General features: G+C 38.1%; 1 protein-coding gene across 1 annotated transcript; it reads right to left on the minus strand.

Moving 5' to 3' along the window:
- Positions 1 to 2,140: 2,140 nt before the first annotated feature.
- LOC131062290 (glutathione synthetase, chloroplastic) lies at positions 2,141 to 116,663 on the minus strand. The gene is made up of 14 exons (XM_057995947.2): positions 116,163 to 116,663; positions 114,322 to 114,504; positions 94,314 to 94,483; positions 93,572 to 93,741; positions 77,789 to 77,864; positions 77,442 to 77,572; positions 47,284 to 47,406; positions 47,086 to 47,166; positions 46,880 to 46,960; positions 46,574 to 46,643; positions 46,294 to 46,415; positions 3,100 to 3,242; positions 2,787 to 2,979; positions 2,141 to 2,633 (listed from the first exon to the last, which is right to left on the minus strand). Exons 2-14 carry the CDS (start codon positions 114,461 to 114,463, stop codon positions 2,510 to 2,512), a joined length of 1,626 nt encoding a protein of 541 aa, XP_057851930.1. The 5' UTR covers positions 114,464 to 114,504; positions 116,163 to 116,663; the 3' UTR covers positions 2,141 to 2,509.
- Between the last annotated feature and the right edge of the window lie 27,516 nt (positions 116,664 to 144,179).

The raw sequence follows: 144,179 nt of genomic DNA on the forward strand, positions 1-144,179 counted from the left end.
ATAATCATGCTTTGGGTGGAAAATCGACCCCCATCTAAACATTCAAATTCAATTAAATCCATGTAAACTACCCCAAAGTGGAAATTCACCCTTCATCGAGATTCAATTCGCATTAAAATCTTATCAAAATCCATCAAAATACCTCCAAGGAAAAATTGATGCCCATTAGGACACATTAACTTCACCATTTCTTCACATTTTGTCCTAAGTGTAGAATCAACCTTCATCAGGAGACTCAAATTCATCATCATCTCACTTCATTTCAATCATTTTCTCTCCAGTGGAAAATCGAACCTCATCGGGACACTCAATTTGCACTAAAAGCTTGGTCATTTACCCCTAAGTGGAAAAACGTGGGTCATCGAGACTCACATTACTTATGCGATTTTGCTCTTGTAGGCTTGGTGGAAAAATGACCTCCATCCAGACACTTTCTTTGCCTTGAGTGGAGATTCGTAATTCATTGAGATTTTTCACAAAATCATTTGCAAATTAAGTCCAGGAGTAGAAGAACACACCTCATCAAGACTATGTCCATTTTCATCATTAAAACAACTCTTTCTTGCTCAAGATGGAGTGGAAAGTCATGCTCCATTGGGTCTTACATCATTTTCAATTCTATAATTGAATGGAAATACACCTCCCATCAGGGCTTTTCACTTTTATGCCTTAATTGCATGGTGGGAAAATGTTTTCCATCGAGACTATAATGATTTTCACTTTGAAAGCCCAAACTTATCAAATTTTACCATTTTGCATAGTGGAAATTCTATTTTCATCGGGACTTTTAACATTTCATCAAGATTTGAGGGGTGGAAAACAGAAGTCCATCGGAACTTTGTGTATTTTTAAATTATTCTATCTCCCACGAGTAGAAAATGACTCCTATAGGGACTTTTGACACTTACAAAAATCACACCAATTTGCAACATTTCAAAACATTAACGCTCACATTTTGAAGTTAATTGCAACCTGAACACTTGAAAAAACTTAGGATCATTTTATCATTTCAACATTTTTTAACACTCTTATCCTATTGACTTCAAAACTCAAAATTTAACATCTCTTGCACATTGAAGGCCTGAAAACATGATCACATCAGAAATGAGACTCGGGCGACTGCCAAAAACCCTAAACTTACAAAAAGTGGAAAGCAAGAGAGAGGGTACCTTGTTTGCAATGGGGCTATGTGTGGAAAGGTCACAACAAGTCCCTTCCGTAATCTTTCATTTCCATCTTGTTAAGGATAGTCCATATCTAGTAGTCAAATGGGTAGAGCTAGTGCCCGAAACATAACATTCTAGTTATTGAAAACAAAACTCATATGAATGCATTGCCACACAGAAATACATAGGAAAAATCTTGGTAAAGGTATCTAATAGATGAATGGTAATTCCATTTTGTTTCTTCCTCCAGCTTGTATAATATCTCTTTTATGTTTTTTTGTATATATCAAACAGAACAGAAATATCCAGGAATCTGCATTTGCCTAATTCAATGAAATACAAAAGAGTCAAAATGAAAATCAATGCACTGTCATTACAAATTCAACACTTCATATTTAACTAGATATAATTTCAGTTCCTTATAATTTGTTTCTATTTCTTTTGTTTTCACCCTAAAAATATATAATCTTTTAAAATAGTAAAATTATTTTTACATATTATTTTGATAGTTGGCCCCAGTCATCCCCAAATCCAGATAATTCTTCAAAATCCCGTCCGAGCATCCCTGAAACTCAGAGAAACACTGGCTATGACCTGCATAACTCAACAAAATGAAGTTGCTTGCATGTTTCCAGTTGATGGTCTTGTGCAGCTATATGTTACCAGAATAAATTATCTTTGACTTTTATACTTCTAACCTTTTATACATTTTCGGTACATATTTTAAGAAATCATAGATTTGCAGGATCCACCTTCGGTATGCCTGGGATTGAATCTTCCATAACAACATTTGGCCCTTTACCTCCTTGCTTCAATAATAATGAGTTAAAGCATCCATATTTTGGAGGTGAAACAATTTGATAAGGACCATGCACGTAACAATTATATACAAAGCAATCAACTGGAATGCATGTGGTTACTCCATTACATTATGGGATTTAACATAACCATGCACTCCAAATCATTCCCAAAAAGAATAAAAAACACGTAGCTTTTATATTTATGACAAATCAAGTTTCTGCACATTCTCCATGCATGTATCTAAGAAAAAAGGCAATCCCTACATTTTAAAAATATGTTGGAGCAGTACACTTATCAATGATAGTCAGCAGCTAAGTACTTCATATTTCTACTTTCACTACTTCTAAAGACAGGCCCAATTGCAATTTATAGTGTCTGGTGAAGCCTGTGAACTTCAATATCAATAAATGGACATAATAAATCCACATTCAAGCTCAAGTACATGTTTGCTTTTGCTTAAATAGCTAATTTCAAAAAAAATACTAACCAATTGCTGGAATGCTATTTATTACCATGATATTTTGGTATAATTGATGGATGTCTCAAGTTAGATAAATACTATCCAGAACAGCAAAGCCTGCAGCAACGCCACCCTCATCTGAAGAGGCAACTTTTGTTCTCATTAGATAACCACTTTGGTTATTTATTAGCACATTTTCTTTGTTCCTGCAAATATTTGTGTTTGAGGCAAAGAGATTTCAGGTTGCATAAAGAATAATAAGTTTTGGCTTTTCATTAGTGCCCTTCATTCAAGAGACTATATTATCAAGTGGACTTTCTTAAGTCATAAAATAAAGTCAGAAAGAAAGAATTGATTACCTTAAGTAAGCACCAAATATGCCAAGTTCAGATACAGTTTGGGTTTGTTGACAATAACCATCCCGCACAAGATATGAAGTGTGAATTGGAGGAAAAATTCTTTGCATTAGTATGTAAGCAGCATGTCCATCACCACCATATTTCTCCAACTCAAGTAATTTTTCTTTTACATCTTTACCATATATATTGTTTCCTGGACAAGAGATTCCAAATGTTCGATCCCAAAACATTTCAAAAAGTATCATAGCATCATTAACCTAGTCTCCACCCAAAAAACTATCAGGTGAAATCAAATCACATAGGAGTAATTTACCTCCTCCTTCACGCTGTGGCTTAAGAACAAATGCTTCTGGCATTGTGATTGCATCCTGTATAATTTTTGCATTGGAATGCAAGCTCCATAATCCAGCAAAGCATTTCCGAAGTTTGAGTGCATCATCTTTATTATTGATAAATCTGTTAAAACATGTCAATAGCATTAACATCTTTAATTTCCTAAGAGATGATTCTAGATACCGATGAAACATGACTGGAGTTAGAGGATCTTGGAAGTAAAAAACATTGTTGACAATTTACTTGAAATTAAAGATAATACAATCATTGCATTGCAAACCACGAATAACCAGGTGATTTTATTGAAGAATTAATCCTAACCAACAAAGCAACTCATAAAAATCATCCATATTTGATAAAACAAAAACTAATATGATGGTAAAGGTGATGCAAGAGCATCCTATAGGTAAAGCGATTTTACATCATCCAGAAGAGTTTCTTTTCATTGTGTTGTGATTTGGTGCAAGTGTTGTGTTCTTTTTTGTGTGTGGTTTTGGTTTCCTAGGTTTGGGATCCCAAATAATCTACTGTGTTAGCAAAAGTCCTTTGGTTGAGATATTGGTGCCATATGAGGCACACAGCCTGAAACAAAATCTTGCAAAAAAAGCACCAAGCAGAGTGTGTCACCAAAGTGCTATATTTCCAAGCAGATCTGGTCCATGAAAAGATCAACATGGTATCAGAGCCAGGCCAAGCTAGGAGACCCAAGCATTCTATATAGTGGCTTAAAGAAGGATGCTGGAAATGAGCACATCCAAACCAAAGATGGGTTAATCCTGTAGGACCAGAAGCTCAGTGGTAGAGCACTATAACAGCAAATGGAAGGTCCTAGGTTCGAGTCCTAGCTGGTCCATGTGAAAAGCTAAATAGGTTCTAATAATTGATTGTTTGTTATTATATTGTCCTAAGGCCATGCAGTGCACTGATTTTACGTGATAGGCAAATTATTGGACAGCTTTCCTATTAACTTTGATGTAGACTTTGTACCTCATCAAAGATGTTAAAGGGGATCTACGTTTCAAGGTGCTTTCTCGTGAGAAATACACCCATTAAAATTTGAATGCATCCATGCTTAAGTAATAGGAGAACTCAACCATGCTTTGGATGCCATCTACCATATAGACACGTAACAAAAAGCAGTCCTTGTATGCTGTCCAAGCTCAAGCTGTCAATAAAACTTACTATTTGTATATTTCATCTCTGTCTAATGGCAGCACTTAGAGGACTTTTGCACATTGATCTTACAGTCAGATAAACTAACCCATTTTAGTTGACTCGTGATGTTATATTTTGGAGCCATTACTGTTCTTAACAGCTCAAAATATTTTTGTCACTAATGTTGAATATTAAAACAGAGAAACATCAATGTATGCCATCATTGCCATGTATTGTTGGCTAGACTCTGACAGTTTGATTGAAAGGCTATCCATGATGACCAGGCAAATACCTAACCCTTGAGAAGAATGGCAAGTACACCTTGATGTTACTTATGGGCGAAGAGGAGGAAGTGAACAGCAGTCCTAGGTGCTAATTATTTCAGGAAAACAGTTTTGAAAGTAGTATAGAAAGAGAAAGCATGTTTTATTTCATTACCAAACTATGCCACTTGGGACGGTAAATAAGACAAGTGAAATGCCAAGTGAAGCAAAGGTTTTGATGAATGAATATATAGAAAGTATTTTCAAAATCTTCCAGAAGGCATGACCAATGTGGAAAATCAGTCATCATATGGATTTGATTTCAGAGACTAATCTAACAAATAAGGTGGCATAAAAGTTGGCATCCATACTGAATGAAGAGGTGAATTGACATTCAAAAATTGTTGAAGAAATTGCTGATAAGAGAATGCTTGAGGCTATCTACAGTTACTGAAATGTTAGCACCAAAAAAGTGAGGAGAACAAGGTTTAAGGACTTGGCGAGTAACCAGTAGGACTTGACCAACTCATGAGTCCTGAGGTCCGTTTAGTCGAGTCACTTAGGACTTGTGAGACAAGTCTTGGCGAGTCCCAACCAAGTCCCAACCTCAAATTTGCGAGTCCTAGACTCAAACTTGTGAGTCCACCTATAGCCATGTCCAACACTCTTAAACAATAAAAAACTTACATTTTTTTCAATTTTATCTCAATCTCGTCCATTTCACGGAGTTGAACAATGACATAGCAAGGGAAGGAGCGGAGAAGACAAGCATTTGTGATCAAAGTACTCACAAAGAATTTTTTTTCTCTTTTTCTTTTTCTTGATGAAAATGAAAAAAAAACATGAGAAACTAGAGGAAATGTTGTCAAAAAAATTTCCTTTTCCCTTCATCCTTTATTTCCTAACATTTTTTAGCTCATTTTTGGATTCTGTTTTTTTTAAAATGAATGCTTATCATTTTTCTTGTTGCTCATTTTTTTGCAAAAACCTACTAGATTTTTTTTCATGTTAAAATAGCAATGGCAACTTCAAATACAACACAAATGAGTGGTTAAAAAGATCCTACATGGAAGTGTGGGATATTGGGAGTTGTCAAGCACCATGTCACTTCTACTGAATGCAAGCAGTGGATGAAATGACACCTTGCTAAAAACCTAGATAAAATGTGAAGATATGCGATAAGGCGTCTGAAGAGATTTCTAGAGAGACAAATGCCCTACTTGTTGAGTATGAGATGAAAAAATTGGTAAAGAAAAAGACGAAGGAAGCAATAGCAGAAGTGACGAGTCATAATGTATCTAGTACTACGCCTACAGATTCCTCTGTTAGCTCAATTCCAAGCTTCTGTCATCAACATTCATCTACTGCTAAGAGTCCTTAGGGATGTTTTCTACTTCTAGCCACATTCCTTCACCATCACCAAATTTCTTTGTTCCATGGAATGTGCTAGGAGCACAACCTTCAGTTGAAGGTACCGATTGGAATAAAGAAAAACACCATGAGGATAGCATGACAAGCAATTTTTTGGAACTATAATAATGTACCCTCCAATGTGGCGAACAACCCATATTGGAAAGGTTTAGTGAATGCATTGACAGGTGTGGGTTAAGGGATTTAAGACTCCAATAGCTAAAGATTTGAGTGTGCCATTACTATAGAAAGTCGTAAAAACTGCATCGCTTGTGGTTGATGATGAAACGAAAGTATGGCAGACAAAAGGCTGCAACATCTTATCAGATTGATGGACAGATGGATGGAACATGACTCTCCTTAACTTTTTAGTGGCTTCTAATGGCACATTGCTGTTCTTGAAGTCTCTAGATGCCTCACATGGAGTCAAAAATGGTGACACTTTGTGCAATCTATTAGACGGAGTGATCCAAGAGGTTGGGGTTGAGAAGTTTGTCCAAAATATCATGGAAAATGTACCCACATATGTAGTCACAAGTAGACTACTTATGGAGAGGCATCCTACTATTTCATAAATTCCTTGTGATGAACATATTTTGGATTTGTTGTTAGAGGACATTGGGAATCTTGGATGGGTCAAAAGTGTTGTTCAAGATGCTAAACAGATTACCAAATTTCTCTACAACCATACTTGGCTCCTTTCTTTGATGAAAAGCACACAATTGGCAAGGACCTTGTGCAACTAGGAGTGACACAATTTGCTAGCCACTTCCTCACTTTGCAAAACATATTTGCCACAAATCTTCATCTCAAGCAAATGTTTGTGTCTGATGCTTGGTTGGAGTCTCCATTTTCCAAAAAGGCTTAAAGGGGAGAAGATTGCAAGAACAATTTTGATGATACATTCATCAAAAATGGAGAGGAGTTAATAAAGGTAAGTAACAAATACTAACATAAACTTTATACAAAATGATTTATTTGCTGTTTGTTTTTTGGGGTTAATTTTGTCATGATTTAAAATTTGTTTTCGATTTTTTAGGTGACAAAACCTTTAGTCAAGGATTCTTTGTATGATGGATGGAGAGGGCATGCCAATGGAATTTCTTTATGAGGCCATGGATAAAGTCAAAGAGGCCATATTGCATTACTATGGCAGAAACAGAAAAAAAAATGGAGTCATTTGGTGCATTATTGATCATAAATGAACAAACAAACTCCACCTGCCAATACATGCCTTGGCCTACTTCTTGAACCCAAAATTGTACTTCTCTGATACATTTAAGTTTGATGAGGAGGCCATGTCAGTCGTATTTACATGCATAGAGAAAATGGTGCCATATCGTGAGATAAGAGGGAAAATTCTTGATGAGTTGGAGGTAAAATTTACTATATTTTATTTATGAATTTAGCGATGTTGACTCTAAAAAATCCATTTTACATACTAGGTTTACCGGGTTCGCCCCTAGGCTGCCCTGGTACGGGCCCGGGTTTGACCAAGTCCATGGTACGGGTCCGGTTTAACCTGGGTTCGACTAGGGTTCAAAAAACCCAGAGTGGGTTCGACCCTGAACTTGGGCAGACCCAGTCAAACTCGGGCGGCTGGGCAGCCCGTGAAGTCAAAAAACATTGCAAAATTAAAATTTTTTTCAAATCCGCCTTGTAAAAAGTGAAAATTATAACCTAAAATTGACTTCTAAAACATTTTATTGACTCATTTCACCTCATTTGTGTTGCAAACAGAAGTTTTATGAGAGCAGGTTGAAGAAAGGGTGAACAAAATTTGGCTTCCAAGATCAAAGAGGAGGAGTTGAAGACTGATTTTTGAAGCTTCAACAAATGTTGGAGCATCATTTCCATACATTTTCAAGCTTCCATTGGCTGCAAGAGGTAGGTTTTTAAACATTTTTTTCCAAGTATTTTTGTTTCACAAATTGTCAAACATGAAACTTGAATTTTTTTTCATTATTTAGTTTTTGTTTTTGAATATGTTTATATTATTTCTTGCCATAGGAACTAGAATGGCATCTACATCTTCCTCCATTGGCAATGAACAAATAATTGCAAAAGAAAGAAATGATCCAAATTCTCCCTTATGGAAATATGTGGACATTATAAAACAACTTCCGAGAGGTGGGGGATTCCGTTGGAAATGCCATGGATGTGATATTGAACGTAATAGTTTATATTATCGGGTGGTAGGCCATTTGTGTGGAATAAAAGGAAGAGGCATAAAAAAATGCCCTAGAAAAAATGGTAAAACTTTACCAGATGAAATAGTGATGAAATATATTAGGGAGCATGAGGCGGCAGAAGAGAGGGAAGCCCGTAGATTGAACCAAACCGCATCAAAGAAAACAAAGGGAATGCAAGGCCCTTCTAATCCCACTATTGTAGTAGAAGACCACCCCTTCTTTGCCACAAATGAACCTCAAAGTGAACCACCCTTGACACGTAAAAGAACAAAGGGGCCTTTAGAAACGTCATTCCAAAATGAGAGTAGAGACAATGTTGACGAAGATATAGTAAGGTGCATTTATGCAAATGGGTTGTCATTCAATGTTGTTCGCTCCCCATATTGGAAGCAAATGATAAAAAGTGTTAATGAGGCTCCAAAAGGGTATAAGGGCCCCAATTATGAGAAGGTACGTGGAACATTATTGGAGAAAGAGGTGAAGAGGGTTGAAGATGCATTGAAACCCATAAGGGATTCATGGGTTGAGACAGGTGTAACAATTGTTTCAAATGGGTGCAAAGATGCTAAAAACCGTCCCTTGATCAATGTCATAGCAGTGTCCCCTAAAGGGGCAATGTTTTTGAGAGCTGTGGATTGTGAGGGCCAAATAAAAGATGGCCAATATATTGCAGAAATTCTCATCTCTGCCATTGAGTCTGTGAGATCCCACAATGTTGTCCAAGTCATAACGGACAATGCAAAAAATTGCAGAGCTGCTGGTTTGTTGGTTGAGCAACGCTATGATCACATCTTTTGGACACCTTGTGCGGTACATTCACTCAATCTTATGCTACAAAGGATTGGGCAAAAAATAAAATGGATCAGAGATGTGTATGCAGAGGCTGAGGACATCTAGATGTTCATCACAAACCACCACATGTCTCAAGGGATTTTTAGAACCTATTCGAATTTGGAGCTATTGAAGGTAAGTGAAATAGTAATTTAATTTTACATTTTCTGATTTTTTTTAATTTTCAATGTTCATAATATCATTGTGTAAGCTATATTGTGTATTCTTCTTTAAAGTTTGGCTTTATTTTTTAATCATTTGGCATTAATTTGTGTTATAGGTCGCTGTTGTGACCATTTCACACATCGCCCCATCGCAAATGGGGACCCCCTCTCTTTTGCTTGTTTTTCGTTCGTTTTTGCTTTCGTTTTAGGATTTTGTTAGTCAGTTAGTTGTCTGGATTTAGGGTCAACCCCTAGGGTTTTTATTTTTGTCTTTTCAGGCCAAATCCAATCGTTTTTGAGAGCTTTCGAGCTTCCTTTTCTAGGATGCAAATTTTGAATGCAATGAATTCGCCAGAATGGTCTAATGTTCAATTGGAATGTTGATGCAGAGCTTAAATTTGTCTAAGTGTTGAGAGTGAAGTGTGAATTTTGGTCCGATTGAATATTTTGACTAAATTTTGACTTTTTTGATTTTTGATCCTGGGCATTGGAAATGATTTGTTTTTGCCTTGTGAAGTGTTAAAATGTGAAAAATCATGTTATTTTGGCCTGTAGGAGCAAAATCACTCCTGTCCCTCAGTGAAGGACGGAAGCTCATTTTCAAATATCTCACTATTCCTGCAGAGTCAAGACGAATTTCAAATTGGAAGTGATGGAGAACGGCGAGATCTTTCCATTGAATATAAATTGAAGATTTTCATGAGCACCGAAACGCCTCCAGGAGGAAAATCGCTCCTGTCCCTTAGTGAAAGACCGGAGCTACAAATCAAATTTTGCCTTGTCCTTGCGAGATTTCGTTGACTTGATGATTTGATGAGGTCCAAAGGAAGATGCTTTACCAAATGAATATAATTTGAAGTGCTAACACAAAGGAGAATGGTCCAGAATGCAAAGTTCGCTCCTGTCCCTCAGGAAGGGACCAGGGCGAAGTACCTTATAGCCCCTGTCCCTCTCCCAGGGACCAGAGCGATGTCCTTCATTGGGCAAAATCCAGGCAAAAATCAAGACAAGTTTACGTCCAAAGGCAAGGAAGAGCGTGAGATGAACTCATTGAATACAAATTGAAGATTTTTAAACATCCACAAGGGTCCCAAAATGCCCAGTTCGCTCCTGTCCCTCAGGAAGGGACCAGAGCGATTTTTGTTATAATTAATTTTCTTGCCAAGTTGCAGACGATATCAAGGCATGGATGAATGGAGTAGAGCATGACGAATCCGTTGAATATAAATTTGGAACCTGACAAAATGAAATGAAGGCCACAAGAGATGGATCGCTCCTGTCCCTCTCCAAGGGACCAGGGCGATACAATGGTTATATTGCCTTTTACTTAAGTTTGAAATCGATCTAAGTCAAGACGAAGGGTGGCAAGGACATCTTAAGGCATCTTCATCGAGCACAAGCACTTAAAGGTCATCACAATAAAGAAATTTGCACCCTAAGACCTAGTTCGCTCCTGTCCCTCAGGAAGGGACCAGGGCGATGTTGGATATATTAGCCATTTCATGCAAGATTTACGTAAGATCAAGGGTTTGCAAGGTCTCAGAGGGTCCATGGTGCCTTTTGAAGGTGATACACAAAGATTTTGAACGTAAAATGATCACCAAGATGTACATAGGAACCATATCGCTCCTGTCCCTCTCCAAGGGACCAGGGCGATTTGCTTTGGATTCTTCGTTTTGCTCCAAGTTCATGCCAAGTCAAATACTCCACAAGATCATACAAGGTTCGAGACATCGTTTGAAGACCACATGCAAGAGTCTTGAACGTCCAAACATCGTCAAACATGCTAAAAGCTCACATCGCTCCTGTCCTTTGGACAAGGACCAAGGCGATCCCATCAAAAACACTCATACTCCTTCAAAGTTGAGGCAAGGCGAAGATGAACAAGGTAAAGGACGGCGTTTGGAAGGCATCACAACGAAGATTGAAGTTTAAAGTTGCTAAGATTAAGGAGAAAGACATGGATCGCTCCTGTCCCTCTCCAAGGGACAAGGGCGATGATCCCTCTAAATGTCCAAACACCACATGCAAACAAATGGAACGAGCATAGAAGGAACGAACAAAGATGTTATTCGCTCTACAATGAAGGATCGAAGATCAAAAATGCGAGGTCTACGTGAAAACATGGAGATCGCTCCTGTCCTTTGGACAAGGACCAGGGCGATGAACACCCAAAGGCACTTATGCGCACATGCAAGGCAATCAAATTCGAAGGACCCATCAAAATGATCGATATTGAACGTGGAAAGGAAGGAGATGAGCGTTGAAAACATGACAAAATCATGGATCGCTCCTGTCCCTCTCCAAGGGACCAGGGCGATGAGGTACGTCCCTTTCATTTTCATAATTTTGGGCGCCTAATAAACATTTCAAATTTTCCTTAAATGCTAAGTTCGATAAAATTGAAAATCCTATTTAAATTGGCATTTAATATGGCATTGATCATTTATTAATTATTTTGCCTTTATTAAAAAATCGAAATTTATAAATTAAAACGAAAGGCATTTAATTAATCATTAATTAATTAATAAAAAAATCGAATGGGAGCGCTCATATATGGAGGTCGACCTTGCTATTTAATTAAAAAATCATTTTAAAAATTATTTTATCTCCAAGTCGGCCTAAGGGCATGGAGAGGTGCAAGCGCTATATATGGAGGGTGAAAACTATTGTTTTCACATCATTATTTTTATCTCTCTACATGCGAATTAAGGAGAAAGAAGATAGTGCGAAGTGTGCTTGAAGGGGTGCGAATTCCATTCAAACCAAAGGTGGCGCTAATACATCAAAGGTGGTGCGATACTTCATTTGAGCGAATTTGAAGACCACATCAAAGGCGAACTTGAAGATCACGTTCAATCCAAAGATGGCGAAGTTGATCTTTTGAGGAGATAACTTTGAAGATCATTTATACATCAATTTTGCCTAGGCGATCTTTTGTCTTTTTGCATTCTAGAGCTAGCTCTCTATTGAGGTATGGCGATTTGATTTCATTGTTTTATTTGTTCATCGTCATATTTTAAATTTTGAATTTTGAAATTTTGAATTTCAGTAAGCTCAGTCGTCGTTTTTTTTAGGAAATGATAACTCTAGAGACTTATCATGACGTTTCCTAAAAAATTCTCTCTCTAATCTATGTTATTTATTGCAAAATCTAGTCCTTATAATGAAATGTTGTGTAGGTATGGCGACCCTGAAGGCGGGAGCATCCACCAGCCGCTCAGCTCTCATGAAAGAAGATCAGAAGACCAAAGAAGTGGAGACCAAGATCGTGTCGAAGTGGAGCAACATTGGAGATACAAACTTGGGAAACTTTAGCACGAAGAAGTTTCGAGAGGTCCCTTACATTGGCAAGCCATCACCTGTCGCCCGGAGAATAATAGAGAGTGGCATCATCAAGGCGGCCGATTTTCCTCCAGCTATTCAGTGCCACGAGTTGATGATCGAGTGTGCCCGTCACTACAATCCACAGTCCAGGACAATTGTGTCCAATGAGGAAAGCACTTTGGCGTACATTAGAGTGCATGGATGTCCTTTACCTCCATACATGTTGCCGAGGTATCCGACAGACAGAATTGTGTTACTTGAGGTAACAAGGCAGTTGGCAGCATATGTGAAGGCATTCAGACACAGACATCAGAATGGAGTTCAGGTACCTATTATTTTGGGTAATTCAGTTGAGGTATGTCCTAATGTCTTAGCCATGGATGACGCAGAGAAGGAGTTAGCCTTGTATTCTTTTTCATCTTTTGCTTGGAGAAATAGTTTTGATCCACATGGACATTTAGAGGAGACGGTCGGTAGAAGATTTAAACATGAGCACCAAATTGAAGATTTTATGATGAACCTCCTAGATGATCTTGAAGTAAAACGAAAGATACATTCTAGATTGCCTTTGGATTTCATCAGGAAATGCAGGATTTACAGAGTGGCCGACCAAGCTCAGGACAATGGCAGGCACATCCAGTCTTCCTATGATAGAGAAAGCAAAACAATAAGTTTGAATTGGAATGAGCCTGAGGTCGTGGATTTAGATGCTTTGATGGCACCAGTCTTGTCTTGTACTCGCAGATGGGTAGACGTTCAGCATCAGAAGTTGAGAGAACAAGGCATAGCTATGTCTTTTACTTTGGAAGAGAAACCAGCCGAAGGTGGAGCAAGTGTGAGTGAAGGCAATCCTAATCCTAGGAATTCAGGTGAAGGTAACCTTCGATGTGCCAATGAGGGCAATCTCCATCCGAGAGGTTCGAAGAGAAAGGAAAGATCAGAAAAGAAAGAGTCTTCCAAGAAAAAGCAAGGGGCCAACAAAGATCAAACACCAGGTACTTCTTCCAGACCAGAGAATAGAACAATTCGAGTGGAAGAGTCCATGGAGTCTATGGTACAGAATGACAGGCAGGAGGAAGGACAGGCACAGCGTGTTTCATCAGATGGATCTCTCCAAGACTATGATTTAGATGAAGATAATGAAATGACATCTCCTCCCAGAGAAGAAGAAATAGTACATAAAGAAATTCAAGTTCAAGAGACAAGATCAAATATCCCAGATTGGTTGAAGGAAAGATTGACCAAGGTGATCGTAGTAGAGGACGAGGACAGTGCAATTGATTTAGAGAGCCTTGTTGGACGTTCACATGTGATAACAGAGAAGAAGAAGGCTACAAAGATGTCCAAGATGATTCGAGATGAGACTGGATCCAGAAAACTGCAGATAGCTACACCGGCAGCAGACAAATATGAGGGTGAGATCCTAGCAGAAGATTATAATATACAGACTATTGAGTTAGGACCATCCACTGCAGAGCAGACAATGGATGATGCTACCGACACATTTGAGGCATTGAAGGACAAGCTTAGAGAAGAAGTGGAAAAGAATAGAAAGCTTGAGAGAGAGGTCGGTGCATGGAGGACATATTTCAGTCACATCAATGAACCTTTGGGACGTCAGGATCCAGTTAGATCACCAGTGCAGGCATTGCCCCTTCAATCGATCAATGAAGCAGAAAGATTCAGGAATCTGTTCCAGCGTACATGTAGTTGGATGGATAGATCTCATACAGTGCCATAGAGTTTGTTACAAGGATGACGAAGATTATTCATCAGGCTATCCAAGTTCTTGAGATAATCCACAGATTGATGGTAACAGTAGCTGCATTTGCCCATACCAAGGACGTTATCATCCCTGTCTTGAAAGTAATAAGACATACATCCAGAAGAATTTTAGCACAGGAGAGGATCTTGGAAGGTGATTCTCACAGTTTTTTTCAGTGATCAACCTTACTCCATATAAAGAATGTTCTCTTCAAGGACATCAGTGTTAGATGCGGTCAAGTTGAGGAGGTGATCAATCCGATCCAGGACAGAGTATTTGAGGTACTTCGTACCATTCTTGGCAGAAGGATCGAGGTCGAGACAGATGTGGATATGCAAGAATTTGAGGATAGAATCAAGATCATCTTTTGCAAGGACGCAGATGTTACAGATGAGCAGTATGATCAGATGTATGCCACCATGCTCCTGATTGATAGAACGAAGGAACTTGAACCTACTTGGGACACAACTCTTCTAGATGCATTCGATCAAGTCATCCACTTAGAAGAGAGTATCAAGAATCTTCCCGAGATTCCAATCACAGAAATCGAAGGAATCGTGACAAAATTCATTGCATATGCTAAGAAAGAGAATTGGAAAGGGAATAAGATTCTAGATGAAAGGTTGTTACAGATGACATGACATCTTATTTCTCATTGGTTGATACCTCCTAGGTTTTTGTGCCGAATTTAATATTTGGCTATGTATTTAATATTGTTCAGTAAAAAGGAGGTCATTTGTAACAAACCCTAATTAGGGTTTAGGTGTCATGATCTTGTCCGTTGATTTACTTTCAATCCGGACCTTTCATTGTAACTGGGGATGCTATTTATACCCCCATTTTTCATTTCAATGATAATAGATAATAGAGTCATAGTCAGATAATAGTCAATAGTTGATGTAAGAGAGATTAGAGTTAGAAGCAATTTTATTTTGTAGCAAGATTGAGCCTTGAAGAGAGAAATTCAAGCAATTGTTGTACATGATGACTTGGAAATCAATAAAATATTGAAGTTATGGTGTTTTGTTGCAAATTTCTTGAGTTATCTTCATGGTTGTTTGATACACTTGAATCGTGCTCAATCGAAGTAGTTTGTTAATTTGAAAGACTAAGTGTGAGATTTGATATTTGGTAGGATTCGTAATCCAAACCACTAGCTTCTTGCTGACTGTAGGAACGCCTTGTGTGGTCGACTGGAAAACACTTTGAGTCCTTAATCTTCAATTATCATTGTGTCTTGGATATGTACCTTCGTAGTAGTGTCCTCGATCTTTGATGCATTGAATACCATTATATTACCTTAGAAGATCGCACTAATTTCAATTGAGTTGTTATCTTATGGCAAAATTGAAGTTGGTTGAGTCTTGCCAAATCTCGTCCATACTAAGTCATTCATAGGGTTAGGCTAGATTAGACCTCTTTAAACCCTATCTTTTTGCCGTTTTTTGAAAGTTCCTTTTAGTTTAGTAAAATCTTCGAGCTTCAGAATGCGTAAGACCCCTTGGAGGAAACAGCAAATCACATCATACCACTAAAAAAGCTTGTCCACACGTAGAGACCCTACTAAAAGAACCTTGGAGTCTACCTAACTGATCCTTTGTGCAGATCTTCAGCAGTTAGAGACTATTTTCTCAAGAGAGGATAAGATGCCTATTGGTATTTTATTCTATGTATGATTGTGTATAAAATACACGTCAACAGTCGCTGAGACCCGTTTTGCATCAAACACAATCGTCTTAAGACGACTTGTAAGTTTAATTAATTAAAATTTTAAATTTACAAGTTTTAGTTTATTTATAGTTTACTTTGTCTTCATAGATTGCTAGTAATTTTATTTTTATTAATGTATAACTTTAATTGTTTACTGTCTTCATAGGTTGCTAGTTCATCTACTTCATAAAGAAATTGGAGCACATGCTCTTTCATCCACTCAGTAAAGCGCAATAGGCTACTATCAAAAAGAGCAGAGAATTTAGTATATGTGCATTCCAACCTACGTCTTCTTTCACACAAACAACATGACTACACACAAGGGGAAACAAAGATGTGGGATATAGAGCCAGAGCATACTGATTTGGATGCTCTTGCTTCTCAGCTTCTTGCATTGACACTTGATGACTCGGAAATTGAGCCAACTTATAGTGCAAGTGCAAGTGGCATTGGCTCATCTAATGTCAATGTCAATGAGGAGGAGGAGGAGGAGGAGGAGGATGAATTAGATGATCCATTTGATGATTACACTTTAAGTTTATATTGTTGAAAGTTGAAACAATGATACTTGAATATTTTGTCATTTTGATATTAAACTTGATGTATATGATGCTATTATGGTATGATCATGATGCTATGATTACAAGTTTATGTTTGTTTTGTTGTTTATATGATGCTATGTGACATGCAAATTTTAATTCATGCGTATAGGCTTCACAAATATCAATGTATATATATATATATATATATATATATATATATATATTTATTTATTTTTTTGTACTAACGAACCCAAACCCCTTTTGAAAATTTTGCCGTACCGACGTACCGGGTTCTTCGAACCCGAACCCGTGCCCGAACCCAAACCGGCAATCTAGATAATAATTAATTTTCTATATTTGATCTATCTATTCAAGGTGAACAAGGGTGTGGAGGGGAGACTCTTTTCTTCAGCTCAAGCAATTCAAAGGACAGAAAAACAACAACCAGGTAAAAAATTTAGTTCAATACTACAAAAAAAAATCAAAACCTTCAATCTTGTATTATTTTACTTAATTCTTATATTTTTTGTAGATTTATGGTTTGAGAATTATGCTACTGGGATGCCAAAACTTCAAAAGCTAGCCATTTGTATTTTGTCCCACCCATATAGTGCTACTGGGTGTGAACACTATTGGAGCTTATTTGAGAACATTCACACAAGGAAGAGAAACAAGTTGACCCAAGAGCGCATCGATGATCTTGTCTTCGTTTAGTACAACCTTCACGTTCGAACTAGAAAGGTGGAGAAATAGTTTCCATCCATTCCCCTAACTTCAAAAGACAAACTAAGCCACTAGTTCCCAAAAAACATCTACTCACATAATCATGAAGACAAAAAAAAACCATGTGGGAGGTTATGAAATTGTAGGGAGGGTTACACAATTGTCAAGGTGGTTTATCTCCTGCATGAACAAAAGGTTATGCAATCACTAAGGAAGTTGCATAATCACATCCTCCATTGTCATGTCTCTTTCTCTAGCATAAAATTAATGAAGACAGCCTATTACCATATATTTTCTCATAGGTTAATTGGGTGGTAAAAGAGAGGAAACAATTTAATAATTAAATTTGAAGCAAAAAGAAACTTTCTATTATATTTTTAAAAGGTGACTAATATTTTATTATAGCGAGTGTTTAAAATGACACTTTATTGTCTAACTTTAAGGGAAAATGTAATAAACTAAACTAAAATTTTTTATCTTACTTTTAACTGAAATAAACTACAATGCAATGTCCTTATCACTTTCTAATCACCCAATTCCCAAGATAGGTAATGTGGGAGCATATGTTTTATAGGACCACACCAAATATCTAGAATGTAGCAGCTTGAAAGAAACACACTAAGTAGTAACTCAACCTATCATTCTTCAGTGAGTGTGATATCCAAGAACTGAAAAGAAAGCACACTTCTTTGCTTATTTAACAGAGTGTGCAATTACAATAAGCATAGGCATTTCACGCTTACTTAGTGGAGTAATTACAAAAAATCCACTTCTTCAATAGGGTGAGCAAAAACAGTACATTCTAAATATTTAATGGGGTGAGCAAATACAACACTTCCACTTATTCAGTGAAGTAAGCAAATACAATACTTTACACTTAATCTATGGGGTGAACAAATACATCAAAGTGCAAGATAAACAGCGGGTGGTACTACCACCTAGAATATTTTAGAATATTAAATGAATTACAACTTAACGATTGCTGCATCACTTTAGAATAAGATAAATAATAAAAAATAATCAAAGTATTCAAAGTACCCAACAAATGTACCTTTGGCAAACGGTAACAATGGCTGATGTAGGTCTGATACAACTCTATATCATCGGTATATTAGCAATTCAGAACTATATTGTTTTGACGTTTTCACACATCACCCCATTGCAAATGGGGACCTTACTTTTTTTCTTGGTGGCATAGTTCTTTTGCTTAGTCGTTTAGCTTGGCAATAGTTAGAGGCTTTAACCTCTTCTTCTGAGAGAATGCAGTGCCTTTGTCATCAGGATGTTATCAAGTCATCAGGGCCCGCACTAGACTAGTCTGGAGTCTTCTCAGATCTAAGAGTAAAGTGATAGGTAGGAGTGAAGGTAGTCTTTGGGTGATGCTTCACAATGCAACATTCAAGTAAAGTTAAGGTGAGGCTTAGGTGTGATGTGCAGTCAAGCAAGCAAGTGGATGCCCTCGGGTTTGAGCATAGAGGCGAGGAACGATCAAGGAGAGATGATTGATCAACTGAGATGAAGTGCTTGATTAGAATCAACAAAGGTCTAAGTGATGATGAAAGAGAAAGAAAACACCAAGTCAACCCTATGAGCCTGTCACTCTACACTTGGTGAAATTGATGAATGATGAGGTCGAAGTGAACTATGCAAGAGTTGCCAAAATCCACGACATTCATCACATTTTTCCTTCACTTGCCTAAAGCCACAACCTAGAACAGATTTTTCATTCACTTGCCCTAATCCCCAACCTAGGTGAGATCATTCCTTCACTTCCTCAAATCCACGCCCTAGGTGAGGTTATTCCTTCACTTCCTCAAATCCATGGCCTAGGTGAGATTATTCCTTCAACACAAAATAAAATACTAAATCGTGTTTTTACACACTATGCAAAAAAGAATAAAATACTAAGTATTCTATCCTCTCTTGAATAAAATCTCCCAAATGCTAAGTTGTGTGATCAAATGGGACAACTCCAAGGTTCTTCAATGTCAAGTCTTGACGTGCTCTTGTATAGACTCAATTGTTTGATGTGATATTGCTAGAATCACAAGGTGGACTTATGTTGAATGCTTGAATGCTTTGAATGTCGTTGGAATGTGGGATTTCACTTGATTTGAAAAATAAAAGGAAAAAGGAGAGGGTTTGAGGAAGACTAATCTAATCCTAGAAATGGAAGAGCAATTAACGATCTTTGATGGAACTCAACTAAGCTTTGGTTTGACATGCAACGAACATCTCCACAAAGCTAGTGTGATCTTCTACAGATAGCTTTATAATTTTCATATTACCACTACAAGCATAGACACCATCAAATTGATGCATATCAATGAAGAAATGATAATTGAAGTTAAGCTAAGTTGGATCCAGTTGACTACACAAGGCACTTTACAATCAACAAGGTGCTAATAGCATGGATATACAAATTTCACCATTGATCATACACAAAGTTCTTCCATTCATCTAAACAATATGAATGTTAAATGAGAAGTAGAGACCATACAAATTGCTAAATCAACATATAAATTACACCATATCTTCAATGAAGTTTGCATGCTTCTTACAACAATGTCTTGGCAACAATCCTTGCCTTCTCTTCCTACTCTACTCTAACTATTTGCTTGCTATCTGACTTTCTACTCTTGATTTGATGCCTTAACCTTAATACGGTTTGGTGTGATAGAAGCCGTCTTTGTTTGAAACCTTGAGCCTCTACTCCTAGGTATTGTTGAGCTCCTTGTAGATCTTCATGTTGCGGTCTTTAGTACCTTCAAGTGTGAATGTTGTCCACTTGTATCCACTTCCTCGAATCACCGTGAGCTGATCCTTTGTATGTCTTAAATCACCTTCAAATGATGAAGTTCTTCCTTTATAACTTATGATTGCTTGCATCCAGCTATATCACTCTCTTTATCAGCCACCTCCAACATAAACAGAGATACAATCAAACACACTAGATATATTCTGATTTTACAACTCTCTTTCATCTGATACTTCACTCTAAGTGGTCTGATTTTAGATCTTTTGGAGGTCTGACTAAGTCTAAGTTTCTTGTGATCAGGTCTGATTTTCTTAGAAAATGATTAAATTAACTTGTCTCAGATCTGCAAATTACTTCCAAAACAGACTGGTAACTTCAATTAGATCACTCCTTTGATGAAGTTGTCCCTTTACACCAATGCACTCTTGATGTCAATTGCTGATGCGACGATTTGATAGTTGCCTCCAATTCACTGTTTGGATTAATGAATTTGCCGTGTCTCAAAGTCAGAATTGCCTTTCACAGCATGGAAATTCACCATGCTGTGAAAAGGACCAATTCGCTGCATATAATTATCAAGCTCGCCTCCTTCAATGACCGTGCTCTTGCTTTCAATCAAAATCGTCTTCAATCAAGGGAGAGAATTTGCTATAATGGACATCAGTTCACTGCTAAATGTTGTTTGAATTGGGTGTCTCCACCGACCTCATTGTTGCTTTGATGAATATTGCTGTACATAGAGAATAAATTTTCCTTCAAGTAATAACAAAATCCTCAAATGAACCTGATTGAAATCGCTCTCCACACAATCATTTCTGCAATATCGATTCTATGTTTGATCAAACATGATTTATAGTTGCTTAAAGGGGTGTGATACCTCATCACAAGGCCGACTTCTGATTCAATATTAAATGTTTTGCAATTAAAAATAGAGGCTGACTTGAATTTCAATCCAAAATTTAAATACATGTTTATCATTAAATGCGGTGGGGCCTTTGGAAATCACATTAATTCAAATCACAGCTATTTAATACTAAAATGATGTCTTTTCATCGCCAAGAGGGGTATCAAATCCTTAAGTCGCACTTTTCCATGAGGTAGGGACAAACTAATGTCTTAAGTCGCACATTTGCTTGATTAAAGGACGCCTTCATCCTCTTAAGTCGCTGATTTGGCTAGGCAAGGGACGGATTGATATTCTTATGTCGCTGATTTGGCTAGGCAAAGGACATGGCACAAGCCTTTAGTCAATGCTTTTGAATAGTCAAAGGAAGTGATCTGGCGATGTATGAAATGGCATTATTAATGCCTTAAACATTTTCGCTCTCCATTCTTAGTTTGTGGGGCCCAAGCATTGTAGTGCGATAGTAGAAGGGTCGAAGGCAACGAGATATAAAGGGTGCCATGGCAAGAACGGATGAGGGGGTGCAGTAAAGAGGAAGTGTGTGGTAAAGGGGAGACATTGTAGAGTAAGATAGACTGGAAGATGCAAGAAGTTTGGTGAATGCTACAAGAGGTAGGAGTTAGGAAAAGAAAGTTTGGGAGGAAGTGATTAAGGTGTCAGTAAATAGGGACGCATAAGGGATAAAGGGGTAAAGGGGGGTAGGCTAGGATAAGATCGGGTTATGAGGGGGATAGCAAGGAGTTGAGGGTGGGATCAGTGGTATGCTAAGCGATGCAAGGGGTAAGGGATATGAGATAAGTGGTAAGGAAGGTATAAGAGGTAGAAGAAAGATAGGAAGTGGGGGTCAGGGTGAGAGGAAGTAAAGATGAAGGGAAAGAAGGGTGTAGGGAAGGGAAGTTAGGAAGTTGGAGGAAAGGAAGAATGGTACAAGGAAAGGGAGTTGAAAATTGGAAGCATGACAATGGTAGGAGATGGAAGGATGGAAAGATGAAGAAAGATGGAGAGATAAGGGATGAAAAATAGACATGGACAAAGATGAAGAATAAAGAAAGGGAGGATGAAGGGATAAAGGATTGAAGATAAAGGATGGAGGAAGATGTATGGGAAGAAGGTGAGGGAAGTGGAAATTGAAGGGCTGAAATGAGGGGAGATGGAAGGAAGGAAAGTGAGAGATAAAGGAAAGAAAGAGCAAAGTTGAAGGAAGGGTAGGTGGAGGATGGGAGATTGTGAAGTGGAAGGGAGGACTGTCAAGGGACGGATGGTTGAGAGGAAAGAAGGTGAAGACAAGCTGTAAGGAACTGGAAGTGGTGGGTGAGGCTGAATAGAAGTGGGAATGATCAGACTTTAGGCATCTACTGACAGTGCGGAGAGAGGCAGGTTGGAGGCTTAGGAGGGCAAAGGAAGTGTTGTCAATGCTTTGGTTGGGCAAAGGAAGTGATTACAAAATGTGAACCTTGATAACTTAATCATTTCCGTGAGCCCTTCATGAGAATTTGAATTTCAGCTTTTTCTTCCTTAGAATATTGATTCTCCAAACAAATCTGCCTTAACCATATTTGCATTTCATCCCAGATTTTGCATGCAAAAGATGATGATTATCGCGAATCACTCACTTCCTAAGCCTTCAAAATTGACTAACCTCACTTAATCTAGAGAGAGAGACTTGACTTGATTAGCTCTTGACCAACTACACCTCTTACAAATGAAAGGCTAATAGCTAGAGACTCTACAACTATCCTAGAAAGCAAAAAAAAGTGGGAGTCCCCATTTGCAATGGGGCGATGTGTGAAATGGTCACAACATCTAGCACCACCTCAAATAAATATTCTTGAAAATTTCAAAGATAAAGACCCAATCCACACTCAGAACCTTCAAAAAATTCAACCAAACCTATTGAAAGACTAAAAAGCATATTCAAGGTGGAAGAAGAATCCCGCAACGGATCTGTTGAAGATATATAGCTTCGGTCCGATTCCTTTGACCAATCTAATCAAATGTCCAAGTGGCCTATCGGCCTTGAACATTTGTATTATTATCCCTATTGTTGGTGTAAATAAATATTCATTATGGATATTATTATACTTTACTTAAGTTAACTTAGGATAATGCATTTCTTCGTAGTTTGGATTTGAGACACTTAGGGAAGTGTGCACATAGGGATAGAGCTTGTAAGAGAAATTCCACCTTTTGTGGTCATGTTTCGTTGTTACACTCCACATTCGGTGGGTCATCCACCTCTTGTGAAATATTATATTATTTCTCCTACCTACCCCTAGTATTTCTTACCTACCCTTCTTTCTCATTGAGCCACATATCATGATTGTGTGCTCATACATCCATATGGCCTTGCTTATATAAGAAGGCCTATATTCATTGTATTGGTGAATCCAGTTGATCATTTTCATATTGATGAGAATACAATTTGTTCTTGTCATTCTTTTGTCTCTATTTTTATACTTTTCATTGTGCCCATGATCTTGGCAAAATCTCACATGGTATCAGAGCCATTGGGGCTTCATTGATTGGTTTTTGGACACATTGTGGAAGGCTTCTATTTTTGGATCTGAGGAACTACGCTTTTTGGAGGCAACTTGGAGCATTTTCGACCTCACCATTGCATCCGGGAGGCCGTTTCCATAAAAATCGAGTATAAATTCGACCTATTTTGGTGAAAATCAATTTTTGGGTGTGGAGGAAATTTTCTGCCCAATTCGGGCAGTACGGTACGGAATTTTTGGTTTTTTTCAAAAAAAAAAAAAAAATTCTGAAAAATTATTTTCCAATTTGAAAAAAATTTTTGAAAAAAAAAAATTTGAAAATTATTTTTGGGATCCGTACCTTCTGCCCAGTCAGCAGCACACAGTCAGCGCCCAGTCAACAGTACCCAATCAGTGCCCAGTCAGCATTTTCTTTGGAAATTTTTAGACCCCTCTCCGTTGAGCAGTTTGGATTTTTGGGTCAACTTTGGAGGCCCATAACTTGCTCAATTTTGCACCTTTTTGGGTGCAATTTTTTTTTATTTGGGCTAATTTTTCATGCTCTTCGCAGTGGTGTGGTTAAATTTGGGTTTCGGTGCACAGGGTTTTCAAAATTTTCAGATTCTCTCAGCTGTACCTGTCCAATCCTCAATTCTGCAACTTCAAAGGCCTCGTTTGAGCTCATACGACCTCCTTTTCAGGTGCCGCTTTTTTTGAAAGTGCATGTTTTTTCATCTACTTTCATAATCTATGATCAGATTTCAAATATTTTAAGTAGAAATTGTACTTTCAGATATTGGTCTTATTTGGCCTATTTGGTTCTTGTAAATTGCTTGGATCTTAGTTTAGATCTCTTGCATTATTAGTTTGAGTCTTTTTTGGCCTTATTGAGGCAGTTGAAAAATTGAAATCAGAAGTCCACTTTGCCATTTTTTGCAAGTGGCCCATTGTACATGCACTAAGTATAAAGTGCCAAATCATCACTTTTGGAGGGGTTCTTTGATTGAGTGAATTTGGGGGGGTGTCTTGTGTGATTGTGCCTCTCTTTCCTTGTGCTCTTTCATTTTTGTTTGCAATGAGTCCTCATAAATTTCCACCTTTAACTCCACATAATTATGCATCATGGAAAATTAAAGTATGGAGCAAATTAATGGAAAAAGGTCTCACGCATTACATAGATGGAACAATAGCAGCACCACCTGATCCTAAGGCTGATCGTAATGCTCAATTAGAATGGCTCACTAAGAATTGCATGGTTCTTGGAACTTTGCGCAAGTATGTATCAGATGACCTCATCTTTCATATTGAAAACTATACTACAATCAAAGATGCTTGGGATATGTTTTAGAAATTGTATGGTGAAGTTGATGAAATCAGAGGTTATAAGATTCACAATGAGCTCACCAACTTGGATCCCAAGAGTTTTGATACAATCCAAAATTATGTCACCAAAACAAATGAGCTAAGAGCAAAGCTTAAGGATTGTGGAATTGACAAAAAAGGATGCTCAGTTGATATTCAACTTGTTGGACAAGCTTGCACCACAATATGCAGCATTTGTGTTTAGCTTCCAAACTCATCGTTTGACAGTGGGGAGTTCCTATGTTATGCCTTCATTTGACGCTTTCACAGAAATGTTGATATTGGAACAATCTAAGTTGTTGAACATGGGGTTTCTCAAGTCTTCAAAGTCCAAGGCTTTGGTGGCTAATCAAGGGAATCAAGGAAGTCAAGGCAAAGATTCCAACAAGAAGAAGAAGCAATCTAAGTCACAGCCACAACAAGAAAAAGGACAATCATCCTCTCCATCACAAGGCGATTTTTCATCCTCTTCCAAGAAGGGGGCACCACCTAAGAAGGATAAGCCAACTTGTGCATATTGCAAGAAGTATAGTCATGATGAGCATCGATGTCACACAAAGCAAGTTGATGAGTTAACTAATCTTCTTAAGAAAAACAACATCAACTTGCCATCCGCCTACACAAAGAAGGATTCATCTCCTTCCTCTTCCTCACAGTCTAAGGGAAAAGGGCAAGCATTTGTGGCTACAACAAGTTCTTCACAGCAGTGGATACTTGACTCAGGTGCCTCATATCACATGGGTTCTACAAAGGAGCAGTTTTCTTCATTGGAGCCATCTAAGGTACCTCACATTTACATAGGTGATGATACACAAGTAGAGGTTGAAGGGAAAGGTTCAGTTGACATGGATGATGGAACATTTGAGAACGTTCTCTATGTTCCTAACTTGTCTACCAATCTTCTCTCTATCTACCAAATCACTCACTATGGGAATGGGAAAAAGGTTGAGTTTACACCAGATTCAGTTGTGGTAAAGGAACTTGATGATGATGCCTTGGTAGCAGTGGGACAAGTCAATGATAACTCAAGGCTTTATTCATTCTCCCACTTTGTGCCAAGTTCACCTTCTAGGGCCTTGCTTACTCATTCAAATTCAGAAAGTAAGCTATGGCATGAGCGGTTTGGTCACCTCAACTACCGCTATCTTCAGCAGCTCAACACTAAAGACATGGTCACAGGTCTACCTTGAATCAGTTTTTCAGAGGGTGTATGTTCAAGTTGTTCCATGGGCAAGCATCCCGAGGAAAAGTTTGATAAAGGGAAAGCTTGGAGAGCTTTGGAAGTTTTTCAACTTGTTCACAGCAATTTAGCATGTCCATTTCCAGCACCTTCATTTAGTAAGGCCCGCTATGTCCTCACCTTCATTGATGACTACTCCTGCTTCACTTGGGTCTACTTTCTTATTCATAAGAGTGAAGTATTTGACAGATTTCAAGACTTCAAGACTCGTGTGGACAAGCAATCCGGGAAAGTGGTGAAGATTCTTCGCACAGATAATGGAAGGGAATATGTGAACAAAAGACTTGAGGATTTTTGTACATTTGAGGGGATTGATCTTCAGCATTTTGTCGCATACACTCCACAGCATAACGGAGTTGCAGAACGCAAGAATAAAACTCTCAAAGAAATGGCTAGCTGTATGATACATGCACGTTCTCTTGATCCCACCTTGATCCCGCCTTTTGGGCAAAGGCTATCAGTTGTGCCACACACATCCAGAATCGGGTTCCTCACAAAGCTTTGCAAGGTATTACTCCTTTTGAGGCTTGGGCTGGTAGGAAACCGAATTGGAGACATTTCAGAGTCTTTGGGTGTCCAGCATGGGCTCACATACCTCCACAGAAACGCAAGGCATTGGAACCTCAAAGTCGGTCTTGCATATTTGTTGGATATCCTGAGGGTGTTAAGGCATATAGATTGATGGATCCTGAGACACATGAGGTGTTCATTGAGAGGAGTGTTCACTTTGAGGAAAGCTCTCCTAGCTTAGCCTCTCTACCTCCTCCACCTTCCTCCATTGTGGATAGTGATGCTAGTGATTCAGATGATGAGACTCCTTCAACTCCGACTCGCAGGGTTACACCTCCACAGGGTCCACTTGCAGTTGAGGAGCCTCATTCTCCACCTCCACCTAGACCTCGTTGGGCTCGACAAACACTTGAGTCTGCGGGTTCTCTTGTTGGGGATCCTTCAGATACACGGAGAACTCGATCACAACATCAAGATCTTCCACATGCATTCATTGCTACTTCTTCCGATCCACAAACATTTCGGGAAGCAACAGGGGTTCCTGAGTGGGACCAAGCTATGGAGGAAGAGTATAGTTCCTTGATGAGGAACAACACATGGGATTTAGTACATCTCCCTAAGGGGAGAAAGATGGTTCGATGTAAGTGGATATATCGAACCAAGTATGCAACGGATGGTAGTGTGGATAAGTACAAGGCTCGACTTGTTGCGAAAGGTTCCTCCCAAGTAGCAGGTGTTGACTATACTAAGACCTTTGCGCCCATAGCCAAGATGAACTCCATTCGCTTGACACTTGCTATTGCTGCAGCTCATGGTTGGGTTGTACATCAAATGGATGTAAAGAGTGCTTTTCTTCATGGTGATCTTGATGAGGAGATTTATATGGAGCAGCCACAGGGTTTCATCCAGGACACTTCCTTGGTTTGCAGACTAAGGAAATCTCTCTATGGCCTTAAGCAGGCCCCCAGGGCTTGGTATGCCAAGATGGATTCCTTTCTTCTCTCAGCAGGGTTCACCAGGTGTCATTCTGATCCGAATGTCTATATTTTGCGACAGGATGACTCTCACTTGATACTTGTGCTCTATGTTGATGATTTGATCATTACAGTGAGTACCGCATCCATCATTAGCAGGGTCAAATCTGCTTTGCATGATAGATTTGCTATGACTGACTTGGGTCTTTTGCACTACTTTCTCGAGATAGAGATTTCACAATCACCTTCCGAGATTACACTATCGCAGCCCAAGTATGTTCTTGATCTACTTGCACGCTTTCATATGGCTGATTGTAAGCCTACACCGACTCCCTTTCTTTCCGGAGTCAAGCTTGAGGCTCAGTGTTCTTCTCCACCAGTTGATGCCACTTTGTATCGTCAGCTTGTGGGTAGTCTCATCTACTTGACTCATACACGCCCTGATATTTCATTTGCAGTTGGCATGGTTTCCCGCTTCATGCAGGAACCACATGAGCTTCATTGGAAAGCCACCAAACGCATCCTTCATTACATCCAGGGTACACATCACTATGGGATTCACTATGCAGCAGGCACAAGACTTCGCTTGGTTGGTTACACAGACTCTGATTGGGCTGGCGATCTTGATGATCGTAAGTCTACTTCCGATTACAGTTTTCACCTTGGTTCAGGCCCCATTTGTTGGCAGAGCAAGAAGCAGCATGCTATTGCTCTTTCTTCGACTGAGGCTGAGTATCGAGGCGCTATTAATGCAGCGACTGAGACCATTTGGCTTCAGCAGATTCTCACAGAGTTTGAGTTCACCACTCCACGACCGACAGTTCTACATCGCGACAATCAGAGTGCTATTGCTATCTCGAAGAACCCGGTCCAGCATCAGCGGACCAAACACATCGAGATCCATATGCACTATATCCGAGAGTCGATTCAGGAGCAGGTCATTGATTTGCAATATTGTCCTACAACGGAGCAGGTTGCAGACATATTCACCAAACCTTTCACTGAGAGTAAGTTCCAGCAGTTGCGAGCTCTCTTGGGGGTACGGGATGTGTCATTAGGGGGGGTCAGCTGACTTCTCCTTCCTCTCTTATGGGGGAGACTTTTTCCTCTTTGAGGTTTTGTCCATCTTCTTTGAGTCTTTTGTATATTTATCTCTCTTTTGGGGGGGAGTTTTTTACCACTGGGTTTTCTCCCTTTCTCCATTTGTGAGAAATTGCATTGCATGGTTTTGCTTGCATTTGCATATTGTACATGGGTACCTATCATGGCCTAGTAGCCGAGACCCATCTTGCATTGTTGACTTGAGTCCTCATTCCCCTAAGTTGCACTTAAGGGGGGGGTGTTAGTGTAAATAAATATTCATTATGGATATTATTACACTTTACTTAAGTTAACTTAGAATAATGCATTTCTTCGTAGTTTGGATTTGAGACACTTAGGAAAGTGTGCACATAGGGATAAAGCTTGTAGGAGAAATTCCACCTTTTGTGGTCTTGTTTTATTGTTACACTCCACATTCGGTGGATCATCCACCTCTTGTGGAATATTATATTATTTCTCCTACCTACCCCTAGTATTTCTTACCTACCCTTGTTTCTCATTGAGCCACATGTCATGATTGTGTGCTCGTACATCCATATGGCCATGCCTATATAAGAAGGCCTATATTCATTGTATTGGTGAATCCAGTTCATCATTTTCATATTGATGAGAATACAGTTTGTTCTTGTCATTCTTTTGTCTCTATTTTTATACTTTTCATTGTGCCCTTGATCTTGGCAAAATCTCACACCTATCCTCTACCTACTGCAGATCAGTATTCTGATTATCGATGACAATATTACATTATGATTATTATTTATTTGCATTATAATCATAATGTAATATCATGATCGATTATTACTGTTGTGTACCATTATTGATTACATTATAATTGTTTGATTAACTATCGGTGCTTATACACATCGTCGATCCTATATGTAATCGATAATAGTCGTATATTACCGATTACATATATAATCGGTCAATTGTTATACCGATTGTTATTGCATTATAATCTATCAATTCGTTATCGCTGATCAAACATTATTGTGGACTCACATAGAGTCGTGACCCTATGTGACTGTCAAACATATACATATATTATCAGACATGTTTCATTTGAAATGTGACCAATGAAAAATCGATAATATTGTGAGAATACTCTGAGCGATAACCCTGTGACAAAATACTGTGCACACAGCATCAAGAATCTGATAAATTCGAACTGTTTATAGTTCAATATTTTCCTGCAGTCAGAAATTTATTAAGATATCACTTATAGAATAACATTCTGCAAATTGAATTATACATCTAGAATATATATAAAAAATAAATCATCAGCTTTTCTAAATCTGATCCAAACTTAACATGGTATCAGAGCCAACATAAGAAAAAGATCAGATCAGATTTATATAGGCGAGACTATTCTCTATATATCTTCGAATTCTTCAACTCCCATCTATACATCAAAATGGTGAATGGTGTTAGATTTGAGGATCAACTTGAAGGAGCTTCCAACTTTGTATCTTGGAAGTTTAGGATCATGCTTGCTTTAAAAGAAAATGAATTAGATGACTTTGTAAAGAAAGCTATACCGGTACCTGACGAAGAAAGTGAAAAGCTCCAATGGATGAAAAAGAACAATAAAGCTATGAAAATGTTGGTGGATGCAATGAAAGTTCATATTGTACCAATTATCTCAAAATTGGAAACGGCCTATGATATGTTCAAATCATTAGAAAGTATGTATGAGATAAATAACACTAGTAGAGCTCTTGCATTAAAGCAACAGCTCCATCATGTAAAAATGATCAAGGGCGAATCTATCACCTCATACTTCATGAGGATAATAGAATTGAGAGACCAGCTCTCCACCATTGGTCACACAATTAAAAGTAAAGAGTTAACCATGTTGGCCCTCAATGGTCTCCCTTCTTCTTGGGAATCATTCATTCAAGGGATAAGTGCACGATCTAAACTTCCTAAGTTTCATCGTCTAAAAACTGATTGCATTCAAGAAGAGACGAGACTAATCACAAGAGGGATTGGACAAAGCTCCACGAACGATGACATTCATGTTCTAGCCACACACTCCACCAAGAAGAAGGGAAAGAAAGGATACTTCAAAAGAAAGAAAGAAGACAAAGAATCAAATGGTGTTTCTACGTCCAAGAGATGGAAGGATATGTCAAAAGTACAATGTTTCAAATGTGACAAATATGGTCACTATGCCATGAAATGTCCTACCAGGACCAGGCCTCAAGCTTCCATAGCACATTGGTGAAACCCTTCCTCAAGGAGATTCAGATGGATTCATCTTCTATTCGGCTCTTTCGAGTCATGTGGCTACCAGTCACAACACTTGGATAATTGATAGTGGGGCATCACGCCACATCACGGGATTTAGAGAACATCTAGATAACTTGGTGGAGAAAACATCAAATGAGAAAGTTACCATTGGAGATGACTCTAGCTATTCAGTGAAAGGAGTTGGGACCTCTACTCTACAACTAAATTCAGGCCTCTCGATACCATTGACTAATGTATTATTCATACCAGGGATTAAGCAAAACTTGGTCTCCATATCAGCCTTGGAAGACAAAGGCTACCAAATTGCTTTCATGGATGGCAAGGTCCTAGCATGGCCCAAGAAGACAAAGATCAAGAAGGCTCAAATTATAGGAGTTCGCCATGGATGTCTCTATCAACTTTGCACTACTTCTTCTCAAGCACTAATTCAAACACATGTGAGATTTGGCATAGAAGATTGGGGCATCTTCATTTTCATGCTCTACCTTCAATGCAAAAGATGGTGTCAAGACTTCCCAAGCTTAACCAAGAACGTGAAGGAACTTGCAAAGGATGTGCCTTGGGGAAGAACACTAAAGGTACTTTTCATAACAGTGAAAGTAGATCTAAATATGTTTTAGAACTTATTCATTCAGACTTATGTGGCCCCATGGCATTAGCTTCCTTAGCTGGGTTCCCGTACTATGTTATTTTCATTGATGACTATTCTAGGAAAACTAGGATATATTTTTTGAAAAGTAAAGAATTTAATGAAGTACTAATGAGATTTAAGGAATTCAAAGCCCTAGTAGAAAATATGTCAGGGAAAAGAATCAAAACCTTAAGATCAAATAATGGAGGAGAGTATACCTCTAATAGCTTTAAAAACTTTTGTAGTGATGCTGGGATTAAGAGGGATTTTAGTGTTCCCTATAACCCTCAACAAAATGGTGTGGCAGAAAGGAAAAATAGGACCATTGTAGAATCAACCAAAGCCATGATACATGACCAAAATCTTCATACTTCCTTTTGGATTAAAGCTTCTAGAACTGCTGTTTATATTCAAAATAGATGCCCTCACAACATTTTGGGAAACAAAACACCCGAAGAAGCATTCATAGGAGTAAAACCTGATATAAGCCACTTGAGAATCTTTGGTTGCCCAGTATACATACACATACCCAAAGATAAAATATCAAAACTAGAACCTTCAAGCAAGAAGGGAATTTTTGTAGGCTACAGTGAAACATCTAAAGCCTAAAGGATCTATATTCCAGGACAAAAATTGATTGAGTTAAGTCGGGATGTAATCTTTGAAGAAGATGTTGCATTCAGAAAATCCAAGGATATCCATGAGATAGACATTGAAAATCAAGAGCCTCCTCAAAGTATGAAAAAAGACCATACTCCTGAGATTCAGAGGGAGACTCGTAAACTTGTGGAAGATGTTAATCCAAATGAACCCTTGGATCCTACTGATGGGCCTAGAGACATTGTTGTAAACCGGAAAAGACCTCTTTGCGCAAGAAACATGACGCAAGAGGCTGAAGGTTTTGCAGCACCAAAAGGAATCTTCAGGGAAAGTAAAAGACCACACAGATTCTCCAGCTATGTTGCATTAATGAGTGAAATCATTGAGTCAGAACCCACAAGTGTTGAGAAAGCTTCTAGTCTTCAAGTTTGATAAGATGCTATGACAAAAGAATACCAATCTATTCTAAAGAATGATCTTTGGGACATTGTACCTAGACCAGAAGGTAAATCAATTATTTCCTCTAAATGGCTCTTCAAAATTAAACATGTTGCTGATGGTAGTATTGAAAAATATATAGTCAAATTTGTAGCTAGAGGATTTTCTCAAAAGGAGGGAATTGACTATGAAGAAACCTTTGCTCCTGTTGCCCGATATACTTCTGTCACAACCGTGATTGCTATTGCTGCATCAAGGGGGTGGAAGATCCATCAAATGGATGTAAAGACTGCCTTTTTTAATGGTGTAATTGAGGAAGAAGTATACCTTGAGCAACCTGAAGGTTTTGTAATACATGGAAAGGAATCTCATGTTTGTAAATTAAAGAAAGCATTGTATGGTCTTAAACAGGCTCCTTGTGCTTGGTATGAGAGGATTGACCATTACCTTTTGGGCTTGGGTTTCTCCAAGAATAATGCAGATTCAAACCTATATTTCAAGGTAATTAATGGAGAAATATTGATCCTAATTCTTTATGTTGATGACTTATTAATTACAGAAGAAGATCATCTTATTATCAAATGTAAGCAAGAGTTAGCATCTGAATTTGATATGAAATATCTAGGTCTATTACACTATTTCCTTGGTTTAGATGTATGGCAGAAATCTGATGGAATCATTCTAAGTCAAGGAAAGTATACCATTGACATTCTGAAAAGGTTTGGAATGATGGATTGTAAATCCATGTTTACACCTATGGAAACAAACTTGCACAAGTTAAGAGAAGATGCAACTTATTCGGACTTGGCAGATCCCACTCTTTACAGGCAAATGATTGGGTCCTTGATGTACTTGGTCAACACTAGACCAGATATTTGTTATGCAGTGAGTGCACTTAGTCAGTTCATGACTGAACCAAGACAAATACATCTAGTTGCGGCAAAGCATATTATGAGATACCTGCATGGCACAATTGGATATGGTTTAAAATCTAATGATGTGGACCTAAACCTTCATGGGTATACTGATTCTGATTGGGTCGGGAGTGTAATAGATCGGAAAAGCACATCAGGGTGTCGATTCAGTTGGGGTTCGGCTATGATTTCCTGGTTCAGAAGGAAGCAATCTTCAGTTGCACTCAGCTCCACAGAAGCAGAGTATATTGCAGCATCCATGGGGGCTTGAGAAGTTGTGTGGCTCAGAAAACTTCTTGTAGGATTGTTTGGACAATCCTAGACCCTACTATCATCCATTGTGACAATCAGAGTTGTATAAAGCTTTCTGTCAATCTTGTTTTTCCTGACAGAACAAAGCATGTGGATATTCCTTATCATTATGTTAGAGAGATGGTGGAAAGGAATGTTATTTAGTTAAGATATGTTAGTACAAATGAACAAACTGCAGATATCCTCACCAAGCCTCTTTCCAGAATAAAGTTTGCATACTTTCGAGGTAAGCTTGGTATGGTAGAAATTGTAGCTCTAGCTGAGATTGAGTCTCAGCAACATTGATTTGTTTTAATAGTACCAATGTATTCTCTAAGATGTTTAAAGTGTAAACTCTTATTAATGCAATCTTATTAATTTGATATGGTTCATGATTAGTGTCGTGTGTGTCACTCCATGACTACTTTGGTTCAGTGCTTAATGAGCCCCTGTGAACATTATTGTGAGGTAACGATCTCTTAATGATGAACACTTATACTTCTGATCATTATTGTAAGGTGACAATTTTACGATATTGATTGATCGAACCATTATGATGGATATCATGAGACGTGTATCTATGGATATGTCATAATGGTTTATATCTCTAGTAGTAATATCTATGGATATGCCACAATGGTGGATATCATGAGACGTGATATCTGTGGACAAGCCATAATGGTGGATATTACATAAAGAGATTCATGGTGGATTTCATGTGACGTGAAATCCGTAGACATGCCACGTAGTAATTTCTTTAGATATACCATGATGGTGGATATCATGAGACGTGATATCCATGGACAAGCCATAATGGTGAATATGATCTAAAGAGATATTTATGGTGGATATCATGTGACTTGATATCCATGGACATGCCATAAATACTTCATATCACAGTGAGGACTGTGATATCTTCCTCTTACACATACAGTGAGGCTACTCATACCATCACCATAAGGTGATGCATCTTACTAAAAGATAGAAGGGTTCCTCCCTAGCTAAGAGGGAGTGTTGAAGATATGTAGCTTCGATCAGATTCCATTGACCGATCTAATCAAATGTCCAAGTCGCCTATCGGCCTTGGACATTTATATTATTATCCCTATCCTCTACCTACCGCAGATCAGTATTCTAATTATCGATGACAATATTACATTATGATTATTATTGATTTGCATTATAGTCATAATGTAATATCATGATCGATTATTATTGTTGTGTACCATTATCGGTTACATTATAATTGTTTGATTAACTATCAGTGCTTATACACATCGTCGATTCTATATGTAATCGATAATAGTCTTATATTACCGATTACATATATAATCGGTCAATTATTATACCGATTGTTATTGCATTATAATCTATCAATTTGTTATCGCTGATCAAAGATTATTGTGTGACTCACACGACTCTATGTGAAACCATGTCGGTTTCACATAGAGTCGTGACCCTATGTGACCGTCAAACATATACATATATTATTGCACATGTTTCATTTGATATGTGACCAATGAAAATCGATAATATTGTGAGAATACTCTGAGCAATAACCCTGTGACGAAATACTGTGCACGCAGCATCAAGAATCTGATAAATTCGAACTGTCTATAGTTCAATATTTTCCTCCAGTCAAAAATTTATTAAGATATCAGTTATAGAATAACATTCTGCAAATTGAACTATACATCTAGAATACATATAAAATTAAAATCATCAGCTTTTCTAAATCTGATCCAAACTTAACAGAATCAAGGCACTTAGTCTTTGATTACCCATGTGTGTGCTAATGTATTCATTCCATCTCAAAAGAACAATGTGACTACTAGGATCCGTCGTGAATAGCTACGTAATTTGTCAAAACTTCATAAGCATCCTGGATAGAGCCTCGCTACCAACGAGCATCAATAGCCCAAGCGAGGTTATCGCTGTAATCTCGATTCTCATGAATATTGCTCCATTGCCAGTTGAGCATCCATAGCCCAGATGGAGTTACACTCATATTCCCAAAGCCAAACACTTTGATATTTCATCTTCAGTTTATTTTATTTTTTTCTCTTTCTTTTCCTTCTCATTTCCTATTCTCATGATATTGCTTTCACTTCACATATTTTCCAAACTTTACAATTTGGCTTGTAAGCAATGAAGCTCACTTGGGTTTGAGAATTACAGTGGCACTGAAGATTTAAGATTTTTCACTAGCCACAACTTCTCCTAAGAAACCACAATGACTTAGAGCAAAAGATTAAGCGTGTAAAAATATAATAATCGAAAGATGTCGGTATCAAGACACAATAAGTGATTCTCTTCCAAGTCCTAACCAAATGATAAAGTTGGAGAGGAACAACCTCGTATTCTAAAGCACTTCATGAATAGATATCTAAGAAATGGACTGAACACAAAATCCAAAATTTTGCCAACGTGTGCGAAAAACACCACAAACACCCTACTGTACAACTAAAAACTCCCCCTTAGGATACCTAAACTAAGTGAAACGATTGACTCTAAAGCAAACTAAAACTAAAACAAACTAAGCTAAAGAAAACAAACGACTAAACTACCTGAGCCACCCGGAAATTATGAGTCAAATGACTTAAAGACAAATTGACTACCTGGCTCAACAAAACCTCTAAACTAAAACATGCAGAAAGAAAACCTATTCTAAACCATATACAAGACTGCTAAGATGAACAAAACTCAAAAAAGCGACCTGTATGCATGACTTTGCAAATTTTCTCAGGATATGAAGCAAGAGCATGGCAATAGTGATGGTTCTAAGATGGGCAAACTCATCTTTAAACCCAGAAAGGTAGGCTCTCTCAATGTAACTCTCATATTCAAGAAAATCATGACTCAAAATGATTAGCTGGGGTAACTCATTAGGTCCATGATCTATCCAAATGCAAGTTGTTTTCCCAAAACCCCCATAATCAAAACCATAATAACTTTCGAAGCTAGGATTAAGGAAAGATACAACATGACGTAGTTCATGTTCAAATAGCAACTCTTGCTCAAATAAAAACTCTTGCTCACCATTCACTAGTGCATCGTCGGAAGAGAGGTTGTTAGCTACTTCAAGAGGTCACCATTGGTGACAAATCATTCCACTTGCATCTTTGATATGCAAAATTTCACTTGCTGGTTATTCTTGAATTCTTAGGAATGGTAGTAGTGCAACCTCAAATTGTTCTTCATCTTCGCTTCTGTGGTGACAATAGGTTCAGTATCTTGCATAAACCAAGCATCCTTGTGATACTCCATAAGCATGTCTTCAAAAATTAGAGTCCCCTTGATAAGTTCATCTTCAAAAATTTGCTTTAGTGGTTTCTGATATACAATCTCAAGTGATAGCACCCCTTCGAACTGTTCATCATTTTCTAGCTCTATTGTTTCAATAATTCTTGAAATGTCTTCCTTCGGGACTGTTGATGTGTCTTTTATGCACATACGAACACAAAATAAAATACCAAAGTATTTTAGCCTCTCTTGAACAAAATCATTGAATATGCTATGATTGCAAGAAAGATCATATTGCTATTCCAAGGTTTTCTTGACATGTGGGTAACTCAATGGCTTGATGTGTTAATGTTGCTTTCGCTTGGGGACTTACACAATTGTTCAAATCTTTGTTGAGCTTATCATGAATGGGAATAGGTTTTGCTAATGACAGGATTTTGCAATGAAGCTCTTCAATCTATTCTAACAAGGATTTCTAAAAAAAGGGGCAAAAGGAATAAGGTTCGGGAAATCTATTCTAAAGCCTAGATTCCAAGAAAAGGGTGAATGATTCAATGGAATCCTACTATGCAAGGTCTCACCATCAAATCGAACAACTTGACACAAGCTCAGAGCAATCATCTAAGGTATAATTCAAAGTTGTTCCAATCATTACCATATGACATTGATTACCATTCAAGTTAGTGCATAAACAATGGACATATAACAATTGAAGTTAAACTCATATAGAAATTCCAGTTGACCACGCAAGGCACACTTACAATCAGCAAGAGGCTACTGGTATGGACTAATGGATTCCACACAAATACATTCAACAAATTCTCTCAATCCACTTAACAATACTTGAAAAAAAAATTCTAATCTAAATTTCTAATCTAGCTTGCAAGAATTGAGAACCTCAAATGCAAAGCAACACTTAAACAAAAATCACCATCAATTCGAACAATGACTTGTATTCAAATCTGCAGCAAATACTGACAATTCTCAAAAATCTCACTTGCAAATGAGACGCAATGGGGTATATATAGAGTCTCAAACAAAATGAATGGCCAAGATTCAATCAAAATCAAGGGCCAAGATCATCCCAACAAAGCCCTAGAGTTGCCTTGATTAGGGTTTATATCAAAAATGGAGCCACCAACATATGGCCCAATAGAAAGGCGCCTAGTCATCAAATAGGGAATCTTCTGGGAGATTTTGTCGTGCATCTCTTTCTCTCACAGCATATTCCAAGAATCTAGCTAATACAAAATCCATTCCTCCATGGAAATGTTGGGCAAGGCATCCTGCTGCAAATCAATCACATCCAACGCATTCGAGCAAGCATCTAAGGTGTTCTCCCAATCTGGCATAAGCTTTTGCGAATGGTGGACGTGGATGAACAAGGAAAAAAAATCATCCATCTGATTCTTCTTCAAAGAATCCAACTGATTGAAGTACATGAACTTTATTTTATCTCTCAACTCTGCTAAGTGTATACCACTGGCCTCACTGACATCTACTCTCAATAACTCCTCAATAGATGTAAGAATCTTCAATTGTATCTCCTGAATTAATCCTTCCATCTCCATACAATCCTTGCGTGTGTGCTCATAAGTGGATTTCTTCATGGCTAATGAATAATACCAGCCATGGAAATAATATATGTCTCCATCATGCACAACTCCTTTCGTAACCACTGTGGACATAGGGATACTCTTCAACATTCTGAAGCGGGAAATAGTCCTCTTCGAAATAGGCCGGAATTCATCCCAAACTCCCTCCAAATACTGTATCCTAAATATAAGTGTTGTTGTCCTGTCAAATGCTTGGACAAAATGAGTAAGGAAATCATCTGCCTATTTCTTCACATCTTCAATCCATTTCCCAAGTTCCAAGAGTATCTTTTGCTGCCTCATAATCTGCATGTAGTCCACGATCAACTACAATAAAATAAAAGCGGGATTCTCTCACCTTATCCCTGCAATGTACTCTCTAAAGTCTGATATTCTCTTCTTTGTACTTCTCTTTCTTCTCGATTTCCCTGTCCACCCTTGCATTGATCACTCAAACTGTATCATTAAGTTCCTGGAACTCTTGCTCTTTTGTAGTTCGTCCAAGGGGAACTGAAGTGATCTGGAAATCCATGGGAGTAGCAGCATCTCTAGTAAGATCTCCAATAGGAACAGCCACCTGTGCAATCCGCATTCATGTCTCATCCTTGGCTATATTTGAAAGTATCTTAGCCCTCTTAGGTTCTTTCTCCTGATTGCTCCTGGCTAAGTAGTCATCAATATCATCAATAGCCTAGGCCCGTACCATCTTCTTGCTTTTCTCCATGCTCTTCATCAACCAATCAGGAATAGCAACCATCTCCATCCTGTCATCGAACACATCTCTCGATCAAGCTCCTTCAATGCCGAGATAACATAATCATCATCATTGTCCTTAGTCCAATCATACACATTCTCTCCCAAGCTAACCTCCAAAAAGACAATGGGAGATCTCTGCTGATTATCATCTTCATTAGGTAGCGCGGATGTAGCTGTGGCATGTAACTCCTAAGTATTTCTTGGTAATATCACTGTGTTTGAGCATTGCCCAAATTCTCTATCCTGTTCTGGCATATCAATCTCCTTGATTGATGAGAAACAAAGAGGAGGCAAAGGAATGCTAGGCTTCTTCTTCTTCTTCTTCTTCTTCTTTGTTGGTTGACTAGCTATCTCCTACCCCTTAGTATTGGTTTCACTTGGTGCACTCTTCCTTCACTTTGGAGCCTGACTCTCCTCATCTGCATGAATCCTCATGTCACTAATTGTCCTTTGATCATCCTCAGAAGAGCATTCCTCCTGTTTCATCCTCTCATATGTGAAGATAACACCCATAACAACTAATTTGTTCATCTGCTTGTCTACCCATTCTCTAGAGAAACTCAGGACTTCTCTCATCAATTCATTAAAATATGTCACTTCTTGTTCTGACCAATTAGGCATTAGGATAGCCTTCTTCATTTCATTCTCATAATGTGGGTGAGTATGATCTTTACCATCTAATACTTGGTCAGGAATGAGAAAGAGTTCACACTTCCTCATGAAATCCACGAACATTCTAGACCACATTCTTCTTTTCACTATTTGCTCATCCATCAAGTTGGCCCAATAATCTTCAATGTCCACCTTGTGTATGGACCTATCTCCTCTGATCCTTCCAACTTTCTTATGCAAATCAAATCTTTCTCTCTTCTTGTAGGTTCCAATGCGATAGAATGCAAGCTCTTCAATCACTGTACTAGTTGCAGCAACAGAATGGCAGGCTTCCAATGTTTTTCCTACGGAAATAGGAAATGTCAGCCCCATTCTATGCTTCTCCTTCTGGATGAAATCAAATTCCAAAAGTTGTCTCACCACCTCTAGCATGATCATTCTGTCTATAGGATACCTAGGAAGCCTGTAGGGTTTGGATTGAAATCCATGGATCCTTAGGTATGTGAAAGTGGAAAATTGTATATACCACGATCTGTATTGCTCAATCAACTATGTTGCCTCTTTAGACAACCTTTTGTGGATTCCGCCCTACAACATCCTTGTAATGTACATGGTGAACGCATCACGCACCCTCTTATAATTCAATTCTATACATACTCAGTTGTGGATGACATTCATAACTCCTATATTGCCCTTGTCCATTCCCGGCTTCTCCTTTGCATATTAACCCTTTGTATGTGACAAATCTCGCAAGTATACACAACAGGTAGGAAGTCAGAGCGAATGACTTGGTTCTCTCCACATTCCTCAACTAAAAATCCAGATTGTCACTTATGATTTTTGACCAATTGATCATTGTTCCTTTGAGACAATCTTGGATAAAATAGAACATCCATCCATGATATATTGCACCTTGTGACATCCCCATCACTCGGTTAAGTAGGAATACCAAATCGCTTCCTCTTTCAAATCTGTGCACATGAGTGTATTGGGAGCCTTGGAATGAAGAGCCTTAGGCTCGACCATCCATTACTTGTTCACTATAGTCTTACATGCATCCACCTTCAATTTGAACTTTGCTTCATTTGCATCCTTCGTCCTATCCTTCATGTCGGTACTACGAGGAATTCCAAATAATTCAACAACCACATCCTCAGCAAGGAAGACAATGGTGACCTCATTGTGAATCTTGATCATTCTAAAGAGGATCGTAACATCTTGTGCATTCCAAGACTATCTCTCTGCACTGTATGGATTGTGGAAATCCAACGGCCTGATAGATACCACTCCTCATGATATTTCCATAGGTATGAGAGGGGATCTGGTTTCCAACTCCTAACATCCTTTGCCACTTTTGATCCATGTTCAAGAAGTGCATGTTTGTGTCGGTAATCACCTTCCATCTGGCTGACATTTTGGATTCCGAATAGAATCTTGTAATATCCCCACAATTTTTTTTGAAATTTACCAGTTTACAACACAACAAAGACCCATTAGGGTTAGCAATGAAAATACAATAATTTTGAAAATGCAACCCTTCCACTTTCTGATCACCAAGTGCCCAATCTGGGAAGGTGACAACATACGGTGTTGAGGGGATCGTTAGTTGCAATTACTAGAAATTATTAAAAACTTGGGCAGCAAGCCAGCCCCTTCCACTTATACAGCGGGTGATCGAAATTCTGAAACTTCTTGGCGATAAACCAGCCAGGAACAAACCAAACAACTGAAACAACAATCACTCTATCGCTTATGCAACGGGAGGACAAGAAATGAACCTCTTATTCAGCGGGAGGACAACACTACAAACAAAGATAGGCAGCATGGCCAGCCTCTTCCACTTATGCAGTGGGAAATACAAGTAAATTGCAGCAAAGGGATTGATCAGTACTACTGAAACAAACTTACAATAATGAATTTTGCAACTATTGTCAAAACAAGAGAACTATCAACTCTAATAGAAGGAAAGTTCTACTGGAGATTAAAATGGAAAACAGTGAAATTGTAACCCAATCACACACTTAATCAAATTGAAATGAAACTGAGAGCAACATCAAAATGAACCAGCAACAATGAAAAGCACACAACTCACTCAAAACTCCACCAAACAACTCCAAACTGGCGGCAAATGATTACTAGAGGATAGGCAATCAGACCCCCAGCTCAACAACTTCATTGAACCACCACTAAAAATGTTGCACGCTGCCCTAGGGTTGGCTGGAAATGTATGGCCAGCAGAGAAGTTCGATCAGCAAAAGGAAAATGCAAACCAAACCACTTGACATGAGCCTCCACATGATGAATCATCCAGTAGAGAGGCTTCCAACGAGCTATTACCTAGAACAAACAGTCACACGAGTAGGAAGATATGACTGAAAATCACCTACAGCCACTCCAAAAACCAGCAAACTAGAAACACACACAACACACCAAAACTGAAAAATCTCTCAAGCTCTTTGATCAACACAAACTATCTCTCTGGATGAAAGATAGTCACAAATAATCAGCTAGATACTATCTTTCAACCACGAAACTGATGGTTGCTAGGAAGCTCTCAACTTAGAAGGTCAATTCTGGCACCATCCTGGCAGCATAACATTATCATTCAACAAGTATAACTAAAAATGAGAGCCAAGGTACATATTTATAGCTTTCTCCCCAAGTCAAACTTCCTTTGCCTCCAATGTGGGATTAAACATCCACATTCAAATCTCCTTTAATTTGCATTCATTTCACTTACTCCACAAATCGCCCAAGGGAATAATAATATTTCATTTAGAACCAAAGTATTTTCTCCCTTTAGTGACCACCCCATATAGAAAAATATTAAGTCAATTGCTAAGATATAATTTTAATGAGAAAATACCTCAAAAGGGACGTCCAACTCAATATTAAGAAATTAATAATTTGAGCACCAAATCGACCCACCTTTAATTGTCATACCCAAGTTACGCCTAGGCCAAGGGGAAAGTAATAAAGTATTAAAAAATACTTTTGCTTCCAAATACTGAATACTAAACAGAGTTGAGACCAAGGTACTGAACTGCATTGCCGAAAATGATCATCTGAGTTTGAACACAGGATCCTGCCAAAAATAGGCACTGAGCTAAGCTGCAAAACCCCTGCCAAAAATAACACTGCTAAAAATAGTACTTACTAAAAATAGCATACTGCTAAAATCGTAAGTGTTTCCAAAGTGATTTTAACCACATTTTGAGCAACTGTCGAACTTGCTAAAAATAGTAAGTCTTGAAAAGATCTTCAGATTGATTTGCAAGTTATACCATCGCGAAGCTCTCAGAAAACCAAAAAAAACCCAAAGAATTTCGCTGCTTCCGCCACCACTTACTAAATATAGTAAGTTGGTCAAACTACATTGCTTGCTATGCATGTACCCTCATTGCGAAGCTTTTTGAAAACCCAGAAGGAATCCAGAATCAAAACTGTAAAATTATGACATGCAAGCCACCAAAACTACCAAAGCATCCTCCTACAAAATAGGAAACCCTAATTTTTGCCTATGATTGACCAACGAGTCTCGGAATTGGCCAACGGTCCCCAAAATCAACTAGAGCGTAAAAGGGGACATTACAAATCCCTCCTGAACTATCTTTTGTTGCTTCTTCCGAACTCCAATTATGGACTTCGACATTGCACCAAATCTACAAATATCTTAGGAAAGGTGTGAAAAGTCTGATTTTCAATCAAAAAATGTCTACAACACCCAAACAAGCTCACTAATGGCTGCCAATAAGTCTGAAGGCAACCTGCAACATATAAAAATCAGTCACTTAAACAAGGTTGCAGCCATGTGGAATGCAAATACTTTATGAAAACAATCTTCCAAAGGTCAAAACAATCAAATCCGGGCAAGAATGGAGGGCTAATAAATAAAATCAGTTTGAAAACAAGCTGCAAAATGAGGTTTCAGACTTACCAGCACCTCAAACAAAGATGAAAAACCCAGAAAATGACCATAAAATGTCCTCCCAATGAAATCGCCCAGCTTGGAGGGTGGCTGGAAATGAAGTTAAGTCTGAGGACAGCCTGCAACAATGGTGTCTCAGACCTGCAACATCAATGGTCACCTCTCAAAGTGCACTAAAAAACTCCTCAAAATAGTCCCCAACAAAAATTGCCTTAGTGTGGAATTGCTAGTAGGTGAAAAATAGGTCTGAAAAATGTGTTTCTAGCCAGCAATGGAGGTCTGATCAGCTTCAACATTGGAAGAAAATGCAGGTCAGGAATAAATCACAGCTAACTCCCAGCAATGGCGCCTCCCAAATGCAAGTTCTCTACTCCAGAAATGGAAGAAAATCTCTATCAAACAAAATCACCTAGCTGGAGGAGTGGCGCCAAACTTGAAATGCTTCAAATCACAAACAATGGTGGTTCAATCAGCCACCTAAATCGCTGTAGTCTCCTTCTTCAATGGGGCGCCAAGTTTGAACTAGGCAAAATCGCCCTTCAATCTGCAACTAACTCTTCAAATGGTGTCCAATGGACACTTAGATAAAAATGGCCCAAGCTGAAACCAATAATTTGTCTTCAATCTGCCACTTAGATGCAACACTCAGCAGGTATATTATTATTTTAATGCTGACCACCCCCTTTTAAACTTGCTTCTACCTGGAGTATTCACCACACAAGCAATGTGGGATAAAACTTTGCTTTTTTACTTGCCTGGAAAAACCGACTTGCCTCTAGAATGTGTTTTTTTTTTTTAAATAATTATTATTGCAAGTCATTTAACGATTTTTTTTATTTTTAAATAATCACTAATCATTGCAAAAACAATTAAATTTGGGGCCCATTTATTTAAAAAATTTCAAGTTTAATTCATTTTTTGACCCCTCATGAAAGCATGTGTTCATGGGGAGCTATTTTGTCTTATCCAGTTAGCCCCAAATGCCCCTTACCATTGATGTCAATGGGGAAGAAGTTGAGTTGCGGGAAGCATTGCAGTTAGAAGGACTTGTTTGACCCCGTTGCACTCAAAAGATTAATCTTTTACAAGGTTACCATCAATAACAAAGGGGAAGATTGTTGGAATATTGTCATTAATGTCAAAGGACAATCATTAAGTTGAGTAGAGATATTGAGCAAAGATAAAAATAACGACAAAAGATTAAAAATTTAATGCAACATATATAGGCTGCAATAAATAAACAAGATGCAGGGTAGACCCTTGTCTTGTGCAAATGAGAACATAAATGTTTTTTTTTTTTTTTTCTTGATAGGGCCGACCTCCTTGAGAAGGGCTTAAAAATATATATATATATGAAATGTGCCTTGGCCAACCTTGTTGCAAATGCATTTTAAATAAATAAAAAACATATTTTGTTTGCATGCTGGCCAACCTAGAATCTAGCGCCTATGTTGGAGGGTAAATAACATTAAATTAAAAGATATACTCTTGTTGCTGGCCAACCTCATTTAGGCGGTGCAACCGTTCGGTGAAGGGACACCTTGATGGTGTATAAATGCAGGATTGCTTGGAGGTCATTCTATTCATCCACTCACTGAATATCATTCAAAAAAAAACAAATTTTAAGAGATCTAAAAGCAGAAATAAAAGGCAAATTTGCAGCAGACCTAAAATCAGACCTAAGAACCTTTTGTGAGCAGATTTTCAAAGGCTTATTTCAGATATGATGAGCAGATCTAAGGCAAAATACTTGTGAAGCTATATTCCAGATTTGAGGGCATCTATTGACAAACATTAGTGCATATTTTCCTTAGATTTGTGAGCCTACTTTTGAAGACTATTTTTCACATCTGAGTGAGGGTTTTTACTGCAGATTCTCAAGACAAACTTATAAGGAGTGGACAAATTTTTGAAGACCCTCAAGGGATCTATGGCAGATCCAACAATATCATAATTATCCTACATTTTGAATGTTGGAGCCTTCTAATTTGCAAGATCAAGAGGTTGGAGCCTCTCATTCAAAGAGATTGGAGTCTCTTGCTTAGCTGGAGCTCGGTGGAGGGGATTGGTGCCTACAAACTTGTAAGAAGTTCTTTATAAAAGCAATACTTGGCATGGTTTTCTCCTGCAATGGTTTCCATGTAAAATCGTGTGTGCATCGTTTTCTTTTGTTAGATCTTAATTGTGTGGATGCTTTGTTCTTTGTTTTGAGATTGCTAAAATTAAAATAGAGAAATTTGATCTTATACTGATTCACCCCACCTCTCAGTATAAGTGTTTGTGTGTTTTCTTCAACCATTTGATAAGGACACTCCTCTTTTTGTGTTGTCCACCTGTGTCCAATCATCAGTCCTTTTCAAAGGATTTCTTTTAGTCCTTAGACCATCATATAGTCTATGCTTGGCAGTGTCAACAAATGAGGGAGACTCACCCAAAAGAGAGGAACTATTGTCATCCTTGATAACCAATGTATGATTAGAAGAAAGTTTATGTACACATGTATTGAACCTTTCAAGAACATTGGGTTTAGCCAGCTCCTGCTGAACCTTTTTCGAGCCAGCAAGATGATATGAAATTGATGGGCATTTGATGGCAGAAGACATCTCCAACATCAGCCTGCCCCTCCACTCCTGCGCTAACACACAAAGAACATATGTAAGGGGGATTCAAATTGAATGTGTAATAAAAAACACTGTGAAAGGTTGTGCATGCTCTTATATTTGTAAATTATCAATTCCAATCCCCTATGAAGAGTACCATTTATCAAGCATAAAGGTAATATACATACTGCTTCAGAGGGATAATCAATGGGTGTATAACCAGCCCTGAAGTAAACAACAGCAACAACTCGCTGTCCTCTGCTAAGATAGAAGAAGAATTATCGTCACTGAGATAAATAATTCATTTTTTTCAGGTATTTGTGCATTATCAACTTAAAACTATAAGACATTAAATAAAAGACTTATTAGATCTTGCTCTAATATGTTATACAATCTGTAAAAATGACAAGGGTTTGACATAAGTTCAATATGGCAATATAAAAATAGGAAGGCTTCAAGTTAGATTTTCACATTGTGCTTTAAAGAATGCTTACATTTGTAGACTTCCATTTGATAAAATTTCTCCCTCAGCATCAATTTCAGCTAAAGTCTTCCGGACCGTTGACACCCCATATGTGCTTTCAAGTTAAGGTTTCAGCAAAATGTTCTAAAATAAAACCCCAAGAAAAATGCCAGGTGCTAGATTCTGAAATAGAAATTCGAAGGTACATCTTCTTCTAAGCAGTGTGGATGAGGATATAATTCTTTTAGGAGCATACAAATCCAATGTTGATCATACATATTGCGCTCTTCTGGCTGCACAACTACCAGCACAATAGAACTACCAAACTATTTTTTATTAGAAATAAGACCATAACTATATTTAGTGCCAAATGAGAAAATGAAAACAAGAGCACAAAACATGCAAGAAAAAAACAGATAATCATTTAAGCTTTACCTTAAGTCATTAAACTCTTTCCAGGCATGGGCTAATGCCTCTGCATATCTCTTCATTGTAGTATTTTCAGGCACTCTTTTCAAATCCAAGCAATGTTGATCCCCAAAATGTTTGATCAAATACCTAATAGCAAATCCAAGCAACATGTTATCTGTATTCACATATATAGCCTTTTTATTCTATTAAATCATTTCTACATATCAAGCAAAAACCAACAAGTTGGGAAAAAGAAAATGTCATTACTTATGTAAAAATGGGTACTTACGTACTTTATATGCATACTCTTTGGCCATATCTCACATATTATTTTTCAGGACTCACCAGCCTACACTATTTGGTACATAAAAGTGAAAAAATTAAGTTTTTAAAGGGAATAATTGTTACATTCCTCTTTCGAACATTGGTTTTAATTCAAATGATGCAAATGTGTGAAAGGCTGAACATTGATATTTTGTTGCTTCCTCTTGTGAATGAGTAATCTTAAGTCTAAATTTATAGATAGACATGAATGGTTATTGTTGTCATTTTATGACACCCTTGGTCCATTAGTGAGAACCGATCAGAGATATGTTCCATGGACCAGCGCGGCCCCAATTGATTAAGGAGAGAAGAATCATCAAGTATGAAGTGTTGCCTTGTCCGGAGGAAGTTCTTTGCCTTAGCCGCTTTCTTTCCTTCTCCGGAACTCTGGAACCCCTAGGTTCCGAAATTCCCTTCCTTCCCTTAGCTTTTCTCCAGTTTCTCCAAAACTCCAGAACCCTGAGGTTTCGAAGCTCTTTCCCTAGCTTAGCCCCTCCTCTCATTAGTCTTTCTCTCTTTTCCCCCGGAACTCCAGAACCCCGAGGTTCCGAAGTTCCTAGCCTTCCTTTCCTTCGCCTCTTCTCTTATGTTTCTCCTTTGCCTGGAACTCCGGAACCCCCAGGTTCCAAAGTTCCCCTTATCTCTTTAGCCCTTTCCCTTTTCGAAACTCCGGAACCCCGAGGTTCCGAAGTCCCCTTCCCTTGCCTTTCTCGGAACCCCGGAACCCCAAGGTTCCGAAGTCCCCTTCCCTTGCCTTTCCCGGAACCCCGAGGTCCCCTCCTCCCTCTTCTTCCTTCTCCCCGAAACTTTGGAACCCCGAGGTTCAGAGGTTCCTTACCCTTTTGCCTTCTCTTCTTCTCTCTATCCCGGAACTCCAAAACCCCAAGGTTCTGAAGGTCTTTTCCTTCTCTTCTTCTCTCTATCCCGGAACTCCAAAACCCCAAGGTTCTGAAGTTCTTCCCTTGTCTTCCTCACTTTGGGAGTCCGAGCTTCCGAAGTCTTCGGGCTTCCTTCCGACTAGAACACTTCCGGATGGCGTGATAAGAGAAACAATCTTTAGTAGTATTACTGAAGCTGGGGCACCAAGAATCCCTCAACCAAATGCCGTACACAGAGGAACGGTCAATGTTCCAGCTAATACCAATATTGTGTCATCTGATGCCCCACAACAATCTCCAAATTTTGTAGGCATGATGCAGACTTCAGTTGAAAACCAAGAAAGCATCACACCAGAAGAAGTCCTCATGGACACAAACATATTCCAGGAAGAAATTCTAGCAAAAGAATTATCACAAAGCTCACACAGTGGGGATTCTCCCTTCAAAGATCAAGAAGAGGAACCAGGAAAGAACCAAGTAGTTTTATACCAAGGGAAAGATGAACCTGCTCCATTCCTGTTGTTGGTGAGGATATTTGGTAAAATGTTGCATAATTGCCTGGTAGACTCCGGGGCCTCCAGCAATGTAATGCCACTGGCCGTTTGTCAAAAATTAGGACTTGTTCTAGCAAGGACTAATAAGAAAGTCACACAACTAGATAAGACTGAGGTACCGGTGATGGGAGAGCTCAACAATATTCACATGCAATTGGCAGCAAACCCGAGAGTGCAAAGTTGCATCGATATCTCTGTTGTAGACATCTGAGATGGATATGGCATGTTGTTAAGTAGGGATTGGTCCAGAAGATTGAATGGATACATTTCCACTGACTTCTCTCACATGTGGTTGCCAAGGAAAGGGGTTCCCAATCAAATCAAAATTGATAGTACCCCAAGACTCAGACTAATGATTACAGAATATGGAGAAAATAACGAGATATTGTTCCTTGAAATAGACCTAGGGTCCTATACACCTTGGACGAATGAAATTCTGACACTACAAACCTCCTCCATAGGGGAAACCAATGTAAACCTTTCCGACTTCATAGTAATGGACGATCCAGATAAAGAGAAAAGATTGTTCGAGAGTTTCAAGGAATTCATATGGACGAACGTGTGTCGGAGAGTTGAGATAAGGAGTAAGATTCATGAGCTATTGCTGACCAATTGGTGTTGGGTTCACGACGCATCTCATTCAAAATTCACTTATAAAGAATGTCACAAAGCAATCACAGAGGTTCATCAAATGCTACAGCAATTTGCAGATCTCGGAAGTGACACCGAGAGTAGACAAGTCCATCGGGGATTCTCCGAGCCTCAGCAGAATATAGAGATAAATATGGAAGAAGATCAACTACAAGATCGTCGAGACACCTTTGAAATACAAGCTTCACCATCCTATCGTACAGTCGAACAAGAGGTTGAAGGTGAGATCAATCAGATATTAGAAAAATTCAACGAAAATACCATGGAAACCCAAACTCCACCACCCCCACAGGAGGAAATGGTAGAGCCAGCTTCAGTATGGTCTCAATATGAAGAGGCAGCGTGGATCCTGAGGTTTCACGGATCCTATTCCAAAAAGGGGGCAGGAATTGGTTTTAAGTTAACCAGTCCTGACGGGGAGATGTTTCTCATAGCTCGTCGACTCCAATTCCCCCGCACTAACAATGTAGTTGAGTATGAGTCGCTAGTTCATGGATTATTATTCACCATAAGCAAGGGAGCTAAAACGGTACAAGCCTACGGTGATTCAGAGACAGTGGTCAAGCAAGTGAGAAAGCAATATGTTTGCCATGATAAGAGACTGTCCCATTGCCGTAACAGAGTCTGGGATCTTTTGGAAAGCTTTGACGCCATCAACATCCGGTCAGTCAGGCGAGCAGATAACCAAATTGCGAACACGTTAAATCAAGCAACCAGTTCACTGGAACCTCTTACCATAGGAAACATGGATCATTTGTCCATAGAGTTGTCACTGAATCCCTCAATCCCAGATAGCATCACGAATTTTCAAGTATTCAAAGACGATGCTCAAATCCAAGAATTTTTAACAAGCTCAAACATATTTGCAGCCCAAATGATTGATGAGGAGGAAACAGAAGAAGAAGCAGAATTGGATGATGACGGAGTCTTGAACTTGAAAACAAATTTCATCCCTAAAGGAATGATACAGTTGGAAAGAATGTATGATCAAGACCAAATTAATGAGATGAAAGGTCAGAAGAATAATGGTGACCAATTCGAAAAGGTAAATATGGGAACTGAGGACAATGCCAAAAATGTGTACGTAGGCAAAATTTGTACACCAAAAGAAAGGGTCAGAATAATTCAAGCCTTAAAAGAATACTCCAATATCATAGCATGGAGTTACGAGGACCTAAGGATCTATGATACTTCTATCATTACCCACATGATTCCTCTCAAATGAGACAGTAAACCTTTCCGGCAACGCCAGAGACCAGTCAACCCATTACTGGGACCTCTTATACACCAAGAAGTCAAAGAGTTGCTAACAGCAGGGATCATATTTTCAGTACGCCATTCGACGTGGGTCGCCAACTTGGTCCCAGTCAGGAAGAAGAGTGGAGAAATTAGATTGTGCGTCGATTTCTGAAATTTGAACAAAGCCTCTGAAAAAGACAAATACGCCCTGCCATCCCTCGACGAAGTATTACAAATTCTGAATGGTTCACAGATGATGTCCTTTCTAGACAGATACTCAGGTTATAATCAAGTACTTGTGGAATATGAAGATAGATTGAAAACCGCGTTCACTACAAAATGCGGAACTTTTGCTTTCAAAAGAATGCCCTTTGGGCTGATCAACGCTAGAGCTACGTTCTAGAGAGCTATGGATATCGCCTTCAGAGAGCTGATTGGGAGGAGTATAATCATCTACATGGACGATCTTACTGTATTCTCAAAGGAAAGAGAGAGTCACGTTAAAGACCTAAGGAGGATATTCCTAAGATGCCGAAGGTATGGGATTTCCTTAAACCCAAAGAAATGCATATTTGGGGTCACCAAAGGCAAACTGTTAGGACACCTGATCACAAAGAAAGGCATATTGATTGACCCTGAGCATATTGATGCTATTTCAAGGATCAATTTGCCATCAAGCCAAAAGGAGCTGAGGTCTTTCTTCCGAATGGTTAATTTTGTTAGAAAATTTATCACCGGTTTCGCCGAGATAGTAAAACCTTTAAATGAGATGTTGAAAAAGGGTGCAAAGATGGAATGGACACTGTCATCAAAGAAAGCATTTGAAGAAATCAAATTGGCTATAGCCGACGCGCCAGTTTTGGTCAGTCCAGACTACACTAAGCCATTCTACTTGTACTCCTTTGCATCTGAACATTCGTGCACCGCAATACTCACACAGCAAACTGAGGAGAAGGAAGAGCACCCTATAGCCTTTATGAGCTCGCCTCTCAAGGATGCAGAGCTGAGATACCCGAGTGTTGAAAAGCAGGCTTATGCCTCGGTGAAGGCTGTCAAGAAATTTAGGCACTATATATTAAGGAGTAAGATCTTTGCCATTGTACCTGATGTTGCAGTTAAAACACTCCTGATGCAGAACGAACTAGGGGAAAGGCGATGAAAGTGGGTCGCCACCATCCAAGAATATGATGTAGAATTACAACCAATGAAATTAGTCCCAGGGCAGGCTCTAACGCAGACTATGGCAGTCGAAGGACCTAGACTAATACAACAGGCATATGTCTTGACTGATGCCTCTCAGAAAGAATGGTACTGTGATATCGTGTCATATTTAACGGACCACAGATACCCCGCTCCCATGAATTCTGCACAGAAACGAGCCTTCAAACTCAAGTGCCAGCGATATATGCTCCAGGGATCAGTGCTCTACAGAAAGAATCATGAAGGTATATACCTTCGATGTGTTGGATACAATGAAGCCAAGAGAATAATAGAACATTTCCATTCCAAATTTGGAACGTGCCACGAAGGGAGTCAGGCCACTGCCTTTCAAATCTAAAGGGCAGGATATTATTGGCCTACTATTTTTAAGGATGCCTATGAACACGTAAAGACATGCCACATTTGTTAGATTGCCGCTATCAGAGAAAAGAACCCCGCAATGCCATTGCAACCAATCACAGAGGTAAGACCATTCGCCATGTGGGGGTTAGATTTTATTGGAGCAATAAACCCACCGTCATCCGCGCAGCACAAGTACATCCTGACAGCAACCAATTACTGCACCCGGTGGTCTGAAGCTCACGCATTGAAGAACTGTACGACAGACACAGTAATCAAGTTCCTTGAAGAGAACATTATCACCAGATTTGGATGCCCTCAAGCTCTAGTGTGTGATAATGGCTCCGCCTTCACTTCTCTTAAGTTTTCCAACTGGGCATTCGATTATGGCATCACTTTGAAATTCTCATCAAATTATTACCCCCAAGGTAATGGACTGGCAGAGTCAACCAACAAAAATTTGCTCAATGTGATCAAGAAGTTGCTTGATAAGAACCCAAGAGATTGGCATACACAATTGAGGTTTGCTCTATGGGCAGACAGAACGAGAGCTAAGAAATCTCTAGGCACTTCCCCATACCACCTGGTCTACGGACAAGACCCAATTTTCCCTATTCAACTAAGGATCCCGACTCTAAAGTTCATGCAAGAATTTTTGGATCCAGAAGAGCGAGTCCAAATTCGTCTCTCCCAACTGCTTTTTCTAGAAGAACAAAGAGATCAAGCCCTGGAGAAGTTTGCCAAGTACCAAGGGACAGTCAAAAGATGGTTTGACAGACGAGCCACTACGAAAGGATTCAGGATCTCGGATCTGGTCCTGTATTGGGATAAACCCCATGAACGAAAAGGGGATCACGACAAGTTCGATTGCTTATGGAAGGGACCATACCAAATTGCCAAGATACTGGGAGAGAACGCTTTCAGGTTAAAGACTTTGACAGGTGATGGCATTCCTTTGCCCGTTAATGGGCAATTCCTGAAACATTATTTCATGCATTGAGTTCTGTGGTGGAATTCGTTTGTACATAGCTAGGGTAGTTTTGCTTTGGTTGTGTGTCTAGTTTAGTTGTTTTTATTTCCTTAGTTTAGTTTGCTTTGTCAGCTTAGTTGCTTTCGCTTGCTTCGGCGTGCTTTAGTTTAGTAATAAAGGAGGATTCCCTTTGGTGAGAAGGTGATGTTGCTTAAACATGCACACATTGGTTTGACCCCGCTAAGCTATGTTCGGGGTATTCCTTTGATGAATATTTATGAAGAGCTTTTAAAATTTTAGATTAATTGTCTCTAAAGTATCTCGAAGCTAGGATGAGCATTTGACTAGAAAAGGAATCATCAGTTGTGTCTCGACACTGAGTCTTTTAATCATTATATCTTGTACACTTTAAGAATCCTCTGAGTCATTTTTGACCTCCCACAGTGAAGTTAGGGCAAGAAAACATGAGGAAATTCGTCAAAAGTCTTACTTCAGCCCCACTATAATACTCAAGCCCATGGTATGCTTCATTGCTTACACACCAAAGTGTGGAAATATGTGAAAAGAAAAAAAAAAGAATAGAAGAAAAGAAAAGAAAATCAAAACACTTGGCATTTGGGGTGTGCGGAAATATCTATAGGTGTATCCTTCAAATCAAAGTATAAATGGCCGGAAGTAGAGCAATCTCCATGAGATTATGGAGATAACCTCGTCGGGGCTATGGACGCTCGCTGGCAGCAAGGCTCTATCCAGGGATACTTTTGGAGTAAGGCAAAGCACTTAAAATTATGCAACTTGCCATGATGGAACCAAAGAGTCATAATGATCTTAATAGACGGGAATGAATGCATTTTGCACACACTTATAATTGAAGGATGAAAGATCTTGATGCAACTGAGGATTCCTCTTTCCTTTTTGAATGCCCTTCCAAGCCGGCAGGTAAGTTAGTTATAATTAATTTTTGATTCTAAATGTTCAGAATGGGTTTTATCCTAGGAATATTCAAGAACATTCCTCTCGTGGAGTCGCCAGATGTTGTGACCTTTTTCACACAACGCCCCATTGCAAATGGGGACCCTTTGTTTTTCCTGCTTTCTAGGGTTTTGTTAGCATCCTATGACCTTTTTGTTGCAATTTCACCAAGCCTTGTCCAGTTCAGAGCATTTCAGGCCTGACGATTGAAAGTTAGTTTTTGCAAGTTATGTGATTCCGAAATGTGAACACCACCAGAGTGCTTAGAGAGGCCAAAGGACGAAGATCGCAATTGATTTGGACGAATTTGGACAACTTTCTATTTTTAGAAAGTTTGCTTTTTTGCTTTTTCCTATTTTTTAGGAAGTTTCGTTTTTGGCCTTTTTAGCCCAATTCCCGATATGGCTATTTTTAGAAAGTTTTCCCTATTTTTTAGGGATGTCTGCTTTTTGCTTTTTCGGAATGGGAAACTAGGGTTTACACTTGCACCACTAACCAGCTTCGACCGGAACTCGAAAATTCCAAGTTTTGACCTAAAAAGCTAAAATCCCTAGATTTTAGGCTTTTTGTTTCTTCAGGATGCAAACCTAGGGTTTACACTTGTACCACTGACCAGCTTCGATCGGAACTCGAAAATTCCAAGTTTTGACCTAAAAAGCTAAAATCCCTAGATTTTAGGCTTTTTGCTTTTTCGGGATGCAAACCTAGGGTTTACGCTTGCACCACTGACCTGCTTCGACCAGAACTTGAAAATTCCATGTTTTGACCTAAAAAGCTAAAATCCCTAGAATTTAGGCTTTTTGCTTTTTCGAGATACAAACCTAGGGTTTACACTTGTACCACTGACCAGCTTCGACTAGAACTTGAAAATTCCAACTTTCGATCTAAAAAGCTAAATCCCTAGATTTTAGGCTTTTTTGCTGCTTCAGATGATCCACCTAAGCATGGATTTCAAATCTCAAGTTAATCCGATTAAATTAGATTAAACTCTGAAAATTATGCTAAGTCTGGCTAACAAAGGTTTTTGAAGTATTTTTGTAGGTTCAAACCCCACTACGATGCAAGAGAGGCCATGAAGGGGCATTGCCTAAAGTCCGCCATGCCTTGGAAAGCTGTGAGGATGCTCACTCTAAAGTCCGCCATGCCTTTGAGAGGTCACATGGGTGCCAAGCTAAAAGTCTGCCATGCATTTGGAGGTCATGTGGGAGACACCTTCAAAGTCCGCCCAAGCATGTGGAGAGATAGAAGAGCCAAGTCCGCCAAGGTTAGGAGGGTCAAGGTGAAGGAGCCTCCACCAAAGTCCGCCCAAGCAAGAGGAGCCTTGCCTAAAGTCCGCCACACCCTAGAGTGGGCATGAAGGAGCAAAGGCTAAAGTCCGCCCCATGCCTTAGCCAAAATTTTGCCTTGAAGAGAGCTAAGAGGGGAGCCTTCCAAAGTCTGCCCAAGCAAGAAGAGGGATGCCTAAAGTCCGCCCCATGCCTTTGGGAGGTCACATGAGTGCCAAGTCCCAAGTCTGCCAAAGGTAAAGGAGGCCATGAAGGTCCTTACTCCAAAGTCCACCCCACCTAGAGAGGCCATGGAGGGGTCAACACCAAAGTCCGCCAAGGCGAAGGAGGCCATGTGGGAGCAAGGGTCAAAGTCCGCCCCAATGCCTTAGCCAAATTTTCACTTTAATGGAGGCCATGAAGGAGTTCTAGCCAAAGTCCACCATACCTTGGAGAGGCTGGCAAAGTGCACCAAAAGTTGAAGATGGAAATTCAAAATTCGAAAAAATCCACCTACACATTGAAAAGTCAAACAAAGATGCCAGTGATGTCACTAAATCCACTGGGATTTCAAAATTAAATCCAAAATGAAGAAATATCTAAATAAAAAAAAAATCCTCAAAATAAATCCAAAATGGAAAGGTTTTTTTTGAGAATATTGAGAGAATAAAAAAATTATTGAGATATTAATTCAAGATGGAAAGTTTTTTGAAAGGGAATATTGGAGGATTGATGAATATCTTAAAACTTGAATCAAAATGGAAAGTCTTTTTTTAGAATTAGAAGTATGAGTTGGATGATTTTAGGGGTTTTGCTTAACCTTGTCTACAAATACTTCATTATCAAATTCATTATTACACCAAGAAGTTCAAAATTACTAAGGAGAGCTTAGTAAAGTATGTCAGTTTGAAGATCATCTAGAAAAAATTCTAGATATTGCTGGAAGTGGGATAATATTTTTGGCAGAAGGCTTACAGATTTCTAGAGAAAGGCATCTTTTCTGAATTTTCTAAATATTTTGGAGAAAAGTCTAGCCTTACTCCTATCCAAATAAGAGGTGAAATTAAAATTGTGAATTTTCTGAATATTTTCCAGAATTTAATAAATGATTTTTTCGAAAATTTTGGAGAAAGAAAATCATTTTTGGCTAAGTATGAAATTTTTTTGGAAGTTTTGACACTTGGTGGTAACCACAACCAACTTTAAGACTGAAGGTTTTAAGGTGAAAATTTGATTTTTATGGCTAAGTATGAGAATTAAAAAAAAAAATGGAAAATTTTCCAACACTTAGCCATTTCGCAGCCCCGTTATTTTCAAAACTTTGCAAATCCTTTTCTAACTTTAAAATTTCCATTGTTTGTCTGCAGGCCTTATACATTATGAAATTCCAGGTAGACAAAGATGCTCCTCCAGAATCTAGGATGACTTCAAAGTGGAAGAACATCAGCGACACCAACCTCGGACACATCAATCTGAGGGAGTTTAAGAAACGAATGTTTGGTCTAGACAACCTCGTGCCTACCACCATTACGCGAAAAATGATGAAGAGTGGTACCGTGCACGCTGTCAGCTTCCTCCCCACCATGCAGTGCAATGAACTAGTAGTTGAATGTGCCAAACACTACAACCCCATCAGTAAGGATATTGTTGCACCTGATGGAAAAGTGTTGGCGAATGTCAGCGATGAGGCCATCAGAGAGGCCTTTAGGATCCCTGACTACCACAACACAGTATCTATGACCAAGGACGAAGCCGACAATATGTACCACGACCACCTGGAAGAATATGATGCCATAGTTAATCATTCCTGGCTAGACAAGCCGAGGAAAGGCGCCTCCAAACTCCAGAGAAAGAGCCTAGTGCGAGCATACTTCAAGGAGTACATTGGGGACATGATTGTCTTGCTCAATAGAATAAGAGGAAATCCTCAGGGAGCTCCATTCGAACCCTAGATGTATTATTTCATTAATGAAATAATCAATGGAGTAAAAATGATAGACTAGGCCTGTATGATCAGCGACAACCTAGACAGTCAGCTAAGGAATCTAGAGGCGAATAGGACTTTCTTCATGAGTTCTTACTTGTTCTATTCTTTAGCCAAGACCTACAGGTACAGAGGTCTCACTTGTAGAGGAGAAGTTGGGAACAAGGAGAACCAATTTCTGGTATATGATTGCTATCCCCAGCTCCATATGGAGGAGAAGTTCCATTTCAAAAGGGTGAATGATACCTTCCTGATGCACATTACTCGGACCCTTCAAGGTGGCCTGCACCAGAGGCTCTCTCAAGAGTCTATGGACTTCATCGGTCGGTTCGGGTGTTGGTACATCCAATATCCAAAGTTCACTTACCTCTGAATTCAGGGATTCTCTGGGCCCCCATACAAGTTTCTAGCTTACCCTACCAACCGAGTGGTGTTGCTTAAGGTTGTGAGACAATTGGAGGAGTAAATAGTGATTCAAAGGGATAAGCAGAAGAAGGCAGGGACATCCTCACTTACAATTGGTAATCGACTGGAAACATGTCCATCATCACAGGCTGCAGCTACTGCTGAGAAAGAACTGGCTTGGTATCCCTTCTACCAATACAAGGCAAGGAAAGATTTCGATCCATTCCATAGGATAAAGAAGATCAAAGGGACAATGTTTGAGCATAGACTGGATTTAGAAGACTACTGGGCCAATGCAGCCGATAGTTTCGAGATCCGAAAGAGCATCTGGTCAAGAATTCCTTTGAGTATGGTGAGAGCAACGGAAGTATTCAAGGTTGCCGATCACGTAGAAGAAAGCCTAGAACTTCAGCAGCCAAGTTTTGAGAAGATGAAGAATGAACCCTTAGTCTTGATAGATTGGACAGAGGGAGAAAAATCAGATCTAGCAGACCTCATGAGGTCGATGGTTGAGTACTCGAGGTGGTGGGTGTCTGAAAAGACAAAACAGTTGAAGGCCAAAGGTGTGGCTTTAACCTATGAGTTAATGGGAGTAGATGATACTCTATCCATCCATCCTTGTACCTCCACCAGTGATGCTCGGAATCCAGAAAGTGTTGGGTCTCAAAAGAGGAAGGAGTTGGGTGGATGCTCCACAAAGGTCACAGGGAAAAGGGCTGTAGGTGAGAGAAGAGAATCCAGCGAAAGTCATTCCATCCTAAGTGTTGCTTCCATTGCGCCCGATCGGAGTACAATTGGAGAACAAGAGATGAACATCTATGTGATTGATGATGAGGTAAGAGTGCTTTCCCAACCAGTTGAGGAAGTGGTGGAGAAGGTCTTCCGAACTCCAGACAGGGGGCAGATTGAAGCCCCTACAATCTTCTTGGATGGCATACCAACGAATCCAAGAGAAGCAGATGATGAGTTTGATCGGAACACTGTAGAACAATCAACCATTCCTAATTGGCTAAGAGCAAGGATAAAAGCCAAGGTTCCCAAGGATGCCCACTCAACTGAGGAGGTTATCGCAGCATTCCTGGAGCAGGTGAATGAACCCGCTATAGCTAAATTGCCCAAACCAGCCAGGAAGTTTTCCATGATTCAGAGAGACAGTGCCGGATTCAGGACAGTCCAGATAGCAGTGCCCAAAGAAGAGAAGACTAGGGACAATGTCACCCCAGATTATTACAAGATTACCACCATAGAGATGGGTAAGCCTACCCAGGACCAGGAGATCCAATATTTTGATGACTCCTACAACGTTCTAACAACGAGGCTGGCTCATGAAAAAGAAAAGAGGAAGAAAGTGGAAGAAGAGAACCAGCAGTGGAAGAAGTATGTTCTCCATCTTACCAGCCCGCTCAACCATGAAGTCCCAACTACTCCACCACAGCCTCTTCAACAGGGATCAATGAAGGACTATGATGATATGAAGGGATCATACACTCAAGAAAAGGAGTGGATTTCAAACGCTATGATACGTGCCGACACCCTAGTAGAAAACTTAGTATCAGCACATGAGGCAACTTCTTTGTTAATTGATCGTATCCAAGATCTAGCATCCAATTGGGAAGAAGTGGATGAAATTCTGAATGAAATAGTCCCTCACCTGAAGGTTATTCGAGGCATGTCAAAGAAGAGCTTAGTGGATGCAGGCATCATACAGGCAGGAGACAGGTACAACTTCGGCACGTGGTACTATGCTTTGGTCACTCGGACTGAGGTTCTGAAGAAATCCGAGACCAAGTGTTTTGAGATGGAGGCAAGGGTTAGAGAGATCCTGGGCAAGGTGTTCCGTGTGGCCTCAGAGATCTGGAAGAAGGAAAGCTTAAGGGAGAAGCATTTACAAGCAGAGAACCTGAGAGTCAAGATTCAGGCAAGCTTCTTCCGAGGTTCAGGGATGATTAACAAAGGCGATCTTTCGGAGATTTCAAACTTCCTCACCATCGATGACAACTTCCTCACCCAAGCAGTGGAGTGGGAAGGCATCCTTGCCACCTGCGCCGAAGATGTGGATCTCATCGACTTCCAGATTGGCAGTTTGCCAAGTGTCACCATGGAGGAGGTCAAGCTTGTGGTGTCTAGATACGTTGAATCTCTGAAAGGGGAAAGTGGCCACTCACCTCAATAAAATTAGCAGTTGCGCCACTTGTCACTCTTTCATTTGCTTGAACTGATAGTATTTCGGGAAACCCTAATTAGGGTTTAGGACTTTCAATCTTGGCCCTTGATCACTGTTTGATCTCGGCCATTCATTTATTTTTGAGAAACTATATAAGGTTGCCTCCTCTCATTTGAAAAGGGGGAGGTTTTTGATGTATTGTTGCTTAAGGTCATTTCCAGATAATATATTGCATGTGCGTTGCTTTGTAATCTCTATTATTTGAATGATTTGCATGGTTTCAATTGCCTCAACACTTAGTTAGAATTAATTTAGATTTGCTTTCATTGTTGTTAATTTGAATGAAGGATTTGATAAGTGTCAATTGATGGTGTATTTCCGCTCATACTTTTGGTAAATGGATGATTTCCATTCTACTGTGCAAAGTTAGTCTGAGCCCATCCCCTGTGCATCCCAACATCTCAATCATAAGCACAACCCATTGAAGATTGCACCGGCCTTGTGTAGTTGTCCCTAGTGTGGCGAAGCAAGGTTTGGTTTCTTGAAAGCAACCAGTTGATACCATCTCCGAAATTCGTAGGATTAGATTAGCCTTCCTAAACCCTATCTCTTTTTCCCTTTCTTTTGAAAGTCTAAATCCCAGAAAATCCCCCCCAAAAAAAAGAAGAGCCTAAATTGCTAAATTCATCTAAGTCCAGCAGTTCAAAAATACTTGTCAAACGTAAGTCCCCCTTGAAAATTTCAGCATACACTACCCAAGAAGCTATTCCACTAAAGTTGCTTGTTCGCATATATAGACCTTGGAATCAATAGTGATTTTTCAGGAGAGGATAGAATACCTTCGGGTATCCTATCCTAATGTTTGGTAGATGATAAAACAGACACCAACACCATCTTACCCCAGAACTGCGGAAGCCTCTGGTTCCGAGGTGCTTAGGCCCGAAAAACTTGAAACCCCCAGGTTCCGAGCTCCCGAACTTCCTCACTCCAGATCTCCGAGGTCCCGAGGTGCCAAAGTGGTCATACTCTACAATTCCGAACCTTTGAACTTCCAAGGGCCGTTGCAGATTTCATGCCCAGAATTCATTCAAGGGCGTCTTCTAGGGGCAGTTTCCAATTCATAGAGCTCCCATCCGCAGGTTCTAGAAGGAGGAGAGGCAGACCTTCATTGTCACCAGTCAGGGGTGTCGAGGTTGTAAATACTCCATCTCCCAGGTCTCATTCTACTCCTCCATTTGCAATACCATTGCTATCAAGGGCTCCCACCACCCATATCAACAAACCATTGTTTCACATGGCAAGGAATCAAGTCTTTGTTACCTTTAATGGGGGGAGTCCCCTTATTTTGACTCAATGGAATGACATACCAATGGCTGCATTGAAGAGTATACCATACTTCACTAGTGAAACAGCTACTACACCCATTGAGCACATTCAAGACATTGCAAACATCTGCTCCGTCCATAACATCACTCAGGACGATGTTGTTGTCAGACTCTTAGCCACATCTTTGAAAGGCAAAGCCTTGCAATGGTATAGAGGGTTGTCGTCTAGCTCCATTCACAATTGGGACGAATTGGGGGAGAGGTTGTGCAACCATTTCGAAGACAAAAGTGATCACCTATCACTTGTGGAGCAGTTAACTACAATCAAGAGGGCACCCCACGAGTTCATGGGAGACTTCGACTTCAGATTCCATAAGACATGGAATAGAATTCCTACTCTAGTGAAGCCATTTCCGAATCATGCCTTCTTGTATTATCTTAGAGCTCTCAACAGCGATATAGCTGTAATCATCCAATCAATGGGTGGAGCCTCTCTACCGGGTGCATATGACATAGCAATAAGAGCAGAAAATTGTTTGATTCAGGCTTGGAAGATAGCTCCAAGGCCTCCAATGCCTCTCTTCCCAGAAGCTCCTACTCAACAACCCACCTTCGCTCCTATCCCCACGGCTCCCACAAGACAATCATCCACACCCTCTACATCCTCTAATGAGTTGCATGAGGTCAAGGCTCTACTGCAAAACTTTGCCAATGAATTGGTGGCACAAAAAACACAAAAAACACAGTATAGTAGACCTTATCAAGCACAAAATCAAAATTATCAGCAAAATAGGCCACCCTTTCAAGGGCAAAACCAATGTAGCAATGCCAGGCCATTGAATTGTTGTTTATAATTAGGGCCTGGCGGATTCCAATTGCCTTGGGCAACATTGGAATCTGCCTAAGGGGGCCAGCCCCTTCTTCAATATATAGGACCAGGCCCTATATATCTGAAATGATTGACTTGAGATCTGATTTTAGGAAACTCAGCATCCAAGAAGATGAACAGCTGCTGCAACACAGGAAATCGTCATCCAAAACAACACATTTGCTCACATCCAAGGCTGGAAATATCCTCTCTAGTGACTCTAACTCCACATTGAACCATCCTTTGCTCAGAATATCTTCCCAATCCACTAGTTGATGAGAAAAAGGGAACCATCAAATGGCTGGTAAAGAAGGGAACAGCACCATCAAAACTGAAAATTTGTTCCTTATCCCTTCAAAGAGCCTTCTTTCCACATGTAATAAGCTCCATCAGACCATGTTGCCGATCTCGAGCCTAGATACCTATCCGAAAGTGATTTTCGACACACTAAAAAGCAAACTCAACACATCCCCACCTGCTAGCAAGGACCAAGTGCATACTTAAGAAATTGATGTCTCCTCTAGTGAACCCTTGAAGCATAACCATGAAAGCTTCAACAACATTGGAGAATGGAACAAATGTTGTCCTCAAATCCAGCTCCCAAAATGGACTAATATGAGCCTTATTATTATTCAACCCAAGGAATAGGTTATCAAGCATACAATCACCACATTCTGGTCCTCCATTCTCCCCTACTTCATGAGTAACAAGTCTGAAATCTTCACTCCTTGCTGCTGCAATGAAACCTTGGACGGCTATTAAACTGTGTTTAGACAACACCTTGATACCAAAGATGTTGAAATCATCCTAATTCAACACTTCCTAAGTGGAGTCTTCATCCTCAACCCCACTTATGCATTCAATATAAATCAACCTCGAGAGATTACTATTCACAAAACATGGCACATCCTCATGGTTTGACATCACATCATCCATACACTGAAAACCATACTCAGTCAAAAAGTTCATGTTAATGAATTGTAGCTCTGGTCGGATTATTCCTATCGACGAAATCAAATGCATAAGTGGCCTATCGACCTTAAGCATTTGATTACTATCCTTCTTCTGTATACTGCTAACGATTATGGTTATCACAATACATGATTTATAATTAGTAAATTAAAAATCATGTATATATATATATATACATGATTGAGTTTGATATAACAATTATTAATCATGTTGTTGATATTAATCATGCTGTTCATACTGTTGATATTAATCATGCTGTTCATACTAATCTTAATGTTGATACTAATTATACCATGCATCGATATTGGATATCGACATTCACATTGGTGAGCATCGATAATAAATATCGATATCATACTATGCTTCGATAACAAGTATCGAGCATAATATGGTATCAATATTTAATATCAATTTTGCATTGACTATTATATGAATCGATCAAGTGTATCAACTTTGGTTTTATGTAATGTCCCAACTTCGCAAATCTAAGAAAACACGTAAACAAAGGATTTTAATGATTGATTAATTCATCTAGGGTGTAATTAGTCAAAATACATTTGAGTTCATTTGTTATTAATAAGTCAATTTCCATATTTAATTCCTAGTGGGATCAAGAGGATAAGCTACCTTAGGATGCCCGTAGCGCTTATCAGGCCTAAGGACGGTACACTCCCCCTTGGCCCTCCTGCAAGAAGCCCTTTGTCAACTGCAGTGGGTGGCCTACCTAACAGAGGCCTAGTTCCTGCTATCCCTGTTGCATAATTCCTCATCTATCATACTAGGTTTGGATATGAAATTGCTTTATTATCTTGGTAGTGGTCCTTCCTACTAGTCCTTAATTTCATAGTGGTGTTTAATTCCTTAATTAGTAGTTATAGTTTATCTATTAATTTATTTATTAACTTATTTATTAACTTGTTTATTCCATGAGAATTTATTTGCATCTTATACCCCTAAACGTTTATATATATATATATATATATATATATATATATATATATATATTATCGTTGAAATATTGATTTATGTTATTAATCTCTACTACATTATACTCTAACTATGTCTATGCATGTGCTATGAACTGTATGAAATAAATTACATATTTTATGCAACCATGTTTTAATAAGCAACAAACCTTAAGTACGTACCCTACTAATTTCGATTAAACTTACTACATAAGTATTTAGGGGCGGGTGAATGACTTACCTGCGCACCTCCCGCCTTCCCTTTTGTCTTCTCTCGATCCAATTCTTCCCGCCTATCTTCCCTCTTCCCCTCACGTCATGCTAAATACCAATCGCGAGGGTCGCGCGGCTTTGCCCATGGGTCGTGACTGCTGGAGAAAGGGTAAGCAGTGGTGGCTATTGGAGTCACCGCTCCCTGGTTCCCCGTGACTCTTCTCAGCGCGTTAACCTTACGCGCCGTATCAAACTTTTCCCCAAATGCATTGCGTTACATATAACGCGATTTGCCAATAAGGATATATTACAAGTGTTTCTTTTTGTGTATTAACATAGTTTTAATAATTTCGCATGAGGGTAATCGTATTTCAAAATAACAATATTTATAATGCATTAAGTTCTATATTGCATATTTATAGTTTATATATTTATTTAACAATATTTTACGGTAAAGTTAAGTTAAGGATTAATAATAAAAACATAATCATTATATTAATATAAACAAGGAGTCATTTCTTCTTTTAAATAATGGTAGGTATAATTATTCAATAATTACAAAATGTGGGGTTATGACATTTTAATTATAACATGAATCGATAATGAGTATCAATTAAACAGCATACATATCAATTAGTATATTGATTAGTTAATGATAGGTCATGAGACATGTCTCTACGTGAACATTAGTATATTGATTAGTTAATGATAGGTCATGAGGCATGTCTCTACGTGAACTATGTTCGCGTAGAGAGATGTCCCTACGTGAGACATGTCTCCACACTATTATATATATAATGATCAATCCAAGTATCTTGTGAGGCACAAAAAAAAATCAATAAGTGCTAAGAAAGACACAGCAATATATACATAGTTTGTAATCATCTCATCAAGTATATCGGTGGCATTATATATATAGTTCAGATCGGTATTGCATTCTCATTACATCTAAGAATCATCTCATTGATATTGATATTAAGACCTTAGCAGATCGATATATATTCATACTGCATTTATATTAATATATATCCAAGTGAAATTATTGAGATATTGTGATCAACATATCATATAGAATCAGTATATACATCTGAGAGCAGTGATTATAAATTTAAAAATACTATAACCTCTAAATCTGATCTAAACTTTAACAGTTCGATCACTTCACCACATGTTTTATCATCCATCACAAAGAGAGGATTTTCATAACTTTCCTCGATACCCACTTCAAAGAGAGGGTTATCGAGAACATGGAAGCCATCCCTTTCCTCTAGCTCACTTCCATCTTGCTGATCCAAATCTACACACGCAACTTTTCCTTTTTTTGTGAAGTTCTCGAGATCAAACTCTTCTTGAAGACTATCAAGCTCACCAATAACTTGGTCGAATTCTTCAGCTCTTTCTGCATTCTCTTGCTCCCTGAAAAAGTTTCAAATCAGCAAATTGATCTTCTACCTCCATTAGAACCAACTGAGTATTTTCTAATATGTCCTTTGTTGACTCAAGCTCAAGAGTAAGCTCTTCAACTTTCCTCTCTTTTCCTTGGAAAGCACTAAGGATCTTCTTTGCAAATTCGATGGCATAATCACAATCTGTGATCAATTGTATGCACTCTGATTTCAATGTCTCCAAAGAGTCTTCGATTAGTTGCAAATTAGGGAGAGCAACTTCATCCTTAACTCCTTTCCATTTCTCTTCAATTTGCCCTCCAACAGAGTTCTTCTATCAAACTATGTGTACGGTCAAACCCAAATAGAATTCGTACCTCATTCTCAAAGGACCTCATGAATCTATCCTTCCACTCGTGAACATGCAAAGGTGGTGTACTGGTGATTGGCTATAACTGAAAATAAGAACTTTGTTTCTTGTCTTTGCTGCCCTCAAAGCTGCTCCAAGACTCCTTTTCTTCACCACCCACTAGCTGCAATTGCTCGATATCATAAAGAGGATCAGATTCTACTAAATCTTCAAGTTTTTGCTTATCACCACCTTCATGAATAGGTAAATCAGATTTGTATTTTAGGACCTCTTTAAACTTCCCATCATCAAGAACCATATGGTCTTCTGGCTCTACATCCTCCTCCTCTTGATCAAACGACGTGGTATCCCCCAACTTGATCAATGAGTCATTGCTGATCGTTGTTCTAAAAGTTTCTGCAGAATAATATTCTTCTTTAGTGGTCGTAACCATCTCAAAGGGTCATTATGAACTTTTACCAAGCAAACTCTTTCTCCAAAGACACCTTCTCCTCTAAAGGCCTCTTCATAGCTTACAACACAATCTGTTTTTTGAGCCTCATCAGGATTAAAGGGAAATTCATCCCACACGGTTTCCTCGTCGTCCTTACCTGCCTTCAAACTTGGATCCCAAAAATTAAAGGGCTGATTACTTTGTTCAGTTAAAAAGTGCTCACCATAGCTCCAAGTATCATCCAAATCTGGTGCTCTACCATGAGGGTAACCAATTATTTCAGAATGTGAACATAGATCAACAACAAGCTGAAAACCAAACTCCAACTTAGATCTTGAATCTTCTCTAGGTTTCCACATATTGCTATTCTCACCAAGAGCAATGCTAGAACCAAGGGATGTTCCATCTTCCCACTCAAAAAGTGGATTGTTGCATGTCTTCTCTAGACCCATCTCAAACAATGGGTTATCATTGGAAACCACAAACTAATTTGTCAAAGAAAGCGAACTGCTGCTATGATGAATGTTGTTTGTAACTAAGTCTATATATGGGTTCGGATTGCCTTAAGGCAACATCCGAACCCATTTAGGTCTGGGCCCTATCCTAAAGGGTAACGTGACCCCAAGTCTAAACCCAGCCCTCTTCCTCACGCCATCCTAAATACACACGCCACAATAACTACATTGGCTTCAAGAGAAAGGAGGCTGACTTGCAATAATAAAGGTGACGATGCATATAAATAAAGATACTTTGCAAAAGACAAATCATTTTCATTCAATCAAGTCAAGCGAATTAGCTCTGCCTGAAAAGGTGCGAATTCACAAGGAGGGTGCGAAATTGTTCAGACTTGTGCGAAATTGTCCAAGAGGACATAGGCTGTTTTGGTACAGACTTGAAGAACTTAGAAGTGCAGATCTATCATACAAAAGGGATCAGATCTGACAAGGAAGCTAAGTATTGTACTTGTGATTTTAAGGGAGAATATATAATCTAACCTGTGGGTCTTTAATGCTGGGTTTTTCCTCCTTGGAGGTTTTTCCTCCTTGGAGGTTTTCCCAAGGTATGTGTGTTTGTCTCTTGTTTCCTTCCTTCATTTCTGAGTTTACTAAATTATGTGTTACTAAAATGTTACAAATCTGATTAACAAACTAGGGCATAAAACTGATTACTGATCTAGGGCACAAAATTACATGGTATCAGAGCTAAGGTGTCTCTAACTTCTGATTTTAGTGAATCTTTTGTTGCATATAGCTGCTGTTTGTTTTCAGATTAAAATGTCAGGTTTGAGGGTTGAAGATAGACTTGATGGAGCCCTTGATTTTGCTGCTTGGAAAGTCCGTATTCTATTGATCCTTGAAGACAATGATCTGCTGAAATTCGTAGAAGAAGAAGGGTTGTCCCCTCCAAAAGATGCTGAAGAGCTGAAACAGTTCAAGAAAGAATCCCTCAAGGCTAGGAAGATCATAATTGAGTCCGTCAAGAATCATCTTGTCACTGTCATATCAAAGTTTGTGCCTGCCAGGGAAATGATCAAACACTTGGAAGGGATGTATGAAGTCAACAACCTCACCAGGGCTCTTGCTCTAAGACAGTAGCTTCTTCACATGAAAATGAAAGAAGAAGACTCAATCATAGACTACTTCATGAAGATCAATGAACTAAAGGACAAGCTAAGTACTCTTGATTGCCAAATCTCAAATAAAGATCTTGTCATGATTGCATTAAATGGTCTACCTGATGAATGGGAACCATTCATTCGTAGCATTAGTGGAAGGATCGTCCCAACTTTGAGCGTCTTCAATCTGATTGCATCGAAGAGGAATCTCGAATTGAGGTAAGAGGAAAACTCAAGAACTCTCACAAAGATAATCATGTTCTCTTAGCTAAATCTAGGAAAGGTGGACATTGGAAGAAAGAAAAGAGAAGCAAAGATTTTAGATCCTCCTCCTATGATCCAAGGAAGAAGTCAAGAGATTCCTCTCACATTCGTTGCTTCAGACGTGATAAGTATGGTCACTATGCTAGAGATTGTCAGAACGATCCAAAGGAAAGGGAAGTCAATTTAAATGAAGTTGCCGAACAAAGTGAGGATTATCTCCTCATCTCTACTCTATCCAGCAATGTTCCTACAAACAATAATACGTGGATACTTGACAGTGGTGCTTCCAGACACATCTCAGGTTTTCGTGAGCATCTCTCAGATCTGATTGAAAAGGACACCAACCTTCATGTGGTAATCGGTGATGATGCTCAATACTCGGTAAAAGGTTCTGGTACCACCTCTTTAAAACTAGATTTTGGTATTTCCTTACAACTCTATGATATTCTCTTTGTACCTGGTATTAAAAGAAATCTTATTTCCATTTCTGCCTTAGAAGATAAGGGTTTGCAAATAGCATTTTCTGAAGGGAAAGTACTCGCTTGGTCTAAGAAATCTAATTTCAAAACTGCTCGTGTTATTGGAAATACATGTGATAGTTTATATAAGCTTGCAGCTAATCCAATTCAAGCTCTCATTCATGAGGCCCCTGAATCATGCGAGCTATGGCATAGAAGATTTGGACATCTACATTTTCAAGCCCTTCCCACTCTCGGTAAAATGGTTAAAGGTATGCCTAAACTTAGTTTATCTCATGATGATGCTTGTAAAGGTTGTGCAATGGGTAAGAATGTAAAGAATCCTTTTCATAAAAGCGGTAGTAGGGCTAAAGAAAAATTAGAACTTATTCATTCAGATTTATGTGGTCATGTGTCTGTAGCATCTCCTAGAGGTTTCCTATAATATGTTATCTTCATAGATGAAAACATGGATCTACTTTCTTAAATCTAAAGAATCTGAAGAAGTCCTAAACAGATTTAAAGAATTCAAAGCCTTAGTTGAAAATACTACAGGAAATCGAATTAAATGTTTAAGGTCTGACAATGGAGGTGAATACACCTCAGGTAGTTTCTATGACTTTCGTGCTAAAGCATGAATTAAGAGGGAGTTTTGTGTTCCCTACAATCCTCAACAAAATGGAGTTGCTGAAAGAAAGAACAGGACCATTGTTGAAGCTGCAAGAGCCATGATCCATGATCAAGACTTGCAACTTTTTCTATGGGCGGAACCTTCCAAAACTGCAGTTTATATTCCGAATAGATGTCCTCATCGTGCCCTAAAGAATGTGACTCCTTAAGAAGCCTTTATAGGAATCAAACCTGACATTAGCCACCTAAGGATATTCGGGAGCTCGGTGTATGTTCATGTGCCTAAAGAAAAACGAACCAAGTTGGATCCTTTTGGAAAGAAAGGCATCTTAGTGGGATACAGCGAATCTTCAAAAGCCTTCAGGATCTACATTTCAGGTCAAAGGTATGTTGAGGTAAGTAGAGATGTAACTTTTGAAGAAGATATTGCTTTCAAAAGATCTAAAGGTTCATTATCTAACAATAATGATACGGTGATTGAAAATCAAGATTGAATAGTTGATGCTAACCCTGAGATACAGGAGGAGTCTACTGACCTTCCGGATCAGGAAGTTCAGAATGACCCAACAGAACCCATGAACTCTACCGATATACCTCAGGATATTGTGGTCTGCAAGAAGAGACCACTTTGGGTTAGAAACACGATTCAAGATGCTGAAGGATTTGCTGCTCCCAGAGGAACCTTTAGAGATAGCAAGAGATTCCAAAATCACGCCAACTACATTTCTGTGATGTGTAATATCATTGAGTCTGAACCTCACAATGTCGAAGAAGCCATGTCCCATCATGCTTGGAAATTAGCCATGGATGAAGAGTATGGGTCTATCATCAAGAATGATGTCTAGGACATTGTACCCAAACCCAAAGGTAAGTCTGTTGTTTCCTCTAAATGGTTGTTTAAAATTAAGCATAATGCTGATGGTAGTATTGAAAAATACAAAGCTAGGTTTGTAGCTCGTGGTTTTTCTCAAAAGGAAGGAATAGATTATGAAAAAACTTTTGCTCCTGTTGCTAGATATACTTCTATTAGATCTATAATAGCTATTGCTACAACCAAAGGTTGGGAACTGCACCAAATGGACATTAAGACAGCCTTTCTCAATGGTGTCATTGAGAAGGAAGTCTATATTGAGCAACGAGAAGGTTATGTAATCCATAAAAGAGATTCTCACATTTGCAGGTTGAAGAAAGCCTTATATGGGCTCAAACAGGCTCCTCGGGCTTGGTATGAAAGAATTGATAAGTACTTACTAAGCTTAGGGTTCCGTAAGAATGATGCTGATGCTAACATTTACCTAAAGGTTTATAATGATGATATGCTTATTTTGGTTTTGTATGTGGATGATTTATTTCTCACTGGTGAAAATAAATTAATTATAAGATGCAAGGAAGAATTAGCCTCAGAATTTCAAATGAAGGATTTAGGTCTAATGCATTACTTTCTAGGGTTAGAAGTATGGCAAAAATCCAATGAAATTTTTCTAAGTCAAGGAACATATACTATTGATATTTTGAAAAGATTTAGAATGATGGATTGTAAACCTATGCATACTCCTATGGAACCTAACTTAAAGAAGTTAAGTGTTTCAGCAGCTAACTCTGATTTTGCAGATCCATCTGAGTACAGGCAGCTGATTGGATCATTGATGTATTTAGTCAATACAAGGCCAGATATTTGTTATGCTGTGAATGCCCTCAATCAATTCATGAGCTTGCTGAACTTGTTCACCTGGTGGCTGCCAAGCACATCCTAAGATACCTGCGTGGCACTATTGCTTATGGGCTGAAGTATTCACTTAACACTTCAATCTTCCTAGAAGGCTATTCAGATTCAGATTGGGCAGGAAGTGTTAAGGACAGGAAAACTACTTCGGGTATCTGCTTCAACTTGGGTTCTGCAGTGATCTCTTGGGCATGTAGAAAGCAATCTTCTGTAGCATTGAGCACTGCAGAAGCTGAGTACATTGCAGCATATGTTGCATCTAGAGAAGCAGTGTGGCTTCGCAAACTCCTTGTTGGATTATTTGGTCAAACTAGTGGTCCTACCACCATTTATTGTGATAATCAAAGCTGTATAAAGATGTCAGTAAATCCAGTATCCCATGACTGGTCCAAACATGTTGAAACGCACTATCACTTCATTCGGGATATGGTGCAAAGAGGCGCAATTCACCTAAAGTACATTAGCACGGATGAACAAGTTGCGAACATCCTTACCAAACCTTTATCCAAAGTGAAGTTCGAGTACTTCAGAGACAGACTTGGAGTTGTGGAAAACGGAACCCTGATTAAGAGGGAGCTCCAACCTCAATGACTCTATCTGCAGCACTTTGATCATTCTTTGCTTGTGTGCAAGAATGAATTGTGTCCAATCTATGCTTGTGTGCTAGATGGATAATTGTAATTATGTAAAGACCCACTTGTGTATTACACTTTCTATGCTTGTGTGCTAGAACCATCCTATGCTTGTGCGCTAGGTGGAAGATGTAATTCTATGCTTGTGTGCTAGATCCATTCTATGCTTGTGTGCTAGATGGAAATCTAAAAGTTCAGATTATGTATTCTCTTCTTCCCTAGTTAAGAGGGAGTGTTGTCTGTAACTAGGTCTATATATGGGTTCGGATTGCCTTAAGGCAACATCCGAACCCATTTAGGTCTGGGCCCTATCCTAAAGGGTAACGTGACCCCAAGTCTAAGCCCAGCCCTATTCCTCAAGCCATCCTAAATACACACACCACAATAACCACATTGGCGCCAAAAGAAAGGAGGTCGACTTGCAATAATAAAGGTGAAGATGCATATAAATAAAGATACTTTGCAAAAGACATCATTTTCATTCATTCAAGTCAAGCGAATTAGCTCTGCCTGAAAAGGTGCGAATTCACAAGGAGGGTGCAAAATTGTTCAGACTTGTGTGAAATTGTCCAAGAGGACATAGGCTGTTTTGGTACAGACTTGAAGAACTTAGAAGTGCAGATCTGTCATACAAAAGGGATCAGATCTGACAAGGAAGCTAAGTATTGTACTTGTGATTTTAAGGGAGAATATATAATCTGACCTGTGGGTCTTTAATGCTGGGTTTTTCCTCCTTGGAGGTTTTCCTAGGGTATGTGTGTTTGTCTCTTGTTTACTTCCTTCATTTCTGAGTTTACTAAATTATGTGTTACTAAAATGTTATAAATCTAATTAACAAACTAGGGCATAATTAAAGGACATAAAACTGATTACTAATTTTCCAAAGAAGGCGAACTGCTGCTATGATGAATACCAAAATTAGAATCTTTGTCATACCTTTCAGCAGTGATTCCATGGCTACCCCAAGTCTCATGTACCTCCTCTTCAAATCTTGTCTCATCATCATTTTTAGCTAATTGGTGAGCATCATCATACTCAACAAATCCCGAACTATGGTTTGACTCCTTGCCAAGATGAGGTGAAGGTGATAAAACAATTCTAGACTCAATTAGAGGGGAACCAAATGAGTTCATACCTCCTTGTGGCTGATCTATCATGGATGGTTCTATAATCTCAATGACTATCTTCTTCAATCTTCATCTAGGAGCACATGAGTGCATTCAACACTGTCACTAGCTCCATAAGAAACATTAAGAGATTCATCATGCACAACCTCAATTACTGATTTTTCATCTTCTTGAAAGACAAAGTCATCAATGGTAGGTGCATGCACGTCATGGGAATCATCATCAACATTCTCAAACTCCTCACTTGTAATTTTTTTACCCTCTTCTTGAGCAAATAGATCAAAAGCTATCAAGTGATACTTTCTCTTCACAAACTCAATCTTGTAGCATAATTTTGAATGGTGCTCCATGAAACAATTGAAAGGTAATTCTTCCTTAATAGGTGGAGGAAGTGTATCATATTCATTCAGACGTATTTCTACAGATTGTGTATTACTATAAAAGTAGGCTCGGTACAACTGCCATTGTTGTGAAGAAGTTCAAATATACGGTGAGTTAAAGAATGTTAATGAGAATAGTGATTCAAATTTGAAAAAGAATATTCTATCAGCTCATTGTATGGAATGCTACAACATACACAGTGAGCTAGATACATTGTATTCAAGATCTTAACTATGCTTAACTAAGAAAATTAACACCTAGCATAGAGCTGTGTTATTTCTCATTTTGAAAAATTTGGTTATGTAATGGTTGGTGCCATGTGTGTGTAAAACTGTTATGAAGTTGTTGCGTCTATCAGTAGAGTTGGGCCTCTCTTGTAAACTAGGTTGGAGCCCATTTTCTTTGGTTAGTAAGTACTATGGTTGTAATATCCCCCTTAATTTTTTTTATTTTTAAACACAATAAACACTACAATGCACCCGTTAAGGTTAGGAAAGGTAATCTCAATACTGCTGAAAGTAACCCTTTCCACCTTTTGACCACCGAGAGCCCGATCTGGAAGGGTGAGAGCATACAGTGTTCGGGGGATCATTAGATGCTTGAGAACTGAAATTGATTACAAAAATGGGCAGCAAGCCAGGCCCTTCCGTTTATTCAGCGAGAGATGGAAACTCAGAAACTTCCTAGCGGCAATCTACCAGGAACAAACCAAACACTAAAAATAACAATCACTGTACCGCTTATGCAGCGGGAGGACTAGAAATGAAAATTATTATCAACTCCACTGCTTATTCAGCAAGAGGACAATTACAAACAAAAATTACAATTAATGAAGGCGGCTAGGCCAGCCTTTTCCACTTGTGCAGTGGGAATTACATAGAGGAAAGCAAAGTGAAACAGCTAATGGTACTACCATTTAGCTTTACAATAAACATCACATAAGATGGAAGAGAATGAGAAGATATAAGATAACATAAATACTGAACTCTGAGAGAAGTACAATGCAAGATAGGAGAAACCACTATACCAATCTGCTGTTACAGAAAACAGCCTGCTGCAACTCCACAACAGCCACAACGAACCACAACAAACACAAGGAAGAACACTCCAACGAAGCTTCAGCAACACTGGAGACTTGCACAATGCCCAAGGAACCAGGAAACACTGAACACACACCAACACACAAACCAAGAAATATAGCCAGCAAGGAGGGTACGGCCAGCAAGATGGTACGACCTCCTAGAAAAATCACACACCACACCAAAAAACACACCCTTCTGAGGAAGAATTCGCCCAAAAATCAGCTTTCAAACAATACAATGCCCACAAAAATCAAACCAAGCATTCCAAGAATCCAACCACAACTAGCAGTGATGTCTCACACGCGAAGTTTGTCAAAAACCCTAGGAGGTATTCACCCTCGAATATTGTCTAGAGTCAATCCGACAACATAACGATGCAAAATGTTCTGACATGCCCAAAATGAAGCCCCACACCCTGTATTTATAGAATAAAACTCATCAAATTCACTTCAAATTCATTTCCAAATGAAATGAAACTTCATTTCATGTATGGGCGCCAAAAGCAAGAGGACACTTGAAAAATTTTAAATAAAACATTATTCTATTTCCACAGTGGGCGTCCAACTCCAGTGAAGGCATAAAATAAGATAAATTTATCTTTTAATCAACCCCTTTTTTCTCTCCATAATGGCGTCAAAAATACTCTAACCATAGGTTAAAGTCACTGCTAAATATTTCCCAAATATGTTGCCAAAATAACACAATTATTTCAACCATAGAATATGACGCCAAAATAAAATATTAACTTAAGTCATTTAAATGATAAATGACTAAGTCCAATAAACTGCATTTTGAACTCAACTCTGTCTGCCAGAAATAGAACTGAGTCGCTGAGTCATCCCACTAGACTGCCAATAAATAACCGATGCTGCCTGGCTCAACTGAAACCCTAAAAAATCATACTTACTAAAAATAGTAAGCGACTCACAGCTCCGTTAGGGCACAAACCAGGACCAATTGTTACTTACTAAAAATAGTAAGCCCACTAAGAATAGTCAGATGAAGTTGCATGTCATACTATCGGAAAACCCCTGAAAAACCCACAAAATGTGCTATTCTAACCCTACTTACTAAAAATAGTAGGTATGAAAACCTCAACTAAACGCAATGCATGTATCACCATTGCAAAGCTCTCTGAAAAACCCAGAAAAACTCTAAAATCAGAAGTCCCAAACTCCAACTGCATCCCACTCAAAATCCTCCCTGAAGATGGAAACCATAATTTTGCCAAAAATAGCCTACGAGCCTCCAGAATAGGCTATTCTTCACCAGGAGTGATCACTGGCTGGAAGGGGACATTACAATGGTTTTTTACCCAAAAGGGGTTTTCCACGTGATAAAATCCTTTGTCTTTGTCTTTGTGTTTATTTCTTTTTTAGTCTCTTTGTCGCAAGAATTTTAAGATGTTAAAATACTGATTCACCCGCACCCCCCCCCACCTCAATATTTTCTATTTGTTTTTCAAAGATGAGATCTCCAAGTGGAGAATTAAATGTCCAAAAGTCAACAGCAACTCCACACAACAAGAAATAAAAAATAAAAGCAGTGGAAATTTTTGTCAAATTTTGATGCAAATGTGGACATAGGAACTGACAGCAAAATGTATTCTGGAAGTCCACCTCAAAGCCAACATGAGAGAAAGTACAATAGGAAGTTCGAGGGTCTGGAGACGGAAGGGAATTCCGCAAGGGATATGTAAGGAGACACAGGAAATAGGAATCCAACAAGTGATGTTGGGATGAGGAAAAATTGTCTAGATCCCTATCAAAATCCTATAAGCAACAAAAAGGAAGAAAAATGTTATGTTATTTACCTTCAATTGCACATTCACCATATTCACAACTTTTGTAATCTATCTGTTATGTATTTTTTACATTTCTGAATATGTAATACTTCACCATGTTTGGTAAAAAGCACTTTTGGGGAATAGGAGCTTGGATATGTGTGCCCTAAAATCATATAATTAGTTTTAATATGATCCATAGTGTCTTCTCTTCAAAGAAATAAACTTCCACATATAGAAATATTCATTGGTTAAATACATTCTTACAATCTACCTCATTATTCAATATAATATTTTATGTATTTATCCTCTTTGGATGCAATCTAGCATGTTGGGTCTCTATAGAATGGTAATGTATTGTGGACATGCAGTGGACTTGAAAGACTAATGAATATTTGAACATATCAGATAAGGCGCATATCAATGTATGTGTCAAATGCTGATGAAATTCAAGTATGGAAGTCAAATGAGTTTCTCCTGATTCTAGAGGCAACATAGCCAAAATAAACTTGTGGTGCAGTTCTCCCCTGACAGAATACAATGCAACAGAAAAAGGGCATGCAAAGTCATGAGTATAGTAATACATTTTGATTGTCAAAAAAGACATCATGCACATAATGTTAGTGTGTTTTGTACCAAGTTAGTTCATCAAGGGCGATGGAGAATGTTATTTTAACAGTCTCAAAAGACCTCTGCAAACATCAATAGCTATACTAGGCCTTTTCATAGTTGTCTTGAGCAAATGGGCAGAGGAGTGGCAGCAACCACGAAAAAAGTGCCAACAATAAAATATTTGGGATGGTCATATCATTTTAACTATGGGTGAAAATTGGACAAAGGTATGATACTAAATCGTCGCATAACCTTACTGATGCATTCATGCTAATAATTTTAAGTACTTACTCCAATCGAATATCTATGTGATGGAGCCCGATATTATAATTAACATATAATGATCTTATCTTGTTTATCTCACAGAAAATGACTAACCTGTGAAGCTGACTAACAAGGCATCCAAGTCCAGCAAAAGATGATGAAATCGTATTTAGCTCTATCTGTAGTAATGATCCTGTTTCAGTATCTAGCATATAATCTGAACGGTGTAGACCAAGGCGTATTTCCTGAGACATCAAATTAGAAACCACTTTAGTTAAAAATTGATTTAATCGCAAAAAGCCAAAAGAAATATAGTCAATTCACCTTCAAAACTGTAAAGAATATTTACTTGTAGTGGCAAGTCCAGTAGATGTTGAACAAAACTATACAGTTACATATAATGTTTTTTGTAAGATTAAGCAATGAGTATTTATAATGTTGAAATTCACATACAAGCCCACCTGTCTTATGTTATCTTGCAATGTTTTAGAATGGATATCTAACAGTCGAGCAGTGAAGTCGTCAACCTTCCGTGTCCTACAGCAATAGATTCTTGGTTTTATGCTTCAATCAATTTATCTGTGTGATAAAAACAAAATAATGAAACTAGCAGATAATTTTTAGAGCAATAAATAGACGTAAGATAAGATCTACAAAATGCATTAGTTATTGCATCTGAAGGGCTTTGATGAACCATATTCCACTTGATTTTGCATATAAACCAATACAACATGACTCATGTTTTACTTCCTCATTCTCTATCATACATTCATCTGACTAGGAAAGGCTATGAAAGACATTTGAAACTCTTTCCGTGTAATCCAAAATGAAAAAAATACAGTTAAACTTTCAATAGAAATTAAATGGATCTGAAATAGGCTACACAATTAAAATAATCAATATAAACACCAGAATAAACTAGCTACTTTAAAACATTTCAAGAATCGTTACAAAACTGCATACATGAATTCCCTTTAAGGAATCTCAATAAGTGTCCATTCCAAGAAAATCTAGCACAACATGTCATATTTTCTTTAAAGCAAATTTCAGTAATGCTTCAAAGAAAAAACTGAAGTTCTTTCACATTTGATATCAAGATCAAAGCTTTCAAGATGAGGCATCAAAGATATTAAAAGGAATATAGAAACAAAAGAGATTATACATGTCATTGAGCGACCAAATGCAATCATCAGAACTTAGCAGTGATTAAGTACCTAAAATTTCTGCTTGAGATAGCAGTTTATACATATCATCTCAAAGAAGCAAGAGGAAAAATAACGCCAACGAAGAAAGGAGCTCAACAAAGCTTTTACGAGTCTTTATCTTTTACTCAAAAAATCTAAAGACAGCAATGGTTTGTTGTTTATTGACCTTCAAGTTCTTCATAATGATTTCTCAAACCTGATAGACCACTTCATGGCCCCATGTAGACTCTATGATAAATTTAGTAGGATATTTAAGACTTGTTTATGAAAAGAACTACAAAAAGTGATTGGGCATCCATTCTATATGCATAACATGAGTGGCCCTTCCTATACATAACATGAATTGCCCTCATCCTCCAAACTAGGACAAGTAATGCCAACTCCTCTGCTAAAGTATTAATCATGTGTCATCATGCCATTTATTTTTTATGCTACTGCGAAGCAAAAATCTATTGGTTCACTCTCACTCACACCTCTCTCTATCTATCAAACCACTCAACCTCCTATGTGATGTGGACATGTACAATTACAAAATTTGTTTCAGTAGCATAATGCTGATGTATACATATAGTAAACCCATGACGAAATAATCTTCACAATGGGTTGAACCCTATGTTGACAATTCTACTACGGATCCTAGTTTGGGTTCATGGATCCAGCAAAAAAAAATTGGGTTTGGGTTTGTCTTGGGTTCATCCGTTCGAAGAGCCTGTACAAATCATAAGTATATGCAGCCAAAAGTATATATTAAGATTATAATATCACATAGCATCCTATAAAGAACAAAACCACCAAAAAATTCATTATCATTTAAAACATAAATGATAAATATCAGAAAATATTCATTGTCCAAACATCAAGTTCAATATTAAATAATAATATCAAGTTCAACAGTTCTGAAAGTGAAAAACAAGTCATGACTGATTGTCTGGCTAAAAACATGGAAGCCACCCAAAGAGAGAAGGAGATTTCTGATAAAAAAATTGTGGACATGGAGGCTAGAATTACCAAGTGCGAAGCTACCCTACGGGGTATAATGGAAAGCAGTCAGACCATTGTCAAGGTTTCTGCTGAAACTATGTCTACCATGGCTAGCAAGCTAGAGAAAGCTCATATGGATAGGACTGCGATGGACGTGGACAAGGATATGGTTGCTGGTGCCGTACTTGGGCTAGCCTCAAGAAGAAAGTCACTGAAGTGCCCCAGGACATCCTGGAATTGAAAAATGTTGCCAAGAAGATGCACCAGCTTAGTGCTGACGTTGCGGAGAACCTTAAAAATTTGGGTTGCTTTTTTGCTTTTGTTACTGGGTCTATGCTAGTAGTTTGCTGGTTTTTTGTTGTCTTTGTGGGCTGAGCGATCTTTTTTGTTTATCATATTGTCTCTCAAACCTGTGGGGTTTTTGTAATGTTCCCTTGCTAATGTACGAAAATATTGAGAGCGTGTGGGTGTGACCGTGCGGTGAAGGTGAGGGCGTACAGTGGAGGTAAGGCGTACAATGGGCGTACGGTGGGAGGGAAGGCGTACGGTAGGCGTACGGTGGAGGAATGGCATACGGTGGGGGTGGGGCGTACGGTGGGGGTAAGGTGGGGGGTAAGGCGTACGGTGGGAGGTAAGGCGTATGATGTACGTACGGAGGGAGGTAAGGTGAAGGAATGGCGTACGGTGGGAGGTAAGGCGTATGATGGGCGTACGGTAGGCGTACGGTGGAGGAATGGCATACAGTGGGAGGTAAGGCGTATGGTGTGCTCCAGTGAATGTGCAATAAAAGTTGATCTTCCATAAGCAATAAATTCTAAATGTGTGGGATTAACAAATTTGCAACTAGAGTGATAAACAATGATGAGATTCAAGATTTACCAAATCCGGAACGAGTACAAATAGACAGAATAGGGTGAGGGGTGAATCTCACCGAAACTGCAAATACCAAATAGGGAGGGTCTTTCACCTCCGAAATGGCGGATACCAGAACTCCAACAAGAATTCGCACAGGAGAGAACAAATATCAAATTCGCATACCTACAACAATGACTAAATCGGCCATATATATGGGCTCCAGGAAGTTTCTCGAAGGGTTACAAACGAGCCGACACCAAAAAGTTTATAACTAACTAATTAATTAAAGGGACCTGAAATATATTATGAAGTACGAGGCCGTACAATAAATTATTTAAATGGACTATTTAATTATATCAGGGACATTACAGTCCTCCCGTCCCAAAAATTGCTTGCCCTCAAGCAATTGCAAACTCCGATGCTCCCCGATCTGTTCACTCTCCCAGATGATGTCATCATGTCTGAAGATTGCCTCCATCCGTCTTGCCGAAATTTCCCTCACGCGGCCATTGGACATTCCCCTTAGTACCACCTTCTTGCCATCCACTTCGAACGAGAATTCCATCCTCTTGAAGCTTTGTGTGTACTAGTCGAGGGTTTCCATCCATTGAATGCCCAAGATGGCATCTGTATCATCCAAATCAATCACGAAGAAATCATTTGTCACTGTGTAGTTTCCCATGGTGATGATGAGATGTGGAACCAAATGAGTACATGACAATAGATTTCCTCCCGCTACCTTGACTTCGAACCCCTCATGCTCCTCTGTATGCAAACCCCTCCTAGTGATGAGCGATGAGTTGATAGAGTTGAGAGTGGCCCCACTGTCCAACATGACTATGACCCGTTGCCCTTGGAGTGTGCCACGAACCTAAAACACACTACACTCAAGAGTGCTGGTCAGGGCGGCAATGGTACTTCCCCTACGGACCAGTGTGGAGATTCTCTCTACACAATCTATGTTTTCTTTAGCCTACCCCGTGCTTTGATGACCATCCTCAACTGTGGCATGGTCTATAGAAGGTCAGATACCCGTACGAGTATGGTGGTCTGTAACATCTGCTTAATGACAGTTTTCTCCGGTCCTGACCGGAGTGGGGTACTAGCAGCCGAGGGGGAGGCCCTCCGTTCTTCTGCCATCGCCCGCTCAATATCTGCCTTGGCTTCCTGGAGTCTTTCCTTCTCCGTGCGTGGGTCAGGATACATGGCTTTCTTGTTTTGCAATCTTGCGATTGCCAGTACACCTTCCTCTGGTTCTTCTACCTCTTGCATATTCACCCCTTTTTGCTTTGGACACTCTGTGTCCTCATGATTCCCCAGACCGCACCATTTGCACAGCAAACTTCCTGCGTCATCTCCATTTTGACATTCACGAGCAAAGTGACCCCATTCGTGGCATTTCCGGCATTAGATTATTGGGTCGTCCCTATGCGTCGTATTGAATTCTACTCCTCGGCGTGTTATTATTGGGCTTGTTGTTACCTCACCGGTTGTTTCGGTACCCTCCAGGAGAGGCGTTAGAGTTTGTTGCCGGCTTCGAAGGTGTCGCTGGCTGTGTGACTTGGTCGGGTTGGGCGTAGAGCACTTGTGTGCTCCATGCTTTCAAGTTGTACGAGCATTCCTTAATGGAATGTCCCATTACTTGGCAGATGTCACAGAAGGCTTTTCGAGGGCAACTCCCCTTAGTGTGCCCTTCTATCTTACAGTCGGTACACCATAGTTCCTTTGCTTCCTTGCCACTTTCTTTGTCAACCTTTAGTTCTTTCATCATCCTCATCACATCCCTTCGGAGTGCTTGCACGGTTTTGGCCTTCCCATCGTTGTCTTCATCCGTACTATCACCATCGCTCACCCAGCGCTTCCCTCAAGATGTCTTATTTTCACTCTCAATATCCATCGCACAGTTGTATGCTTCGTCATACGAGGGTAGAGGGACCACCTTCATCTTCCGTCTGAGAGACGGTACCAGTCCTTCAACAAACCATCTCTTCTTGAGGCCATCAGCCGGCTGGTTCTCCATTTTGTTGAGTAGTTCCCTCAGCCTTCAGTTATATGCCCGCACACTTTCACTTTTTCCCTGCTTGGTAGTGTAAATCTCCGCCACGACTTCATTGTCATCCTGTAGGAGTTTGAACTCCTTTTGGAAAGCCTTCTTCAGATTGTTCCAAGACGTTTTATACTGGGCATCCAGGTCTGTATACCAATCAATTGCTATTCCTCGCAGAGTGGCTGGAAATGCCTTCAACCAGTAATCCTGGTCGTCCTGCCCATTTGCCTCCCAAATGGTCCCGCATGTTTTACAATGTCGTACGAGATCCTCCGACCCGTCGCCCATGAATTTTGGAAGCTTTTGTTTCTCCGGAGTGTATGCCATTGTTTTTGTCGGAAGGGTTTTATGTAGTGCTTGGAAGCTACTATATGCCCAGAAGGTATTGTCTCTGAAGGTACCGTACGCTCTTGACCTGGTTGGACCCCTGTCCGCAAGGCTTTGGTCACCCTCGCTCCTATAGTCCCTCCTTCCCGGGGTTTCTGGATCTAACCCTCCTATTTTGGTTTCCTCTAACAAGGGCAAATTCCTGATGCCAGATAATGTCGCTTCAAAAATATTGGCGACCTCTTCGTGCAAGTCCTATACCACCTCCTCTCCTTGTTCAGAATACTCTGACGGGCTGCTCTGTGACTCGGCTCCAAAGTCTTCTTCACTCGACGTCGAGTGTGGGGCCTAGTCGGCGAGATCTTCCTCCGCTACGTCTGGAAGTAGCAGGTTCCTGACGACCTCCACCAACTCCTTCCACGTACACGGCTTTTGTCTCTCTCGACTACGACTCCTACTCACACTCTGACTTCTGCTACGTTTCTCAGGGCTCTTCGAGTCAGCAACTTCCCTTAGTCATCGTCTATGCTCAGCCTGTTCTTTTATACGGAGAGATCTCCATACAGTTCCCTCGTCTACTCCTTCGGTGGCAGTGGTACGTTTGTCTTTGTTTGGCTGTAGGGGCATTAAGTGCCAGAGGTACGACGTCGGCTTGTCTCCCTCTCCTCTTCCTCCCTACAGTTCCGCTTTTCGTACCTTTGGAGTACTTCTTGTCGACGGAGTTCCCATGCAGTTTCCTCCCTTCGCTCTTGAAGTGCAATCAGATTTCTGGCGAGTAACCTTGGAATACTTCCGAGTAGGTCAAAGACGGGAGTGCTGACGGTGACTTCACCATGTACCGTACCTTCAAAGACGACTCTCTCCCGAGCTTCCCTCTGCACGTACAATGTGACCGACACATCCCACAACTCTACCAAGTTTGTCGTCAACTGATCCTCTCGTGCCTCTTCCACGGTACTTTCTTCGTGTGTCGCTGTCCACGACAATTAATTGTTGGTTGAATGGTCGGCCCATTAATTCTTTCCGCCTGTCGCCATAGTTATCTCCAAGTTCGTTCAGGCAACGGCACCAAAATGTTTAGTCCTTAATGTGAGGTTGGTAAACTCACGGATAAACAAGGATTTCCCACACATACCAGCTATTCATGTAACAGAACATTCATATATCAAAGCATAAGTAACAATAACAAACAGCTATACCAAAAGAATGATATATTTATTGAATTCTCAAGAATATGCCAATACAATACTATCCTTGCCGAGGTTCCATCCGAATCATATATAGACTCGATGATCGACCAAGTTGTCAACCGTCACTAACTACCAACTACCCCACCGGAACCTCTCGGCGACTCAAACATAAACATAAACATAAACACCCATACCAACTACAAACTAACATGTGTTATTGACCCCTAACATACTACATCTTGGGTTTGGTTAGTAATGGACAGCAGTTGCCTGGATACTTTGACTGAATATGTTGAAGACAAAGCTTCAAGACATGAAAGGCTACAAAATGGGGGAGCAAAGTGTATGCAAGTGCAATTTAGCCTTGAAGATTTCAATAGCATGGAACATGCTAGTGATATGGACAGCAGTTGCCTGGGCTCTTTGGGTGATATTAATGCTTCTTCTAGGGTGATAATTGATTCTACTTCATCTACACATGATGAAAAATCAGTCTATGGCAGCCAAGAACAGTTGGAACAAAAGCCTTTGGTTTGGGAAGATTTGCAAGGTCATTTGATGGTGAAAGATGATAAAAAATTTCAAGCAATGTCCACAATGGATAGCACCCATAAACACCTAGAGGGTTTCATTTGGACAGCCCAAAGAGAGGAAAGACAAAAAGGAATGGGACATGGTATCTCTCATTCACATTTTCACTCTTTCAAGGAGGCTTTGGAGTTGATGAAAGAGGATTACTTGCAGTTTCTTAAAGACAAGTACATGACAGACAAATTGATAAAGAATGAGGATAAAGAAATACTTGATCGTTGTATTCTTTTGTGCATGTCTAATTCATTGCATAATTCAGAAAATCAGTTACTTATAACAGCTACTTCTATAAAGGAAAATGATAATGCAAGAGGTGTAGAAAATCAGTATTATGGGCCAGCATTTGATGAATAACATTCATATTGTGTTGAGGATCATGAAATTATTTCAATGGAGCTAGACAAAAGTTCTGATTTTCAGTATGAAGACAACAACTATCTATTCCCACTTGAGAATGAAATGACAAGTTTAGAATGCAAGCAGTCTGATTTTGAATATCATAGCATCCAAGATGAAGACTTCTTTGAGCCACTTCCATCTCTAATCACTTTGGAAAAGCATGAGACAAATCGGGATTCAATGTTGTTTGATGATTACAATGCAAGCATAGAAGAGGATCATTTGGGACAGTGATATTCTTCTTCCTCATTCTTATGAGATTTCTACCCTTACATATGGAAAAACTTGTGAAGAAAAGTCTATAAGTGTTGGAACACAAGATGCATGCATTGGTCATGATAATTTATATGATGCATCTCATCATAAGACTGATTTCAGACACTTTGGAGCAGCTGTTATAGAGCAGACCCAAAGGTCGAATGAAGGATGGTTAGAAAGGGTACAGAGAGGTAAGATTGTGGCTCAACAAGCCAAGCTCTACCTTCAACATGCTCATGATATTAATCATTCTTTCGATGATGAGAGACATGAGTTGCCTAATCCAAAGTTTCCAGTTGAGATAGTTGATAATTCTCATGATGCTGATAGTGATTTGGTTGATGACTCTCTTAGTGGGCCAGCCACTCAAGAGTTGTGTGTGTTGAGCAGTGATGACATACATACTTCATTTCTGAGTTTGTCAACTATTTCTCTTGATATTGCAGTGATATCTTTGTTGATTGGTGACTTTATATTCTTCGATTCCTTATGGACTAGTGGCTGTCCTAGTTGGAATCATATGGCATATCCAAAATTTCCATTGTCTACATTAGTTTCCCAGCAATATGGGAGTGTTTGGAGGTATACCTTTGGGATAAAGATGGGATGTGGAGTGATTCTCATTGATTGGCATTGGTTTCTTGGCATGTTTGATATCACATATATTGCTGATCAGAGTTATAACAGCGAAGTTGGGTGGCCATTTATGTTGGTTCATTGGCAAGTGGGGATTCGCTTTCACATTGTTTTGACATTCTACATGCTTGTATGGTTACTACATGGTGATCATTTGACACTCCCCTCCTTCATATCCTACAGCAGATTCTTCATTTTGATATGGGATCCAGGTATTGATTTGCTTGGTATATTATTCCACATGGATTCCAATATGTTGCTTCATGGTTTGTGGTGCATGAGTATTTTAATCTCAGTGGAGCAGCAGGTTGTTTGGTGTTTGCTTGAGGGCAAGCAATCCTGGGAAGGGGAGGACTGTGTTGTGACCATTTCACACATCACCCCATCAAGATGGGGACCCCCCTTTTTTTTCAAGTCCTAGCCTCTCCCTTTTTTTTCAGATGAAATGAGTAAGTTTATAAGGTTTAGATGTCATGTGAGTTAATCAAGAGCTCAGTTGAAGAGTCTAAAGAAATTGCTAGTTAGTAACACTCCAAGAGTTCAAGGTTGAAGATAAACTCCAATTGCTTCTCATAAGAAGCAAAATTCACTTTAAATACCTCAGCCGAAGTTGTTTCCAAGAGATCTCATCTCAAAAGTTTGAAGGGAGAAAATGAATCAAGGTGATGTACAAGAAGACAATATTCGATTTCAATTTACCTCATTCTCCAAGCCCCCTAAACCTCAAATTCATGTTTAGGCATAGAGGAGCAAACTTCATGTTGAGAGGTAGATGAGCGAATTTTCCTTGAGTGCTTGTTTGAGAATATGTGTAAGTATGAGTTTGAGCGTTTGAATGAGATGTTCCAAGGATTGAATTCATGTGCAACGAAAAAGATTGACAAGCTCATTCGTAATCTACTTCATCTCCAAGTCTTCAATAGGTTTTACTTCATGAGTTGGAGATTTGAAACGAACTTCACCTTCAACCATTCATGAGCGAAATTGGAAGTAGAGGAATGAAGGAAATTTGTGAGCACTTACTTCATGTTCAAACACTCAAAAGCGAACTTCATGAGTTGATGATTTGGAGCGAACTTCATGACTTGATGATTTGGAGCGAACTTCATGAGTTGAGAATTTGGAGCAAACTTCATGAGTTGAGAATTTGGAGCGAACTTCATGACTAGAGGATTTGGAGCGAACTTCAACTTCAAGCATTCATGAGCGAAATTGGAAGTAGAGGAATTAAGGAAATTTGAGAGCACTTACTTCATGTTCAAACACTAATAAGCGAACTTCAAGAAATGAGGTAGGTGAGTGAATTTTCTTGATACACTAATCCAGAAATAATAGAATTCGAATTTGAATAAAAGAGGTAAGTCGGCTAGTGTGATGAGGTGATTTGTTATTTTATTTTATTAAAGACAAGTCGGCCTCACTAGGAAAAGACATAACTCTTCACCTACATTGCATATAAGAAGGCACTCAAACAATCATTTCAACATCACATCAAACAATTCTTCTCCCTCTTCAGCAAATTTCATCATCAGCAATCAGCGAAGTTCATTAGCAAGGCGAATTTACCCCAAAGAAGCAGCGATTTCATCCTCACAAGGGCAAATTTTAGCAGATTGGAGGGCGAATTTCATCCTTCAATAGCAAGAAATTGAGGAGAATTTGAAAGACAGCGAACCCTTGAGCATTAGCAGTCACATCATTAATTAGATTTTAAGGTCAAATATCAGAAATTGGAGGTGAAAGATTGTGGCTCCTAAACCAAATAAAACCATTTCCCGCCAAGCGCTCATTAAGGAGGACTTGAAGAGTGGTGCATTCGAAAGCAAGATCACGTCGCATTGGGGCAAAATAGGAGACATCAATCTCGAGAAGTTTGACACCAAGAAATTCCGGCACCCATCATACACAAGTGAACCTACTGCTACAGCCAAGAAGATGATTGAAAGTGGGATCATAAATGCAGCTGGTTTTCCTCCCGCAGTGCAATGCTACGAACTGATTGTGGAGTGTACTCAACATTATGACTCTAACTCAAGAAGAATTGTGGCAAAAGATGGAACAGTGCTCGCATATCTCTCAAAGACAGCAATCAGCGAAACATTTCATCTACCCGAGCCCAAAGACATGGTCTACATAGGCATGGAAGGCGCTAAGTCCACCTATGATGATGATCCAGATGCTTGTGCGAAGATCATTGACAATTTTTGGTTGAAGAAGAGTAGAGGTGGTAGAAGCAAATGGCCAGATAGACTGCATAGGATAGACTTCAATGATGAATTCAGAGACTTCATCACCTTACTCAATTGATTGGTTGGCGCACCTGATGCTTCATATTTTGAGGACTGGATGTTCTACTTCATTGAAACTGTTGCTCACAACAAGAACGCAATCAATTGGGCAAGACTCATTAGCAACAGCATTGATCTACAGTTAAGGAGGTTGATGTGCACCAGAACATTCTATATGAGCTCCTAAGCCATATACTCCATAGCGAGAAATTATGAGTATCCAGAATTGATGTACACGGGCGTAGTTGGAAGGAGACCACGAGAGATTAAGGTATATGATTGTTATCCACAGCTTAAGCATCCACCAAAACAACACTATTGCAGGGTGAATGATGCATTCACTATGCATATCACGAGAACACTTCGAGGTGGATTGCAGCGAAGGCTCTCTCCAAAAGCACAAGCATTGGTAGAACATGGTGCATGATTCATCCAATTCCCGAAGTTCACTTATATCGGACTTCAAGGATGTCCTGTTCCTCCGTACATGTTGTCGTGCTACCCAACGAATAGAGTGGTGCTACTCGAGGTGGTGAGACAGTTATTGGCATATGTCAAGGCATGTAGACATAAGCATGGAGCCTGTGTTTCTTTTCCTAACATGCTTGGAGATTCTCTTGAACTATGCCCCTCCACTCATGCAGCAGAAGATGCCGAGAAAGAGTTAGCATTCCATTCACTCAAGCCATTCACAGCTAGAGATTGCTTCGATCCATATGGTAATGTAAAAGAAGTATGGACACAGGTGGCATCTTGAGGACTATTGGATGAACACTCAAAATGATGTAGAAGTAAAGAAGAAGATGTTCCAGGCTATCTCGCGATTTCATCAGGAAATGCAAGTTGTTTCATGTTGCCGATCAAGTTCAAGACAGTGGCAAATATCTCCAAGCAGCCTATGCCAAAGAAGACAAAGAGATCAAATTTAAATGGGCAGATATGGAGGTTGATGACTTGAAGGAGTTAATGAAACTAGTTTTGGAATACACCCGCATATGGATAGACATGCAGCACCAGAAGTTGAAAGAGCAAAATATAGTACTGACATTCCACTCAGAAGAAAGAGTGCACCTCAACCATCTCATTCAAGAAGATCGAAGAGAAAAGAAGATCATGGAGAAAAGGAGAACTCAAGGAAGAAGCATAAATCAAATACAAGTCATCCTTCCTCCAAACATGAAGAACAAAGGGTAGAAAAGGAGTTGAGTCAAGAAGCCAATGAATCAGTGGAATCTACAGTCCACAATGATGAAGGAAAGGAGAAGTTATCAAAAGAACAAGAAGATCTCACCCATCTCATTCAAGAGATCGAAGGAGGCGAAGAAGAAGATAACGATCAGACTACCTCACCACCTAGAGATGAGAAAATACATGAAGAAGCAGAAATTCAAGAAGGAAGATCTTCTATTCCAGAATGGCTAAAAGAAAGACTAGCTCAAGAAGTGATAGTAGTTGAGGAAGAGCAAACATATGATATAGCGAGTCTTCTAAGCCAAACTCGAGAGGTCACCAAGAGGAAGAAACCTACGAAGATGTCAAAGGTGATTAGAGATGATTCGGGATCAAGGAAGTTGCAAACAGCTACTCCAAGGGTTGAGAAGTATGAAGGAGAGATCACAGCAGATGAGTATGATACGGAGACTATTGATTTGGGTCCACTCACTTCCGAGCACGCTATAGGTGATGCAACTGATTCATTGAAGGCAGTTAATGACATGTTGAGAGCTGAAATAGAAAAGAATAGAAGATTAGAAAAGGAGATAAGTGCGTGGAGGAACTATGTCCAGCAATTTCAGCGACCATTGAGACATCAAAGCCCAGCAGCCACGCCACCACCTTTGCTTCCTCCAGAATCAGTTGATCATATGGAGAAGATGAGGAATTCGACACAGTTGATGGATACATGGATAGAGGATTCATATACTAGAGTTAGCAAGTTCATGAAGGGCATAATGCAGACACTCGATACGGTTATAAAGGTCCTTGTGAGAACTCATGTCCTAATAGAGTCTTTCGAAGCATTTGCTCATGCTAGAAATGTCATCATTCCAGTGCTTAAAGTAATAAGGAAAACATCCCAAGAAGTTTTGTCAAGAGAAAAGATAACTAGAGAGGGATCTACACCTAGCTTTCTACAATGGGGCAGCCTACTTCACACGAAGAAGATCATTTTCAAGAAGATTGGAAATGGATGTAGTCAAGTTCAAGATGATATGCACCAAATTCATAATAAGATAGTGGAAGTAGCACGGATTATTTTAGAGAGAAAGATTGATCCAGGAACGATCATAGAAGCTAGAGAATTGGAGGAAAGAATAAGAGTCATTTTCCATACGACTGATGGAATGATGACCAGACAACAATTGAATGATATGCTAGAGTTTGTGGTTTTAGCAAGCAAAACTCAAGAACTCGAACCTGAATGGGATAATGCCATCATCAAAGCTTTCGAAGAAGTCATGCACATGGAGAAGCATCTGAAGTCTCTACCTGAGATCCCAATGACAAAGATAGATGGCATGGTGACCAGATTCATTGAATATGCCAAAAAGGAACGTGAGAAAGGGAACCAGATTCTAGAAGACAGTTTGTTATGATCTCACTTGGCATTTCGTTTTCCTGTTGGAGGATGTTTCCTCGATTTTTGTGTCAACACATGCTATTTCTCATTGGTTGTTACATGATGATGTTTATCTAGATAGGGTTTCATTTGTATCAAACCCTAATTAGGGTTTAGGTGGCAAAATCTTGGCCCTTGATCTCCATTCGATCTCAGCCCTTCATTGTATTTGGGAGTCCTATATAAACTCCACTCATTTCATTTGTAAAGGTTAATAGAAGAGAGAATAGAGTAATAAAAAAAAGTGCTAGAATAGTGAATAGAGAGATAGAGATTTTGATTAGAAGTCAAGAGTGATAAGAGAAGGACTTGAAGAATTGTTGTTGTTTGGCCATTGGATTAATAAAACATTGAAGTTATGGTGTTTCTATTCAATCTTTGAAACCTATTGCATGGTTCTTTATCTTCTAAAGTCAGTCTTTGATATCAATTTAAGTATTTAGATTGAATGATGGAATGTTGCACTTGATGTATTGTGAAACTCATTATCCATACCACTAGCCTTTTGCTGATTATAAGAGTGTCGTGCGTGGTCAACTGGAATTATTGATAGTGCTTAAGTTCAATTGTTGCTCAATCATTGATATGCAATCAAGTAATGGTGTCTATGCTTAACGGTGATTTGAAAATTCCTAAATATCCTTAGAAGATTGCACCAATTCTAGTGAAGTTGTTTTTGTATGGCGATGCTAAAACTAGTCGAGTTTCACTTGTGTCATTCTTCATCCATCCATTCGTAGGATAGCTTAGAACCTCTCTAAACCCTCATCTTTTGCCATTTTTTTGACAAACATTCAGTAGTGTTAGGAAGAAACTTCACCGCATATCATTCGCAAAGTACTCTATGAAATCTCTCCTTAAGTAAAATGCCCCTTCATGAAACAGCAACCACAATGACCAATAGAGCTTACCACACGTAGTGACCCTACATTCATGAACCTTGGAGTCTTCTCAAGTGATCCTTAAGCTAATCTTCAACATTTGAGAGATTTTGTTCAAGAGAGGATAAGATACTTCAGGTATTTTATTCTGTGTTCGTATGTGCCTAAAAAACACATCAACGGACTGTAATGTCCCTTCCTTAGGCATCTCAAACTTTAGCGAAGGTTGACCTCCTATTGGGTCCCGTAGGTTAACAGTGTGGTTTGGGGACCCAACCGAGGGTTGTGGAGCTCAGCAAGGAGCTTTGTGGGCCTTTCAAACTGGAGTTTTGGGGTTGTATCCATGATTAAAATTGAATTGCTAAAGTTGGCCTTATGTGAATAGTAATAGAGAAACATAAGATGAATAGTAAAAAGTGCCCCCCATCCTAGTAACTTAAGTTGTTTTTTGAAAGGGGGGCTAAGTTCACAGTGAAGAATTAGACCCTCAAGGATATTTTATGATTTTAAGGCCAAATAGTAACCCCAAAATAGATCAAATTTCTTGGAGAGGATAAAAAAGCATTTTGCCTATCATTTGCATTCATTCTTATGCTTCCAATTTTCAGATCAGTAGCAAGCTTGAGGGTTTCAGTAGCTTGGAGCTTCCAGGAACGCAAACTTCTGAAAGAATTTGGAGATTTGGACGAAAACCCATCTCTCCTGGTGACATGTTACATTAGTATTTAGCTTCAGTGTGCATTTGGCAGCCTTCATTAGGGATTTTAGTGTAGATTTATCAGTTTGAGGGCAGGTTTCCATCAATTAATTGCAGAGCAAACCTTCTAGAGGTCATCACCACTCATTTCCAGCTTATTCTTAGCTAGCCGCTCCATTTTGGAAATAAGGGTATCCAACCCTAGAGTGTATTTGGAGTTGTAGCTAATATTAGAGCTGATTTCTTATATTCTATCTACTGGAAATTGTATCAGACTCTTATGCTCAGTTAAAGGTATGTACATCGGTCTTTTTCAGTGAAAGAAAGTTATCTTAATTGCCTTCTTAATGTGTTATGCATTATTCTATATTGTATCAGCTATTTCTTTCACTTAGCATCCAAAACATTGTTCAAAAACTCTCAAAAACCCAAACAAAACAAAGAAATCAGTCAAACCCCCACTTAACATATGCTGGCCAAAGACTTTATCAGCAAAATAAATAGTTGGTTTGGATCAGATTTGGTTAGATTTTGGTTGGGGATCTTTCACTCTCAGCCTTCAGGGGTATTCTTTGGCCATAGGGGTATGCCTATCTCTGAGGGAATATTAGAAGTTGTCAGATTTCAGTTCAAGAAGCAATAGCAGTAATGAATCTTCTTATAATTAAATCGCCCATGCTATTGGTGCTACTGTCTGCTGTAGCAGAAATTTCTGAGTTTGTTTTCTTGTCATTAAAGGAGTATTCTGAGTTTGATTTGGCTGATCGAAGGATCTGAGTGTTTAGGAGTGTTTTGGCATATACTTTGGGGGTGATATTGGGCTCTAACGCTGCACTAGGAAGGCCTATCAATGGCTATGGAATGAATTATTCTGCAGCTGCTATTGAACGTTCTTCTTTGGAACCTGCTGCTCAAGTCTGAATCAATCTTCAGTGTCTTATATTTCAAGGTATTTATTGTTGTGATTGATAGTTTCAACATATTGTAATTTCCTAATTTAATGCCTTGTTGAAATGTCACCTTTTTCATGAACAAATGTAAGCACATCATATGTACATTGAAAGATATACAATCAGACTCTCTGTCAGCAAGAAACTATTATTTGTTCGGTCTATGTACTCTTCCATTTGGCAAAAAATTATTAAAAAAAAAATTAAGGATATTCATTTACATAGTAACAATAAGAACAGTTTTGTTTAGCAAGTATTATATGACAAACCAATGAAGATATGATTATACGGATACCAAATCAAAGAATGGAAACAATACCCGGATAGTGACTCTTGCAAGAAAATTCCATCCATGCTTACTCTATCCACGAGTTCGTTGAATAAGGGAGCCAAATCACAGGCCTGACTCCAACAAGTTTCAGGAAAAGGTGCTGGAAAGAGAGAAAATGGAGCATGTGTCAAGCCAACACCTGGTATATGTCCAGATCTCTGCATATCGTATACAAACAAAACAGAAATTCCTGTTTAGGCTATAAATAGAAAAGGCCATGTTCTATAAGTCAGCAATTTTCACTGTAAGTAAGAAACTCATAAACCCCACAATCAACAATTTTCCTCCACATCAAATATTTAAGGCATGTAATTGTAAATATGCACTCTTAAGGCACATATTTGTTTCTAATTTGACTCTGTCACATTCATCATACTATCAACCACTGAAACTAAGTATCTCTGGGTAATGTTATAAGATCTCTTGATACGTAAAGACAGCAGATTTATGGCACGAAAAGAAACTAACTGATTAGAAAAGAAAACAAATCCCTCCAGATACTCAAGTCTGACATTTCATACTCATTAATGAATGATGTAAATACTCCATGACTCAAGACAGTACAAGGTTGTACAAGAATACCCAGCAGATTTATGGCATGAAAAGAAACTAACTGATTAGAAAAGAAAAAAAATCCCACCTGATACTCAAGTCTGACATTTCATACTCATTAATGAATGATATGTAAATACTCCATGACTCAAGAAAGTACAAGGTTGCACAAGAATACCTGTACAGCCCTGTCCCCAACAACAAAGCCATGTAGAGAAGCCCACACAAGGGCATTTGGAAGGAGCTCTTTTGCTACCTCGAAAGAAGGAATAACATTGTTTGGATCAACTTCTGACTGCTTCTCATTGCCCTTTGTCGCCATTATCTGGGGCTTGAGTTGTTCCATAGCTGCAAATGCAAAAACAATATATACGAGGATAATGTAATGCTTGAGTTGGCACCATATACAAGGTCAAACATTAGCATGAAATTAAAAATAAATAAATTTGTAGAATATTAACCAACCACAATAGATACAATGTGTGCTAATTACAAGGTTACCAGGAGACAGGGGTACTTGGAGACGTCAATTTTTTTAATAAATAATACTTAATATTTCCAAAACATATCATGACAGAGAACTTTGAAAACAAGAACAGCAGTAAAGTTTAACATTAACTTTAAAATTGAACAAAAACTGAAATTAAAATTGCTTATATTGCTGATACCATAGCCAGCCTAAATTGTTTAGTGAAACTGTGAAAGTAAGGTTATATAAATGTTGAGCACACTCAATATTGTCGGCTAAATAGTAAAGGCAATTTTTCTTTAGACTATTACAATGATAATAAATTAGTCCTCTCAAAAAGTCTACACTATCAATCAATAGATCTGATCACTATAAATTTACATGGATTTTTGTCTTCCTGTGAAATAGTTTCCTTATTAGTCGTTTCCCTACAGCTTTGCTTTCTTGCAATCTTTTCTTATGTGTTTGCTTTATTTTTTACTGCATTTTGCCCTAAGTTTTCTAGGAGGAGACGTCAATTTACTGCATTTTTACTGCATTTTGGCCTTTTTACTGCATTTTGCCCTAAGTTTTCTAGGAGGAGACGTCAATTTTTAGTCAGGAGACGGCAGCCACAAGCACCTTATGCATCAAGAAGTTTCCAGAGAAGTATCCAGTACTGGTACAGGTCTCCAGGGGTAGGAGATGGGTCTCTTGGTAACTATGGTGCTAAATAAGGGTTAAGCTTGCCAAATAAACGTTAGGAATCATTCTTCATACAAATTTCACACGAAGATGATTTTTTTTGCTGCAGCGGCTGCAGTTGCTGTTATTGTTGGAATTGCTATTGCTATTATTATTACCAGAGACTCAACATCAGGGCCACAGCCTAAATTTGATTGTCCACCCTGACTGTCAAACGAATTTTTTAAGGTGTCATTTACATGTGAAAATATAATTTACTTTAAAAATATATTGTAAATCAGATAAATATTCTTTTTTAATCTCTTCAGTATTTTATCTTTCATGTAATATACTTTCTGAAATTTTAATTATATTTTACCAGAAAATCTGTCAAATAGGCCATCAAATTTAGGATTCACAGCATTTGTCTTCTATGGTAGGTTATGTACTATAAAATATAAAAAAGGAAAGTGTTTTGACCGTGATATTAAATATGTCTTATGCAGCTGCACAGTAAATGTTTTTTAAGGAAGGTCCATTCAAATATTTTAATTCTCTCTTATCTTTTTTTTATTTTTGAGAGTTAATAATTTTTTAATTTGTAATTTATTTTAAATAAATAAAAAATATAATCTCACAAAGATTGCTCTACTTCTAGTAAATTTTCTTTTTGTACTTGTAGAGATGTCTGGACTCCAAAAGCCAAGTATTTTGAAATTTCTTTTCATTTCAATTCTCTTTTCCTCTTGATTTTTATCTTTTTTTCTCATTTTTTTCGTTTCTTTTGATACTGCTTTCTTTTCACATATTTTCCACACTTTGGCTTGTAGGCAATGAAGCTCACTTGGGTTTGAGAATTACAGTGGCGCTGAAGCGGGATTTAAGATTTTTCACTAGCCACAACTTCACCTAAGAAACCACAACGGCTTAGAGAAAATTAAGTATGCAAAATATAGTAATCAAAAGATGTCGGTATCAAAACACAATAAGTGATTCCCTTCTGAGTCAAGTACAAGTCCTAACCAAACAATAGAACTAAAAGGGATAGCCTCGGATTCCTAAAGCATTTCATATATAGATATCTAGGAAATGGACCGAACATAAGATCCAAATTGTTCTAGCGTGTGCCGAGAACACAACACCTTGCTCACAAAAGAAGGCTCCTACTTAAGACACCTAGATCAAGGAAACTAAACTAAAGCAAACAAACTAACTACTTGAGCCACTAAGGAATCCGAGTCAACTAACTCAAGGCAAATTAAGAACAGCACTCAACAAAAGCAACTAAACTAAAATGCACAAAAGGAAAACCTACTCTAAGACTAAACTATATACAAAACTTGTAGAGCTAACACAACACAAAGAAGCGAAATATGTACATGACTTTACATGCTTTCTCAAAATGGTCAACAAGAGCAAGGCATTGGTCATAGTTCAAAGTTTTGCAAAATTCATCTTTGAACTTGGAGAAGTAGGCTCTCACAACACATCTCTCGTACTTAGCAAAACTTCACGCAAAATGATCAGCTGGAGCAATTCATCAAGTCCATGGTCAATCCAAATGCAAGTTGTTTTTCCTAAACCTGCATAATCATATATATAACAACTTTCAAAACTAGGATTACGAAACAAGACAACCTAGCATGCTTTGAGCTCAAATGGAAACTCTTGCAGGCTCTCCAACAATGCATCATAAGATGAAAGATCATCAGCTACTTCAAGAGGTTGCCATTGGTGATGGATCATTCCACTCTCATTCTTGACATGCAAATTCTCACTCACTAGTCCTTCTTGAATCCTTAGAAATGGACTTAGTGCATCCTCGAATTGCACATCACTCTTTAATTATGAGGTGACAACAGGTTCACAATCTTCCATAAACCATGCATCCTTTTGCAACTCCATAAGTATATCTTTAAAAATTAGGGACTCCTTGATAGGTGTTGGTGTTGGAAATAAACCACACCCGGACCAACGATGGACTGGTCCAAGAGGGGCCAGTAGCTCAATGGTAGAGCACTCCAGCAGCGTATGGAAGGTCCTAGGTTCGAGTCCTAGCTGGTCCATGTCTCAACATGGTATCAGAGCCAGGTCTAGGCTAGGAGCCCCAAGCGCATGAGAGGTGTGGCTTAAGGGGGGGTGTTGGTGTTGGAAATAAGCCACACCCGGACTGACGATGGACTGGTCCAAGGGGGGCCAGTAGCTCAGTGGTAAAGCACTCCAGTAGCGTATGGAAGGTCCTAGGTTCGAGTCCTAGCTGGTCCATGTCTCAACAAGGTCGATCTTCAAAAATTTCTCCTAGTTGTTCCTAGAATGCAATCTCTAATGGTAGCGCCCTTTCAAATTGCTCATTTTCTAGCTCTATCACACTGTTCATTTGGTTATCTTCATCAATGATGCTTGAAATTTCTCCCTTTGGGACAGCTTGAAATTCTTCATTCGATTCTTCTTGTTGTAAAACTAAATGCTCATTTGAATACTCATCAAGGGTTGCTTCTTCTTGGAGTGTATGGGAATTACTTCTTTGTTCTTGAAATGGTGAGGCATCAAATGTGTGATAATCTTTCAAGTCACCTATGCCTTCTGCTACATCTTCTTTCTTAATCTCTCGATGATTCTCTTCACAAGTGTCCATGGTTTATAACTTTATAGCACTCCATGCCTTGATGTTGCCAAGCATTGATCTTCACTTGGTACCATCTTGTTGGCTTGAACATTTTCAATTGTTTCCTTAACTCCCATTTCAACGTCTTCTTCCTTAGGTGCAAAGTATGTGAAGCTATCACTCACTATAACACATTGATCATCAAGATGGACTGCATTATCAGCTTGCAACTCATCCTAAAATGCATCATGAGGTCGAAGTTGATGATGAATCATGCCACTTGCCACAACTTGTTTGTCTTGAAAAAATTTTGGCAATGATTCCACTTGTACTTCATGAGACCTTTCAGCGCCCCCTTCAAATAGCATGGTAGTGATCATGTCTTTCAGCGCCCCCTCGAATTGTTCTTCATACTTGGGCTCACTTGTAATAATTTGTAGTTTTACATTCAACATATTTATATGATTGTCTTCCTCTCCAAGGATGCCTGAAATTTCTTGTGATTCACTCTCAAGAATCTCCTTTTGTAGCATGAACGAATATTCTTCAAGGAATTCCTCCTCTTGCAATGAATGTGAATCACCTTCTTCCTTGATTTTCGAATCAACACCTAGATCATCACTTGTCACAACTTCTTTAGCTTGAACATTCTCTACCTCACTACATCCTTCCTTGGGCACAAGGTACAGAAATTTGCTCTCCACAATAGCATATTGACTATCAGCCTCAATTGTACTATCTTCATTGCCTAATGATGTAGCATTGCACTCTTCTTTTGTTCTTCTATATTCATCAGCTGCAAGATATGTTGTCCAAATTTTGTCTATAATACATTCATCTTATGACTCAGATATTCCGAATTGACATCTAACTTGACTAATTGTCTCTTGACACAATGAGCAAGTGAACTCAAAATGAGGTGTATTGTGAATCTTGCACCACAATGGGAGCAATATGCTTTTCTAAGTATATGTCACCATCTATGCTTTTCTAAGTATATGTCACCATCAAGACATAATTGATTTTCAATTATCCCCTTGAACCTCGTAAATCTATTGTTACTTTCTAGAACACTGAAATTATCGGCTTCTTTTGGTTTTGGAATATCCGAAAGGAAGATCTTTCCTTGTAGTGCTAGCTCCAATCTTGACAAAAATGTCAAGCAATGCAACTCATCATGCTTTATAGTCTTATGAATTCTACACTTCCCCGGTACTGCAAGTTTTGACAAACTGTGTGGATATAGTTGCACATTCAAAGTCGACCAAAGTTGAAAGACATCAACTTGTTGATCATCTTGGCGATGTTTTTGCCCCTCCATTGAAAAATCTCTTTGAATTTTCTGATTTACGATTTTTATTTTATTTTTAGAAATTTTTCACCTTTTTGTATTTTTTGAAATACTAGAGATCTAGCAAATCTCAAATGTAGCTTGAAAGCTCAACTAGTTCCAACTGCAGAAGAATTGAACACCGAATGTCTCCCTTCTTTTGCAAATCTAGTTGATGATACAACATTCACCTTCTTTTCTTGTGCAAATTTTGTTCCCAACTGCTTCAAAATATGATTTAATAAGTTTCAGCATCAATTGTTCATCTATTTACTCAAGTGCCCATTGATTGTCATGCCCTCCTTCTAGCACCAATTCTGTTGATGTGTTTTTTATGAGACCATGCAACACAGAATAAAATACTAAGTATTATATCCTCTCTTGAACAAATCTCCTCAGATGCTAAACTTCGTGATCAATGAGGTGACTCCAAGGTTCCTATAGTCAGATCTTGACTTTATATTGTGGATAGACTTAGTGTGTTGATGTGATTTTGCTGGAATCACAAGGGGACTTACGTCTATGCTTGAACTTCAATTAGAACTTATTCAATGTGACTAGAACTTGATCATCCAATATTGCAATCTTGTGATGCTTTCTCCTAAACAGACTTGAATTGGAAAAAAGGATAAATGAGGAAGGGTTTAGGGAATCTATGCTAACTCCTAATTCCTAAGGATAATAACAATATTGAATGATGCTTTGATAGACAATTCCTTCATGAGACTACTTTCTACTTAACCAGAGTTAGCTCACAATGCCATAGAAAGAGTGTGATCTTCTAAGGTAGTGAAAAATCTTCATATTGTAAACAATCCATTCAAATACCCAATACCGGCACAATCGAACTTAGCCACAATAATAATTAGGTTCAGACTAACCATGCACTACAACTTACAATCAACAAGGTGTAAATGGTATGAAACAAAGGATTCATCAAATATCATCACACTTCTCCATCATAATCAATGAACTTTATCTAAAATTTTGTGGATATAACAAGGAACCATGCAATATGTAGAAGAAACAACACATTTCAATAGTCCACCATATTTTCAATGAAAAGTATATTTATTTACATGCCTTGGCAACAATTTTTGCCTTCTCTTCATACTCTACTCTAACTCTATCTTACTGCCATTGATCCCCTAACTATTAACTATTAACTCTTACAAATGGGGAGAGCAAGCCTTATATAGACTTCCCTTTACAAATGAATGGCCGAGATCAAATCCAAATCAATGGCCAAGATTACAAGATAAAACCCTAATTAGTGTTAGTTACAACTAACATTGCATCACATTTAATACTTGACCAATGATTTAGTTACAATGAATAGGACACATGTCCCTCTTTGAATGTTGACCAATGAGTGATGAGGTTAGGTACATCGAACTTTGTGCCTCTACATGTGGTAGTTATCCTCTTCATTGTATGAGTCAAGTACATTGAATCTGGACGCTTCGACTTGGAATGATGTGATTGGGTTGATGAAGGCTAGGCGCCAACTTAGCTAGCTGTAATGTCCCACTTTGGAACAGAATTTAATCATAAATAATAATGATAAAATTAAAATTAAAATATAAAAGAATATTCTTAAATTTAATTAAGTTAATGAAGGGTCAAAAGACATGGAATGGAAAGTTGTAACTCCCTCAAACATGAGATATAAAGGGAGAAGATTGCCTCATTTGAGAGGGGAGAAGTGTGGAATAGATCAGATTTAATAAGAAGTGCAGATCTGATTGTGAAAGGTTGTGTCCCTTTCAAAGGGCAGAAATAATGAAGATTTGCACTCTTTCAAAGAATGCTAACGGTGAAAGGGTGTGTCTCTTGCCAAAGGGCATACATGATGAAGAGGTGTGACCCCTCCCTCACATTGAGAGATATAAAGGAAAGAAATCAAAAGCATTTAGGGAGATCACCATCGATTAGATCAGATCAGAACTGTTATTAAGTTACAGGCAGTAACACCCTTGTTCTTGGTGGTATGTGTGGGGACTATCATGTCCCAGTCTTCATGCCATGTCACCCTCTATCAATGTAGAAGAAGTACGACAGCTTGGAATAAAGTAGTGATTCACTTTGGAAGATTAGTGACTTGTCAATGCAATGCTTAGGGATAACATTAAGATAAAATAGCAATCCTAAGATGGCGATGATGATAAGAATTAGTCAATAATTAACAACTGGTTTAAGGCAGCGATTTTTTAAAGAGTACAGTAATTAAAATAAAAGAAGAGGCACGTGGAAGAGATATCATTCCTTGAAGAGAAAGGGAATCGCATAAGGGTCACAACCCTCCAACAAGGTTGAGGGATATTTAAGAGTTAGAAAAGCATCATCCAAGGGGCATCGAACAGCAGATAATAGGAAGACAATCAAACAAGAAAAGAAATCTCATTGCAGAGATATCAGGAGTAATCGGCAAGCATTGTTAATTACAGTGTGTTGGATCTTTTAAAGCTTTCGTCCAATCTGGGGGGAAATAAGAAAGTAATATCGGATTGAATAGTCCTTGAGGAAGGGAACAGGAAAAAGAGATCGAATCTGCAGCTACTGTTAGTATAAGACAATATTCTGGTATGGAGTTCTATGCATTACTTTATTCTCAGCATATTATTATAGATAGCAAATTGTCTTTAAGACTATTCACTGCATATTATCTCCTGCACATACTGTGTAATCTATTATGATTATATTAGGTAGGGGAACTTCTGTATAAGACACCCTACATGATCATATTAGGTAGGGGAACTGCTGTACAAGGGCACCCTACATGGATCATATTGAGTAGGGGAACTGTTATATAAAACACCCTACATGATCATATTGAGTAGGAAAACTGTTATAAGACACCCTACATGATCATAATGAGTAAGGGAACTGTTGTATAAGACACCCTACATGATTACGCTTGAACAGTTAATCAAGACACCCTATCAACCCTGCATAATAGCATGCGGTGTTGAGGTTGTCTCAATCATAAAATTGTGTTTCTATCCCTGATCCTGAATCTGTTTTATGCTTTACTTAGTTTGATCTGTATATAGTCATTTATATGACCATTTCTTTATGTAATTGGTAGTATCTTTCTGACCTTGTTTTTCTCTAGTTGATTACAACAGAGGCTAAGGTACTTCCCTAAACCCTTAACCTAAGAACATGAAACCGTAATTAAAGTATTTTAAGGCACTTTATAAATAGGGGACATTGCACTAGCTCATCTTGTAGATCATGACAAAGTGTTTGTAGTTGAAAAATATCTCTTGATACTCAACATTTGAAATTGCTCCTTGATGAATGTGATGATGGTGGGAGATATCCCAAATTGCATAATCTTATCTAATTTGATCCCTTTCACCTATCCTTCTTCATACTTAAGAATTCGCCCTTGAGATGTGTCTCATCTTTCAACCTTGGAATCCATCACCTTGACTCCTCTTGACCTTGATCCTTGTATCCATATAGAGATAACTCCACGGTGTACCAACCTTGAATCTTGGATTTTTGGAGGAAATTCAAGATAATCACGAAATTCTCTGCTGGCACATAACCCGAAGCACAAATTCTGAGGCTTAGACAGAAAAAGAATACCCAGGTCAAGTTGCAAATACCCTAGGTCATAGGTGATTTTTATAAAAAAATCATAAAAAATTGCAAAGAGAAAAAAATGACACAAGTCAAAGAGAAACCCTAGCCACGAGAATTTCAAGCAAACAAACCCTCATCTTTTTAAGAAAAAAGGGGAAAAATCAAATGTGCACAATAAAAAAACGGTGCCTGATATTCCCGGCGTGGAACTGGTGAAGTACGAACATGTGTTTGAAATTGCACAAGCGGTAGTTGCAGAAAAAATGAGCCTGTGTCTGCAAAAATTGCAAGCGAGAAAAGAGAGATTGAAGAAAACCTTTTGTTTCCTTTCCTCTTCTTATAGAATTTTGAGCTATAAGGAGCAAAGTAGCATGCTACAAGATAGATTGTGAACTTTTTATCCTCTATTTTCATCCATATGTACTACTTATTTGGATCTTCCTTTTCCACATGTATGATTATTTCCCAAGAATCTCTTACTAAGATTATTACTCCTCCATGGCCCTTTCCACTTTCAGTTATCTCAATCCATACTGATACTTTCATATATCCCTCAAAGTTTGAAATCTTACATCCTTCATACTTGTGTGTTTCAAGGAGGAAAATCACGTCCATTCCCTCCGCTATAGGCCCTAAACCGGGCCCTCTCTTCCAAGGGAAACCTCTGGAATTCCAACTTAGCATTGAGAGGTGTGCCCAAGGGGGGTTGCCTTTCTATTTACTGTGTGTAGTTTTGTTGTTGAATTGTGTTTTCCCTCTATCATCCATGCTTCATTACCTGCACTTCTTGCTGCTACGACTTTTTCCCATTCTTTACTTCTCTCTTCTAATTGTAAAAGGGTTAAATCTTTATCTATGAAGAATTGTGTACCTTTGAGAAACCTTTTGTTCCTCAAAATTTTGTTCTTGTTCTCAATACTTTTCAATGTTTACTCTTACATTTCTATTTCTGCCATCTCATGACACTCTACCAATTCTACTTGCTTGATAAATATGCCCTATCCACTCGAACTTGTTTGCTAGAAAGTCTTTTATTAACCTATCGGTATGCTCACCTTCCCCGTAATCCTTCAAACCTTTTATTATTATATTTGCTGCCCTATCTTTTCTCTATCTTTCTTCCCCTATTTGCACTCTAATCTTCTTCTATATGATTTCCTTTTGACTCTCTGTTGACCCCTTTGTTACTTGTGAGCTAAGTCACAGGATACGGCGATTTTCATGGATGAGGTTCGAATTTAATCGAATTTCAAACTTCTATAAAAAAAAATCGAATTTAATCGAATTTCCTTTATAAAGCACTGCTATCTGCCTCTAAACACAACTCAACTGGTCGTGGGTATTCTTTGTATATACTTTGTATCTATTGGGTCATGGGTGTCTGCAACTGCTAGGTTGCCCTCGGATTTTCTCCAACAAGGGTCACTATTCTAATAATTTATTAGAAGTATACATATATTTAAAAATAAACAAAATTATAGAAGGCGAATTTTATCCGAATTTTTCCCTTGTCGAATTTCATCCGAATTTCATGGCTGTCGAATTCGAACCTTGTGACTTAGCTTGTGAGCACGATTTTGTCTATTCTAGTTGCTCCTTTAGTTTAGCTTCTCTTATCTCTACGTTTGCTATTGCTGATTGGAGCTCTTGTAAATGTGGAGTGTCTCTTTCCTCTGCTGCTGCAGGAAAATTTCAATTTTTAATCTGCTTTAGCTCCTACTTCACAAACATGATTTTTTGCTGCCCTGTTTTCAAACTGGCTTGCAGTTTGACGATTTCCACTTTAAGAAAATTGTTTTCTTGAGTTATTTTAAGATTGGTGTCCATAACCTCTTGCCATTTGTTATACTTCAGCCATTCCAACTCTTCCAAGCCTTCGAGTCTCCTCTTTAATCCCATCAATTTGTCAACATATAGGTATGAGGACAAAGTTAGAGGTGTTGAATTAGGGCTGTACTGGTCCATCTTGTTGTCACCTTCCATCTCCTCTCTAATTTTTGCCTTATGTTGCTCTGTTCCATCAATGTACTTGAGTTGATGCTCTTGTCAGCATGTTCTTTCAGCCTGATCTTCATGATCCACTTGCATTTCCATCCTTGTATTTACTTGCTTTTGTTGTACCTTATGAATAATTGTTGTTTGATTGAAGTTTACTATCTTTGGCAAGATAGTGATAAACTTAGCGTGCCCTATCCACCTTAACCTTCTAGCTATTATAGCTTGCCTTTGCTGTAAAATCCTCTTATATTGCTTGGCATTAACAAATGTATGTCTTTTTACATTTGGAACTTTGTCTTGCCCACATGCATGAGATTCTAGACTCCTTGCTGAGATACTTGTAGTGTACAGCATCAAACTACCTATCTGAGGCACACTTTCATGGTCATTCCCAATCCTCCTCTCACAACTTTCCTCTAGCTCTTCCAATGAGGTGTGTTCATCTCCTTTGTACTCTTAAAAAATTTAGTAAATGCACCTCCTGCTCTATGATGTTTTCCACCATATTGTCCGATTTTGATATTTATGGGTTTATCCTCACAATTGCTAGAGTTTGTTTGTTTTTCTTATCAGTTTTGTTTGTGGTCACCAGAATTTGAAATGATTTGATTTGGAGAAAATGCATAAAAACAAACTCAAATATTGACAAAATCCACCACTAGAGAGGAGATATGTCAAAACTTACATGCAATGCCCACTTTGAATCTTTGTATGTAGTGTTGGAACCACAATTTTTTAACCTACCTGGTGTTGTGACCATTTCACACATCGCCCCATTGAAATGGGGACCCCCTCTTTTTGCTTTTGTTTTGCCTGTTCTTCTCTCTGCTTTTAGGGTTTTGAGTAAGTGAGTGAGTCGTCTGGACTAGGGTTAAGCCTTAGGGTTTCCTTTTTTATATTTTCAAGCCGAAATCCAGTCCTATTTTGAAAGATTATCAAGCATCCTCGCGTAGATTGCAATTTTTAGGATGAGCTTGCCAGGAAGTCAAGTGTGTCTCAGGATGAGTCCAGTCAAGATTTTGAGGGCAAATTCAAGTTAGGTCTAAGTGATAGCATTTTGATGATTAAATTATGCATTTTGTCTGGGTGAATTTTGACCAAATTTTGGAAGTAAGGTAATCGATTCCTGGACTTGGAGATGACCTAGCCCTGCGTGATGAAGTGATCTGAAGACCTAGATTTTGATATTTTAACTCCAAAAGGGCAAAATCGCTCCTGTCCCTCTCCCAGGGACCAGGGCGAAAATGATATTTTGTGTATTTTGGTTATTGACTTGTTTTATTTGCTTTTTCCAGGGTCGCCAGGAGAGACAATCGAGCGTGAATTGAAGATTTTGAAGATTTTGAAGACTCAAAATGACAAGTTTTTTGAAGATTAAAGCAAAATCGCTCCTGTCCCTTGCTGAAGGACCAGGGCGAAATGGCTCATCTAGATCATTTTGGGCCTCATTTGATTGAACTGAAACATCAAGGACGCGACGAAGGATGAAATGAGCATATAAAGGAGTATCCAGACTTGGTCGTTGGCAATGAAAGATTGAAGATTTGACCTTTAAGACAAAAATTGCTCCTGTCCCTCACTCAAGTACCGGAGCTTGATTTCCAAATTTGCACTGTCCTTGCAAGACCAGGACAATTTTATGATTGGAAGAGATCAAGGACATGTTTTGTCCATTGAATATAATTTGAGCAACCAACTAGCAAGGAAAGAAGCTAAGATGACAAAAATCGCTCCTGTCCCTCACTGAAGGACCGGAGCTTGAATTCCAAGTTCGCCTTATCCTTGCAAGATTTGAATGATTTCGCGATTTGAGAAGAACAAGGAAAGTGTGTTTTATCCGTTGAATATAACTTGAATGGACCACAATGGAGAAAATCGATCCAAATTGGCTAAGGCGCTCCTGTCCCTCTCTCAAGGACCAAGGCGATTTTAAAGGAAGCTCCTACCCCTCTCCCAAGGACCAGAGCGATTTTCTCAAAAGACAAGTTTTTAGCAAGGGTGAAGCAAGTTTTACGTTTGAGATGAGTAAAGGAAGGCATAATAGCTCCATTGAAGATAATTTCGAAAGTTTGCAAAACACAAGTCGAGCCTATTTTGGCCAAGGCACTCTTGTCCCTCTCCCAGGGACCAGGGCGAAAAATGCATTATCAAGTTTCCCTTCCAATTGTGGTCGAATCCAAGCCAAGGCACAATATGAAGATGATATTCAAAAAGCTTCAAGGGAAAACAAAGTTGCAAAGACCACACAACTGGACGAATAATGGCCAAAGCGCTCCTGTCCCTCTCCAAGGGACCAGAGCGAAATATTCAACTATGCCTAATTTTAAAATGCCAATTTCGTTTCCAACATTCGAGATGGAGTAAGCAATGACGTTTTTCACCTTGAAGGCAATTGGAAGTTGACACGATCAAGGGTTTGTACCAAGAACTAAAGATCGCTCTTGTCCTTCACTCAAGGACCAAGGCGATTTTCATAAAAACAATCATTCCCTTCCAAAGCCACACCAAAGCAAGGTTGTACAAAGGTCAAAATGTCTTTCGAAGGGCAATGAACAAGGAACCAACCTTAAAAAACTGAATAACTTAAGCACAGATGCAAAATCACTCCTGTCCTTCACTGGAGGACAAAGGCGAAAATCCTAAGAAGGTCAATTTTGACTTGAGAAAACAAGCAAAACATGCATAGAACGAGAGATGATGATCATTGCCTATCTTACATCATGAGTTGGCGATTTGGGAAATGAAGTCCAAAAATAAAAGGTAGAGCGCTCCTGTCCCTCTGCAAGGGACCAGAGCGAAATCATCATATTTGCCTGATTACCTAACATTTTGAAGTGCCATTTTCGTTTAAAGGACTCGAGATGGATTAAGGAACAAAGTTTTGCGCCCTGAAGATGATTTGACATTAATATGATTAAGGATTTGTGCCATGGACTAAAGATCGCTCCTGTCCTTCACTGAAGGACCAAGGCGAATATCCTTGAAGGAGCTCATTTGGTATTGAAGAAACGAGTTAGAGCGAACGAGGAAGATCATTGATTGCCCTGCAACATGAATTGGCGATCTAGAAGATAAAGATCAAGGGCAAAAGTAGAAAATCGCTCCTGTCCCTCTCCAAGGGACCAGGGCGAAAATGTTCCAAGGTTCGCCCCTTCCAAGGATCACATGAATTGAACTTAAGGTTCCAGAAGGAAACGCCATTTCGAACATCAAGAATGAAGTTTCAAACGTAAAAAATGAAGGATGGAGGACCAAAATACATGGGCGCTCCTGTCCCTTTCCCAGGGACCAGAGCGATGTTGATAGATGTCCCTTATATCTCCTATGCCTAGGCGCCAATAATTTTTTGAATTACATTAAAATGCCAAATTTGCTAAAACGTGAGATATTTAATTAAATGGGCATTTAATAAGTTCGCATAAGGCATTTAATAATTAATTTAGCCTTTTAAAAAAATCGAAACTCTAATTGCAAAGGCATTTTAAATTAATTATTATTAAAATTAAATAAAAAGGAGTGCGCATGGGGTTTATTTTAACATTTTAATAAAGGTCGGCCTCCTCTTTTATTTAAATTTTGTTTTTTTTTTTGTTTATTTTCCAAGTAGGCCTATGGGGATTGCAATGCATGAGCGCCTATATAAGGGAGGTATGTTATAGCGTTTTAATCCATCATTCAATCATTGTTTAAATGCGATTTGGAGAAGCAATAGAAGGAGCAAAATCTCATCCAAGGAGAAGTGCGAATTTTGTTGGAAGTGGAGCGAATTCTCCCTCAAAGCGTTGAAGACCCCAAGGGTGGTGAAGTTGATGAAGGAGGCGCATTTGCTAGAGGACTTCGATCTTCATTTTGCCTAGCAAATTTCCTAACTTTGCATCTTTTTTAGAGTTAGTTCTCAAGAGAGGTATGGCAAGATCTCCCTTGTCCAAATTTTGAATTTTGAATCATCCTAGCCTCAATCTTGAATTTTGAATTTTGAATCTTGAATTCCAAATTGCATCGTTATATTTAGGAAATGATAATTCAAAGATTTATCATGAGGTTTCCTAAATTCAAACTTTAATCTAGTCTATATTTCTACATTGCAAAATCTATTACTCATTATGAAATGTTATGTAGGTGTCACGATGGCGACCCCAAAGGCAGGAGCATCCACCAGTCGTCCAGCCCTTATGAAGGAAGATCAGAAGAATGAAGAAATGGAGACCAAGATCGTGTCGAAGTGGAGCAACATTGGAGATACCAACTTGGGAAACTTCAGTGTGAAGAAGTTTCGAGAGGTCCCTTACATTGGCAAGCCATCCCCTATCGCAAGGAGAATAATTGAAAGTGGCATTATTAAGGCGGCCGGCTTCCCTCCAGCAATCCAATGTCATGAGCTGATGATCGAGTGTGCCCACCATTATGACCCACAATCCAGATCGATCGTGTCCAAGGAGGGAAACACTTTGGTTTACCTTTCAGAGGAGGCTATAAGTGAGGCTCTCCATCTTCCGAAGCACAGAGATATGATTTACAAAAGCTTAGAAGGAGCCAGGTCCATGTACGAAGATGATCCAGACACTTGCTTGAGCATCATCAACAAGAATTGGTTACTCAAGAGTCGTCCTCGCCTGAGCAAGATTCCAAACACACCACATAGGATCGACTTCCAGGAGGAGTATAGAGATTTGATAACATTGTTCAACCGAGTCACAGGAGCTCCGCAAGCCTTCTATTTTGAGAAGTGGATGTTCTACTTCATCCAAGTGATAGTTCAAGGAAAAGGAACAATTCATTGGGCTAGAATGATTAGCCATTGCTTGGACGTACAGTTAAGAAGACTGAAGGCTACCAAGTCCTTCCACATGAGTTCATACATCATATACGCCTTGATCAGGAGTTTTGAATATGCAGGGCTACCTCACAGAGGAGTGATCGGAAGAGGGCCCGGGGAAGTCAGAGTTTGTGATTCCTATGTTCATTTGCATCATCCACCAGGAAGTGACTACAAGTTAGTCAATGATACCTTCACGATGAACATTACCAGGACATTGCAAGGTGGGATTCACAATCGGCTATCTCAAGACGCACAAGAGTTTGTAAAGAGGTATGGTGCATGGTTCATCCAATTTCAGAAATTTACTTATATTAGAATTCATGGATGTCCTTCACCTCCCTACATGTTGCCGAGATATCCGACAGACAAAATAGTGTTACTTGAGGTGACTAGACAATTGGCAGCTTATGCGAAGGCATTCAGACACAGGCATGGAAATGGAATTCCTATGCCGATCATACTAGGAAATTCAGTTGAGGTATGTCCTAATGTTCCAGCCATGGATGATGCAGAGAAGGAGTTGGCCTTATATTCATTTTCATTCTTTGCCTTGAGAGAGAGTTTTGATCTTTATGGGTATATAGAGGAGACAGTCGGTAGAAAATACAAACATGAATCTCAGGTAGAAGATTTTTGGATGAATCTCTCAGATGATTTTGAAGTAAAAAGAAAGATGCATTCCAGATTGCCTTTAGATTTCATCAAGAAATGCAAAATTTACAGAGTAGCCGATCAAGCTCAGGACAGTGGCAAACATCTCCAATCATCTTATGACCGAGAAAACAAAACAGTAAGGATGGATTGGAACGAACCTGAGGTTTTGGATCTAGATGCTTTGATGGCTCCAGTTTTGTCTTGTACTCGCAGATGGGTTGATGTGCAACATCAAAAGTTGAGAGAGCAGAACATATCTATGACTTTTACTTTGGAGGAAAGACCAGGAGAAGGAGGAGTAAGTGTAAGTGAAGGTAATTCTCATCCCAGAGGCACGAGCGAAGGCAACCTTCGAAGCACAAGTGAAGGCAATCCTCATCCTAGAGGCTCAAAGAGAAAAGAGAGACCTGAGAAAAGAGAATCCTCCAAGAAGAAGCAAGAGGCCAATCGAGATCGTTCATCCGGCACATCTTCTCGACAAGAGAAGAGGACACTTGAAATGGAGGAATCTATGGAATCAATGGTACAAAACGATAAACATGAAGAAGGACAGGCACCTCAACGTTCATCAAGTCGATCTCTCCAGGTCAATGAGCTACATGAAGACAAGAATGATGACGAAGTGACATCTCCCCTCCGAGAAGAAGAGACATTGCCTAAAGAGATACAAGTTAGGGAGACGAGGTCAGCCATTCCAAATTGGTTGAAGGAGAGACTAACAAGGGTAATTGTGATTGAGGACGAAGTTAATGTAATTGATTTAGAAAGCCTTGTTGGAAATTCTCAGGAAGTGACAGAAAAGAGGAAAGCCACTAAGATGTCCAAGATGATCAGAGATGAGACAGGATCCAGGAAATTGCAGATAGCTACACCAGCAGTAGACAAATATGAAGGTGAAATCCTCGCAGAGGAATATGATGTAGAAACATTTGAGCTTGGTCCACTCACGGCTGAGCAAACATTGGATGAGGCAACCGATTCGTTTGAAGCACTAAAAGACAAGCTTAGGGAAGAAATGGAGAAAAATAGAAAGCTTGAGAGAGAGGTTGGTGCATGGAGAGGCTACTTTAGCCATCTCAATCAGCCTTTGGGGCGTCAGGATCCAGCAGTATCTCCTGTGCAGGCACTTCCCATTGAATCACTTGGTGAGGCAGAAAGAGTCAAGAGTTTGGTCCAGCTTATGAGCTCTTGGATTGACAAATCCCATACAGTTGTTGTTGAATTTGCAACAAGAATGATGCAGACCATCCACCGAGCTATCCGGGTTCTTGAGATCATCCACAACCTAATGATAATTGTAGCTGCTTTCGCTCATACTAGAGATGTTATCATTCCTGTCCTGCAAGTAATCAGACAAACATCAAGGAAGATCCTAGCACAAAAAAAGATAATGGATGGAGGACCTCATAGTTTACTCCAATGGTCAACTTTACTCCAGATGAAGGAAGTTCTTTTTGAGGACATCAGTAACAAATCCAATCAAGTTGAAGAGATTATCCATCCGATCCAGGACAAGGTGTTTGAAGTATTATGTACTATTCGTGGCAGGAGGATCGAAGTTGAGACAGATGTGGATTGGCAAGAATTAGAAGAAAGAGTCAAGGTCATCTTTTGCAAAGATAAGAATGTTATTACAAATGAGCAACGGGATCAGATGTTTGCTACCATGCTCCTAATTGAGAAAATCAAAGAACTTGAACCTGGATGGGATGCAGCTCTTCTCAAGGCTTTCGATCAAGTCATCCACTTGGAAGAACGAATGAGGAATCTTCTTGAAATTCCTATTGCTGAGATCGAAGGGATTGTGTCCAGATTCGTTGCATATGCTAAGAAAGAGCATTGGAAAGGGAATAAGATTCTAGAAGAAAGGTTGTTGTAGATGATGTGGCACCTTAATTATCATTGGTCTATGTTTCCTAGGTTTTTTTGCCAAATTAAATATTTGGTTATGCATTTAATATTGTTCAGTAAAAGAGGAACTTTTGTAATAAAACCCTAATTAGGGTTTAGGTGTCAAAATCTCAGCTGTTGATCTTCTTTTGATCTGGGCCGTTCATTGTAATTGAGGAGGCTATATATACCCTCACTCCTTTTCATTTTGTCATTAGAAATTAGAAACAGTTAGCAATAAGAAATAGTTAGAAGTTTAGAGCTTTTGGAGAGAAGAAAGTTATTTTGTAGCAAGATTGAGCTTTGAAGGAAGAATTTCAAGCAATTGTTGTTTATTTTGGCTTTGAGATCAATAAAATATTGAAGTTATGGTGTTTTGTTGCAATTCTCGTGGCTATCTTCATGGTTGTTTACTTTCTTGAATCATTCTCAGTCAAAGTAATATTTAAGTTTGAAGGATTAAGTGTTGGGCTTGATCTTTGGTGAGATTCATGTTCCAAACCACTAGCTTCTTACTGATTGTAAGGACGCCTTGTGTGGTCAACTGGAAATATTTGGATTGCATAAACCTCCATTCATTATTGAGTCATTGATATGTACCTTCATGGTAGTGCCTATGATTCTTGATGATTTGAAAATCATTATTGACCTTAGAAGATCGCATCAATTTCAGTTGAGTTATTATTTTATGGCAATATTGAAATTGGTAGAATCTTACCAAGTCTAGCCCGCATTGAGTCATTCTTAGGATTAGATTAGAATTTATCCCTTGCAAACCTTACCCTTTTGATCTTTTTTGGAATTCATTAGTATTAGGAAATCTTGTTCCTGCAATTCGGATACGTAAGGCCCCCTTGATGAAATAGCAATCACAACGACCACTGGTGCTTATCCACACGTAGAGACCCTACATAAAAGAACACTGGAGTCACCCTGATTGATCCTTTTTTGCGATATCTTCAGCAATCAGAGGCTTTATTCAAGAGAGGATAAGGTACCCTTGGGTATTTTATTCAGTGTATGATTGTGTACAAAATACACGTCAACACCTGGGTCCCTGCGCTTGGGTGGAGCCTCCCGAGTTTTGAAGCAGACAAACAAATAGAAACCTCTGATAGCTTGAAAGCCTTCTGTTTGGCCCCACAGCCCACTCCCCCTTCTGCCCTGGAAGTTGCCGACAAACCTCTAAAACCCTGAAACCCTGTCAGCCTGTCCATGTCTGCCTGTCCAATGTCTCTGATTCATCTGGTCCGTTTTTATTGGAGATAATCCACGGCCAAATAAGTACGACGAGGGCAGCGCATAGTCAACATCTAAACCTGGCAGCCATATGTTTTGCTGTTTGTTGTCCCTACGCCCGCATATTTCCCTGTCCTTAGAGAGCAGCACCCTCACTACCTGCACCCTTCTGACCCTTGAATGCAGAGTCGTTTTCCCGTTGCTCTTGGCCCTCCTGAAAGCGCCTGAAAATCCTTTATGGGTATATCTGTTCAAACAGTCCTCTAATCTGCGCTTTGCTGATCCACGCGAAGTAAACTTTCGTTGCCAAAGTTTGCCGAGGCTTACCCAATCACTTTATTTCTGCAGCCCTTCTCTAACACTTGCTGTAGGAAAAACCAACAGAATCCCGTATAACAGAGACGTCGCAGGATCTACAGCAGGAATTCTATGCTTTGGCTTCACATTCAACTACTGGTATGCTTTGGATTAAAACCTACCTTAAAAAATTCAACATAATAAACATCGATTTCAAACGCATCCCTCCATCCCCCATCACTTTCAGATAATTAACATGGGTTGCTGTTAAAGCTTATTTATTTATATGTCTACTTACACAAGGCATTTTAACTTGTGATGGCATGAAATCCATTTTCCTGAGATCTTGCCATTTTAAAATGAGATGGAGCTGCTGAGCATACCTCATTTCGAAAGTACCATGATCTGAATACGTCTAAACGTTGTTTGGTGAATATTAACAATCATTAAACAGTCAAAAAGTAGAATTACGTGCATCTTAATTTGCTGCTTTCGAATTAGCCCTATTTTACTAAATAGAGAACTAAGAGGATTTTTATACACATTTGTCTATTTGCAAAGAGGTAAGAAGAGGTAGTGTATAAAACCCAACAGTTATTGGTGTAAATATAGAAAGAAAGTTGCGCACCTGGAATGACAGTCCGCCTCCCGCGAGTGTAAGGATCGCGCAGTCTAGCAATCCCCTCTCTCTTTATGTTGCAAATCGGATAAAATTTGTGAGACCCGATAGAATGCCCTATACGCCCATAATCCACTAAACCAGCATTCATTCCTTATTCGTTAATATTTGTTGGCCCCGCTCGTCGCCCCGCTGTACCAGTCAGTATAGAAAGATTGGAATATATATTAGTGATGTGAAGTGTATATGTTTGAGTGTGCAAGCATTAAAGACAAATAAAATACACAAAAAGATTTGAAGGAAAATGACGATTTAATGTGTGGTCCATAACAGCGATCTGTGAAGTTCATACACAGAGCAGCGATACATATGATTCCCAAGACAGACCCGATAAATCAATTATTATATAATCAAAGTCAAAAAACCTTTGATTCAAATGTGTTAAGGAAAGTACAATTAACATAGAAACTAGCAATTGTACCTATAGAGGTTCTCATAGGATATTAAGATAAAATTTATATATATTTTAATTTTGTATTATTAATTTTAATAATTAAAATTTATATATATGTTTTGACATATTGTTGGAGCATGATTCTTCATGTGAAATATCCTTTAGATTTATTAAAAATTATTATAATAATATGATGAACAAATTAATAAACAAATAAATATTGTTTATTGAATTGTATATTAAATTAGTAGTATTTTTAAATATATCAATCTTAATTTCTAATTTTGATATATAATTTAAATATTATAAAATGTTAATTATATATTTTAAGTTATATAATATTCATATGTGATGAAATAGTTATTTTTAAATTGTTTTAATTTAATTTTAATAAAATATTTATATACAAATAATCATAAATGATACAATCAAGGGCAGGCTATTGCATAGAATTACATTGCTACTGTTGGAATGGAATTCCATCAAAGTATATGGGATAAGGGGGTCTGTCAAATGCAATTGTCGTGCTAGATGCGTATGCAAAATGTGGAAGCATAGACCGGGCACATGAACTGCTTAACAGAATGCCTCAAACTCATGAGCTAAATGATTGCAAGATATGCACAAAACAGATTTGTTGAAAAGACCTAAGATACTTGAGAAAATAAAATTGGCAGGCAAATCCCGCAACCTTTTCCAACTTCTTCGCAAGCAGAATGGGGATCTTGGAGTAGGGTATGTACATCCATTAGGCCATTGAACTTCCGAATTGCAATTGAAAAGTTTAAAACCGATTCAATTCCCATATGAAGCAGTGAAATCGAAAGGAGAGAAATAGGAGAGACTGCAGAGGTTGAAAGGAGACAAAGATGCATCTATTAGTTATTGAAGGCAGACTATAGAACGACGACAAGAAGCCAGATAGAGCCAGATGAGAGTTTGGAAAGGCATCGAACATTGAGAAGTTGTCTTCAAATGCAGATTATAAAAATGGGATTTTAAGTCAGTAAAATACGGAGAGGGGAATCGTAGTAGAAGCGTCCCAAAAGGGGGCATTGTGGGCTATGAAATGCAGAAAAGATATAATCAATGGTGGTATCAGTTTAGAGAATTAAAGTTTGAAAAATCTGTTAGAATATAGAAGGAATGTGTGAGAAGCAGAAACAGAAGAGTGTGTTTTGATTGCAGCGCAGCCAGAGTAAGGAAAACACAGAGGCAAAGAAGAAGAATAGAAAACCAATGAGGGAAAGTCCATTGGGTGCCAATACTGTGAATAACATATTGCAAATTTAATAAATTTTAACTATATTTCTTTGATCTAAGTGTTAATTAATAGAGTCTCTGTTTTGTGAATTTTAACATTTAAAAAGCGTTGTAAAACCTCTTAAAAACTCACCGCCAAACGTCTAATCTCCTAATGATTCAGCATCGGAAAATTTCAGAGGTGCAATCAAATCCGATCTTGAGAAATCTTCGGTAGTGTCGAGTATGTACAAAGTATTAATGACTTCACCTGGAATGTTATTTCAAGCCGAAAATACGACTTCCAGAGTTGCAACATTCCTCACCTCACGCCTTAAAAGAAATTTCAACTCGCAACTAGAATTTCTGTTAAAAACTGTAAACTCGTTTCTCGAGCTCAAGAATCTAGCAGCTCTAAAACCCAGATATTTTGCTATCTGTTTTTTTTTTTTGGTCTATCGAGTGAGAGGAGATTGGTTTTGGTTTGTCTGATTTTCTCAAATTTAGGCTTTGCTAGGGTTCCGTAATATTTTTCCAGAAAAAATCTTGTTCTCCCTTCAAATTCAAAACTCAGCACACAAACATACAGAGATTCTCCATTTTTCAACTAAACACATAGATTGTTCCCTATTATTTTGGATTAAAAAACGATTTCAAATCCTCAGCGAAAATAAGGGAATGGGCGTTGGCGTTTTCTTTTATATAACTGTCGTATGTAAAAGTGCGGATCTTTTATGACATTTGGTAGATGTTAAACAACAACCGGAAGCAGTTTCAGACAGACGGAAAGACGTTTCCCGGCATGAGACAGATTTGCCGGGCAGATGTGGACAGGCAAGTCCACTTAAAACAAAGCCTATCGGCTAATAAGGCATCAATTGCAACAATCACTAATGTTGCGGTTTGTTTAATAAACAAAAATTAATGAGTCAAAGATTATGCAAGAGACCACGTTAATAAATCAAAGGTTAATTTAGGAGGCAGGTGTGGGCCCATTCCCTTTGCCACCATCCGTTGCCGTTTGTCCCGTTTCTGTTAGCATTCAAATTCTAAAATTTCTCCCGCGCACTAAGTATAGTGAATTCAGTACGTGTTTGCTGACAGCCTCTGGGCAAATTTTATTTCCAACTCCTACCATTCTTCCGCTTATACCGAAATGGGAGCTCTGTGGTGAGCTGGCACGGTTGGAAATGCTATGGCAAACGTATGCAAACTGTGGAAGCATAGACAAGGCGTTGAACTTTAAATAATATATTTATTATTGATGGTCTATTACTTTTTATCTAATATATATATATATATATATATATATAATTTTTAAAATAAATAAATAAATATGATGCTCTAGAGAACATAATATATCTTTAGAAAGAAAAATGTAAATTTTTGAAATATAATTTAATATTTTTTATTTAAAATTTAAATAAAAACATAAAATGCATTAAAAATTTATGTCATTTTTATGTGCTTCAAGTTTAAAAGCTAGACCAAAGGCTAGTGCTATTCATTTCCTTTATCATGATGTGTCACGGTATTTGGATTTCACCTAGTTGAATGTCCTTAATTTTAAATCACGTTTTAGTTGATGTAACTCTAGTTCTTTAAATGATAACAATTAAGATATTATACATTTTTAACATACTAATTCATAAAACATAACAAATTCCCTTACTCATATAAAGGGTTTGTTGCAATTGAACACTTGGTTAAACAAATAATTTTATTGGTCACATCACATGTCAAATTAAAGATAATAAATCCCTAAGGCATGCGAGTTTGTTTTAATTAGATTTACAGAGCCTAATCATCCTTAATTATGCACTATATTGAACTATTTAATAAACTAGTTTAATGAAGCATAAATTTAAGGATGATAGAAACATAATGTGTGCAACTTTGATTTAATTGGGTTTATGATTGAGGGCATATTTATTATGAAAATATTCCTAGTAAGCTCTATAACCAATTATAGATTGTCTCTAAGTTGATGAAAAATGGCTCTATAAACTTATAAATAATAGTAGTGATCAACTATAGTGACTATAACATGTTAATATGTAATGAGTTCTTAAGATATCCCTTTAACTATACAAATAATTTAAATATTCCATAAGAAATAGTGAGAAACCACATGTGACTGAATTGGAGAAACAAATTATGAACCAATTTTGAGGGTTTGGTAAATCATTAGCATAATCACCATGAATTTGATGAAAATTTTAATTCCGAAATAAACTAGAAATGATTAGAAAAAATTCCAAGAAAATGTGCACAAAAAGGCAAGAAGAATCTTTCTAATTTGAACAGCTCCAAAGGAAGAAGTACACTTATACAAAAAGAATACATGAATATCACGAGTGGCAAAAAGGAAAGAAAAGAATGCCATTTTTTTTAATAATCAATCAATATCTCAACAAAATATTTTTTTAATAATATCCATGAAAATAGTTCTTAAAATAGACTAATGAATCTTTGACCTTTCAAGAAAGGAAATCAACGTTAAGAGGAGCAAGTGAGGCTAGGGAAAATTAACAATAATTCTATTCCATCAATCAAGATCCTCATCTAATAATTTGTGCCTAGAGAATGAAATCCATCTTTCATTTGGTTTACTCTTGACTAGAGAATGAAATTCATCTTTCATTTAGTTTGCTCAAATTATAAATTTTATTGGCTCCTATCCTGGAAAAGGAAAATGAAAAATTAAATTGAAATTAAATAGGAGAATCCTATACACTAAATTCCTCTCAAGATGATTCTTTCTAGTAGAATTCTCTATTAAAATGGAAATGGATAATGCCCTTAATGGTTGACCAAGGATGTCAAATGGTGTAGGCACCTTCTTGAAAAATTGTCAATTGTTTTGATTTATTAGATCTTAAAATCCAATAAATTTCAATATATTTAGAATTTATAGTCTTCTTCAAGAATAGTGGTAATACACAATCTTGGAGTAGATTGACATTTCACTTTAAAAAATTGAAATCTTAGATGAATTAATTGTGTAGGGAGATTCAAGGATTTATGCAAGGGTATGTATAAGGAGATATTTGTCCAAATGCTAATCAAATGTATAATTTAATATAGCTAGCTATAATTAGTTTATAGGAAGTTAGGTTAAACCAATCTTTTGTATGCATTATAAATCAAAAATTCATTACAAAAAAAATAATAGATAGAATATCTCACAAGTTTTTTAATGAAATGATACAAAAAAGAATTAGGCAACCCTAAGGAATCGAAAATCAACACAACACAAATATTAAAGGAAATGATGAGATTATAAATATCCTAAAAAACTATTTGCTCCATAAAGTAGTCTCATCAAATCAATTAGCATTGAGATTGTTAAAAGTTGCTTTCTTAATCTTCTTTGGATAATAAAGATGAAAATTTCTCTTGTTTCATATATATTGAAGAATGAAATTGTCTTCCTCTTTCTTTATTGGTAGAGAACAAGAGTTATCATAAGAGCCAAGGACTAAGGGGTATCCAAATTCACCTGAGGCACGATCTCGACCTCATCCTATTTCAAGATGTTGGAGCCATGCACTTAGCAAGACTTGATCCTTGATGGGTTCATTAAGAACCATTCGACTTGGCCAAAAGTTCAAGGGCCCATTGACTATAGCTAATAATCTCAATCCTTTTCTTCTTAAGAAACATCTATTTAATGTAATCGAGTCAAAGTTGGAGAGATAGCATCATTTTTCTTCTTAAGTTGATAAAATTGCTTCACTAATATATTGAAGATTTAAAAGTATAAGTAGTAGTGGCATGAGAAGCATGGGTGAAATATTTTTGTTTACGCAAGATGCATTTAAATTGTTGCTTTTGGAAGCCTTGTAATTTAATTAATTTGTGTTTTTGTTATCATCTCATTCTCCAAGATTTTTAATGGAGGATTTGTAAGAAAATTAAATTGAGGTTGTGGAAATCCCACAAGGAAAGATTCAATTTAGTTTATGAGCAAAAGTTGAACTATAATGTTGCTTAATTGTTACAAAATAGTAATTTAGGTTACCTATAACTGAGTTGACTGGTAAAGAAAGAGTCCTTATGATAAGAAAGAGAACTTGCATTGTTATTTGTACAAATGAACAAAATTGTCTTTTAGAATTATTAAGTAGGTCATGATGGAAGAACATGGTAGAGTGTTTGTTTTGCACAATAAGAAATGGAGCAAGTGGGTATCCATGGTCTCATTTAGAAATGTGGATAATACAAAGTTGTTTCAAGGGTATCTTTCAAAATTTGAAAGTATTGTAAAGCTATTGATAAGCTCAAAAACTATCTGCCCATGGCTTGTCCAATGCAATCTTTTATAGAACTTGGTGGATATAAATGAAATCTTTTGTTAGTATCCCATTCAGGGCATTCCATTAGAAGATATTTCTCTGAGGCATTTTGTCAAACAGTTCAGGTGCTTTCCTATGCTTTTAGATTTTGCATATCCTACAGTCATGGCCTTCTGTCAATCAGTTCATGCCCCAATTGCAGCTGCAACTGTCTTGACTGCCCTTTTAAATATCCTGCAATCATGGCCTTCTGTCAATCAGTTCATGGATATTTAAAAGGGCAGTCAAGACAGTTGCAGCTACAAGATCCGAATAAATTCTTGTGATGAATGTCCATCCCCTGTTCCAAAGCTTCCATTTTCGCAGAGGCTGAGAGGAAGCTGGCAAAGGTTGCGATGTCTAGCTTTACACCTGCCCATCTCATTTGGTTGAAATCGTCTAAATCCTTCTCAAGAAATGGATCTTCTCCATACCCTGCAATCACAGCATTCCGTGAGACCATATTTCTTCAAGGCATTGGGTAAAACAGTTCACGTACCTTGTCTATGCTTCCACATTTTGATTGAATCTCTACCATAGCATTTCCAACTATGATATTTGATAATTATCGGGCCATGTTGTGGCGGGCTGTAAAAATCCTTGACCATTTCATGACAGCGGCGAAATAAATGGGAATTATTAGGCGGGAATAAAGTTTGAATTCAAACATTAACTGTGCTAAATGGGACTAGACGGAACGGATTTGGGAGAAGGTATGGGCCCACACCAGCCACCTAAGCAGTCAAAGCTTAGTGTGTGCTGGTTAAGCCATCCCATTTAAGAGACCGTGATATTAAAGAAAAAGCTATGAGTTAATTAAAATGAAACATGATTTTAAAACAGAAACACTATTAAAATACTTAGAAAAGATACGATTCAGGAATAAGTTAGCTTGAAATATCGAAGGAAGGAAGACGTGATGTAATTAAAAGGAATTATTAATATTTTAAAAGAGGTACGATTCATTAAGGAATATAATTCTGTTTTAAAAAGAAAGAAAATTAAATTAACCAAAAGAGATATCAATGGGTATGTCTACAATGAAAGAATACCTCTCTTACAAAGAGTTACGATTCTTCGGATTAAGATATAAAAAGCATGCAATATTTTTTAAAAAGGGTGTAAAGTGTGTCGGGAGACTGAAGTTAATATATATATTGATATATTCATCAAAGCAGATTGGAGGAGTATTTATAATAGAATTTTATATGGAGGTTGGTGCCTCATCTTGGTGGAGTTTGGTGCTTCATCTAGTGGAGTTGGTGCTTCACGTAAAACTTGTTTCTTTGTTTAGAAGCATGAGATTTCCACACTCCATATCAATGTTGCTAAGTATTTTTTAGGAGAGGAAAGGCACAAGAATCTAGGAGAGACAAGGGATCAAAAAAAGGATAATAAAGAAGATTAAAAACACCCAAAAAATTGGACAAAGAAGATAAAAAATGAGAAAGTAAAGAAATACCAACATAAAATGAAGATAGATAGTTAAAAAATGAAAGAATATAAATAAATTAATAGATACAAATAAATATAAAAAATAAGAAGACTAGGGAACGAATAAAAAGAAATTCAAAATAACAATTAGAAAAAAGATATAAAAAGAAGGAAGACCAAGAGAAGAAAATTAAATAAGGAAAGGAAAACAATAAAAGAGGGGAAATTAGTAAAATAAAAATAAAAAGAATAAAGAGAATGTGATAAAGAGAAAAATAAAAATAGGCAGGAAATTGGAATAAAATAAGTCAATGAAAGAAACAAGGTAACTAAAATCAAGAAACAAATTAAATAATAGAAAAAGAGAGTATACAAGAAAACTAAGAAGAACAAGAAGGAAAACTTGAAGACTAGGGAAAGGCAAGAACGACGACGGGGGGAGGGCAATTAGTGGTGGGTGAACTAGGTTTCTTGAGGAGGTTTAGGAGCGGCTGTCAAGTGGAACTTAAATTCCAACCACTATCTTGATTTAGGTTCGAGGGGTGATTGTGAATTTCGATAGCTTCTTTGAGCTTCCTCTTGAAGAAGTTGTCTTCTTTAGATAAGACTTGAGTATCTTCTAAGGGGATATGGTGCTTAGTCTTGGAGGAATGCTCAGCAAGGGCCGACTTTAGAGCACGATCATGTCTAATGTCGGCCCAATGCTCCTTGATCCTGGTGCTAACTGAGTGTCCTATCTCTCCAATGTAGGGGGTGCCATAGGAACACGTTATCTTATAGACACCAGGGTTAAGGAGAAGATTTGTAGGGTCTTTGGAAGGAGGGATTTGACTCCTAAGGGTGTGAACAGGTTTGAAGGTGCAACGAAGACCCTTTTTTAAGAGGATTCTGGCAATCTTGTTAGAGAGGCCTTCGATGAAGGGGAGGGAGGCAACAGGGCCAAAGGGTGGTGATCGGGGTTCGGGATTAGGAACCCATTTAGATTTAGCTTGCTTGATAGCTCTAGAGATATGCTTCCTTTTGTAGTCATTGGATGAGAAGATGTGATAAATGTGAGCAATGTTGGTGTCATCAACATAGTGCTTCCACCACTTTGGTTTGAGTGGAAAGGAGCTGAGAACAATGTTTTCGAAGTGTTCTGCATATAAAGGTTGGACACAATAGGAGAAAGAGGAGAGCCCATAGTAACCCCCTCCACTTGTTCATAAAAAGAACTTTGAAACGAAAAGAAGGTGGTTCTAAGGCATAATTCAACTAAGCTTGCGATCTCGCTTCTAGTTTTAAGTTTAATTAACTTGATAGAGTCAGGGATGGGGACTTTGGTGAAAAGAGAAACGACATCGAAACTGACTAGGATGTCATTATTATCAAGCTTCTTATCATGAATGAAGTCAATGAAGGCTGATTTTTTTATGAAAGTGCTCGATTTAATAGAGAGGGGAGCGAGGATCTTAGCCAAATGGGTTGCAAGCTTATAAGTCGGAGAGTCAATGGTGTCCACTATGGGCCTGAGGGGAATACCAGCCTTGTGTATTTTTGGGACACCATAGATACGAGGAGTAGTCTCATTAGTGGGGAGCAATCTCTTTTTGGTGGAATCATCAAAGGAAGACCCTGAGATCTCAAATTTGACTTTTTTCATAAACTTGGAGATGGGGTTTGAGACTAGTAATTTGTAGCTATTGTTATCAGGTAGAAGAACATGCATCTTGTTTATATAGTCTTGCTTGTTCTGTATAACAATAGCATTGCCTTTGTCAGCTTTAGAAACGATAAGGTCATTGCTTTTTAAAAAATTGTGAAAAGCACAAAACTCGGCTTTAGGGACATGACCGCACAGTCTTGTTGGACTTCTTCAGTGATGCCAACCGGGAGAGACTAAACCACCTTTTCGATTTCAATGAGGAAGTCAAAGATGGGGATGAAGGACGAGGCAATGGCATAGCCTAGACCCCTTTTCAAAAAATTAAAGGAGAGGGAGTCTAAGTGCACACTGGAGAGATGATAACTAATTTATTTTCCCAATCATCGACTGAGCTCGAGATGTGAGCGTACACAGGGGAGATGTGGTTAGGATGGAGCAGGCTTAGCTTAGACCCCATAGAGGAAGTTGGATTTGACACTGGAGTAGAATGAGAAAGTTGAAAGGGTGAGGTGATTGCAGTAGGTGCAGGGCGACTATGACAATGAAATGGAGAGGAGTGGGGTGATGTGATAGTGGTGTGTGAAGGGGGGCTATGACAACAAATTGGAGAGTGGGAAGACGTGTTAGGTAAGTCAGAAAAAGAGTAGGTAGATGGCTCGACGACAAGACCAAGAGATGGAAAGTTGGAGGCTCGAGGAGAGGTTGGTAGAAGAAGAAGAAGAAGAAGAAGAAGAAGAAAGAATTTTAATGTCCACGAGGCTAAGAATAGCCTATGGGACAATCTGATCAAGCAGAATCAATTTTTTTAAGGTCTGATCTCTGCTTATTCAAGCTGATGATGAGAGCACCCATCTTCATGATATGCTCCTCGCTGAACAGGTTATACCATGTGCTGGCAGTTAGGAAATTGGTAAACTTCTCCTGGCTGACTTTAAGTGCTTCACACTCCAAGATAAAATGTTTTTCAGTTTCCACACTCCCGCTGACGCAAAACGGGCAAACTCTTTCTTCCCAAATCTCTTTTGGCCTTTTCCACCGCCCGATCTCACACCGAAGTTGGTGAGAGTTGGTTCTAAGCTGTGTGATTAGAATTTTAGCCTTCCATGATATATTAGCCCCTATATAGACTTTTTGAGGATGATCATAATTGGGGTTGAACTCATTAATATAGTATTGTTTCTTCCTTCCTTACCCAATACTCCAATTTTTCTTGTAAAACTTTTCCATAACGAAGACCTTTATCTCCTTGTTGTTTGTAGGGCACGAGTTCAAATAAATATCCCATTTTTTCAACCATTTGATGTTTTGTTTCATCCACGTCTTCTTCCTTTTGCACAAAGTGTCGTTGACAACAACCTTAGGCCATCTATCTTCTCCCATTTGCTCGGTTCTTTTTAAATAGCTAATGAGACGCACCATAGCAGCTGCCTCAATAGGGGCAGCACCCATTTCACTTAACATGATATCATATGGGACCGTGCTTTTAATTTTGAACTTGCTTGTGATCAAACGTTTTTGAATTCTCTCAATTTGCTTCCATTGAGAATCTAAGGTACTGCTGGCCCAAACTTCACAACCATATAGAATAATCGGCAACACCAAAAGCCTAAAAAGTGTTTGGATGGTTTTCCAATCCCAAAGCTCAGCCTCTCTGCATCTATTTTGAAGTGCATAGAGTGCCTTCCAGCCGCCTAGAGTTCTCTTCTTCCTGCAACCTTCCCAACTAAGACTCTTGTTGAAATCAATTCCAAGGTATTTGTAATCTGCAACTTCTTCAAGAATGCTACCTTCAAAGTAAAACTTATGTTGCTCTTGTTTCCTTCTACTTGAGAAAACCATGATTTTCGTCTTGCTGATATTAACTTGCATTCCCACAATATTGCAAAAGCGCTCAAGGGTAAATAAGTGCTCTTGCAAACCAAGGGCAGAATTAGCAAGCAAAATGAGGTCATCAGCATAAAGGAGCAGCCTTATCACAAATTCACCCAATTGAATACCATCACCACTCTGCATGTTTAACCATTCTTCAAGTTTGTCAATGTATAAGCCAAACAAGGTAGGGGAAAGAGGACACCCTTGTTTGACACCAATATCACTCCTAAAACTAGTTGAAATGCCATAAGGAGTTCTGATTTTCACTTTAACCTCCTCATAAAGCCTATGAACAGCAACCCTAAGATGAGCCGGGATACCAAGCTCTTCCATTCTGTGCCACAGTTTGTCACATGGGACTGTGTCAAAAGCTTTTTTGAAATCAACAAAGCAACAAAAGACATCTTCCTTTTTCTCCCAGGTTTTTTCGATGATGTGTCTCAAAGTAATACCATGATCAACTATGGAATGTTTAGGTCTGAAACTAGCTTGGCCTTTTGCACGTTTATGATTTTCTTCTGCCCATTTGCTGATTCTATTTTCTATCATGCTACCAAATAACTTAGCAAACAAAGGATTGATCATTATAGTCCTATAGTTGGAGGGGTTATTGACATCTCCACTTTTGAAAAGAGGTATAGCAAGACTTGTAGTCCAATCTTTAGGAAACCCATGAGGAATGATGTTATTGAATATTTTTGCAATATGAGGGGCAAGGAATTTCATGCCCCACTTGAGAAACTCTACTTGAAGTTCACCTAAGTCTTTAGCTTTACCAACACCCAATTTCTTAATACCCAATTCAATTTCTTGCACGGTGAAAAGATTAGTAGAAATGTTGACCAAGGGTGGGGGAGCCACCTCCAAATCATGTTCATAAAGTTGCCTAGCATAATCAAACCATTGTGTGGTTGTGATACTATTGTCAATCTGTTTCTTTTTTTATTGTAGCTCTTTCCAAAAAAGTTTGGGATTATATTTGCTAAGAAAAATTAACTCTTCCCTCCTAGTACACATAAAATCAGCTTTCTTTTTCTTTAAAATATGTTTGTAAGCTTTGATGTCAGTCTCTTTATTATTTGACTTTCTTAAACCTCTTCTAGCCATTTTGCATTCCTCATCAAACCAAGCATTCACCGGGAAACAATTTGTCTCAGATTTTTTGTTTTTTGTTCTTTTGCATTTTGAGAGGGCCACATGGATTAGATTTGTTAACTTATGACTGTTGAGATCATGAAATGTCTTTTTCTCCCATTTAAGAAGTCTCTCCAAAGCAGCCTGGAAGATACAAGCATTTTCTTGCGTCAAAAGAATTTTGCCCTTTGAATGTTGTTGTAGGGAAGGTTTATTTTTTTCCACATAATACCTCTTTTCTTCCCAAACAATACTTAAATAGATCGGTTTGTGATCTGATTTGAGGTCCCATAAATGTTCACCAATCACCATATCTTCGATTTTTTCACATAGGCTATGCGAACAAACAACGTAGTCAACCACACTCGCCCCATTGTAAGTGTTGCAAGTGAAATTGCTGGAATTTGTCCATCTAATTAGACCATTACAGATAATTAAGTCAAACATGCCACAGCGAGTAAGCAACTCTTCCCCAAATTGGTTGCAATCATTGGTGTCTTCTGACACTCTCTCCCATTGATGATTTTCTTCTTCTAGGAGCCAAATAAGATTACAATCATCTTTACAGCTAAAGATGCAAGCCTGTTCACTTGCAGTTCTAGCATTGAAATCCCCCACAAGGAGGACCTCGCCAAGCTGAGAGAACACATCAATATCTTTTTTTAGGGTAGCAAAGGGGTCTTTGCTGTCAAGACCACATTTCTTGTAAGTTTTGGAGACCTGCGGAGCAAAATAACATGCTGCAATCCTAATAAAATTGTAATTTTCTAAGATCTTAAACCATAAAAACTGTTTATTGGAGTCCTCTTTTTCAAGCTGAATGAGACGCCCTTCTTTTTCTTTCACTAACACCAACATCCCACCATGACCCTTGCCATTGCTAGCTGCTTTGTTCCACACTATCATTTTTGAATAACCTTCGAACGAGGGAGTTTTACAACCTTCGTGTTCCTGAGTCTCAACAAGACAAATAATGTCTCTACCTTCCGCAATAGGCCCTAACCCAGGCCCATGTCTCCAAGGGTAGCCTCTACAGTTCCAACAAACTAGACTCAAAGAGGCCTGGGTAGATCTTGATTGCTATTTGCCTTGGGATGCAAGACTCGGTGCTAAGTCTTCATCTCTATGTGGCTGAAAGGTTTTTGTTGCAATGTACCCAGCTCCATTTTGTTGTTGTTGTTTTGCTGCTCTCTTGTTGCTCTGTCCTATTTTGGGGACCAAAATATGCAATTACTGCTTTGCCATTGAACAACCACGCTCTTTTTCCTTCATCTCTAGCTGCCCTAATCTTTGCCATTTCAGCCCTTCTTTCTTCTAGTTGTCTCATAGTTAGATCTTCATCCAAGAAAAAATGAGTACCCTTTAGAAGTTGCTTCTTACTTAACAAATTTTGCTTGTCGCGAACACTTGGTAAGATAACCTTTATAGGCCTATTTTTCCCATCACATAATTTGCCAACTCTCCAAGATTTAGTGATTTGCCCTTGCCAAAGTAGCATATCTCTTAAGAAGTCTCTTGCAAGGTCAAGAGTGTGTTCATTTTTCCCATAATCCCTCACTCCCTTGATGATTACATTTGTTGCTCCTCTTTGCCTTTCTTTGAGCTCTTTATCTTGTGTTTCGTCTACCCGAATTTTTTTTTCCTTACCCATGTTTGTAGTCTCTTTGCTGATGTTGGCCCAAGTTTTGGTAACTTCTAAGAAACTGCTTTTACCTTCTATGCTTTCTGCCTTCTTATTTAGGCGTGCTTGATCCAAGGATTCCTCCATCCCACCATGGAATGCCTTGGCATTAAGCCCCTCACTATGTGCTGCTACTGAAACCTTTAAAATTCGCCATTCATCTTTCACATTTTGCCATCCATCCTTCATGTTTTGCCACTCAGATTTCCCAAGTTTGCATTCGGGATGCAAAGATTCAAAACATTCTTTATGAGAAGTAACATGTTGAGATGCACCAGAATCAATAATCCACTCAAGTGGTTGAGAAACATTATAAGTACATGTAAATGCATGACGAGATGAATTACCATTATTATTACCTTTCTTATAATGAGGCTTATGTTGATTATTTTGATTATTTTGATTCATGGGCTTTTTACCATTTTGTTTCTTAAAACAATTATTAGTAATTGCAAAGTTTGTTAGAATATTTAATCTTTACTTAGCTTAGGTTTATTTGTATTTAGTTTAGGATATTCCTTTGGAATTCCTACATGTAATTTGTCCTCTAGTACATGTGTGAGGACAAGTCATTTCTTTTATTTTCCTTTATTAAGGAATATTAGATTTCCTCCATAAGAGGATGTGGACACATGGCACACACATTTTATGAATGGTGACATTCATAGATTTGGGAGTTACTTTGTAACTCCTCTCCTCATCTCTATTTAAGAGATGTCTCCTCTCTCATTTCTTCTTAATGACAATATTGTAAAGAGCTTCTTGCTCTCTCTCTCTCTCTCTCTCTCTCTCTCTCTCTCTCTCTCTCTCTCTCTCTCTCTCTCTCATTTTTAGGCATTGCCTCATTCATAATATCACAAGGGGTTTTTCTTTGTTTTTCCCCTTTCAAAAGTTCTTGTGCCTCCTTCTTCACATTTGGGTGATGCTCCAAGGTTATTGCTTTTCTCTTGGTAACAATTACTTCATCATAAACTTTCTTGGATTAATTTTCCTTTCCTTGCTCTTTTATTTCCTTTCATGGTATCAGAGCAGGTTTCTAATCCTTGTTTTAAGTTGACATTGATGAAGGTTACCATTCTGTGGAGTTCACCTTGTTGGAGGCATTCTTGAGAGGAGAAGAAGTTCTTTTTCTAATATTTTCTATTGTGCAGGTTTTGGTTTCAAATTTTAATTTTTTTTTTCAAACTTGTTAACAAGTTTGCCTGCAGGTTTAATCTTTTATTCTAGTTAGTTTTTATTAAAAAAAGGGCTTTGGAAGGCTTGCCGCCAAAGTTCCTTCTTTCTAGTTTAAATTTAATTATTTTTTAAAGTTTTGGAAGGCTTGCCGCCAAAACTCCGGTGCTAACTTCTTTTCCTGCATACTTTAGATTTCTTATTCATTTGTTTTGGAAGGCTTGCCGCCAAAACAGTTTCATTATAAAGTTGTTTCTCTGATTCATATTGCAGGTTCTCACATTTTGTTTACTTGCAAGCTTTTTTGATTAAAAACAAGAAATTTCAGCTTCCTTGCAGGATTTTGTTATCAAATTTTCTCAGTTTCTAACCTCATTCTCAGAATACTAACTCTTTTTTTAATATCTATTGATCTATTTCAATCTTTGTTTGTGCTTATTTCAGCCTGGTTTACTTTACATAATAAATCTTACATTTTTTGTGTATCTAGAAACCATTTTGTTTTCAGTAGCTCTTGAGTGCGTCTATAAGTCCTGTCTGCAATTCTGGGTAAGCTTGGCTTACATTCTTGTGTGGGTTAAGTTTGCATTCACTGCTGGAATTTGCAGCGTATTGATAATCAACACCAAAAATTGTTTACCCCTGCACAAGTTCTGTTTTTGCATGTATTTATTGTGACAACTCGAATGCTTGTCTGCAAAGTTATTATAAAAAAAAAAAAAACAGTCCTTGTTCTATTTGTCAAAGTTTTGTATTCTGAAAGAAACCTTTTTTTTAAGTTAGTTACCTTAATACGATACAATTTTTATTTTAGGGGCTCATCGTATGATTCCTTACATTTTTTTTATGGTATAGTTTGAAGGGGCTCATCGTATTAGCTTATATGGTGCAGAAAAACTTATAACATACTAACGTCAACTCTTACCATAAGACAAACGATACAATATTTACCGCACATTATTTTTTCTGTTCATTTGCATTTTGGTTTACCGCACATTATTTTTTCTGTTCATTGTGTTGTTTCAACGTTCTTCTTGCCCTTCTAATCCCCGGCCTCCTTTGGAACCTTCTTTTCGGCCTTGGCTATCGTCTTCTTCTCTGTAATAGGCCTCTTCTCTGCCTTAAGCGCCATTAATCCTGCAAATTTCAAAATCTGTGTGCGAAAGACTGTAGAAGTTCAACACTGTAGAAGTTCGAACTCGGCCGAGTGGGAAAGAGCTGGTGGGACTCGAACCCAGGCTGCCAAACCCTGAAGTCGTTAAGAGCACCTCTAGCCTCTGTCAAGCTTGCCCATGCATGTTTGTAACGTTGCTTACCTGTAAGTCTTTCCAGAACGTCTGTAGATTCTCTGCATAGTAACGCCATTTAATATATACAAAAATTTTAGAAAGTTTATTAACTTTTAAAAAAAAGTTTAAATAGTTAATAACGTTAAAAAAAAAATTTAGTTATAAAGTTTTTTTAAATTTCAAATAAATTAAAGTCTTTGAATAAAGTTTTTCTAATAAAGCTTTTAATATAAAATAGTTATTAAGATTTACAATTTGTTTAAATAAAATTAAAAAAAAAAAAATCAATTTCAATTTGTTATTAAAGTTTGAATATAATTTTTTTTCTTTGGTAAATATTTTTTTTGTTTAAAAATTTGTTATTTAAGATTTGAATATAACATTTTTTTTACATAAATTTTGCTATAATTATTACTCAAATCTGGTTTATTTTTTAAATTAAGGAGGTTAATTTTTTATTTTTTATTTTTTAATCAAAGGGGTAATTTTTTTTTTTACAAACTATTATTTTGCTATCATGTCTACATTAATTCCAGAAATTAAATTAAATAGTTCCAATTATCATTCTTGGAAAACACATATCTCGTTTATTTTTCGTTTCAAACACCTTTTGGATGTTGCGACTGATAAAACTTTTGAACCCGCTACATCTGCTCCTCAAGCCGACCTAGATAGATGGAAGGCTCAAAATGAGGAAGCACTTGGTTTAATTGGTATTTCAATGGTTCCTGATTTGTATGTTTTAATTGGAAATTGTACAAAAGCGCATGAAGCTTGGGAAATTTTAAAAACAACTTATGATAGCTCAAATGAATCCCGAAAAATTCAACTTCAATGTCAACTTGAAGATCTAAGGTATACGAATTTTAAAACTATGGATGAATTCTTATTAAAGTTTGATTCTGTTAATAGTCAATTAACTGGTTTAGGAGTTACTCTTGCTGATTTACGTTTAATTCATCTTATTCTTAAAAAATGTCTTCCTCGTCAATTTCAACAATTTATTACGAATATTCATGCTCAACTTGCTATTCCTAGCTTAGCTACTCAATTAACATATGATATTTTTCGTAATTTATTGCGTCAAGAGGAAGCTAAATTAATTCAATTTGGTACTCTTAAAAGTAGTGAACATGCTTTTATGTCTAAAAATCAAAATCATAATAATAATTTTAGATCCAATAATAATAAACATAATCATAATCATAATAATAATCATAATAATAATCACAAATCTTCTAATTATCAATCTCATTCTAAATCCTATCATAACAATTCTCATAATAATAATCATAATAATACGTACAATAATCAAAGGAATAATTCTCAAACAAGACCCCATTGCACATATTGTGGGAAAGATGGACATATTACTAATAATTGTTTTAAGAAAAAAAATGGTAAAAAGCCCATGAATCAAAATAATCAAAATAATCAACATAAACCTCATTATAAGAAAGGTAATAATAATGGTAATTCATCTCGTCATGCATTTACATGTACTTATAATGTTTCTCAACCACTTGAGTGGATTATTGATTCTGGTGCATCTCAACATGTTACTTCTCATAAAGAATGTTTTGAATCTTTGCATCCCGATACTTCTAATATTCCTGTTCAATTAGCTAATAATCATAGTTGTAAAGTTGAAGCTATTGGTGATGTGAATGTTCCTAATGGGAAATTACATGATGTTCTTTATGTTCCTGAATTAAAATCAAATTTGATTTCAGTTCCTAAACTTTGTCAAGATTATAAGATTAACTTTTATAGGGGCATATGTTATATCATTGATCCAAACACTAATCATGTTATTGCTACTGCTAAAATGGATAGTGATAACTTATTCAAGTTCTATGAATTTGCTCCTCCAAAGTATTCTTTGCTTACTACTGTTGATTTTACTATATGGCATGAAAGACTTGGCCATCTCAATTCTGATTATATTTCATTGATGCAAAAAGCAAATATGGTTGATGGATTGCCTAGTATTGTTCCTTCTCAAATTGTTTGCAATGGTTGCATGAGTGGTAAGATGCATAGGGAACCCTTTCCTCATGGTCAATCTTGGAGGGCATACACTAAATTGCATCTAGTTCATAGTGATCTCTTGGGTCCCATGGAGAATCCCTCCATCCAAGGTTCAAGGTATGCCCTTACCTTTGTTGATGATTTTTCAAGGAGAACATGGATATATTTCCTTCATAGTAAGGATCAAGTGCTTGATGTGTTTACTGAATTTCATATGTTTGTAGAAAGGCAATCTGGTTCTAAAATTAAGATTCTTCGTACTGACAATGGAAGAGAATATGTCAATAATGCATTTAATGCTTATTTGAAATCGTTTGGAATTAAACATGAGCTTACCATTCCTTATACACCACAACAAAACGGTGTGGCAGAACGGAAGCATAGGACAATTGTTGAAATGGCTAGATGTTTATTGCATGCTAAAAATATGGATTACAAGTTTTGGGCTGAAGCTATGGCTTGTGCAACATATTTAATTAATAGAACACCTACCAAAGCCTTAAAGGATAAAACTCCTGAAGAAGCTTGGTCTGGTAGAAAGCCTAATTTGCAAAATTTAAGAATTTTTGGTTCCATAGCTTATGTTCACAAACCTAAGGAGAAAAGAAAAAAATTAGATGCTAAATCTTCTCCTTTTATTTTTGTTGGTTATGATGAAAATACTAAAGGTTATAGAGTTTACAATCCTATTACTAACAAGGTAAAAGTTGCAAGAGATGTTTGTATTGCAGAAAAAGGCATTCATGATTGTTCTAAAGTGGAGGATGATGAACTTGGTCAAACCAAAGTTGTGCTTGTGGAGGACCAACCTCCTTCTCTTAACCCTACTCCTAATGCATCTCTTTCTATTCCTTCTAGTGATAGTGATGATGATAATAATAACTCTACTCCTCATGACTCTTCTTCTAGTGATGAATCCATTACTTCTAAAAGAAGACCTAAATGGTTTAAATCTTTAATTCAAGATAGTGATGAATACTTAGCTAGAATGGATAGACTTCAATCTAGGAGAGTTAATTATTGTAATTATGCTTTAATGACTACTATTATGAATTCTAATGATCCTAAAACATTTGATCAAGCTAAAAATCAACCGCATTGGCAAAAAGCAATGAAGGAAGAATATGATACTTTAACTTCTAACCAAACTTGGGATTTAGTTCCCTTGCCTCATGGTAAAAATCTTGTTTCTTGCAAATGGCTTTATAAAACTAAATTGAATGCTAATAATCAAGTTAGTAAATTTAAAGCTAGATTAGTTGCTAGAGGTTTTTCTCAAATTGAAGGCTTAGATTATACTGAAACTTTTGCTCCTGTTGCTAAAATGCCTACAATTAAACTTGTGCTTGCTTTAGCTTCTAGAATGAATTGGCCTATTCACCAAATGGATGTTAAAAGTGCTTTTCTTAATGGTGATTTACATGAGGAAATTTATATGTCTCAACCTCCTGGTTTTATTAAAGAAGGTAATGCACACTTAGTTTGTAAATTAAAGAAATCAATTTATGGATTAAAGCAATCTCCTAGGGAGTGGTATTCAAAGATTAATGAATTCTTTCTTTCTCAAGGCTTTATTAGAAGTAAAAATGATCCTATCTTGTATATTAAACATAGTGAAGATGATATTATAATTATTATCTTGTATGTGGATGATTTGATTCTTACTTCAAGTTCCAATACTTTGATTTCTGATATTAAGTTTCAACTTAATCAAAAATTTCAAATGACTGATTTAGGTCTTCTACATTATTTCTTAGGAATGCAAATTTGGCAAACCTCTAAAGGAATTTTCTTATCTCAAAGTAAATATGCTCAAGATCTCATAGATAAGTTTAAAATGAATGATGCTCATCATGTTTCAGTTCCTATTGAATTAGGCACTAAGTTAATGCTTGATATGCAAACTCCTCTTGTTGATCCTACTTTGTATAGACAATTAGTTGGAAGTTTAAATTATTTAACTCTTACTAGGCCAGATATTGCTTATAGTGTTGGTTTAGTTTCCAGATTCATGTCTAAACCTCAACAAACACACTTTAAAGTTGCTAAAAGAATTTTAAGATATATTAAAGGAACTATTAATGTAGGTTTGTTTTATGATACAAATTCTGATTTTACTTTAAAAGGTTTTACTGATTCCGATCTAGGTGGAGATCCCAATGATGGGAAATCTACTTGTGGTTATTGTTTTTTTGTTGGTTCAGGAGCAATTTCTTGGAATAGTAAAAAGCAACAATCTACCTCTCTTAGATCCACTGAAGCTGAGTACAAAGGATGCACTAATGCTTCCAAAGAAGTCTTGTGGCTTAGAAGACTACTTGAAGATTTGGGTCTACCTCAACACGAACCAACTCCATTGTATTGTGACAACCAAAGTGCCATTGCCTTGGATAAAAATCCAGTTTTCCATGCAAGGACAAAACACATTGCTCTCCAACACCACTTTATTAGAGAACAAATTGAAGACAAGCAAGTTTCACTCCTCTATTGCAAGGGGGAAGACCAAGTTGCAGATATTTTGACCAAGCCACTTTGTAAAGAAAAATTCCAATTTCATTGTAAAAATCTTGGATTACAACCCATTGAAGGGTTTGATGTAAGCTCCCCAAGTAAAGCTTAAGGGGGGGGGTGTTAGGATATTTAATCTTTACTTAGCTTAGGTTTATTTGTATTTGGTTTAGGATATTCCTTTGGAATTCCTACATGTAATTTGTCCTCTAGTACATCTGTGAGGACAAGTCATTTCTTTTATTTTCCTTTATTAAGGAATATTAGATTTCCTCCATAAGAGGATGTGGACACATGGCACACACATTTTATGAATGGTGGCATTCATAGATTTGGGAGTTACTTTGTAACTCCTCTCCTCATCTCTATTTAAGAGATGTCTCCTCTCTCATTTCTTCTTAATGACAATATTGTAAAGAGCTTCTTGCTCTCTCTCTCTCTCTCTCTCTCTCTCTCTCTCTCTCTCTCTCTCTCTCTCTCTCTCACTCTCTCATTTTTAGGCATTGCCTCATTCATAATATCACAAGGGGTTTTTCTTTGCTTTTCCCCTTTCAAAAGTTCTTGTGCCTCCTTCTTCACATTTGGGTGATGCTCCAAGGTTATTGCTTTTCTCTTGGTAACAATTACTTCATCATAAACTTTCTTGGATTAATTTTCCTTTCCTTGCTCTTTTATTTCCTTTCACCTTCTATGCTTTCTGCCTTCTTATTTAGGCGTGCTTGATCCAAGGATTCCTCCATCCCACCATGGAATGCCTTGGCATTAAGCCCCTCACTATGTGCTGCTACTGAAACCTTTAAAATTCGCCATTCATCTTTCACATTTTGCCATCCATCCTTCATGTTTTGCCACTCAGATTTCCCAACAGCAAGCGCATCCTGCAGAAATGATATTTGTTCTTTTAATGCTTTATTGTTGTCTGCTAGGGACTTATAAGCTGCCGTCAACACCTATATTTTAATCTCTTTTTGTTGTTCTTTAGCCTCCAAAGCCTCCAACCTCCTTTTGGCATTTAATAGTTCTTGCACATATAATTCAGATGACCAAGTCAGAGGAGTGGAAATAGGGCTATAAATGTCATAGTTGCCAGGATCGCTGCTGCGAAAGGGCATATAATTCCCTCTACCTAACCAAGGGGATTTCTTGGTGTGACCTTTGCAACTGAGACTCTGATTATTGTTCTTATGATATTGTTTTTTTCTCTCCTGTGCATATCTTAACCGAGCACGTCTACATTTCAAGATACCCCTAAACTGTTTGGCATTAACCCAGACCCATTTACCAGTTTTAGTAGTTGAGGCACTTTTCACTTGCCCCAAGTGATTTGTTTCAAAAAGTTCTGGAAGTTCAAGAATACTCTCTGAAATTGGAGGAGTTTGTTTTTCCATTGCCAGGAAAGAGACAGAAAAGGCAGCAAAAACAATTCAGAAAAGACAAAGAAGAATCTAACTTGATGGGATGCAATCCAAATGGGACCTAGAACCAACACAACCTTGTACAAATCCCACCAAATGATCAGAGCTGACAAAAGCCCTTATTTGCGTGCTTGTATCAGTCCCACAAAGCCTCTGTTGCATTCACGTGAAATCCCTCGACTCTCTCTCTCTCCCCTTTCCAATTACAGAGCTTGCAACCTACGCCTGGATTTTTCTACACCTGCATCCTGCGCCTACGGTTTCGCCCAAAGATGAATAGGGATCACATCACCATTAATGAAAGAATTCAAATGTTGAGACAGATTGGATGGAAGAGGCATACTTGAAGTAGCAACGGGACAATCATTGGAACGCGCCCTGTCAACAATGGCGGAAGGAACGCAGGAAGGCACAATAGACGACTCTATTTGAGAAGAAAGAGTAGGCAATGAGTAAGGAAGGTGAGATGAGACGGATGGTAGATTGGGAAGGAAGAGCGAGGGAGACAAATGAAAAGAACTGGCAAGGTTTGGAGAAGGAATGCGGTGGGAATGCGTGGCATTGGTTCACAGAGGAGAGTGAGGGCTAGGTATCAAAGGAGAAGGATTAGCCAAAGGGGAATCAACACGAAGAGGTGGAAGACAAGAACATAAAAAATGAAAGAATATAAATAAATTAATAGATACAAATAAATATAAAAAATAAGAAGACTAGGGAACAAATAAAAAGAAATTCAAAGTAACAATTAGAAAAAAGATATAAAAAGAAGGAAGACCAAGAGAAGAAAATTAAATAAGGAAAGGAAAACAATAAAAGAGGGAAAATTAGTAAAATAAAAATAAAAAGAATAAAGAGAATGCGATAAAGAGAAAAATAAAAATAGGCAGGAAATTGGAATAAAATAAGTCAATGAAAGAAACAAGGTAACTAAAATCAAGAAACAAATTAAATAATAGAAAAAGAGAGTATACAAGAAAACTAAGAAGAACAAGAAGGAAAACTTGAAGACTAGGGAAAGGCAAGAACGACGACGGGGGGAGGGCGATTAGTGGTGGGTGAACGAGGTTTCTTGAGGAGGTTTAAGAGCGGCTGTCAGGTGGAACTTAAATTCCAACCACTATCTCGATTTAGGTTGGAGGGGTGATTGTGAATTTCGATAGCTTCTTTGAGCTTCCTCCTGAAGAAGTTGTCTAGTTTATCACGATCTCGGGGTCTTCCTTTGATGATTCCACCAAAAAGAGATTGCTCCCCACTAATGAGACTACTCCTCGTATCTATGGTGTCCCAAAAATGCACAAGGCTAGTATTCCCCTCAAGCCCATAGTGGACACCATTGACTCTCCCCTCTCTGTTTAATCGAGCTCTTTCATAAAAAAATTAGCCCACTTCATTGACTTCATTCATGATAAGAAGCTTGATAATGATGACATCCTAGTCAGTTTCAATGTTGTTTTTCTTTTCACCAAAGTCCCCATCCCTGACTCTATCGAGTTAATTAAACTTAAAACCAGAAGCAAGATAGCAAGCTTAGTTGAATTATGCCTTCGAACCACCTTCTTTTCATTTCAAGGTTCTTTTTATGAACAAGTGGAGGGGGTTGCTATGGCTTCTCCTCTTTCTCCTATTGTGGCCAACCTTTATATGCAACACTTCGAAAACATTGTTCTCTACTCCTTTCCACTCAAACCAAAGTGGTGGAAGCGCTATGTTGACGACACCAACATCTATTGGCCCCATGGTCATGATAAACTAGAGGAGTTCCACTCCCATTTAAATAACATTAACCATTGTGTCTCCTTCACAAAAGAGATTGAATGCAATAATCAACTTCCTTTTCTTGATATCCTTCTCACCAAAAAACCTCATGGTTCTTTAGCCCATCAGGTCTTCCGCAAATCCACCCACATGAATTTGTATCTTCACTCTTCCTCTCATCACCATCCTCCTCAAAAAGCAAGTGTTCTCAAGACTTTCGCCTCTCGTGCTTTTATGATTTGTGATGTGGAACACATTGATCTAGAGATTGCTCACCTTTATCACGTCTTCTCATCCAATGGCTACAAAAGGAAGCATATCTCTAGAGCTATCAAGCAAGCTAAATCTAAATGGGTACCTAATCCCTGACCCCAATCACCACCCTTTGGCTCTGTTGCCTCCCTCCCCTTCATCGAAAGCCTCTCCAACAAGATTGCCAAAATCCTCTTTAAAAAGGGTCTTTGTTGCACCTTCAAACCCGTTTGCACCCTTAGGAGTCAAATTACTCCTTCCAAAGACCCTAAAGATCTTCTCATTAACCCTGGTGTCTATAAGATAACGTGTTCATGTGTGATGAATACTAAGAGGGGGGGGGGGTGAATTAGTATACCAAAAACTACTGTAATCAATCTTTTAAATAGTTTAGCAGATAACCGGTGCAACAGATTCACTAATAAACTGGTTAAGATAAGTGCAAACCAAATAGCAAACAAAGCATTCACCCAAAAGAGCACAATCACCATAACACAAGATATTTGACGTGGAAACCCAAATGGGAAAAACCATGATGAGCAAAAACTCACAAGTAACTATCTGCAGAATAGTAACCAGACCGGTTAAGGTTAGACCGGTTAAGGTCATACAATGTTCTTCACCAGAACAGATCCTGTTAGGAATCTAGATCTCTGTTAGGAGATAAGTCTTGTTAAAGGATTTCAGATCCACAGTTGTGAACCACCTTGTTAGAGGATTTACAAAGGCTTTGCTGGGCCTACCCGGTTAAGGGTTTCAGACTTGTCGAAGATATTAGTAATCAACAAGTGAATGATCTAGATGCTAGCACGGTATGCTTAATTAGATCCTTGACAACTCATTGTTAATGCATTTTAGCATTACTTTAGTCTTCAATATCTCCACACTCTATCTCTTCACACAGACCTAATCTTCTCTTTGATGATCACATATAACCTTTTCTATTCTCTATCTCATACATGCAAACCCTAGACATGATGTCCTTATAAAGGAATATGATTTCATGTCGGTCCAATAGAATTAGACTACAAGTTCCTAGGTACACTGCATCTAGACACATTTGGTAACGCGACACAAACACACCGCCAAAGTGTCGGTGGATGATAACTCATCACACATTACAGTAATACCGGTTGGTAACTCATCACGGCTATATACCGGTTAATACAATATACCGATTACCGGTTGTCAAAAATGAAGACTGGAAGATCGTAGTGTTCCGATCAAAATTTAACTACCGCTTGGATCCTTCGTACCGCTTGAGATCCTTGAACCGCTTGGGGTCTTCATACCGCTTGGGATCTTCAGTCAATCTGTGACCGGTAAACCATCTTCTGCAAAATACCGATAGTTTAAAGACTATACATTCAATAATACATAATACCGGCAGGAACAATTACCGGTTGAGCATAACTCATACATCAAGAAAGTGTGTGTCCATAAATGACAATCAAAACATCATCAAAATGCCAACAATGTGGCACCCTCTACATTGGAGAGATAGGATGCTCAGTTAGCGCCAGAATCAAGGAGCATTGGGCCGACATTATACATGATCATGCTCTAAAGTCGACCCTTGTTGAGCATTCCTCCAAGACTAAGCACCATATCCCCTTAGAAGATACTCAAGTCTTAGCTAAAGAAGACAACTTCTTCAAGAGGAAGCTCAAAGAAGCTATCAAAATTCACAATCACCCCTTCAACCTAAATCAAGATAGTGGTTGGAATTTAAGTTCCCCTTGGCACTCGCTCTTAAACCTCCTCAAGAAACCTAGTTCACCCACCCACTAATTGCCCTCCCCCCGTCGTCGTTCTTGCCTTTCCCTAGTCTTCAAGTTTTCCCCCTTGTTCTTCTTAGTTTTCTCCTATACTGTCATTTTCTATTATTTAATTTGTTTCTTGATTTTAGTTACCTTGTTTCTTTCATTGACTTATTTTATTCCAATTTCCTACCTATTTTTATTTTTCTCTTTATCGCATTCTCTTTATTGTTTTTATTTTTATTTTATTAATTTCCCCTCTTTTATTGTTTTCCTTTCGTTATTTAATTTTCTTCTCTTGGTCTTCCTTCTTTTTATATCTTTTTTCTAATTGTTACTTTGAATTTCTTTTTATTCGTTCCCTTTTCTTCTTATTTTTAATATTTATTTGTATCTATTAATTTATTTATATTCTTTCATTTTTTAACTATCTATCTTCATTTTATGTTGGTATTTCTTTCCTTTCTTATTTTTTATCTTCTTTGTCAATTTTTTGGGGTGTTTTTAATCTTCTTTATTATCCTTTTTTTGATCCCTTGTCTCTCCTAGGTTCTTGTGTCTTTCCTCTCCTTCATCTATTTAGTCCTCTTGGTCTACTAATATCCTATTTTCTACTCTCTTCTCTTGCTATCACCCTAGTGATGGATCATAGAGTTTGATCTGAAACATTGGTAATACTAAAAATTCACACAGTCAAATCCAGAAATTACTTAGCAACAGTGTATAGTTATTTGAAGTTGTAACATAGTTTCAAATCAATCTAAAAGTTAAAATTACTCAATATACTGATTCACTCCCCCCCCCTATCTCAGTATATTTGAGTGCTCTTCAAGCACACAATGCATTTCTCGAGGTTTCATTGGATGAGATAACCCCTCATAGTGGCAGCGATTCAAACACCATTGGATGAGATAATCTCTCATAGCAATAGTGACTCAAATTCTGGTTTTTGATGCATTGTTAGGGGAGGCTAATTAGGGATAACTGCATATTAATATTTCCATATGTTTGCCATTTTTTAAGTTGAAACTTGCATCCTTTGGGCATATTTTGATATTATTTTAATATAATATGTCATGTATTTTGTCAATGAATGCAATTTAATTTTGTTAAAACTTCATTTGTTTCTCTTTATATGAAATGAAATATCAATTGAACTCCAATATAACGCGTTAAGGTTATATGATGTATATGATGATTGCCTTATCAATGCTATTAAATGAATATTTGAAATTTTCTATTTTAATTTTTTTTCTTTTTTTTAATAGTTGTCTCTTGCCATCCTAAAAAATATTGCTCCTTCCATCCTCGCTCTTCCTTGTCCCCAAACCTTTGGGTTACATAGATTAGCATAGGTCATTGGTTAGTTTGGAGGTGATTGTTTTCTCCTATTTTACTTGATCCTTGTATTTACCTCGACATCCTCGTATGGGTCCGTTATAAGTCCCACTTCGGCTTGGGTATCGCCCGAGATTGCCCAGGGTATCGCTCGAGCGCCTTGAGTTCCTTGTGGGTCTATTATTTTTAAAAGGTTTGGGGGACTTTTGGAGGATGGTTGAGAGAGACAAGATTATGAAAGTGATGTGCCATGATGGTTTGTGCCCCTTTACCCCATTGGGGGTGGGACTCCCAAATCCTTGGTCAAACAAAAATATGAAAATCTTTTTGGACCATGTTGGTTGGAAGAACAATATTTCCTATATTTTGGCTTTGTCCCAATTAAATTCCTAGTAGTGAAAATCAAGGAAAAAATTATGAAGATTTGAAAATGCTTAAAATTAAAAGCATGAAAGTCGAGCATTTTTCAAATGGTTTGGAGGATGTTTGAAGGATGGCTAAAAGTGATAAAACTATGAAAATGACAAGTGCCGTGATGATTTGTGTCGCCCCTTGACCCTACATGGGGTGCTACTCCCATAACTTTGCTCTAGTTTTAAAAAACAAAAAAACAAAAATCCTTTGGGCCATTGAACAACTTTTTTATTCTTTTGATTTTTGCCATTTAAATTCCTAGTTATTAAATTACATTTATACTTCTAGTTTGCTAAGTCAAGCCTTATCTTAAGTAATGCTCGTAAGGTTGTAGCAACATTGTAGACTTGTCTGATACACAAGTGCATGGCTCTACATAGAGCTAGTAATGTTGAGTTGAGGGATACAAGGTCCTTTCTACCATTATTCATGACTCCATATTGTGATTTTTGTTTTTGATGTCATGGATATCATAATCCATGAGTTTTGTTTGCCTAAAACACCTGACAATATTTATATATTGGATAATGTTGTTTCCTTAAATTAAAATATGCTTCAAATGGTAATTGGTGGAACATTGTTTCAAATGGTAAACCCTCGGCCTTGACTTAGGGCTATTATGCTAAACCTTGGGATTTTGTGGGGGTTAGTGTTTTGCAAGATATCTTGGTGGATGGTAAGCTTGGAACATGGGAGCAACTGAGCACTAAGTATGGGTTGTGGTAACTCACAAGAAAGCTTACACCATGATTAATAAGGCAATCAGGGAGTAGTTCTCGGGAAGAATGATAAGTGATTTAGAACTGTTAGAGGATATCAAATGACAAGATGGCACTAAATTTAATGATGTTACAGTCAACAAGATCTATAGTATGCTTGTTGGTTTGGGATGTGTCTATACTTGGCTTAACAAAGCTTAGATTTAATCTAGTTAAATTCCAAATGGCTTAAAATTTTGAACCACCTTTTCACAAACTTGTTGAACCATAGAAAACCTGCTCTTATTGGCTCCTTATTCTTTGAAAGCTTGTTGTTCATAATTTTTGCATTCTTATGGTTTGCCTACCATAATCTATGACTGTTGTGACCTGCTTGAAACTTTTGAGCACCAGTTTTTTGATTGCATATATGTCATTTCTTTTTTCTCTTTAAGATTTGTCTGCCTATTAATAGGAATGATAACATTGGATTTTCTTGGGGAGATTTTTGCTAGTGATGTTGATATTTTTTATAGTGTTTTAAACAAATTCTGGCTTGTATTTGCAAATGAAGTTTTTTGGTTTCTGTGGAAAAAGAAGAATCAAGAGCTTTTTCAATCCAAAAGAAGACCCCTTACTGAGTTCAACAGTGAACTCACCTATTTTACAATTATGTTGCAGGTGTCAGTAGCAATGGAAATCCACAAGGACAGATTCATGACCATGCTAAAAGAGGGTGTTATGCTGGTGTACAAAACAAACATTACATCTACTCATTTCTTCCCTCATGGAAAGCATAACTTGAAAAAAGAAAGAATTGGATTTACTCAACAAGTATTTGGAGGAAAGACAAATCATGAAGGTAGACATTGAAGAAGGCAATAACGAAAGGAACAAAAAGCACAAAGACAAATGAGACATTATAGTTGATCCAGACACTATTGTGCCCTCATTAGGTAGCTATGAGTGGGACCAAGTAGATTTTAATAATAATGTTGTACGTTCATGGGACTAAGGGATATGTTTCTAGATACTATGATGATCTACGTTGAACAAATGCGCATCTTATTTTTTTATTTTTAAAATTTTTGCCTACCTAGTGATCAATATTGAACTATATTGGAGCATATGCTCCTTATAATGTAAATCTGTTTTGATATACTATCTTTAACATAAATACAAATGCTTTCATACTCATGTGAATGCAATCAAATTAATTTATATTTTATTAGTTTATTGCGTCTTTAAAATTTATTCATTGAAGTGTTCATAATAATAGTTTTGAATTCTTAAAAGATTTTTGTATTTCATAGTTTTTTCAATTTGTTGATTCTTGCCCGAGTCTTAGTTTGGGTAAAAGATTAGCCTACCAAGTCCATGTCGAGTTCAAGTCTTGTAACAATGTTTTGAAGACTTGGGAGAAATCAACTAAGCG

The sequence above is a fragment of the Cryptomeria japonica genome, chromosome 5 (genome assembly GCF_030272615.1).
Source record: "Cryptomeria japonica chromosome 5, Sugi_1.0, whole genome shotgun sequence".
NCBI classification, from domain to species: domain Eukaryota; kingdom Viridiplantae; phylum Streptophyta; class Pinopsida; order Cupressales; family Cupressaceae; genus Cryptomeria; species Cryptomeria japonica.

What these genes read in the sequence shown, in the direction of transcription:
- LOC131062290 (XM_057995947.2), bottom strand. Translation starts at nt 114,463, where the DNA reads ATGAATGCTGGTTTAGTGGATTATGGGCGTATAGGGCATTCTATCGGG. An exon ending in TTGATTATCCCTCTGAAGCA is followed by an intron (nt 46,416 to 46,573) that starts GTATGTATATTA and finishes GTGTTAGCGCAG; the next exon opens with GAGTGGAGGGGCAGGCTGAT. An exon ending in ATATTTGGTGCTTACTTAAG is followed by an intron (nt 2,634 to 2,786) that starts GTAATCAATTCT and finishes AAATATTTGCAG; the next exon opens with GAACAAAGAAAATGTGCTAA.